At 40.9% G+C, this 144,179-nt stretch overlaps 6 protein-coding genes and 1 non-coding gene across 7 annotated transcripts in view; 2 read left to right on the top strand and 5 right to left on the bottom strand.

Annotated features, from left to right (window-relative positions):
• Positions 1-6,315: 6,315 nt before the first annotated feature.
• LOC115038081 (E3 ubiquitin-protein ligase RNF19B) lies at positions 6,316-16,634 on the top strand. The gene is made up of 9 exons (XM_029496908.1): positions 6,316-6,468; positions 6,986-7,476; positions 10,546-10,751; positions 10,914-11,061; positions 12,326-12,488; positions 12,976-13,090; positions 15,580-15,711; positions 15,850-16,120; positions 16,280-16,634. The coding sequence occupies exons 1-9, from the start codon at positions 6,316-6,318 to the stop codon at positions 16,557-16,559; spliced, it is 1,959 nt and encodes a 652-aa protein (XP_029352768.1). The 3' UTR covers positions 16,560-16,634.
• A 2,342-nt stretch (positions 16,635-18,976) lies between these two features.
• On the top strand, positions 18,977-50,287 carry LOC115038043 (low density lipoprotein receptor adapter protein 1). Its single transcript, XM_029496861.1, has 10 exons — positions 18,977-19,097; positions 34,704-34,846; positions 36,758-36,870; positions 43,396-43,510; positions 43,919-43,991; positions 44,255-44,341; positions 45,760-45,881; positions 46,867-46,901; positions 49,795-49,820; positions 50,241-50,287. The coding sequence occupies exons 1-10, from the start codon at positions 19,013-19,015 to the stop codon at positions 50,285-50,287; spliced, it is 846 nt and encodes a 281-aa protein (XP_029352721.1). The 5' UTR covers positions 18,977-19,012.
• Positions 50,288-58,424: 8,137 nt separating this feature from the next.
• fndc4a (fibronectin type III domain containing 4a) lies at positions 58,425-76,746 on the bottom strand. Its single transcript, XM_029496830.1, has 6 exons — positions 76,671-76,746; positions 69,995-70,110; positions 68,317-68,521; positions 61,694-61,783; positions 59,664-59,797; positions 58,425-58,466 (listed from the first exon to the last, which is right to left on the bottom strand). Exons 1-6 carry the CDS (start codon positions 76,744-76,746, stop codon positions 58,425-58,427), a joined length of 663 nt encoding a protein of 220 aa, XP_029352690.1.
• Positions 76,747-84,869: 8,123 nt separating this feature from the next.
• On the bottom strand, positions 84,870-91,577 carry blk (BLK proto-oncogene, Src family tyrosine kinase). The gene is made up of 14 exons (XM_029496005.1): positions 91,446-91,577; positions 90,470-90,556; positions 90,196-90,289; positions 90,055-90,085; positions 89,550-89,643; positions 89,339-89,437; positions 89,146-89,249; positions 88,865-89,014; positions 88,303-88,455; positions 88,033-88,212; positions 87,372-87,448; positions 86,436-86,586; positions 85,852-85,983; positions 84,870-85,667 (listed from the first exon to the last, which is right to left on the bottom strand). Exons 3-14 carry the CDS (start codon positions 90,286-90,288, stop codon positions 85,465-85,467), a joined length of 1,467 nt encoding a protein of 488 aa, XP_029351865.1. The 5' UTR covers position 90,289; positions 90,470-90,556; positions 91,446-91,577; the 3' UTR covers positions 84,870-85,464.
• Positions 91,578-118,469: 26,892 nt separating this feature from the next.
• On the bottom strand, positions 118,470-118,552 carry trnal-cag (transfer RNA leucine (anticodon CAG)). Its single transcript has one exon. It is a non-coding gene; the product is annotated as a tRNA-Leu (tRNA).
• A 7,972-nt stretch (positions 118,553-126,524) lies between these two features.
• sox7 (SRY-box transcription factor 7) lies at positions 126,525-129,437 on the bottom strand. The gene is made up of 2 exons (XM_029496392.1): positions 129,011-129,437; positions 126,525-128,144 (listed from the first exon to the last, which is right to left on the bottom strand). Exons 1-2 carry the CDS (start codon positions 129,240-129,242, stop codon positions 127,153-127,155), a joined length of 1,224 nt encoding a protein of 407 aa, XP_029352252.1. The 5' UTR covers positions 129,243-129,437; the 3' UTR covers positions 126,525-127,152.
• Positions 129,438-131,697: 2,260 nt separating this feature from the next.
• Positions 131,698-144,179, bottom strand: part of pinx1 (PIN2 (TERF1) interacting telomerase inhibitor 1) — a 17,831-nt gene continuing 5,349 nt past the window's right edge. The window contains exons 6-7 of the mRNA XM_029496302.1: positions 143,743-143,819; positions 131,698-133,046 (exon numbers count right to left, since the gene is read on the bottom strand). Coding sequence (XP_029352162.1) covers positions 132,396-133,046; positions 143,743-143,819 — 728 coding nt within the window. The 3' untranslated portion in view covers positions 131,698-132,395. The remainder of the gene's footprint in view (positions 133,047-143,742; positions 143,820-144,179) is intronic.

Consider the following 144,179-nt stretch of genomic DNA (forward strand, 5'->3'; position numbering starts at 1 on the left):
CCACAATATGTAGGATGTACACAATAGGCCTGCCTGGCTGTGATGTACTGGAGGAGATGGTGGAATAGCATTTATTTCAGTTCGGATGTGGAGTTAAAGTCTGTGAATGAGTGATTTTATAAAACACGGAGAAGAGTTCAGGCAGTGATGTGAAATTCAACGCCAATCCAGACAGCGGTGTGTTACTCTGTCGAAACGAATCCCTTAAATTGTCGCAATTCAGTGTATGAAAGTAGGCTACAGGCTGCTAGAGGTCACTCAGACTCAGTGAGGAGCTGCACATGGTACAGAGGCAGAGTGCTCTGGCCAGGGATGAGTGTGTGTGGGCAGACTGAGGTCACTCTCATGCCTCTGAAACCCGCATTGCTGATGTGGGCTTGTGTCCAGTCAAAATATATTTATTTAATAGGGTGTATCATCGGGTTTCCCTCCAGTGAGGGAGAGCTTGACATCAGACTGAAAACTCGCCGTGTTTTTCTGTGATTGCAGAGCAACAGCTTCAGCTTGTTGACAAGTGTTATCCTCACAAACGCTGCCGAAGTGATGAAATAGCTGTGTGTGTGATGAAAGCAAGGATGTAAAAGGAGAAACACAAACACGATTGTGCCTTCTCTGTTTGGCATTTCAAAGAAGGAGAAACTGCTTTGGGGCAGATGTTTGTTGTGTAATAATGCCATCTGCCATTGATATTTCATGTGTCATCTATAGGCTGTAACCATGCAGCCATTTTTGAGGTCGGAGGTTGTAGTCTGTGTGAAACAGATATCCAATGGATCACTTACTTATTTTCCAGATTAAGAAACGCAGCAACAGTTTCATTTGATAACCACAACGCCATGAAAGCTCCTTTGTGCTGCGGTCTTGTTTGCAATGTATAGAGGGTCAGATTAAGTCAGATTAATTCGCATATTCTTGAGGCACATAGATGACCATCTGTGCAGGTCACAGGAGGTCAGCACTCCCTCAAAGTTCATGTGTTTTTTACCAGTTTTTTATTATTATTATTTTTTTTTTATTTACCTTAAGTGTTATCTTCACCTGTAGGGAAATTCATAATAACACACATCTGGAAGCAGAAACAGAATGACCTTCATTATAAATCCTATACACGTAAATAATAAAGACTGAGTATCATATATGAGATTCAGTAATTTAGTATTGCATTAATTTAAGTTGTGTGTGGGACAAGAGAGTCAGATAAAAACAAACAACAAGAAATAAATACACAATAATGGAAATTGAGCCAGGAGAGAACAAGATACTGAGTTATAGTTGCTAATGAAGGTCATACTTTAAGAACTGGGTCCTACATTTCCCATAATGCAACTTGTACTTGCAAGATACTGGTTACATTCCTCAGTTTGTAACACAAGATAAATATTTTACATTTTCAAAACCGTAGCTGAGTTGACCGTTGTGATATAATCAGATTTTACACTTATATGGTTTATAGTTGTTGTAAAAACACACAGCTAAAGTCACCTTGCTAATGACAAAATAAACAACATGTATATGTCAAAAATAGTGGAATGCATCTTAAAAACTCACAAAATATTTACCTGGGCTTTCTCTGGGAAACCTGCTTGAGTGTGTGTTGCTTTTGTTGTAAGATTAGAATTAGTGATTAAGCTTTTGCTGATTCATGTTCAGGGGGAAAGAAAACAAGTCTCCAACCAGAGTCTTTGTGCATTGAGAGTTTGTTATCTAAGACTCATTTGTCAGGCTGATGTGTTTGCTTTTGTGCACTCTTGCTGCTAATATGTGGAAGAAGAGCCACAGTTGCGAGATGTTGAGTAAGTGACAGGATAACACAACCATCTTGTTAAAGTCAAACTGAGCTAATACCCCCCTCCCTGCCCTACTGCTGACACCTTCATGATTTATGGTTACTTTCCTTATCACACTGTGAATGATACACTTCATACCGATTGCCTATCTTTGACATATAAATTGATATGGTCTGATATATTTAGTGTGCAGGTTAGGAGGAAATGAGCTGAAGTGTCCTTCTGCTGTAGTCTGCTGTAAATTAGACCCCCTACTGGGGATCTGTAGAGCTTCTCCACAAACAATTTTTCTGTCAGGACTGAAGTGAGTCATTTCTCCTCTGAAAGTTTAATTCTCCCCTGGGACCCAATTCAACATGATTTTTACCCTCTCAAATAGTGTGGCTGGTTAACTCCCTGAAAAACGAGGCGGTCCCCAAACACGTGGCAGCACTTCACTTTGAGGTTTTTTGCCTTCGCTACTGCAGAATTATGACACTTGACTCGATATGTTTACATTATCACAATTTTTGCAGTCATCAAATCTCAAAGTAAGGTTAGATTATCTAGTAGAAAGCCCTCTGGCACTGAAAGAACATTCAAGGACATGTTTTGTGTTTGTCCCTTAATTCTCTCTAATCCCTCAAGATGCCTTAAGAATTTGAATTCATTTTAAGGCTGTTTTATCGGATTGCTAATTCTTTGAAGCTGAGGGAATAAAGCATGGAACATAAAAGGAGCATCCAGAATCCCAGGATGTGAAGAGGGGAAGTTTGTCTTTGGCCTCAGGAGCATTTCATACTGTACTACACACACACACACACACATCAGCAGCGTCATTCAGGAGAAAAGAAGGCCATTAAGCTGTAAAGTGAAGATGCGCTCTGCCTTTCCGAGTAGCATCTGCCTATTGTCCACTGCCACTGCCTTCCCTTGAGCTTTCTTAAGGACATAACAGAGGGCAGGAGCTTTTCTCTTTTTCTCCCCACTCCTTCATCATTGCATATGAGATCATCAAGTTTGCTCAACTTAATCATTTCATTTCATTTATTATGCTCTAGATTAGTGACGCTGGTAGCACTTTGTATTTGCAGTGTATCTAATGTAGTCAGATAATCTGTGCTCTAGCTGGTGAATATATACTGTGTACAAGACATTATTTATGTTTGCATTCAAATTTCCCCACTTTTGAACAGCTACAGCTTTTTTGTTATAGTCTGTGACTATGTACAGTAGTTTTCATTGTTTCTATGTCAGACGTACAGCATCAATAAGCCCCCTTTTCCAGTACCATTTCTGCAACCCAATGAATAACATATTAATGTGAACATTAATGTTAATGCCTAAGTGTTTATGTGTGTGACCCTTGTCTTGGTTTCTAGAGTTTTCGGCAGATGAATGATCTGATTCAAGGTTACTTTGTTGATGATCATTAACAATTCAAGGGTGCTCTGCACAGATTGTGAACAGAACAAGTGGAGGGAAAGAACATGACATCTAAGAGGAAGGTTCAGTCAGAAGTTAAAGACAAAAAGCTCGAACTCTACCTAGGTAGACACTCAGAGTCAGCCCTATTTGGTGCGCCCAATTCACAGTCTTAAGCTGATGTGCCAGCATACATTGGCTGATTCTGGGGGCCTTGACTGGTCCAAAACTAGACTGAGTGGTTTAATAGCTAAATGGAGCTGATTCCCAACACAAGTCTGAGCCCCTAAATCCTGGTCCAATCTGGCAGCCAAGCACAGACCAAATCCGGCTCACATTTAGTTATTCTGCGCCAAACCACGGGAAAATTTCCTGAAGCTTTGCTGTTAATTGACTTTTTAGATTTTTCTACAAAAATGAATTCAGTGAGATATTCGAGTAAAAGGTGGTTGTAAAAGTAAAAGTTCAAAAGTTTCATCTAAAACAACTCAAGACGAAGTTCCCTATTATTAATTTCTGTATGTTTGGTCTCTGACTGCCATTTTAATATATAGACACAAATTTTACATGACATGCTGCCGATAAGGTCTGAGTTCGTATGAAGTGCACTTTGCTGTGTTTGACAAGTAAGGATTGGTAAGAACAACCCTTTTAATTCTTGACAGCAATTTGTGTTGTTGTAATGACTTGGCTATCTGGCTTCAGTGCAGAACGATGAGCCCTACAGTAGCTGAAGCACACTGAGCTGTGCTTAAAAAAAAAAAAACAACGCTCATTTCTCTTTCTGACTCTGTTTATGTGTGACTGCACCCATAAACAGGCTGCCTATGTGTGTTTGAGTCTGGGGTGGATGTGGAGTGTGTAGATGCAGACACACTGTAAAGACAGCCTGTTCATGGCATACGATCTCTTCAACTTGTTTTGTGCTTTTAAAATCTTGTATAGAGTCAGGTACGGAGTGGGTGTTGAGTTAAGTATAAAGATCTTTGAACGAATACAACTAAACTCTGAATAATTGTAGCTACTGCTCGTGTTGAGTTGCAGTCAACCGTTAATGGAAAGACAACAAGACTGAAATGGCCGTTGTTAGCCCATCTTCTGTGTGCTCTGGAAGTGGGAGTTGTGTAGATGCTTTAGCTGTCACTCTGTCTCTTCTGTTGTGAAAGAGAAAGTTTCAAACATGTTGGCAATCATTGGTCATCCATCCAGTTCTCATTAGACAAGCCTTTTAGAAGTTTTACCAACAAGCTATATAATTTCTTCTTTTATCTTGTCCATCGTGTGTCATGCTTCTCTCATCGACTTATTTGAATAAGGTGCCAACCACCCCTGTCTTTTTTCTTTTTCTTTTTTTACTTTTAAATAAATCTGTTCAGTGATGCTCTGCTGCAACAAGAGCCTGCTATTCATGTCTGTTAGAACATATCCATAGGACTGAATGTAAATACAGCCTCTGTGCTAAAAGGCAGGTTAGGCACTGCATTGTTATATAAATCCAGATTCTTTAAAGAAACGTAGTTAGCAGCACTCTGCCTCGGGCCATGGCAGCTTGTTCCATAGAGGAAAAAAGTGCATTACTTTTTGATATCGCATAGAGCTTTTTATGCAACGACATAATCAGAGAATTATTTTTGTCAATCATGCTGACGATGATCTGTAATCATATCTCATTTCATGTTGTGTTTCGTGTTCTGCTTTGAGAAAGCGTTGATATGTAGACAGATATTTTAATTGGTCTAGTGTTTATATGGTTCACCTCATGCTCTCCGTGCTCTCAGGGCCTGATTATGAAAGTTCACTGCTGCCTAATGGAGACAGAATGAGCTGCCTGTGCTGTCCATCACTGCCTCTCTTTCTGCCTCAGCCTCAATCTCCCCCGATTCTTTCTGTTATACCAGTCACAATGCTGTCATCCATCTGCTCTTTGTGTCTCATGGCTGTGAACTTATTGCCCATTTCTGAGGCAGAATGAAGGCAAGGTCAGGCAGTAGAACTCCAATCCTACACCTTTTATTTCATATAAGCGAAGCTTTTTCAAATGTATTTTATTCATCACAATTTTTGTGATATCATTTGAAGGTCAAATTTCAAAATTTCAGACATACTTGTCTGCTTTGCTTTGGAGTTTGATCAGATCGCAGGCCACTGTTTATAAGCAAAACATTACAACTTAGTGAGTACATAATGCATCTCTTATTTATGTGGAGCAGATTTGCAATTCATTGAATAAGAATAAACTACTTACAGTGGAGATATAACCAATGAAACTCTGGCATAGATTGAGTTATTGAACAATCTAATACTGTTTGTTGCTATTTTGATGTGTTGCCCTGAAATTAGTGCCAGAGGGGAAAAAAGTTAATGGAAAAAAAATTATATTCATGTAGTCTGAGTTCACACAGAGGTTCCTCTACATAAAAATGTTCAAAGGAGAATCAAAGTTCAAAAGAGGACCTGAGTGCAAATATGAATTAAAGCAAGCTATGGCCAATTATATACGTTGTATGTCATCAATGTCTTGCAGGACAACATATAGAGTTTCTAATCATATTATATATAGTATAAATAAATACATTTAACAAAATGACCACATAGCTTCAGAGATCATTTCGCGTATATTTGTAAGCCATAGTCATGATTGTGCTTTTGTTTCCAGTGTGAAGGAATTCTGCCAGTGAAGAAGAAGCTGGAAATGATGACGGAGAGTGGAGATCTGGCTGTTGAGGACTAGCTCTGACCGCGGGAACTGCAGTGGAGCTGGCAGAGAGAAAGAGGACTGAAAGACAAAATAAACCACATGACCAGACCTCGGAAAGGCTCCAAATTAGTGATGTTCCCCTCGGGCAGGGATTACCTCCTACCCGTCCTCTCCCCCTCCGTCTCTCCTGCTCTTCCTCCATCGTAAAGTATAGCAGCCGCCCAGCTCCGAGGCTCTGAGCTGTGAGAGCTCGTCGTGTTCACCCACCCACACACACAAGCTAAAACACACAATCACACACACACACATTCTTGGTCTCTCTCTGTCTCTCTCGCTCACTCACATACACACACACACACAGTTGCATCCTGCTCATGGTCGTTGGCCTGCCCTCCTCTGCTGCTGCTCCTGCTCTAGTCCCAAAATATGAAGAGGCCCAAGCAGCAGACGGGGCCGCTGAGCTTCCTGAACTTCTTCAGCAGAAAACCCAAATCGGAGCCGAAGCCCGAAAGACCCTTGGAAGCCTGGCCCAAAGAGGAGGTGGCCATCACCCTGACCCCCAGCGAGCATCCAGAGCAGGTGAGGATGTGTCTCCCAACACCGGCAGTCAAAGTGTGTGAAGTAAAGTCTTCTTTTTTTACCTTTAGTCACTGTTGTTCATTTTCAGAGGTGATTTGTATGAATTTGGGATGTTTTGGTGCTGTGAAATGTCTGAATCTCAAAGCACTGTGTAAGACAGGAAAAGCTGCAAGGAGGCTGCAAATCATTAACTGCGTGTATTACCTTCTGCTGCCTCTCTCTCCCTCACTGCCATTGTCAGTATCCATTAGAGTTTATTTGATTAACTTGTAATTTGTAGAAATTATGTTGCCAAGAAACCAAGTGACCAAAGCGAATAAGTAGCCACCTACAGTAAATCCACCTCAACAAATTTTCAGTAAGAAGCTGAGAATGCTTTATTTATTAACTTTAACTCCAATGTAAAACACGATTAGAGAACACCAGCAGTTAATTCTTACAAGTCTGCTGTCTCTCACCCCGTGTTGGATGGACTTGAATGTATTTGGTTAATCAGCAGCTGTGTAATTGTTTACAGGGCCTCAGCCTCACAGCAGAAGAGGCTGGAGAATCCCGGGTTTCTGGAGCAGAAAGAGGAGAAGGAGGCGGTCCACCGGCAGGGGCTGAGGTGGGCGAGGATGGTGCCGCCACAGCTGAATGTGTGGGCGGGGTCAGCAGTGGCTCCACTGGTGTCCTGTCCCTCTCCTCCTCCAGCCAGGACCAGCTATTGGACGAACACCTGGAGGAGTGCCCGCTGTGCCTGCTCAGTCAACCGCGTTGCCACTTCCCACGACTCACCTCCTGCTCCCACCGGGCATGCTCTGACTGCCTTCGCCAGTACCTACGCATTGAGATATCAGAGAGCCGGGTGGGCATCGCCTGCCCTCAGTGCCCCGAGACGCTGGCTCCGCTGGACGTCCGCGCCATCCTTGATGACAGTGCACTGCTGGAGCGATTCGAGGAGTACCAGTTGAGACGCTTTCTAGCTGCCGATCCAGATACACGCTGGTGCCCGGCACCTGACTGCAGGTGAGCTTACAGTGTATCACTGCCCTGCAAACCAAAAGTTTAAAGAACAAGTTCGTAATGAACTGACGGTGCAGAAAGATCATTAAATGATGAAGTACATGGGACATAACAAATAAGAAATATTGAATTCTCAGTCACAAGCTATTCAGTGCAAGTCTGCATTCAATTCAATTTCAATTTGCATTCAAGCTGTTAAATTTTGAAAATTTTGATGCACACAACACACAAACACACAAGAATGAAAGGATGGTCTAGATGATAAGGCAAACTTCTTTCTCTTTGTAATTACACCTTTTCAAAATCTCTCTGAACCTACTGAGTCTAAATGGACTCCATCTGGTAACACAAATTTCATGTAACATAAAGAGTAAAAAAAAAAAACAACTTCATTGGTTTTATGATAATAACACTTCAAAAACAATCACCTGTTATGGGTCTGGCATTTCTTTGCCCACTGTGCTGTGTTCCTACTCCCTAAGGACATTTGGCCGAAAGGTGGATTACCTCATCTTGCATTGAGATTTTTAGCAACACTGTGATTTCATTGCCAAATTGATCTACGATATCATCATAAATCACAGAGGCAGAAATCAGTCAGTTTCAAAACAGGAGACCACGATTTAAGGCAGCCACACGACATATTTTGAGTTACTTCACTTCCTTTCTGCTGTTGTTTACAACATGCACACAGGTCCGCTGCTCACCTTCATGTTCATGGATAGGTAACAGGATAGGGCTGCTGATGGGAAATCATGATCTGTGTGTGTTTGTGTGTATGTATGTGTGTGTTCAGTGGGTATTTGTGGTCAAGAGCACGTATACACCATTGTTAAGGACTTAGTGGTAGACTGTCTGTCTCCACAAATGTCAGTGCTCACAGTCCAGTCATGATGAATGAGTGGAGCAGAAATCAATACGCCAATAAGTCTGATGCTGTGGTGAATTAAATATAAGAAAGAGAACCAAGAGTTTGGGTTTGAAAAGTATATTTAAAAAAAAAAAAAAAGCAAAGCTTGTATTTTTAAGTGAAATGGATCTTACAGTGGTTTTTAAAATTGGAAATGAACACTAACTGCCGAGCTTACAGTAGGAGGTGCTGACCCATTATGAAAAGTCCTCTTTTAGAGTTATGGTGTTTTCCCATGTTTCAAACATACAGGCATTCCTGGAAGTCTTAGTGACAGAAGCTTAGCAGGAGATTATCTTGAGAGAGTGTGGAAAAACATCTTGCACTCTGTGTGTCCATGCATGTGAATCTATGGGAACATATTTCTAATCCAGTGTCACATAACGGCAGCCCCTAACAAAATGATGTTGGCTCCATAACCGAACTAACATTAATTTTGATCTGGACATCTGTCAAGCCCTATGAATTTTCTCATTTTGACATAAAAAGTGTATTTACGTCACAGTTTCCCATCTCAGTGCAATGCAGCTATTATTGATGACCGGCAAACAAGTTTAAATAATTTTCCTCCTGGTAAGGCGGCTGATTTTTAGAGATATTTTCAGAGTTGGTCTCAGACATCTCTCCCTCTTCCTGTTTTTTGTTGTCACACTGTTGTTGCATTTTTTTTTTTTGGCTTTATCACCAACAAATGTCAATCAGTGGAAAAGCCTGAAGCCACTGGCAGGAATGCCTGTGCATCTCTTTGCTTGATATAAATAGATGTATATAAATAAAGCAGCCATTTGACTTTGAGAACATTTGCTCCTAATCTACAGTAAGACGTAGTTAAAATGCCACAGGACCCCTTTAATGCCCCCCTCATTTAAATAAAGGCTTACCTTTACGTTACTGGTTTGCAGAATGATGCAGAATGATGGATGTGCAGAGTTTGGAATTAGAGGAAAGGCTCTTGTCATGTTCACCTGCCGAACATAAAAAAGTTAGTGGAAAGCTGAAAGTTGTGCTCAATTAAAATCTGGCCTGCAAGCTAAATACGCAAGTTTATACTTTAAGAATGGACTTCTTAGTGAAGTAGGAGACATTGTCTGTCCGGCCATAGACAGTTTATACAATGATTCACAAATTGAGGGAGTCTGGAACAGGAATAGATTTAATTCTGCGGATTTAAATTAATGATATATCCATATATAAGCATGCACAATACTTTGTAAAAGGATTTGCTAAAACTTTGATCTATCCATAAGATATAGATAGCAAGAAATAAATGTGCAGCACTGCCTGTCAAGTGAGATTAGCAGTCAGCAGTCTGTGGCATTTCTAGTGTTGTGCTGTCAAAATGTCCTTAAGCATCTTTGTGCAATGCCAATTATTGCGAGTTTCTTTGATAAAAATATTCACTGGTACCTGGAAATGTTTCTATGCATGAGCAAGTACTTGACTTGAGAATCAAGCAGAGTTCAAATCGAGGTTGACACTTCAGTGGAATCCAGTCAGCAGTCTAATTATCATTGCATATATACTGTATGTGTGTGTGAGTGAGTGTTTGTGTGTGTGCGGTCTTCATGCTGCCTTTCACATAAACCTGAAAGCCGCACGAGGCTGGAATTGCCAAAGGAAAAACCTGTGGAGGAGCTTTTGAAATAATTCGCAGCAGAGCAATATTTGCTTGGATCTTAGAGTTCAGTGACTCATTCATAGTTGCTTTAGCTCGAGTTTGATTGTTCCTCACACGGTTTTATGAATATTGAAATGCATGCTTATCTCTTCTCTGAGGAGTGAAACAAGCACCAACCTCCTTTTTGTCATCCTAATGAGTGCTCAAGATCTGAGAGTGGAATTATTTCTGGTCCAGGTGTTGTACTCTAGAAACAAGTCCCTCTGATAGTTGCATCGCTGTTTGAAGACAATGATGAAAAATGCATTCTACATCAACAGGCTGAACAGGAAGACAATGCAAAGAGAAGAACAGATAAAAAAAAAAAATAATAATATATATTTTTTTTTTGTAGTCAGAAAAAACAAATCAATGACATTCAAATGAAACTGAATGCTGAACATCTACCATGTTGAGCATGATAACAGGGTGGAAAAACAAGAAATGTCCCCCCGCCCATACAATCAGTTATTGTACCTATCATTTACTCTCCCCCCTCTTTTAGCTATGCTGTGATAGCTTACGGATGTGCGGAGTGTCCCAAGCTGAGCTGTGGTCGTGAGGGATGTGACACAGAGTTCTGCTACCACTGTCGGCAGCTGTGGCACCCCAACCAGACGTGTGACCAAGCTCGGCGCCAACGAGCCCGTCACACCTCAGGCGGCAACGATGCCTCCACGCTGTACGTCTTCAATGAAGAACCTGGAGGAGGTGAGTGACAAAGCGCACGTTTCCCTTTGTCTCCGGTATTATTTTGCAATGGGAACAGTGGCAATGAAACCCACCCAGCAGCACTCTGAGGCTCTCCATGTACATAAATCAATATTGCAGAATTTGTGGTGAGCCAGTTGTCCTGTGTTGAATCTCTGGTAGATGCGGAGGAGATCAAAGCGTGCCCTCGCTGTGGTGCCTACATCATGAAGACCAATGATGGCAGCTGTAACCGGATGAACTGCACAGTGTGTGCCTGTCAGTTCTGCTGGCTGTGTATGCAGGAGATCACCGACGTGCACTACCTCAGGTGTCCTGCTCTCACACAGCTCCTCAACAAACGTGAAAAAGTTTGACAACAAAATTTGGCAATTATTAAATCATTTAAGTTAGACCAAGTGATTAAAGAGAGGCAGCAGTGTGTGATCATACTCTCAAAAAAAGCATGAGGTAAAAAAAAAAATAAATGAATAAATAAAAAAAAACTTTATCATTTGAAAGATATCTCAAGCCATCAGACATCCCAAAGGACTAAAATTCAAAAACTATGTTCACTAAAAATAAGATGCATGGGTTCACACCACAATTGCACCTGAAGGTGTGCAAGTAATTCCCAACTGGAAATAAAAAGTGGCCAAGTCAGCAAATCACATACTGGATGTCATTGTTAAGTGGCTGCACCACTTTAAACTGTATGTCTGAGCTTCCATTGACTTTTCCACCTCTGGACTGTATGCATCAGCTCTGTCTGCCACCATATTCCCAAAGCAGCAGAATATGTAATTTAAGATACAAGACTAGCTAGAAGCTGATCAGGTAAATCTTTCTGGGTTTTGTCACTTCATCCCCTGATACCCCCCCCCCTCTCTCTTTTACCATACCATACCACAACCATAATATCTCTCTGTAATTCCCCTATTTGGATTTCTAAACTCTGGAGTTTTAGAATCCCAAAGTGACATTAGGTGCACAGATGAGCGATTTGAGAGACAGCAATGCCCTGCGGTGCTATTTGTGCTCCTTACATTGTCACGGCAGTTTCTACAAGCTAGTTGCTGCTTGATTAGACCAAACAGCATTAGTCAGTGTTGACAGGTAAAATTACACCCCAACATCAAAGCCTGACGCTCGATTTAAGTAGCACTAAAAGCGACATTCATTATTCCATAAAGTCAGGTAAGGTGACAAAATATGTTGTAAGAGAAGAGAGGGACGAAATGAAATGAGATGAGAAACCTTTGGGAAATTTGTGTCATGAACCACTTCCTTACTTGGCGAATAAAATACAGATCTAGTGGTGTTAATGGTGTTGGGTGAATATTGAACAGCAACACCAAAGTCATGAAATTTTCTCGTCAAGGGAGCTTGGAGATCTCTTGTAAATGTCTCTTGAATCCATCCAGTAGTTGTGAACATATTCCACTGTCAACCTCGCAGTGGTGCTCAAGGAAAGGTCGAGGGATCAAGTCGTTAGAATTCATCCCCTTGAAAAAATGGCAATCCATTCATTAGTAGTTCAGGCCTGCATGATAGTATCTCTTAACGCTTTGGATGTCTTCCCCATCATGTCTCAGTCCCTCAGGATGCACATTCTGGGGGAAGAAGCCATGGTCGCAAACCCGCAAGGTACTGTGGCAGGTGGGCATGTTGCTCGGAGCACCGGTGGTCATCTCCCTTATAGCGGGCATCGCCATTCCTGTCATCATTGTGGGCATACCAATCTACATGGGCCGAAAGGTATGAAACATACAGTGAACTCACTGATTTCAACAGATCCACATACTGTAGTTTTACATTAAAGTACATCTAAATTATGCCAGATCTTCACATGGCTGTCTTAGTAAACAAATCTGTTCAAAGGATTTCAGCTTTTGAACGATGTGTACATGTTTGCCTAACTCAAAACCTGTTCATTTGCATGTAATCAACAGATGCGAAATCGCTTCTGAAAAGGTCATCATTCACAACCTGCAGGTCAGGTAGATTGTAAACACCTAATGGCAAGTAAATTGCAACTGAACTGTCATTAGGTGTGAAAGTATCTGCCTGCCTTTGTGTAAACACACCGCGTGGGCCAGGTTTTCCTCCCGCGCATGCCGGGATGCCTTCATCAGTAGCTATGAATAAGTGAACAAGGTCTAATTGGTTACAGAGAAAGAGAACAACAACGGGGAACAAATTCATTTTCCAGTGTATTATTAATATTTCATTTAATACTTCCCAGGTTCATGGCCGCTGCAAGAAAAACAGTATCTCAGGAAGCAAGCACTACTTGACTGTGGCAAGTGGAGTGATGATGTCAGTCTTTGTGTCGCCGGTTATAGCAGCTGTTACTGTGGGTAAGGAGAAACGGACAACATGGCTACCTTCAGGCCTGCACAGAGAGAGAAGTAATCTAACTGTAAAATGGCATTATTGTGCACAAAAAAAATTAGAAATTACTAACAGTAACATAATAATATAGTCTCTTATGCTTGACACCCAAGAAACCTTATATGTGAATATTTAAATGTTTGGGTTTTTTTTTTTTTTTTATTAAACTGTATTTTTTTCATATTATCCCCAAACAAAAGCTAATTAAAACCGAAGATGAAAGTCTGGAGTACTCCCTTCCATGACAACGAGTAAAGACTATGGGAATAAGAATAGTGAGAAAGCATCAGTTTCTTATTTTGTGAAATGTGCTTTTCCACCGTTTTTCACTCACTCCCCTCTCACATCTGCTCATCACTATAGTCAGCTAACGTGGCTTTGTGCGAAGAATGGCTCATAGACAATCAGATCTCCCAACATGTTAGACTGCTCCTTAAGTGAATCGAGTTACACACATCTGAAGATATGACCCACCCTGATTTGTCACAAGCTATTAGTGCTCAGCTCCTCAGCTGTTGCTACAGCCGCACGAATCCTCACAAACTAGGTGTCTGTATGCAAACATGCCGCTTGATTTGATTACCACGTTTAAACGGTGCAAAGTAGCGTTTTGATGACTCATTCTCCTTCCTACTATAGGTAACATTTGTGGCTGTGAGAAAAATCCTCAAAGCTGTATCAGTTTCTCAGCTTCCCTCTGCAGCGTCACAACCATCATTGTACCGCACGCCGAAGAGCCCTCCCCTGGCACACACACGCTAACAAACATTACGCTGCGCTCGTCATCGTCTTCCACCCCGGTGCATCCCTCACTGCTGTCTCCACACCCCCTCAGTTTCATTTTTCTCTCCAGCTTCCCTTTCTCTCAGCCGTATGTTTTCCTTGTATCTCCTCTATCTCTGATATTTCAGTTACAGCTCCCTGTCTTGGTTCACTCAGTTTCACACAAGCATGCATACAGACACTCCCTCTCTCTCTCTCTCTCTCTCTCAGTGAAAACAGTTTGGTTGGCAGACTCATCCTCTTGCCCTGGTTTCACCCTGTTGCTGAGTCAATGGCGTCCCAGTGTTTCCCGCTGTGTTAATGATGTCCCTTTGTTTGGCTGGCACTGTGCTTTGTGCTCCCAAATTCCTAACTCAATCACAGGTTGCATAATCGCGCAACATAGGCAGCCTGCTGCTCATCAAGCCCTGAGGTTTGTTTAAAGTACCTCTGTGACGGTTATGAAGGAGAGTGAGAAAAACGCAAAGTTCAAAAATGCTAGTTGACTTTGCTACACAGGGTAGCTGTCTCTGTATTGTTCTTATATTTACCCAACAGAAATAAATACCTGTATTATCCCATGTGTGCCGTTACCATGAACACATCACTTAGTGAATTATTGCATTACATTGGATAATTGTACCCTGCCAATGCACAAACTGTGTAAAGAACTTAATTTAAGGAAGCTTCAACAAGCGAGCTTTGAGGGTCAGCTGCCGATCTGCCATGCATTCACAACCTATGCTGTCAGAAAATGAAAACAGGCCAAACAAGACAAAGATGAATCACATCATTATTAATTTTCACTGGCGGCTTCACCAAGGCAGGAACACCACACAGAAAAACATAGAGGTCGTGATGAACCAAGGTTCAACAAAACTGAAGAAGATAAAATTATTTGACAGAAAACCGATTCCAATGTTTTTAATACAAATACATAAAAAAGATGAAAATGTTAGTGACAAAATTTTATTACAATAGATTTAAAAGTTTACAAGGAAATGGGTACTCGGCTTGACATACTTTTGGAACATGAAGAAGACGTAGTTTCTTGGAGTATAAGCAGCAGAACCCTTTTTAATTTGAAACAATCATATTGCATAAATAAGGAGGCTATAATTCATAAATATACATTGTCCTGGAAATTTCAGTCCATTCTACCGTAAAGCAAGAGAGACTTCTCTGCTGCTCATTTTGGGTTATTGTGATGACAACATGATGAAAATGTTGAAAGGTGCACTCTGCCAGTTAAAAATCCCATAAAACCTCAAATTCACAGAGATGAAAATGTATGCATGAGGGTAATTACTATTCCGAGAAAATGATTGAAGTAGCATTGCACAGCTTGAACGTAAAGACTACAATTTCAACTGAAAGCTCTGTTACTTACTTGGGGAATGGATTTTGAATGACAAGGAGATTTATCATTGAAGGGTTTTGGTGTATTATATGAATAACAGGCTCCCATGTTTTCTGAGGTGGACCCAAACTGAGAAGAAATGAAAGTCAGGCTCATTTGGCCTCAACCAAACCAAATAAAAAAAAAAAAAAAAGGTTCCTCTCGCAGACGATGCCCCAAAATTTAATGTTAAATCACAACAGTGGTCCTTTTATAGCCTGACAAAAACTCTAGACAAATGGTTCTAATATAAATAATGCATTTGGTTTCTCATACTTTTCTGTTTTCCTGCAGGTGTGGGTGTACCGCTAATGCTGACTTATGTCTACGGGGTCGTCCCCATGTCCCTCTGTAGGAACGGTTGGTGTCGACCGCAGAGTGAGCCCCCTGAAACACATAAAATCCAACTGGAGGACTTAGCCAGCTGTGAGTCTAGCAACTATAAGGGTTAGGTTAAGGATATTGTAGAGTCAAATGATTTGCATCAGTGCTGACTTCTGATTTTTTTTTTTTTTTTTCTCCAAAGCACAGCCTAATCTGATAAAGTTTCAACTTCTCTTATAGATCTTCTATTCTCTCATGTAGTCAGTGACCACTGGACGGGTCAGAACAACCCAACGCTCAGTGACACCAGTGTCCAGGAAGTTAGAGTCAGTGTACAGGAAGTGGGCGTCCTCCCAAGTACGAGCACCACACCCCCAGATATAGATAGCTCTTTGGGATTGGATGAAACCACAAAACGCCACGAATATACGCAGCAGGACAGCCCATCTGACTGTGAAGTGGTTATTGTGCCTGACAGCAAGCCTGATGACACACAATCGCCTCCTCTAAGGTAAATGTTGATTCTGGATTTCCTCTCTATGCAAAATCTATATTTAACCAACTTGTCTTCCTCATACGATGATTTTCAGTTTTTAACTCACTTTAATTATAACTGAATCTTTTAAGCATTAAATTGATACTTCTATGTCTACGTCTGCTGTCACTGCAGGGAGGGAACGAATATTGAGGTTCGTGTGGAAATTGAAACCCATCCCAGAGGCGCCCGCCAGTCCAGCCTAAGTAGCATCCTGTCTAGCCGAAGCTTGTCAGCTGAGTCCCTGGGACAGACGCAGTCCCAGTCCCAAGACTACATGTGTGCCTCACAAGTGGAAGGAAGGCGAGAAGGGGGAGAAGGAAAAGAAGAGGAGCAGGAGGGAAGAGAGGAACCAGGAGCAGACGCAGTAGGAGGAGATGAAGGGACGCCAGTCTTTGAAATAGATGATGTATGAGGTTCTCCAATGCAGGCTTTGTACTTGGTTGAAGATTTCGTCAGGTTTTATGGAAATAAACAAAGTCCATGATCTGACATGTTAACGCAAATCGTTGGCCAAGGCCACCTCCTGCTTCCAAGACGGGCCTTCCCACCAGATGCCTTCTAGCTCCAGCCTCTAAGGAAGACGCCGGTTTAGAGAGAGCAAGGAAAAAGATGCAAGTGTGTGTGTGTGTGTGTGGGTGACTGGGTGACTGGGTGGGTGGGTGGGTGGGTGGGGGTATGGGTGAGCCAAATAGCATGAGACTATGACATAAAAACTCAAGGGGTATGAGCTGTAAAGCAGATAGGATAGCACCTATCTGTGAAGCTAAAACAGAAGGGGCTGGGAGCATGTTAGCCAAATAGTTCAGTCTATTTTTTTTTCCTCTGTGATCCATCCTGGATAGAGACTACTTTATTCGCCCTCTATTATAAATCAGTTTCATCGATGCCCTCTCTTCGTCTGGCTGTACTCTTATACGTCCTTCGGTGACCTCAACCCCCCCTCCTAAAGAAATAAAGAAACCCTCGCAAGCATGAGTTGTTACAGCTGAGACAAGACATGACAAATTATGTTTCTAGCCAGAAAGAAAATCTCCATAATCTTAAGATGATAGATTTCACAACCAAATCAGGCAAAGTCAAACAGATAATGCATGCTGCACTGTTAAATTCGTTTTATTTCTTCAGATTGAAGTCCAGCACGACTCCTGTTAACTGTTGTTCTCGACTGGATTTGAAGACACTCTGTGACATTGTGGCAAAGATGGTTTGAATTAAAAGAAGGGATTATAAATACCATGAATTATGACTATTAATCATAGATCCACAGTCTTCCCTGGATGCAAAGAAGGGACAGTGTCACTTTTGCAATGTTGTATTGCAGGCCCCCGGAGAGGTTTTTTCCTCCTCAACCAGCGAGGGAGACATTGCTTTAGTTTGTAAAATTGCTCATTCTAATGCAGATACTTTCTTGCAACACCGCACTCCGAAGAGTCTCAACTTTAAAAATAGCTGCATGATTATACCGTATCCAGAATAACCCATATATGCAGATACAAGACTTCCATGTTCACACATACACACAGTCACACACTTGTGCCCACATGCACAGCAAGTCAGTGTAGCTGCATTGCTGAGAACATAATATAATCTCAAGACCCTCTCAATTGATCACAGAGCACCAAAACGACAACAGCAGCAGCATGCCACCTCAGGCTAAACTTTAATAACCCCTTCTAGATGATTTATGAGAAATACATGACTTTACATGCACTGCTTTGCTTCCTGAGTGTGAAATACTTGCGAGAGATGGACTCAATACATAACATGATGACCTGTGCTGGGTTGTGGAGAGAAATTAAATAAAGATTTCACCATGACAGACAAAAATACAGTGCATGTTTTGTGTGTGTTGGTGTCGGACAGTTGCCACTTTACTGAAATCATACATGTGCTCAGTCACAGTCAAAGCTGAACTGGTGCTCAGCTGGTCAGCTGAAAGACTTCCATCTTCCTTCTGCCATTTAATATTTTGCTCTTGGAGGGATAAAATAATCCATAATTTCATGAGAAAAGAAGAAAGGACAGAGTTTGCCATGTTGCTGTGTGTGTTTTCTGGTTTTTCAGATCTCTCACACCAGCCCACGCAGATATCCTGACCACAGGCTGAGGAACACTAACTTCTGCCAGACAATCCATAATTGATTTATCTGATCAGAATATAAAAAAACAACAACTAATTGCTCATTCAGAGGAATCTTACGATATGCTCAAAATTGACTTTCTGCAGCAGGGGCAGCTGGGGTCGCAATGTGATTGCAATAGCCAGTTATTATCGATAGAGGGCGCCATCATGCAAAGAATCAAACATTTATGTATTAGTTTGGAACCTTAACAACAGCAATGATAATAATAATAACAATATTAAACAATAACGTGCTGTTTTTGGGGAAAGCAGGAAAGAAATTTGAAGGAGGTTTCAGGGATGATAGCAGTAATGGATCCACCACAGGCTGATGAAGCGGAGGAAAAAGCTCATCAGTCAGTCCTCTGACGCTGCTCCGTCCGGCTGGAGCACTTTGGAGGAAGCTCCACAGCCCGGCAAGGTTAGCAGGACACGCCCTTAAGTTTGGGAGCGGTGCAGTGGGTGCATGTGGGTGCATGTGGGTGCCCCCTCCCCCGCTCAGCTGCTCCCAGCGCCGTCAGCGGAGCCAGTGTGCGGCTGCTAACTTCAACCTGCCGGATCTCTCCGCCTTTTCTCTCTATCCTGGGTTTGTTTGTTTGTTTGTTTGTTTTGGTGCATCCACCGTCGAGCTCGGTCCTGCCGTGTTTTGCTTCCTGTAGCTCGGGGGGAGGGAGGGGGGGGGGGACGGGGGACGGGGGGCGGTGGGGGCCGGTCCACCTGCCGGAGAGCAGACACACCTCGGGATGGACGCCCTGAAATCTGCCGGCAGAGCGATCATCAAGAGCCCCGGAGTTCCGCGACACACATGGGGAACTTCCAAGCACGAAAGTGAGTGATGTTGACGTTTGTTCCGGGGTTGTGAATATTTCTGATGATGAAGGTGAGGACACGATCCACCGCACGACGGTGGAGCCTCCGGCCGCCGCCGATCTGAGGTGTTTTGTTTGTCTTGTTGCCAACAGCTGATGCACTGTGGCGTCCAAAGCTGCCCCCATTGTGTTCTGCACTCTCAGTCGCAATGTTACTTCCTCATAATAATCGTCCGACTACCAGCTGAAGTCCAACTGAACAATTAACCCGCAGCTTCAATTAAAACTGAAAGTCTGAAAGTTCGGTCGATTAATCGAGTAATCGCTTCATCGATCAAAAAGGCCAGATAGAACCTAAGGTTGTTATGGTTTAGTTTTTTCTGACCTACATGTACTTTTTAGTGGCACCAAACAGGACATCATAAATAATCGATTGATTCATCAGTGAAATCATATATGCATTTATTGCTAATGAAAATATATATGTATGAATTGAAGCCCTGTTTTCTACCATGCTAAAATCTCACCATAGAAATAAGCCTAAGCTGGATCATTTTGTTTTGTATCTGCACTGAATACCTAATGGGATGAAACTGGGAAGTTAGTATAGTTATTTTTCTCGAGGCTTGTCTCTTGATGTTCAGAACTACTGAGTTATTTCCCACTGTGACGGGAGTCATTAAAAAGCAGTGCAAGATAGTCCATACTTTTATTAGAGTAAACTTCAAAACAAATGAGATAACATCCTGTGATATTTCGTACTGAACATGCGAGGCTGCCCCGGAGTATTACAGTGTGAAGACCAGGAGGATGCCGATGCTGAGCGAAGGGGTCAGAGCAGCAAACCTTGTCACACCATCAGTGTCAGGCAGAGAGCGAGGGGGTTGCTCTGCAGCCTGCAGCTCCATTGTCGCACTGATGTGTGAAGTGCTGTCTTGAACACTCCCTCCTTGCAGCTACATCGCCTCCTGACTGCCATAAACGCCGGCATGCTGCTTTTGCCTCATCCCGAATCCCTGCTTAGCGAATAATCAGCGGGGCCTGCCAGCTTTCATTAAACATGACTGATTCATTTCACAGCCGGGTTAGATGTGCTTGGTTTGTTCACACTCTCAAGGAGATGTTCCACATAAATGATTGAATATTGAGTATTGAGTGCAAGTCTGTGGGATTTTGAAGTTTTCTCATTGGATTAGGGCTTTGATGACTCTTTCTGATGCGTTTAGTTTCTCAATTTGAGCACAAGATGTCAATGCTAAGTGACAGCTTGTCCTGAGTGGTTTACAGCCGTGGTTTGTGATGGATGCTGCTCTCAAACTCTTGATGTTGGTTTATCCGCAAATGCTGATGGATGGGCATTGCTACAATTTCTCCCAGCGCCGCCATCATTACCATTTCTCCACCATTTCCATGGTGACTTTGTGCTGGCAAAAGCTGACAAGCAAGCCGCCGGCATGTTATCTGTCACATTGTTAGCAAGAGCTTCTGCATTGTGCTATTTCTTCCCTTATTGTTGTTCGTGTCAGGAGGAAAAGGCAGAATGATATAGTCAGAGCTGATTCCAGCTTTATTTTAGTGGCTGATGACAGAAGCAGTTTGTGTCTGAGTGCCACCAGAGGAATCAGGCTGGGAAAATGTGCACACAGCAGTCAGACAGCACAGACAGAGAGGGTTACTGCCGATGTCCAGAAGCTACTTAGCAGGCAATTTGGAAAGAGGACAGCATCCTCATGCCAGCATGCGGTGAAGTGTCAAAGACGGCTGTTGGAATGCAAATAAGGCAACATTGCATCTGTTTGGCACATTCTGACAACTTAGGTGTAATTAGAGTTAGAATAAGAGTAGTGAATTACTTGTGTTTGGTCTGTTGGCTGGAAAAAAGATTGCATTCAAAAAGTGGATATAAAGCCGCTTTAGTTTATGACAATTATTAGCATTATATATGTATGTATTGCTATGCTTGCTATGTCGTTTGATATTGAGATTGTGAAAGACTCTGATATGATGGAAAATCAAGTCTGAACTGAATGGATGGATGTAAAGGATACAACAGCGTCGGGTAACATGCATAGTGATAAAATGTTTGTCTATTAGTCCACTGCCACATTATCACATCTTATGCCCAAGCAAAGACAAAGGGGTAATAATAAGCAGGGAAACATGAGCCAAAGTTGTCTATGCAGCTATTCTCGCTATGTGGAGCGGGAATAACAAGCAATTAAGTAATGATTTGTCTAATGCAGCAACTTTGCCCTGATTTTTTATTTGTTTATTTATTTTTTTGTTCTGGGAAGCAGCTCAGGTGTATTTATGGGTATCCAGCAAGATGTCTTGCATATTCCATGCAAGCAAATAAATATTTAATGAGCCCCATTTTAAAGAGTGACTCTATGCTTGGGGACTGTTGGACATTATGAAAAAGGAACAAAATGCGCTATCTGATATTTATCAAGGGTAAAGTAAGCACTGAATGGAACTGCTGAAGCATCTTGTGCGAGATTACACTTTCCTGCAGTGTCACTGCTCTCTCTTGCACACCAGGTGGCTAACAATGCGGCTCTTTTCATGAAGCTTGTGTGAACTGAATAAAAGCTGTAGCAAACATTTATTTAATGGTCGCCCATGTCTAAATAACCAAACGCAGTAGACAAAGCCTTTTTTGTATTTAATGACTGAAAACGATTTAAGAACAATCTGGGATTTTTTTTTATTTATTGATTTCCCCCCCCTCCTCCCCCAGAGATCTGCTGTAGATGCACACAGCTTTGTCTGTGATGGCCTCAGATTTCTTTGTGAAATTCATTGCCACTAAACCTTGACTCTTTCAAATGCAACATAAGTGTTTTGAATCGTGTAGTCAGCATGATAAATTGAGATAAAGAAGTTAAATAAAGTAATAGCAGCCATTTTAAGAGGCATTTGTTTTCCAAAGTAAAATGGGCATTTTCTTGATGCTGACTGCAGTCGGTCTTCAGTTCTTTAGCCAGCAGAAAACTGACACGCACAGCATTTCCCCATCACCTCCCGTGGCTGTCCGTTGTCATCTGCTGAGGTCAAAGCCCCGGGCAGGACGGAAGAGGACGCAGCATGTGCCTGCAGAACAAGCCATCTCTTTGCATCACATCACACGGAGGCAGTATCCAACTCTCTGTACCTCAGAAGTCCCACACACTTGCCCTTGGCAGCAAGGACGTCCGTGCTGTACAGTTTGCATCAATTTAAAATGGTGCAGCTTTGGGACTCACCGAGTTTTACCCAGTGGGATGTTTGGTGTCGGATTTTCTTTGTACTTTCTGTGACTGATATGTTTAGTATATTCTTCTGTACATCTGTGTGGTGAATATAAAAAAAAAAAAAGAACTAAAAATAACAAGCTTCATTCAGTCCATGAATAGGATTGATCCAGCTTTATTCAGCAGGACGGCTTGAACAGTGACAGGAAATGGAGAGAGAGTCGGGAATGATGTGCAGCAAACGACGCAGGCTGAAACTGAACCAGTGTCGCCGATGGGGACCTTGTAGCTTCCCATTTATGGAGAACGCAGATTACTCACGATTCCACTGGCACCCGATATTCTCAAGTTTTCCTGTTTTTGAGGAGAAAACTGTGCAGTTTGCATGGCTGTACGCTGCCGGCCAGAGAAGCCTGGTGTGAAATTAGTAGACTCTACAGTCATTAGGTTTGACTAGCTGGGAACTCTGTGAGTGAAAACAGCCTGATCTTCTATTAAAGCTGTCGGCGCTTGACTGAATGACACGCAGAAGGCAGTGGTGTCAGTTAGTTCTGCCCCTCGAGGAGCAATTATCTCTCAGTGGCTCATTAAGGCCGGAGTACCAAGGACCCACCAGTGAGGAAGAGGAGGGAGAGCAGAGGGAATGCTGGGAATGTAAAGGCTAATAATAATGGAGGGATGCTTCACAGGGATGACGATGATGATGATGAGGAGGAGAAGAGAAGAGAGTAGAGGGATTGGTGAGAAAACACAGGATGATGATGTGAGAGGCATTAGTGGATTAGTGTGTGCAGCAGATTACAGGGGGATTCCCTTGCTTTGAATGTGATAAATAAGAGGATAATTGGGGAGTGATGAAGCCTTATGATTTGTATTATGATGCACATTTTGAATGTCATCAGTGCCGCTTTAACAGTGAGTACCAAATCCGATCTGCTGATGTAACACGGGGAGTTTTTTTCCCACTTAGTCTTATTTGTGTCTAACCGTGCTCATTGCTTTGTTTTCATTGGCCCCTGGTTGTAAGATGTGAATTTCTAAACAAATTATGTCATCACCCGAACATAAAATTCAGATGCATCAGCCAGTTGGTTGCAACTTCTCTCTTTTCGGAGGACATCATTACTCAATTATATCTTTGCAAAGAAAACACATCTTTGTTTCTATATTAAAATCACATTGATGTGACCTTTTTAAAAACGAAGTGTCTAAATCATACATCGAACAATTCATGCAACAGCAGCTTCCAACATTTGCAGTGACACTTAAAGAAGGAAACAATTATTGCATCTTGCACTCTCCTGAGTGTAGATTAGACTACACAAACTCGGTGAGAGGTCCACTTAAACCAACGTGCTTTCGGAGTCGAGCTTCAGCATATCAGGTGTTGATTTACACAGCAGACTTCCCTCCTATACATAATTCATCCTCACAGCCTCATCTGTCTCGCCAGTCACACACTGGGGATAGATTAGATGATAAAGTGCAGCTAATGAGTTTTCCTAGAAGATGCTTTGAAGAAACTTACCTGTCTAATGGATTTCTTATTTCAAAGCAGCATCTGCAAAAGTTGTGAAGTATGGCATCAGATTATTGGCTTTAAAATATGAACACCAACCCTGCAGGGTACTTTCAATTGATGACTTAAAGAGAAAGATTGGGATTTGGCCCGTTTGGATTTCTGTAGAAGTCTTTAGAGTAGAGAAGAAACATTAACAAGTCTTAGGTATCAAAAGAAACATTTTCCTCAACTACATTCGCTCACTAGATCGCTTTTGAAAATAGTTTATTTGAATTAGTTCACATTTGTGTGACTCTCACATTCAAATGCAGCTGTACGGATGATAACTGAGAAGATTTTGTGTGACCCTTTCAGCTGCGGTCAGATGGATACTACATGAACCAAATCTACCCCAAGACTCTGATTAGTTGGATTATTGTCAAAAGCACAGCTCCATCAGTGACAGCTCTCCACAGGCTGTATTTTCCTCTGACCTAGCTTTCTGAAAAACTTTTCTGCATTTTCAGTCACAGCCTTCCTCACACACAGTGCCAGTATTTTGTGTCTCTTGAGATTTGACTTTAATTCGGTATTCAATTGGAAATGCTCCTCTTATGATATGCGATTTGTACCCATTTTAGCCTTTGCAGGAGGACTGGAGGAAAGGCTTGGGGAGTTCCACGATATTGTAGAGTGAGATCCGATTCACAGGGTCGCAGTTTTATGCAATTCCAGATTCAATTTGATTCGTGATTGATGTCGACATTACAAATTGTCTATTTAAAATGACCAACAGTTTTAACTCACATCCAGGAAGTAATACGCAGGGCAGTAATGTGTGTTGCTAATGAAACCTGGTGCAGCGCCGGCAGTGTATACCAACAGGCATATACAGTCTGTTCTGTTCACTGAAATGCCTTTGGCCGTCATTGGAGCTGCATTGGCCATGTCTTTGTCTCACATGGTCAGATCTCATTGTGCGGGAAGGCTGCTCATGCAAGACAAACAGTGTTACAGGTTTGTGCACCCAAATGAAACTGTAATAGGCATACTGTGTGAGAGAAGAGCACCCTCTGGATTTCTTCAGTCAATGTTAGATTGGAATTGTGTGTATATTTCTTGACCGATTGTTATGAAACTATTTACAGTCAGTCATGTTTGCCAGAAGATGAATTGTACACACTCTTGTTATCCCCTGACTTTCTCTGCAATGCTGCTGTTGGATTGCCATGACATTTGGTTTGCACATTGATTTCCCTCCCAGGATGAACTGTAATAATATTTCAGCTTTGTGTGTTGTGCCAGCTGGCAAATATCAGCATGCTAACATGATGGTGGACACCAACCCACCAGCGTGACTGTAAATTCTTCCTCATTTTAGTTTGTATTCATTTCCCCATAACAGTCTTTTAGTGAACATTTGTCACAGTAAAGTTTATATTTTGTGTTAAAGAAAATAGTCTGTGTGAATGTATTGCCTGTTTTTCTGAGGCCAAAAATGGAAACAAAGCAGCATTTTTCTTCAGACACAAAGAGTCAGATTATTAATTGGATTAAGGATATTGTCACGACAAACATATTTTAAATCGGGTTTGTTTGAGGTGTTGTAAACAACGCTGCTCAACCTCAAGTGCTTCAACACACTAAGCGCTCTTCTTGTCACGCATGCTGTTTTACGCTGCCGTGCTGCGGTTGCTATGGGTATTTTGAAATTGAATAAAGCCTCATTCTGTTCTTGTCATAGATTTGGGTTTAATCAAAGCTTAGTGGGAGCCCATCTGTTCTTTTTTCCAACACTATCATTTCTGCATTAATGTCTTAAAATCCCAACCGTGCCAAGGAGATTCACTTTAATTTTTCCTTGTGGTTAGCTGAAGATACTTTTAACAGTGACAATTTTATCTTTGCCATAACAATTAGAGGTGTGTGTGTGTCTGTCCGCGTGTGCGTGTGTAAGGTTTGTGCCCAGGGGTTTGAGTCTTTTACAACCAATATCTGATTTTATTGCGAATATGCAGCTTACATTTTCTCTGTAGCTGTAACAATTGGCTTAGATTAGCGTAGATTGAAAACTTTGTATATTAGGCAGAAAACTCCAGCAACTCAGATTCAGCTTTCAAATTCTTCATGACAGCAATGGGATATTTTGTTCCACTATTTCTTAAGCTGTTTTGTGCCTGTAATATCTCAACAGTGGGTTTATTTTCTTCACTGTTGCACTCCACAAATATTGATTTTTATTTATTTATTTATTTTTTTTTACTTTTTATTTTTATTTTTATTATTTAAAGCCTCGGCCTCGTGTTATTAAAAAACGCTCAACATCATATTCTGTATTGATTTTCTTTGTCATACCTTTGAGAGGTCGTGTTATGGCAGGTGTATATATAGAGTAAGATGTAAATGGTTATTGGTGGTATGTTTCTTTAAAAGCTTAAGCTTACTTTTTTTTCATTTTTTATTTTTTATTTTTATGCTTGGCTTCCGACTAAACAATAATGGGGCCGAGTACATCCATCACTCCTACATTGTAACACAGACTAAACACACATGGGATTTCATTTCCATATACACATATACATGTAATCAAGCCAGTTTTAGTCTTCTACTTCCTTACTTTGCAGCTCTGTGCAGTTTCTCTGGAGGGTTTGGCTTCAAGTGTGGTAAGTTATGCAACACAGGGAGAGTGACAGACCCCATCTTGGGAGAGTTGCTTGTTCCTGCCACTGTAGCTACACAGGCAAACATACACACGCACGCCACACAATCCACCTTCCTGTTTTGTGTGAAAAGCAAAGTCCTAACATCCGAGCTTTCCTTCTTTTTGATGTCCATGACAGCTGTCTGTGAAATGGGATATGGTCTCACTCACTCCGGTGAGTCTTTTTTGAGCGTGTTTCCTGCTGTTGTAGTGTTGGGCTGTTTGTGCATTTGTGAGTGAGAGAGGTGGGATTGACTGAAATTCATAGTCCCCTCACTATTTCTGATTCATCATGTTGCAATTTGAGCCAAGGAAATTACTGCTAAAAATAGACTTATGCTGTCAAAGTGAAAATAGAAAACTTTCGTAGTTTGTTGCTGGATGTAAAAAAATAAATAAATAAAAAATGTGTCAGATGTACTATTATGGTTTAAACAAAGTACTGTGGAGGGGATGTCACATAAGGCAGCGTCATCTGTTAATGTTCAAAACAGAGGAGTTAAATATCAGATTAGTTCTTATGACGGACTATGTTCTAATAACGCAGTCGGGTCGAAGTCTAAAGATGGTGCCTGCTGCTCTCCAGTTGTCATTCCACCTTTTTGTTAACATTTTTTGCCTCAAAATATTTCCATCCATTTTAATGTAAAATTATTCTTATCTGCGTATGTCAGACAAGGTCATAAGAAAAGTGCAAATACCTGCTGGGCTGCTAAAATGCTAAGTGCCAGGGGAAGGCCTCTCAGGCAGCAGAACTGATGTGCTGTCTTACTTTTGGAAGTTTTAAGGCCAGTATACTATTTGAGATTAGGGAGTCAGGCAGTGCACAGGCCTGAACAACCACTGCGTCCTCTGTAAGGTGAGAAGATTTTCTTTTTTATCATTACATCCTCCTAATAAGATGCTGTAAGTACAAGATAAAAGGTCAGGCACTAAACCACGGCTTGCTCTTTCTAGCAAAGATGGGATGGGCCCATTGTGATACAGTATCAAGTCTCTGGGAACCTAAAAGGTATAAGTAGGCTTAATAAAAGAGCAATTGTGCTTTTTCTAAAAAAAAAAAAAAAAAGACCAAAATTGAAATTAGATATTTCTAAACTGCTGAGGTGCAGCTCAAGCACTCATGTTTATTTCCTCTTTAATATCTTGATCATACTGAGCAATTGTATCCAGCTGTGTCAGACTAGCATCCATCACTCAAGTGGAAGGGTCAAAAGTGCATTAGAGGGGATTCCTGTAGGGAAGCCCTCGTCTATTAACCGGCCTCAAAGATACACCATTTCGAATGAGATCAGCAGCTCTTGAAGGTGACTTGTTTTGCTCTGGTGTGATAATGGAGGATAAAGCTAATGACTGCTCAGGCAAAGTGATATTTTTGAGGTGGGGAATGGAAGGAACCTGTTTTTCTCTCTCTTTCACCAGTCATGGCTTTATCCTTGAATAGAAAAGAAAATTTATAATATATAAAGCTATTCTTTCATGAATGTATTTCTTTTGAAGGAGCTATTTATAGCTGCTGAAATAGGAGGCAGGAGACTCCAGGGGAAAAAGATGTATATCAGCAAAGAGAAAATCATACCCTGTTTGAATTGCTAATGAAAACAATCCTTCCATGGTGCTGAGCAGTTAGACTTCATGAATAAATAGCCATGAGAAGAGATTTCTTTCGCCTATGGAATTGTCTCCGTTGTTAATATGGCTGTGTTAACATTACTGTATCTCATCATGTAGGTGCTGTCCTTGTTGCTGTCAGCTGCCGTGTTTATCACAACCAGTTTTGCTTCTACATATTGACACAGCTTTAATCAGGTTCAAGTAATAACTGAATTATGCATTCAGGTCATTTGGGTGGAACAATTGACCTTGCTGCCTCTGACCTATATGGAAATGGCAGAAGTGTTCATTTAACACAGCTCTGCAGCTGACATGTGAAGCATAGACAAACAGTAGCTGCAGTCACTCAGTAAAAAAGATCCAAGTCTCTGTCAATGGACAGTTTATTGTGTCCATGATGAGCCATAACTGTCAGGAGATCGTCAGCACTCTCAATAACAATATCTATTGTTGCCATGTTGTGTTTGATTTTAGTAGCACAGAACTGCAATGAATGAGCATTTAATTGGCTTTGCGCAAGTCTTTCTGATCAAAGCAAAATAGGTTGTCAGTGCCCTCGGGTTTGGTTAAAATGAGACAACTAATGAGGTGAGATGAATGTGGAGGATGTGGGGAATGTCTCATGATCATGATTAAAAGCACCTCATGTTTACTATTGGTAGCTAATTCCATAATGTACTCTCCTTTTACCTCAGTTTTGGTCACTGCCTCTTCTGTTGAAGTGCCCTACTTTGTTCAACAGCGAGTGACTAACTCTGCATATCTGCTGCCGGAAAATAGGCTGATGTCAAAATTATGAGCTTTAAGACACTGAAATACTTACTAGAACTGAAAAAAGGAAGCTTTTCAAATCGCACATTGTTATTTTATCAATTAGAAATGGTAAAATATTTATTGCCCTTTGGCTTGTTGAAAATATAGAATTTTAATTTCAATATCGAGCTTAATCCTTCTGTGCAGCATCACACCAGCAGCTCCCTAACGGTGACTGTCTGCAGAGCAAATATTAGTAAAATTTTCCCTTTGGGATCAGCAGCTATAAATAGGAAGTACAGGAAGTCATTCAGGAACAAAACCCCGAACGTCTGTGTTGATTTTTTTTTTTTTTTTCAGTTGAATCGTGCAATCACGCCTGCCTGCTAAGTAACCCCAGCACTAATCCCATTTCGTTCTCAGGACACTTTTGAGTACAAAGCATGCCTCTTAGTGCAGAGAAGATAATGCTGTTTTACTGCTGCGCTGTGTATGAGGATGTCAGTTTGATCCCCTCTAATTAATGAATCACAGAGTCCATGGAGGACAAGCCCTGATGGGAGGCCTCTGTCTTGTATTATAACGGCAGTCAATGGCAATTAGCATTCAGGACACTATGAGAAAGTTCTTTATCAAGTTGTGATTGTGTTTTCCTTTCTGTCAGTGAATGAGGACCTTGAAATAACAATGCATTAGATGTTGCTCAGCGTTGTGTGACCTTTTTTTAATGGTCACCATAACAAAAACACAAGAGCAGTGTTCTTCTACCACTCTTGTCTTCTGATTTAGCAGCATGAGACTTTTGTGGCAGTATTCACAGACATGTGTTTTCTCTGTCAGATGATTTATGAATGAACCAGCTTGGCACCTCGACCTTCCCAGCTGGTTCTCATGTCTTTTTTTTTTTCTTCCTCCCCCCCCATTCCCCCTCTACATCATTTATTTAATTTATAAAGTGGCTCCTTATAACACAATGTCACAATGTGTTGATTGAGCAGTTGTGCCTTTAGTTCATGCAGTAACCCATTGTTATGTCTCCCATTTGTTTTTGTGCTGCCATTTTGAAGCCAAGATGGGCTTTTTTTTTTTTTTTTTTTTTTTTTTTAACCATATTTCGAGGATGTGACCTGCTTTGTGCCTTCTGTGGCAGGTCGCCATGTGTGTCAGACTGTCAACATGTATCCCCTGTCATTTCTTTTCTCCTTTTCCCATTCTAAACCTAAACTGCTTCCACTTTGCAGCAGCTCTATTACACAGCCATGTGCATGTTAGATAACTCGTGTCTTAATTGTGATTAACAGCAGATAGGGTGTTTGAAGTGAAAGTAATTAATGATGGGTTTTGGAAAAAAAAAAAACAGGATTATGTTGAAAGCTTCACACCAGCACTGCTGATACATTCAAAGACCTCAGAGGGAAATAGTTGATTCTTCAACCAGATTTTTTTTTTCTGTTTTTTACTCCACAGATATTTGCCCTGCCATTGTTGATGAAATGGAAGCTTCAAAGAAAATGGTACAAAAGTAGCCAAACACAATTAAATACATTAACGGTCCTCAGGGAATCGTGTGTCTTTTATTGGTTTTGCTTACATTGGTCTTTTTTGAGAAAAATGAAATGCATCACATTGAATGCCCCCACAAAAAAAAAAAAAAAAAAAGCTTTTTGAAGGCTTTCAAAAAACTGTAATTGCAAAACAGTGAGAATGTGTTGAAAAGCTGGCTCTGTTGGATTTAAACTATGCAGCACGACATGGGGCCGTCAGGCATTTTTTACATTTCCGTCTTGCATGTTGGAGTCAAAATAATTTGTAAATTTTCTTGATGGAAGTAAATTTTCATGTAAAGATGCCAAGGTTTTCCCACCTCCAACATATTTTTCCACTTCTTTCTTTTTCCCTTATGCTAATTTAAAAGTCATTGCAATCTGGAGTGCTGGTCGGGTAGAAAAGCAATTTGAAAGCTCCACCTTTAGCGCTTTCTTGCTTTCATTGCGCTCATACAAAGTTTGGGTGGTAATATTTTTAAATAGCATGACATGGTTTTTGGTGTGTGCCCATTGGATGTGAACTAAGCAGTTCCAGAGGTGGGAGTGTGATGCACGGCTCCAGTTTGGAGCGCTGGGTAATCCCACTGTTATTCAAGCATTTTATGCGGTTTGTACGTTTCTTTTGATGCCTGGCCAAGGTGCTCTGTGATATAATTTGCAGGTACCACCTCCCTGCTCCTGCTGCTGTGTAGCGATAATTCCTGTGGTTGCTTAGCAACGTAGGCTGTTTGATCCGATGACTCCGTCTTTGTTACTGTTGATGTTGTCACTGTGTAAAAGTGTAGTTTGCACTGATTAAGACGTATCTGACGAGCTATTCTTTTTTTATGCTGTAGGTATAATCAGAGGCAAAGGAAGGGTAAAAAAAAAAAAAAATAGACGACTGACGAGGTGAAGATTAGAATTAAGAAAACGGTGAGAGAAGCAAGAGCTAGAAAGACAGGACTTTGCTGTACTTGGTTCCCCCCTCAAGGCAGAATCAGGAAACCAGACCCCCCCCACCCCAACCACCACCAACCCTCCCACACATACGCACTATCCCAGCTCACCATCTTCCCTGAATGTGCGGCCTATTTTTCCTGTCAAGGTGGTGTCCTAGATTCAAAGTTCCATCAGATGAGTGAAACAGTAAGGCAAAGAGCTTATATCAAGGGGGATGTGGAGGAGAGGGGTGTGATTAAGCTCAGTATTTTCTTCCTCATGTGTTGCTTGTACTCTCATTTCACTGCAGTGAAACCAGCATGGTGTGTGCAACGGCTTCTTGCTGAAGTTGTGAAATCGAACACAGGGAATGGTTTTGTGGCTTTAGCCCCAAGGCCCACGCTTATTCCAACCATTTCTGCAATTAACTCATCTGTGTAATATTGTGTTTGCACCACCTGAAAACCTTTTCATATGCCCTTGCTATATTGTGCCTGTCTGCGTAGAAGTGCCTTCCTGTTTGTGTTATTAATTAACCGTAAGTGTAGATGTTGAGCCCGAGGAGAATACACCCGGGTGCGGTTTTAACTTAAGTGGAAATTAAATTACTGAGTGTGGTGCTGGAAGAAACAGCTGGTGATCACTGCATGTTGCTGAAGGCATGCAGAGCACATAGCGACGTTTATACAACAGCTCGGTTACTGTGAAATGCGACACTTGTCAGTCGTTTGTTCAACAAAACGTCAAGTGTTTCAGTGTGTTAACCACCTCAGGGCAGTGCTAATATAACTTTACGTGAATAGACTTGAGGCCTGATTCTGAAAGATGTGCCATCATTATAACCCACTGATGGCTTCAGTGTGTGTCCTTACTATGAGGTTTTTGTGTGCAGCACAGGTGTGAAGCTGTGAAATGTCATCAATGCACTCCCTAATCTTATTTTGTGCTCGCGAAAATTAGATCTACACACCCTCGCTTCCCAGCACACACTCCGTGCAAACATCTCCATAAATGCAGATGTCCACTGTCCTCCTAAAAATTCCAAATAGCACTCATCTCGGTGCGCCACAGTATTTTCTTCAACATGTTAAAATCCAATTAGCCTCCCTCCGCTTGTTCCTGTCACTCTTATCAGTCCCATTCCCTCTGTAGACTCACACAGGATTTATTAAAAATTTAAGCATCCCTCTTTTCGGGGGATAATACGTTGGAAACCCTGCAGCATCAACATGAAGCTTTTTAATAATTCATGAGTGTAGCCAGGCAAAGACTGCACAACTAATGTGTGCTTTATAGTACTGTGGCATTTAAAAAAATTCAACCGTGCAATTAAGCTTTTGACAGGAACTGGCTGTTTGGCTGGTCGGGTTGACCCAAGCTATATTTAAAGTTTAATATTGAGGCAGAGCAGAGTTAAGTCATTTTTAATTGCTTAACATTGACCCTTCACTAATCCACACAACATGCACAACAGTCCCCGTCGCTGTGCCCGTCAATCTTCCTATTGTAGTGAAACACATATTTAACGTTGCTAACAGCAGATTTAACACTCAAAATTCACTTTTGAGCATTTTCTCTCTGTTTTCACCCATTTTTGTCACCTGGATCGGAGAAGATTTTATAGCTAGACAGGTGAGAGGTGCTAACATTCATGTTTGGGTTCGAAACTCTTTATCTGACATCTGATCCATTTTAAAATGGAAGTCAAAGGGTCTTAAACATGCCCTCTTTGCTACGTAGATTATGTAATGCTGATAGACTGAGGCTAAAGACTGAAGCTGCGTGTCCCAGTTAAAAGCCAGTAGCATCACCAGTTGATGATCCAACAATAAAGTAAATCCTCACCTCCAGGCACACTGAGCCGTGTTGCCCCGTCACTGTTTCTTGGAGTGGTAGTTTAGTGAGCTGCGGTTTCATTTGCCATTATCATGAAATATATACTGCTGCACGTCCTACGGCCTTGTCACTGTAATTGAAGACAGGGAAATTATGTTTGGAAGTGATGGTAAAGCAAGAAAACAGGAGTAAAGTGCCAATCCCATCATCTCTTAATGATGTTGAGTGTTCTTAAAAGACTGATCCCAGCTGGACCTGACCTCTGACCTCCTGTGGAGAGGAGATGAGTTTCTCCCTCGTGGATCAATAGTGCATTAGTGGTTAATTTTCAGGCTCTCAGCAGTAACTATATTATTTTCATTTTGTGAATTGCTGTAAGTGTGAACAGCAAAACCTCCATGTGAGACAGAGTAAGCGACTTATCCTGCACTTCGCATTCACGACAGTCAAAGACAGCGTAGCCTCGCCGTCCACTATGTATCCAAGCAATCACGTGTTGTGACATCAAATGTGCTCTCTGGTTTTGAAGCCGCCCCCACAGTGCGACTGAAGATTAGTTAATAATTCAGAGTTGTTGGAAGTGGTGGAACGTGGATGGTGTTCTCTGCTGTTCGCCTTCACAGCTGCATGGGGCCTGCTAGTGACAGATGGCTCAGCCCATGTGGAGAGTTTGGTGCCAGTATAAACCCAGTAGTGTTGGACGAGGATTGTGTGTGCGCATGTGTGTCTCTGTTTCTTTTTCTTTCTCGCTCTCCACGCTCCGCTTTGTGGTTCTCACTATATTAGATTTTTCAGCGCTATGAGCATAAACACCTCAGAGCACAGAAGAAAACAAAACTTTCACGTCCATTTGCCACCTGCTTATGCATTGATCACATAATTTCATTTATCACTGCCGGCTCTGGAGATGCAAGAATGCTTTGAATTGCTGTGGATTAATGGATTGTGTTGCATAGTTTATTGGCCCATGACGTTTATGACAAGTTTATGTGGTCTGTTGCACAGTTTATTCTTAAGATAATAACCTATTCTCCTCTCCTGATGCTCCGGGTGTCCAGGTGATATTTTAAGCTTTCTGCAGAAGCTTTTCTGCCAGAAATAACCATGTAGAACACCTCCGGTAGAGCTCATATTATGATAGCCATGCCTTCCAACGGAAAGTTTTTCTTACTGCACGGCTGTGATAAAAAGGCACTGCTCAGACAGAAAGGCATTTTAATCTTTCAGCAAAAAAATCCTTTCACATTGACCTTGTTGTATCACACAGAATGACTGCAAACTGAGTCTGTGTATCCATGCCATTGTCTGCTCAGCTGTGACTTCACTCTGCCAGCTCACATATTGTCTGTGCCAAGTATTGTAAACAGTCTGCGTGACTTTTACAGACACATTCATCAGTCATTCACAGGCGTCCACAAGCATTTGAAAAAGGTTACATTAGTCTGCATATTTTCCAGGATTCTCGAGCACCAGTAATAATAAAAATGCTAAATCTTTTGTCTTTTTCTTTATTCATCAGAGCTGCCAGAGAATTGGACCGACACCAAGGAGACTTTGCTGGAGGGGATGGTGTTCAATGTGAAGTACCTGGGCATGACACTGGTGGGCCAGCCTAAAGGCGAGGACATGGCCTCAGCAGCCATTCACAGAATTGTTGCCACGGTGAGTGACTGGCATGCTGCAATGTCTGTTTGGCAAATTTTTTTTTTTATTTTATTTATTTATTTGGTGTGTGTGTGTGTTCAGCTTCCATTGAAACTTTAGCATGTGACACTTTAATCTGATATTTTGCAAACAGAGTAAACAGTGCAAAGAGTAAAGTCTGCAGGTGAGATCAAATTTCAAGGGTGACACTGTGAGGATTTCAATTACAGTGGTGCTCTTTATAGAAAGTCTCCTGTGGTTTTGTGAAATTACAGCCTCAAAGTGCAATACACACTATCTGAGAGATTGAAAGGGGAACAGTCAGTAAATTTAGATTTTATCCACACTATCCTGATGACCCAGGACACATTGTTCAATTGTTGCATCATATTGACAGCTTGGAGTAGCATCCCAGACAGAGAAAGGGAGGTGAAAGTATATTCTAATAGTCAGGAAATTATTGTGTCACAATCACTAATGATCTAATGCAGCACTTGCGGCTCAGTGTGCCTTTCTCCAGATAACAAGGGAGCAAGAAAATGATGAAAGGGCCCTCTTCTTATAGCCGATATCCCAATATCCAGTAAACTGCTGCACTGCCATCAGTCAGCTTTCGCATGCTTCTATTTATATCACGTTTACATCAAGGTCAGCATGGCCGTGTAAAGTCATAGTTACTAATCCAGGATTATCGAGTGTTGAACGTTTGCAGCAGTCAAACCAGTGATATGTTTACTCAACAACACACTTGGCCACACTGGGGATTTATGAGCCCGGCTTTCCAGATCAATTCAGGATCCTGTCAATTCACTAGAGTGAAAACAATGAAAATGTTGCTAATGGAAGGGTTTCTCTGCTGTCCACTCACAAACCCTCCACTTCTCAATTACAGGCTGAACACATGCTGTTGATTTACACAGGACAGAAGAAGAAACTCGGCTGTCTCTGTCTGTTCCCCTTGGAAACTAATTGGTGTGAATGGGATGGCTGACTGCATTTGTGACTTTCCCATTTATGACATGCTCTACTCAGGCACAATAAGACAAGCCAGGGGGACCAAATGTGTAGAGAAAGGTCAAACTTGGGCTATCGCAAGCTGGCAAATTAGTTTCTTGCGTCATGCCATGACACTTCTAACAAGACAGTGAAAAAATGTGATTGTTGGTGATTCCCCCCCAGTTTCCCATAGTCAGTTGTGTGGGTTAAGGCGGAATGTGGTGTTCATTAAAACCATCTCCAGGGCATTTGGCTCCTACAGAAAGCCGTCGGATCTTTCTGTGGGCCTCAAGAAGTCCTAGTTTTTCCAAAGAGCAGAGATTGGACTTTTCATCCTCAGCTTCTCTTCCATTTGCCTTTTATGTCACCTCTTGGAGAAGCGACGGCATTCTCATGCAGGATGAATGTATAATTATTAAATCAGGTCCTCTAATGCCCCTTCTTTTTTCTGTCTCCTCTTTATGCTTTCACAGTCACCGCAGTTGCTGTCATTTGGTTGTAAAACTAAACTGCTCTCATTTGCTCGCTAATTTCATGATAAGGAGGTCATTGTCATTGTCACCATCGCTCTCACAGACTGCAAACTCAGCTCTATGGCAGTATTTTTATGAAATACCAGATGGAACAAAGCAGCAGGGGGAAGTTGGTGACAGCCAGCCTGACCTGGAGTACTCATTCTGCGCTAAGCACTGCGGTCCCCAACCCCCTTCACTTCTGTCAGAGTTTAGAAATTTGTCACATTTCTGGGACTACTGAAGCCGGCTGCTCATTTTTGCCCAACAGCTACTGTTGCATTTGAGTGCTTTTGGCATTTAGTCAGAAGTAAAATCATCTTATATTAATGTCAGAGACTGCTTTTGTCTGTGCCTCCATTTGATATAATGTGTGTGTGTGTGTGTGTGTGTGTGTGTGTGTGTGTTTTTCTACCCACAGGCCAGAGCAGGTGCTAAGAAGTTTAGAAAAGTAACACTGACGGTCTCACCTAAAGGCATCATCATCACAGACACAGAGACAACAGACCTCATAGAGAACGTCTCCATATACAGGTAAAGGAGATAATATTTGACATCAGTGTGCTTTGTTTCCATCAGGTTTTTAGTGCAATATCTGGAAAGGCTTTGTGTACACACATACATGTTGCTCTCAAAATAAATGTTCTCTCTAGATTATAGCCAAATAACAGATTTAATTTCAGAGTTCCAGAAAATGTTTAGGAAAACATTTTTTGCAAGGCCTTCATAAAAAGGCTAAATCTAGATGTTCATATTAACTACCACGATGAGTGAGTGTCTCGTTTACTGTCATGGGTGAGCAATATGACATGAGACATAATGACTTCACGTTTAGGGTTCAGGAACTGAACTATTTCTGCCCTGCATATTGTTAAGTCTGTCATCACCTCTGTATCACACAACTAAATCAAATTCCTCCAGCTAACAACAAAGATTTCTTCAGCTCTTGTTGCAGTTATAAACCAAACAGCTCTATGTTTAGTAACTGCACGGTTTGGTCAATTCACTCGGTAACCAATAAAGAGAGGGCAGGAGGGGACTGCTTCTGTCTCTAACCTTTCCCAGCACCATGCTAGGCTTCATTCTACCTAATCAGTGAAGTGTGTGTGAGAGTGCAGGGATTGGGATATGTTTGGCTTGCTTCCCCCTCTCTCGATAGCATCCAGTAATGCAGGCTGGACCTCGTGTCATTGAGGATTACAGTCTAAACATCATATGGCTGGACTTTGATTACAGAACAGGCTGTGATGAAGACAGAGAGTGTGTGTGTGTGTGTGTGTGAGTGTGAGTGAGTGCACGGGCACAGAGGTCTGCATCCCTGTCTGATCCACCTTATCAGCAGTAACAGACCACAGGCCATAGGAATCAGCCTCCTCTTTGATCCTCCCTCTGTTCTCTCCTTATCGTCCCCTTCTTTACCTTCTTCTTTTCTGTATAGACAGAGATCTTTCTTTTCTGCTTATATTAACATAAACAGAGCTCTGAACGCAGGAATACTCACGCCTAATTGCTCGCTTTGAAGCTCTTGCTGCCAGTCTTTCTCCATACCCCAGAATAATGACACAGGAGCGATTACAGGGCCACATACAGAGCTTGGGTTGACTGAGGAGTGATTTATCCCCTTTATTAGACCCCACCCCCAGCTCCTCTTCCTTGCAGCTCCTACACCACTGTTCCCCCCCCCGCCCCGCCTTGTATCTTATTTTTGTTGCACATAATCCATTTATTGGCTCAGAAAAGCAAGCGAGGGGTGAAAGAAAGTGGAGTGTAGGTTTGAGAGAATAGATCAAATTAGCCTCTGTTTACCGTGTGAACACATAAGGGAGAGGAGAGCCAGGTGCACAGTATGTGTGCATACATGTCTGTGCCTGGGTGCACCTTACACAGTGAGTCTGTATGTAAATGTGTGTTTTTAATTGTGTATCTACCCTCGCTGAAAGCCTCGGCTGTTCTTTCTCAGAGGAGCTTTGTGGGGGAATAGATAATGGACTGGAAGGAAATGGGCATTGGAAATAAGATCCTCCATGTGTGCTGACAGTGTAATGTGTAGCCTGAGCACCACATAAAAAGGAGGAAGAAGGTCCTCATGGGCGACACGGGTTCATTTCCAGTCATTTGCGGCATGTTATCCCACTTCCTGTCGCTCTCCAAGCTGTCCTAATGAAGAAGCGAAGATTGCGGATAATGCAGTGCCACACTTTATGTGTTATACTTTATCTGGCAGATTTAGCAGCCTGTCAGTTCTTTACGGTGCATCTAATTTGCAGCATTCTCCGAAGCTGTGTTATCATGAGCGTGATCTTCCAGTGTGATCACAGCACCACGGACTCCGGCCAGATTTAGCAGAGCACATATTCTACCACAGTGCTTTTACGTACTTAATAGGTCAATGAAATATAGAATAAACTAGTATTGATAAATTTGACTATTTGATAAAACATGAAATGAAATGATTATTCAACATCTGGAAGCTTGTGCCTCCTGCTGAGTTGGTATCAGCCATTAGCTGTTTTGAAGCTTTGAGGTTGACTGATGCCTTTTTGTTTTGTTTTTTTTTTTTTAAACCAGAAGAAACCTAATTAGGTGTAGAAGGTGGAGATGAAAAGGAGTGAAGGGTGGATCTGACCTGCTCTGTTCTCTAACTTGATTGTTAGGCAGGATGCAGTTTCTAATTCAGTCTCATAATCATGGGGCAGACACACTCTAATGCATATTTTCCTTGAGATGACAATGCAATAACCCCACTGTGGCAAATGAAGGAATATGATTTGAATTTAAGGCAGAAGCGGAGCCGTTTTGCAGCTTTAAGGCACTCCTGCATTAGCTTCACTTTTCAGCCAAGGTGTCTGATTTTATATGTTTGCCTATGCCTGCCACATTGTATGCAGAAGCATGCAGTGATAGTTTTGTTTTATGGTGCACTTGAAGCTTTAGTCAGTGGTTTGTTAGCCTAGTTCACTTAGCTTAGTGTAAACCCTGGAAGAAGGGGGCAAACAGTGAGCCTGGCTTTGTGCAATGGTCAAAGAAAAGCCTGTTGAAGCTCATAATCCCTATAAAACCACATAGTTTAACTGTTGCTCCAGTCTCAGGTCCTCCCCTCGATTCCGACCAGTCTGAATGTTGCTGCTGCTTTTGCTGTAAGAAGTTTCTGGGTTGAGTCTTGAGGCCAGTGAGAGGTTTAGAATTGTATTTATTATTATTTTTTTTTTTTAACCTTGGCACTGATTTATGCTTATGGTCTCACATAAAAAAATTTATTTCACTTCTGAGTTTAGCCTCAGAAATCTGACTTTCCTTTTCTCAGAATTCTGAGATTAAAGTCAGAAGTCAAATAAATTTTTCACACATGGCCTGAATCCTCCTCTTTAACAAGTAGACTCATTTCAAGTTCTAGCATAATTCAGAAAACAGCGTTTCCCTGACCACATTTCATTTTCAAATTTCTACAAACATGTTAAGTGTAGATTATAATATAGAAAAATTATAATTATCACCATTTAAAATCAAATCTGCAATTAAGTGTGAAAAATAAACTAAAACGCCACAGTTCTAAGAAGAAAGATGAGCGAGTGGTTAGTTTGGTTCTTGGTATTAAACAAAGCAATCTGGTCTAAATGCAAGTTGAGAATTTGAATGCAGCCAGGCTGGATTAATTGCGCCCCCCTCTTTTTTTTTTTTTTTTTTTTTTTTTTTTTAAACCCTTATTTAGCATTCCCCAGTGAGAACATTGTGAGGGTGTTGAGCTTCCATCTGGACAAGTTTCTGATTCATATTCAGACAAGAGCTCTCAGTGACCGACCAGCATATCAATCAGTAAAAACACACGGGGCAGAAAAGGAGAGATGAAACACTGACTGGCACTCCACCTGGCAGTGATGCTCTGCTGTGCCATTAGATTAGTGAGATGTGTCTGTAAGATCCCGAACAGACGATACGGGACGTGACCGCGCTGCTCATGAACATTCCTACAAATAATCAGGCATCTTCTGCTTCTGTGATCGACAGCTTCTCTTCAGCATTGTGAGAAAATGCTTTCATGCCCGCTTCCCTGCAGAAAAAGCTACATTGTTTCTTCACTATTACACTTAGAGTACAACGGGTGGACAAAGGCAGCTCATTGTTGCAACAAATAGCATACCTGCTTTGTTCAGTGTGCACAGAAAATGCGGAGCTTTGAGGCATGTAAGTTCCATTCAGGCTTAGTATTGTAAATATTTAAGAATTCCCATTGATATTCTGAATCTTTCCAACAAACACTGGTGCTCGACACCGCAAACAGATCAAAAGCCTGCCATCCACAGAAGTCCCTTTGGAGATGTGATGCAACCTGACAGCTCAGCTTCTGTTGTTAAAGCTTAATGAAAACAGGGATGTTGTCTATATATATATTTTTTTTTTCTTCTGTTGTTTCAGACTGTGCTCCATTGTTTGTGACATTGGTGGCAGTTTTGAAAATGTTTTTCTTGCACCATCTGCATACAGGCAGATTTTATAGTGACCTTTTACCGTTTTAAATTGAAGACTATATCTCTCTGAAAAAGATCAAATCTGTGTGTATCCTCTTCAATGAGATGTTTCTTTTAGTACAGTCACATTATATTTGCATAAAGATTACAACATGCTTTTTTCTGGGTTACCCACGCATATATAGAGTATGTATTAATATGGATGATAAATTCATATTCATGACATTCTTGATGTTGACAATAGATAGAGATGTGATACATTTACAAATTTCACATATTTCCATTTTTGCTCACCATGACTTCAAAGCGGAGAAATTCAAAGCTCAAATGAGAGTTGTATATTCTCACTGATGCACAAATTTGGGGACAGTAGTGAGTCAGACATGCACTGTATGTGCACTGGCCTGTTTGTTCATTTTGTTTAGGCTTATAGCTGAATGTAGACCATGAACAGTACTTTGTGTTGAAGGGCGTCTAAGGACCTCTGGGTGCTTTCCAGTTCCAGTTCCAAAATGACATGAAAAGTTAATCTGCCATATCTACGAATTACCTGTGTTTATTTATACATTTACTTCATACATTTATTCATTTAAGCATAAAAAAATGATCTCCAGCAGCTACTGAATAACTTTCAAGCAGTGGCCTTTTGATTTTTATTTATTTATTTATTTATTTTGTGTGTGTGTGTTTCTTGTTGCCTTTGATATGCCTTTGGAAAATAACTTCTTTACTATTGCTGCAGTTACTAAATTAAACATGGACTATGCTGAATTCTTCTATAATTATTAACTCTATCGTTATAATTCTGTAATAATTTATAGATTAAAAAAAAAAAAGAAAGCTGCACATACAACAACTTACAACCCTGTGGAGGTCTGAAGAACCCATTCGATGACGTGAGTGAAAACACAGCACAGGGAGCTAGGAGAAAGTTCATTTGTCAATAAAATGAGAAATCTTGTGGATTGGTTACGGTAGTTGCTTATACTGTATGGCCCTCGTTTTCCAATTTAGTAAACTCAACCATTCAGCTTTTTTTCTGCAATAAGGGTCCAAACATTGGAGAAAAGGCGTGGGGTATGGGTGTGTGAACGGGGTGGGTTCAGAGCTGGGTGTCTTGGGCTTTGCTATGTGGGTCACGCATCAGTGGTGCAACCAGCAAACAATCCGAGAGGAAGATGTGAGGGCTGGTGATTTCATGCTTGTTGTTTGATCAAATTAAAACGTCCTTTTTAGCGTTTCTTTTGAAGTAGGCTGCATAAATGAGAGGCTTTGCACAGAGTTTACAAGTTGCTGAGATCGTTACAGAGAGATTCACACACTGGTGACTGCAGCCTACATGACCCGGGGAAACCCTGAGTATCGAAAGCTCATTGAGATTGAGAAGTCAGTGTTTTTCCCAGTTGAGTGGTAAATGACCCAATCTTGTCCTTGTGCTGTGGTCAATAAAGGTTGCATATAAAATGATGGTGGCTCATTTTCATCAGTTTAGAGCAACGAACATAACGCACACAGCTGGTTCCTGGAACGGCCTCACGCAGACATACGGGGGGGGGGGGGGGGGGGACTGTAGACCGCCTCTAATGGTCCACATAAAATCCAACATAACAAATTTGATGCTTGTATGTCTGTCACCTTAGTGAATCTAGTGAGCCATTGCAGAATTGCAAAATGGCCTGGTGGGCAAGATTGGTTTTAGATAACCGTTGAAAAGCACAAGGCTGCATCTGTAACTGGATGTGCAGATGACTGGATTCCTTGAAAACCACAGACTGGATCCAGGAGGGATTCACTGTGACGCTTGGGAATGAGATTTCGACTGTAATATAGTAACGCTGGAAATCAATTTAGAATCAAAGACTTAGCATTTTACACTGACAGCTGAAATTTGGATATTTCAACAACCTGTTCCCACGCCAGAGAGATTATTTTCCTGTAGTTCATAAGAAGTTGCAATGTGATGTCCTACCATAAAGGAGTTTATTTTAGAAATGAGCACCTTTACATCCATTTCTCTGGCTGTGGAATTTTTTTCATTTTTTCAAAATTTTTTTAGAAGCAAATGAAACAAAAGTTTGTGGGGGAACATAATTTGTGTAATACAGAAGAAAAAGGGGCTACCCTGTATCTCCACTGACAGATCATTTAACTGAGAACGTCAGGGTCAGTTGATCATCTGAGCGCTGCATGAGGGGAAAAAACTCAGCATCTACAAAGCACTATTATATCAACATGAGTTCACACACATGCTGTATCAAAGAATGTAGTACCACAGAGCCATTTCACAGCTTCAAGTATCTTTAATGCGTGTCGCTGCTGCCCATTTGTATCCTGCTCTCTCATTCTCAGCTGAGACTTGATCCACATAAAATTAATGGCCACCATTTTCAGCCTTTAACAACTGGTGTTCTTGTGTAAAAGGTGGAGCATGGAAGCAAAGTAATGGCCTAAATTGGCATGTGTGATGCCAACAATGATAATGAACATGATTTAATGTACTGCATATGTTGAACTTAATGGGGAAAAAAACTTGTCCACGTCAATTTGGATCAAAATCTTTTGTGAGTATGAATGCACCGACTTTCTTTTTCAGAATCTCGTACTGCACGGCCGATAAAACTCAGGACAAGGTCTTTGCATACGTCTCTCAGAGTCAGTTCAATGAGACTCTGGAGTGCCACGCGTTTCTCTGCCAAAAGAAGAAGATTGTAAGTGTGCAACACTTGTGATTTTGTGGCATGTATCTGGATGTGGTTAAGTCATGTCATGTATACTCTTAGGCCTCTGCAGGTCAGGAGATCAGCTTGTTGATTTTGTGTAATGACCAGCATCAAGGCCACAACTCGTATGACTGGCGAAGGTGTCTGGCTCCATCTTGTGGCACCTCAAATGAGACCGCCTAATACAACATATTACCCTATAATGAGAACTAAAAGATCAATAGAAATGCATTTCTTCATAAACAGCTAGAACTTTTTAAATGTTGAAATTAGATTTTTGAAAAAGTAGAAATCTGATCTCAGTTGTGCTGAACAAGTTGAAGGAAAGCGTGTGCTCTGTGTGTTATTTTAATATGCTTGTTTCATGACTGTTAATCTTCCCTTTCCCTCCTCCAGGCTCAGGCTGTGACATTAACGGTGGCCCAGGCCTTTAAAGTAGCTCTGGATCTTTGGGAGATTGCTCAGGAAGGTGAGTTCACTCATCGGGGTGCTTTAGTAAGAGGTTTTCCTTTTTGACAGAATAGGAGCCATAAAAGTCTGGAATCCGTCAACTACGCCTAACTTTGATTTCCTTTGGTTTTTCAATCCAATTTGACCGGGAACTTATTGAAAATGTTATTTATAAAACCAGGAGAGCTGATGGTTTTACTTGTTGACGCCCCTCTCTCTCTGCATTGCTGGTTCCTATACGTTTCTTCATATTTGGTTTATCATTTTTCCACACGTCTTCAGGCAAAAGCAAAAAGGCCAGGACCTGCTGTTCCTGTGCAGCAAGCAACGCGCAGATAGAGACCACAGACACTCAGTGTGTTCCAGCAGGTGAGTTTCTTTTATTTTCTTTCATTAGCTAAAAGTAGCACCAGGGAGCTGAGCACAGCTGTCAGTATCAAACAATTAATCCAACACATCTGAGATTATGCCCTAAACTTCACTTTTGAATAAAGTGGCTCGAGGCAGGAGTTATCTTAACATGACATAAAGACTTGAAACTACAATTCGACTTCATCTCAGGTTAAAAAAATAAATAAATAAAAAATCAGCCCATCAGAACATCAAAAGCTCATTGATAAAAATGCCTAACTTGTTTCTCCACTGTTTGTCAAAACTGAAGTGCCAAAACGGCACCGCAAGGTTTCACAGGCAACTTAGTGCCCAGAAGTTGCATCTGGCCAAGAAATATTTTTGGCAGGTAGCTGCCAGAAAAACCACAACTTGTCAGTTTTAAGACTTTGGTTTGGTTTGCATAGATTAGGCAAATGATAAAACGTGCTAGAGAGAGCAATATTTTTTTTGACAAACCCGAGCTCACTGGCTCCCTCTGCTTTCAGGCTTTTTGCTTAGCTAGGGCATTGGCTTCATATTTCCCACCCATATAAGAGTTGGTGTTGATGATATGTGATGTTGTTTTTCTTTTCCCTCCATCTGCTTCGTCTTCAGGTCACAACGAGTAAATAAGGAAAAGAGTTCAAATTCAAATTTGTTGTTTTTTTCCCCAATAGCTAAATGATTTCAGGGGTTTACATCTTTAATTGCTTTTTCTTACTGTAGTTTGTCACATTTGAAAATGGTTTGTAGGAATTCAGCTCTTTAACTGGGAGATTATGCAATTTCAGCATGAAGAGAAAGAAGTGGCTTGTCAGACAACGTTATACTGATCGGATTAGGTGTGTAAAAACTGAGCTGAGATAGAATTTACATGCAGATTTAGAGTCTTTACAGGTAGAAATCAGAATTCAGGTTTGATTATCCTCACCAACACAGCGAGTTCCAGTCAACGTGATGAGTAAATGCTGCTGTTGCTTGGCGTCAATCACACACACACAGAGGCAGAGAGCGAGAAAATCACTTAATTACACGTGATTCATCAGTCATTCAAAGGAGCGATAGCGTTAAAGTACTTTCCGATTACTGTGACATTTATAGGTCAGAATACTATCCGTACTTCAGGAGGTCAATTGGGCTACAAAATGAGACTTAATCACCTGTTAAGACTTTTTAGCTAAATGCCTGCCTTTTAAAGCTTCTTTCAATGAAACTGTACTCTGGTGTGAAAGCCTTAAGGACCTCAAAGTTTAACAGACATGATTTAAATTCTGCTGGTTGCAGTTGATTTGAGTTGATGTTCTGCTAATGTAAAGACATAAAGGCTAAAAAGTCTCTTCTCTGTTTCCTGTGTATGTCTCTGGCCCGCCGTCTGTCTCCGTCTCACCCGTTATGCCCCCCCACCTTTTATCCAGGTGCATACAAGGCTGTTGGGATGGAGGAGAAGCTGCGCAGACCCTTCTTCTCTGCCTTACTCAGCTCGCCCTCACCTCGGAGTAATCCCACTCGAAGGCGACCGATCAAACATGACTCCTGGGTAGGTCACACCGTCGGCCTCCAGCCAGCTCATTGGTTATCTCGTGATGCCAAACTCGGATAGCTCAACCCAAGATATCTGCTAGTGCGGAACACCAATGCAATGTCAGTCCTGTCTTTCTCCCAAACTCACTACTTATGGGCCTCACTATGTGTCGCTTATTGGAATAATATTTAAATGAAGAAATGCGAAGCTACGGAATGTCGCCACCCCAAATCCTGATGAGACTGAACCATGCTGGATGAAAATACTGAGTTTACACGGCCGAAGGCAGCTTGCCAGACCACTGTGCTCTGTTCAGGCCAGCAGAAAATGGACCACAACTAATGATGAGGTCACAATTTGATGAATGAGTGATTCCTTTTCAGTCGCACCAATAAGTTGGGTTTAAACAGTTAAAGTAGTAAATGCGTTTTGTTTTCAGGCTGAAGAACCTGACCAGCTGATATGTCATCCGTCCACTTACAGATGTTCAACACTAGGTGGCACGATATTCATTACAATATCTTCCCCTCAGGCTGGTCTCACTTCGGCTCACTGTGTCATGTTTTCCTCTCATTGACAAAATTGGTCTGTCATACGCTCTTGTGTTAATATCGTTCCATTACATGGAGTTGAATGCAATATTTTTTCCAGTCTAACTTGAGCAGATTGATGTCTCTCAGATTCAGTACGTTAACAATAAATAAAGGACCCGATAGGTTGGAAAATCTAGAGCAAAGGAAATAGAACTAAGAGATTGCGTGTTATGTCTTTTGCATATGTTGGCAGCTATGTTGTGTACCACTGATGTAGTACAGTCAGCGGCGGAAGAGAGAGGATCAATATAACAAGATTCACTCATGAATGAATTTATGAGTCATATGAATAAACCCAAGTTACGAAAAACAACTGAGTCAGTGGAAATGCACCGGGGCTTCAAAGTAGAGTAGCAGTATAAAATCATTTATATGTGCATTGATTCATGTTGTTTATGTCTCAACAGGATGTGGAGGATGGACTTGACGATACGTTCTCAAGGTAACCTTTGTGTATGACTGCAAGACCGCTGAACACTGGGGAGCTTTTCTTTAATTTATGAAAGGAAATGAGATTATTTCGCACACGAACTCCTCCGGTACTCTACAAACAGCATTTGTAAAACCAATTTAAATGTTGATTTCAATTCTAAGCACGAATGCATCACCTCTTCAGTACTGTTGAGTAGTTGTAGATGCTGATGATGATGATGATGGCAACCTGTCAGTCAGATTTCAGCCCATTTTAGGTACGAAATCCACAATTTGATACATTTTAATTCAAATATGTACAAACACATCAGATATGTGTAGAAATGAAAATCACGATTCATTCACAATTCATTCATTTCTATGAAAACAGTCGCAAGGTTATAGATGAGACGGTGTTACTGTATTGATTGTGTGCTGTGTTTGTTGTACATTCATCACCGACTGGTGCCGTGTTGAATGACCACAACGTTTACAGATTTTAATGTTAAGAAGATATACACTATATATGATAAAGATGTCTATAACATATATTTCACATGAAACCTATATTGTGAATTTGCTATTTACAAATGATATCAATCTTTAAGCTTCCCTGAAGTTAACTACATATAAAAACTGACTGCAGTTACTGTGATTTAAATCTCTGGCGGTGTTATATGAGGAAAAAAATACTGTATCTCCTCTACTCAAAGCAGACTAAAAGCCCTAATTCAGCTTTTTCTCCATGATTTGAAGTCCTTTGGGTAAACTAATTCTGCAACACTTCAATAAAATATCCCATGAATTATTCCAAAGCATCTCCTGGAATTGGCAATATTTGAATGCTGGGTCGTTGCAGCTGACAATTGAATAAATTAGGCAGAAATGCCTACTAACCGCTGATATAATGGCCACAGTTTAAAAAGGACAGATTTCCTTTCATTAGAACAAACTAACTCATTCAGAAAAAGCTAAATGGCAAATCATCTAGCTTTCTACCATCCATTCCTGGAGCTGTTTAATAACATAGTTTATGTTAGATTGGACGTTTTATGGCAAGCATTTCAATTAGTACAGAAAGCATGTGTAACCTGCGTACATCGTCAACACTGGTGAGGTCACTGTGTCACAGCTGAACCAGACTTCAGATCGCTGATTACGTGCTCTCCACCTCTGCTGACAGAGCTGCCCAGAGCACATCAGCTGCAGCCAGGAAGGACACTCTGCTGTGCATCAGCACTTTATCGCTGAGCTAGGATTATAATGCAACACCTTATTTTGAAAGTGAGCTGTTCTGTGAAATTGTCGTTTCATGGCCGTGAGATGCCCACAAATACATTAAAATGAGGTTGAGGTTTGACAGGGCCAAAAAAAAGTCACACACCGACTAACTCACACTGATTCCAGTTTTAAGTAAAACATACAGCACAAACAACCGCATGAGTATTTGGTTTCTCTACATACTCGAACTCAAAAGTTTTAAAAATATCTTTGAACATTTCCACAAACACACCATAAACTGTTGTAAATGTAGGCCACACGGTGCAGTGACTGCCTGGGAGCTCTGCATGGCCTTTCAGATCCTCATCTAGCCAGATGATATGCGTGGATGTTATCCTGCAGTGCAGCTTTATCCTTCCACAGACAAGACAGAAGAGTAGCGGAGGGATGGTGGACCAAACATTAAAGAGAAAGCAAATCACTACTCCGTGTTGGCCTGTAGCTAATAGATGTGTTTGTTGTGCTGAAGCGTGAAACGATTTCCTGAGAGTACATGGGTAAATGAGGGGCAGTGATAACGCAAAGAAGCGTCTGTGTGGAAGCTGGGGAAGGCAGGCTGGCCATCACTGTGACGTTTTTCAGCAGGCATGAGGACATACTGATGCCACCTGCCACCTGACCATGAATGACATCCAAGAGGAAGTACTGAAGGATTTCACCTTGTATGAGCTCAGTAGTGTGCGTCAGATTTGTCTGGGAACATGGACACCTGCCTTTTTACTGTTCCATGGGACTTGCATTTGTAGCGGCAGAGGAGGGTTGTGGTCTTGGTTATCAACGTTCCTCAGTAGATGTTTCTCATTAGACTCCAGACCATCCTGGAAAATTGCTTCTTTCATAAGTGGTTAACAGATTGGGCGCCCTGCTGGGTTAGGGTTAGGGATTAGGGGTTAGGGTTAACCCTAAACTGGCACATCCACCTAAAAATAAAGCAATATTTACTCAAGATAAACTATGTGTGTATGTCAACCAGTCAAACAGAATAAAGCAATTAACCTCGAAGTCACTGTATGAAGAACCCTGTACATTACGTTGTACACCAGAGACGATTAACTTCCACGTCTAACTCCACTTGGGTCTAAGCAGCAGTGTGGTCTCTCCGAGTTGCTAGCAGCGCTTTATATTGTAGGTCGAGCCTACAACTGATGCTACAAAACCAACTTCAGTATATTCGTTTTTTTAATTAACTGTATGAGCAGAGGTCAGGGTGTAGGCCTCTGAAAAAGGAACTTTTTAGAACAGAGGGATAGATATTCAAATAGAGGCTCAGCACTCCATCCAAGCCAATTAGTGCTCCAACTATTGGCATCAACTTTGGTTCAAATGGGTTTAATTAAATGGTTTGATTTGTACTTAGAAGTTCTTAAATTAACAGTGACCTTGGAGTTAAGGTGACTGTTATGAAACTTCTGCCTTGCTTCCTTCATTAACTGAAGTCCTTTTAATAATTTAACTTCATCTAAATGTTTCAAGTTCTCATTTTGAGTGGTGAATGGTGAGTCAATGCACCATGGAGTAGGGACAGCACATCTCAGTGCCCTTTCTGTGTTAGTGTTTTGCTTTGTTTTGTTTTGTTTTTTTGACCTGCTTCATGGGTTGGAACATCACAATTTCTTCTGTCTTCTGTCTCACCTGGCATGCAGCAACATGGAGGTTGAGATGGACACCGGTAAGCATAGTGGCAAGTTAATATTTGGCTCTGCATATTGCATGAAACCATAAATATATCCCGGACATTACTGTTCCGTTGTCTGTAGTTCATTATCTGCATCTGTAGTTCAACACGCCGCCCTGACTCAATTTATAATCAAAACATAGTAGACCAACCATGTCATTTCTTTTTCTTTTTTTAATGAACAGGCATCGTTTGCTTCTATAATTTGTATGAGGGACCTCACGCTTTTTGTAAATCTCCACCTGTCTGCCACTGATGGTTCTTCACATTGCATGCTGTGTCCTTCCATTCCTTCCTTCACTGTCAGTCCATCATCATCTTCATGCCCTTGTTAAATGTTACCCGTGTCTCTGCTCTCTGTTGCTGAACTTTTCTGTTTCCTGTAATTCCCTTCTCTTTTTCTGCGTCTGCCAGACTGGCCAAGTCCTGCTCCGAACCCATCTCTGACGATGCAGCTCTGAGGCCCCACGAGGTCTCTCCACTGTGGATATGATGTCTGCTAACTAATACCCTGGCAACAACCGACCAAGTTACAGCACCCAAAAAGTTTGAAAGAAATGATAGCAAAACCCCCAAACCACATCCCCACAAAAAAGAAACGGACAGAAAAACACATCACACTCCCTGGTGTTTTAACCTGAATCTGCAATTCACTGTTTGATCTTCTGTGGATGGTGCAGAGAAGTCAGACTAAAAACCCTGATATTATAAGCTTCTATCTCTGTGTATGTCTGCCAGTCCACAAAAACTCCACCCGGTGTAAACAGCCATCTCCTGCCACATTCAAACATCCACAAACTGCCAGAGGAAAGGTCAAAGAAAAGATGTCACATGCAAAGCCAACAAATATATATTTCTACACAAGAAGTTCGCACAGAAGATCGTAGGCTGATTAATGTGTACCAAGTTTGAACTGAATCTCCTCCTCGACGCCGCTGTGAAGATTTGTGCAACATTTTAATTTCCATCAAGATAATGTGTGCATATAATGTTGTCGTCACTCTGTGATCTTTGTTTGGTGGAGGAACTGCTGCCAGTCTTTCCCATCACTGGAAGAAGACCAGCATTGGAAAACTATCTTTAGATGCTGGTGTGACATTTCTGAGTGAATTATACACGTATGTACATTTTAGTTTGTAGTGTTTATAGTTATCGAATGGCTTCCATTTTGGAGAATGAAATGGCATGTGATATAGCAATTAGACTATATATAGGTAGTATCAGGCACACAGACGCATTTGTACTCATGTGTCTTTTTAATATCTGCAACATAAACATTAGGTAAGAATATTTATAGAGTGGAGTATAGTGTTTACATTTTATTTCCAACAAATATGTTGTTTAAATTTTTTGGCTGGAAATGTCCAACCTAAGAAAGTCTTAACTCCAAAGCTTTCAACCACATCTTGCAGTCTTCATTAGCAGGTGGAGAGGCTAAGTTATTAAAGAAAAGGGTTGCTAGATATCAGGTAGTTGAGTGGGGGGAAGATAAAGATATGATTTAGTTGCCCCTTTCCTTATAGGTTGGCCATGCGATGTCTAATGTGCCCTCCTCGTGAAAAATCTGTTACTTTTCTTTTCGAGGAGGGATGTGAGTTGTTGGTAAAGCTTCAGAAACACCAAGTAAGTGGGACTTGTATCGGATATTTTTAGTCAAACGACTGTTTTCAAAGTCAAAAATAAAGCAAAAACTTTCATTCAGTCTCTTTACAGGGTTTAACGTTGCACATTCAAAGGTTTCAAGGGTTTAGGGACCATCAGCAATGCACATCATGAAAATCGAGTCTTTGCAATAAAAGTGTAGTACTCTCTAAATCCAAGTTGGGGTAACTGATTTAATCACGATGACATCATCAGGGTCATTTTATTGGCCTCATCCGGACCCACTGAAGATGTAACAGTTTTCGCATGCTGAGTAGTATCTAATCATGGACAGTAATCAGATTTTGATGTTTACACCCATCCTTACTGCCGTGGAGGAATCAGTCTTCAGAATTAATAATCCACTGATATCTTGCTGACTTGATGTCCGTGTCAGTAGGAGGTCTGTTTGAATTAGAAAGAAAACACAACCGTCGACACTAAACACCAATCTCAGTTCAGTATAAGTGGATGTATTTCTCTTCATCTGTCAGGCGTTGAGCTCTTGTTGGAATAACAGTGATGATGTAAGTGTATAAGGACAAATCTAAGGCAAGGACAGACTATTAGAGAAGAAACCTATTTCCATATGCTGTATTTTTTTCATTGTGTAATTTATGTATGCATATTGTATCTTATAAATGAAGTAGGATGAATAGCACCAAGGCTCCGCAAACTTTGTTTTTAGCGTGTATGTAGACGCTTGTATGTTTTGCATTAGGTTAGACAATTTATACATATGTAATAGTATGTAGGTTTAATTACTGCAGGAATTGCTTTGCTCTTTTTTTTTCTAAATAGACAATTAAAGACTCATGAACAGCTTACAAGTCACAACACGACAATCTTTTTCTCAAGTCAGCAATCGCCTTCATATTTTCATCTGTGCAGCAGAACTTGTCCTTTGTCCAAAATCTTATTATTATTATTAAACCTCCACTTCGATGACAATTTCTGTCAGGAGGACATTATACTCTGCCACGGTCTGGCTGGAGTGGGCCCACGGCATCATGCCTGAGAATAATTGTGACAGCGGGAGGTAGCGGGGGCCCTGTGTTGTTGTCATGACACCCACAGGAGAATAATTGGATGGCTTATCAGGTTATGCCATGATGCTTAGTTGCATTGTTTCACTCCTGACTGGCTGAAAATACCAGTGCAGTTGCATTTTTGAGAGAAATCCCCGTGTTATGTTTGGATAACACAAACAGCTGCCAGCATGTCTATGGAGGATCTGTTGAGCTATGTTTGAGTTTTGGTATTGGCTGTGAAGTTCAAGGTTAGCTGGATGCCCCATCAGAACAATAATTTTGTCTTTCTCACCAAAATCTTTTCTCTTGTGTCGATTTCTGCTTATCTTCATCACTGACTGACTGATTGATTCATGTGGAGACGGTCCAGTATCCGCTGATTCAGCGCTATTGAGTGATATTTGGAGATGGGCTGTTGTCCGAAAGTTCTACATCCCACAATTGGTTTACAATAATGCCAACCAGCGAGCAGAGTTGTTTAGATAATGTACTAGTATGAACAAATGCTGGCTTAGTGTCAGCATTATCATCATCGCACGTGAAACAAAATTGATTGAAAATACAAAATGATCCATAAGTAACTATTTTACATATTACACTTACACCAGATACCATTTTTAAGCCGTTTTTGTCCCGGTAATTGATTTTCCAACAAAAAGGCAGTGCAGTATAATTAGGTTTTGCAGCTCAGCTCATCTGGAATATCACTGAACAAAAGCTTTGTATGAATGACTTAATTGCGCAGAGCACTTGGAGTTTTTCTTTCATGTAGTGAGCTAAGTGTATGCAGAACATTGATGCAGGCAGACACCCAGCAAACCTTGAATGGGTGCTCATTGGCACAGCTGAGAGTTTTCCGCGCAGGAGGGGGCAGATCTGAACTTGGAGCTCTTAACACGCCAAACAGAGCCTGGAGTGCATTGAATACAAATCATCCTGTGAGGCTCTCAGGCCGGAAAACAGACGAGGCTTGTAAAAACAAACAACAAAAAAAAAGAAGCTCTTCAAATGGGAAAGGAGATAATTTTTAGATCAGCGATTACTATCCCAAATTAACCACTGACGTTTACAGTATTGGTTTACTTTTTAAAGAAGGTGCTTATTTTCTATCTATGCAATCAGTGGGTTTCCAACCGTGTTGTGATATGATAATGATTAAACCACAAGCTGTTGTCCTCAACTATGTAAAGACTTGTACAGAATTTGGTAACTGTTATGGTTTGTTACATATTTATGCAAAATAAATGACTTTGTACAAATACTTCATTGTATGGATCCTTGTATGGACCCCTCCACGTTGGTCATGTTACTGCTGTAACCCATGAATAATGAACCAAAGACTTGAAGACTCATAGTTATGAGTCGTGACCGAATCGCTCATTTCTACATTGAGCCTGCGCAGCGGCCATGAGACAAGTGAACAAGCGACTCAGGACCCGAAGACCCTATTTTATGAGTCGTGAGTGAATCTCTTTCCTAAGTGGGAAGTTCAATAAAGCACAACACAAAACAAGTACAGGCATATAACAAATTGTACAGCAGTTCTGCTGTAAGAATCTCCATGTTGTGATATCATATTTGCACCTTGGCAGCTGTAAGCCCCAGAGAGTTTCACACAAAGAGTATCTTGCTGCCTTTTTTTTTTTTTGCTGAATGGACTATGCTCAGCTGTCATCAGGTGACAAGTGCATGCAGTAGATAGCTTGTAGCAGGTGTTTCTCTTATTGCTGCTGCTATTATTGTTGCTGTTATTACATGCAGTCTTTTTTTCTCTTCCTGCTTGTCTGTCTTGCTTTCTCTCTCCGTCTCTCTCGACCCAATGTGGGAGTCGGTTTCTCTGAATAATACTAATTGGTAGAGAGAAGCTACAGTCCTTCTCCTATTCAAAAGATGTCTTGAGATGACTTCTCTTGTGAATTTACTTATATTTACTTACTACTTACTACTTACTTACTTTAATTTATAAAAATACAAATGATTTGGATTGACTGGCTTGCTGTGAATGCGAATGGCTCTGTCCATCCAGTCCTGACTTCTTCATGTTACACGTACCTCTAGTTAACATTTCACTGCGGTTACTTAAAGGTTGTTGATGAGGAAGATGTTGTGAGAGCAAAAGTCTAACCCAGGACTTTCTGCCTTACAGTGTTGTTCACTGTGACCACGCTGAACTAGATGGTTTGAATTTGAATGAGCAGAAACGTTCACTGAACCACTTCGCTGGAAATCTGCGAAGCATTCAGATGGAGGCTTTTTAAATTCTATATGTACGAGCAAATATCAGCGTAATCTCCACAGTCATGGTTGTTGCTTCATGGCAGGGTGCCTCCAATCTTCCTGTCAGACTGTTCAGGACTAACAGCAGAGGAAAGGAAAACAGCTCTGGCTCACAGAGTGGATTTGAATAGCACCTGTAAAGATCGCCTTCAGACATCAGTAATTTCAGGAGTTCAGAAGCTTAGTATGCAGCTGTCCGTTGGACGGATGTTAAGGAGTAAACAGCATTTTTAACGTTTGCCAACATGAACACTTTGATCCACTTGTAATCCCTTGACGAGTTACAGCTTCAGCTACATTTAAAGATTTAGCTGATTTTTAAAGCTTGTTACCTAAGCCAGAAAGCTCACCAGGACCACCCTGTGTGACAAAAAAACCCACTGGCTGATGATGAACACAAACTGCGTGGGGAAGCACGCATCAGATCATCTGATCATCTGATAGTGAGAAGAAAAGCGTTGAGGGGGTGGGGGGTGAGTTTTGTTATTAACAGAGTCCTCAGTGGAGGCTGAGGAGCTTAATTTGGTCTTATTTCCTGTGTTTCATCAACAGTGACAGTTTTTCTACTGCTTGTGGGCTCCAATGTGGTGTTACATTTGTGTGTCGACACCTTCACAATCCTGAGTTTTAAAATGCTGTGGATATTGGCTTTGTTTTGATCGGTATACTAGATCCGCTGACTCAGTGACAAGAGGTTTGTCTGCTTCTATCCACTTGAAATGCTTTTTTGCTCTCTTTGCTGATGCTTGACAGATTTGAGCTCACTGCTGACAGACTACCCCCACATTTCGCCAGCAGAGGTTGGAGCAGTCAAATTGTTCCTGTTGTGGGATAAAACTGGAGTGAAATAATAATAAAGGTGCAGATGCAATGGGAAATACAAAGTCTCCTAACATGTTTTCATATATTTTCCCATTACAAACAATTGACTTTTTAATTCACCAGATGCTAATTCAGGAATTCTTGTTCAATTTTGGCTTAATGTGTTCATTATTAATGCCTAATCTGTCCAGGGGTGTCCTGGGATCTGCAAATGAACAGCTCATTTAGTATTCATCAGTGTATAATTAATCATTAATTGTCAATTTAACACAATTTTGAAATGCCTAATTAGGCACTGATAAGGTGTCCCATGCTTCCCAAATGGTATCAAATTATGTTGGTAATGGTTGTACCACTTGACTGTGAAACTGTTGAAAGCGGCCCGTGAAGGTCACCAACATTTTAAACACGGTATATCGCCATGGCAATAACGGGCCGGTAGATGCTTTCCTCACAGCGGTTATGTGTATGAATCTGAAGGTTATTTAGTACATGCTGTGAGCCATCTGGCACATAATGTGGTATATCTGAAGAGTACAGGCACCATGGGACAGTGGAGAACAGGATAAGTGGCTGCATTTCTTAAAACAGGATTTCAGGACTCAGTAACAGCAGTTTTCAACTTAACAAGCCTTTAATGATTTTTAAAAGATGCCATTTCTATTTCCGTTTGACTGTCAAGCCATCTTCAAATTTTCTGCTCCATTCCAGATGCAGAAGTACATTACACGTGTATTGTGGAGAGATGGAGAACAGAGGAAGATGACTGTACGGCTGTACATGGAAACACAGGGCTCATAATGAACGTTGTCTCCAATGCAAACCCTGTATTTATAGACATGGTATATACACAGACCTAGATCTCTGAACCACATCTAAAATCAAACACGAGGGTAAATTTAGCAACAAAAGAAACTCATAAATCATCTGAGCAACTAAAAGTAAGTCTGCAGTGTTGCACTGAAACTGAGTTAGGATGGAGTGTAATGTTACCAATTTTAACGATCAATTACAAATTCCTGTTTTAAAGTGAGCTGTATTCTTAGATACTGAAGTCTGATTAGATTTTGGATGAAATGCTTTCTCGTTTTAAGACCAGGTGAAATGGTTTATTAAGTGGAACAAGAGCCAGTTAAGTTTAATAAGTTCTTGTTAATCAAGGATAAATGTACCTTCTGTTGGCCAGATAGCAGCAGTATAATAGGTTTCCCTTTTAGTTATTCATAGAGGTTGCGTTATCACAAAATGATGGCGAGTAGATACTGTAAGTTTCCTATGAACAGGTTTGTTATCCAGGAACTGTGGAAAATACCATCATCTGTTATCAGCATCATGAATTTCACATAATGGTAGCGTCAACAGAGCCATTATTAACACTGAGACTCAACAGTTAGCTCTTGAATGAAAAAGCCTTGAACAGGACATTGAGTTTACCTCCTCAAAAGATCCCTGCTAGTTGTCCCTCACATTCTGACATCAGTAAGATGGTGGAAGTGGTGTTCTGTTATCTGAATATACTTTAAGATTTCATCCGCAAACTTTATGTGCTTTGTATGCATTTTTACCTGGATGTCAGTCAGTTTACAGTCCTTTTAACTGCCATATATTTTCACCTACCCAATGTGTAGTACTTGGAAATAACTTTCTACATAATAGTTTTTATTATGCGACCTGGCAAGCACTTTATGCCTGAAGTGCAGTTTTCTGGTCTAAGTCTTTTGACAGCACTTATTGTGCAAAATTTACCTTTGCAGAGCTTGACAAGCAGTTTGGTGTGCATTTCGTGTACAGAGGAGGCGTTTGTTCAGTGAGAGAGAGACTTCATTACATTACCCGCAACTTAGTAATGGGACATTTAAAACCAGGTTTATTTTACACTTTAGGTTACCATTGTCAGGAAATGTACAAAACTTGAAACTCTAAACACTTGATGAAGAAATAGTGTCCTGCTCTACAAGGAGGGGAAATAGAAGAGTACATTGACAGCTCCACAGTACCACAATCAATTTTATTTGTACATTTTTGGCATCTAACTTAGAACGCACATCAAATGCTATTCTAAAGGCGATTCACCTGCATGCAACTTCATGTAGTATAACAATGAAACATGTAGAGCCATGTTTGTAATGTATGAAATATGAAAAAATACAATGTTATCCAGCAAATGTTATTTCTATTGGAATAATTGGAAAAACTAAGAAATGAATGTTTGTAGTTCTTAGCGTTTAATGTGTTATTTTATTAAAAATCTGCCCTAATATCAATGTTTGCTCAGGCAGTGCATTAACACGAATAATAATCAAAACGATGTTCATTCATCTAGAGCTGAGTTGTGTGTGGTAAAACAGGTGCAAGTGGGATCTCATTGCACATGCCAATATCAAAAATACACTGCGTGTTTAAAGCCATGAAGACAGGCCTCCCAGAGATTATTAACTTCTATTGTGTGTTTTGTATTGCAATAACATACCAAGCACCTGGCAAAGACGTCAGTGTTAACTGCACCATGGGTCAACATCAATTCACGTACTGTAGATTTCTGCTAGTTACTGCGCGATGTGTGTCTGAATTTAGGGTTGTATAGTTTTGTGTAGGGTTGCTGGATGGGTAGCTCTGAGTGTGTATTTGTAGCTTATTGTTGTGTTTTCTAACAAATACTGTCTGCATGCATGTGTGACCTTTGTAAGACTTGCCTACCCGACCTTATTCACTAATGAAGACTCACAGAAACTTTGCACTTTCTCTATTTTTCAGTCATCAGTGAGAAAGCTTGAAAAATGCGTTGATGGTAGAACAGAGAGGAATTTTTATCGAGCATCGATTCTTCTCAGACTTCAATGATGTTGATAGACGGCACAGAGGGATGAAACTGCAATAGACAAGGGAAATAAAAGTTGTCATCACAGCTACAGTTGTCTTTCTATGAGAAAAAACAAAACTCTTTGATCATAGACTAGATGGAGACAGATGCACTGCATCTTCCCAAGGGGCTGATATCAAGTTTCAGCAATTAAATGCTGGAAAAGTGCAAGCCCTTGACTAATTTGAAAACAAGAGCTCTTTGCTGTATGTTAAATCTGAGCCAGATGTCAACACTCGCAACACAAATGACCTTGATCATCAATTGGTCATATCTGCCTGTTGCTCTTTTTTACACTTAGATTTTTACCCACTTCGGTATTTCTCCCTCCCTGACATGGATTAGATAGGAATTATGATACGGTGAATGATATCAGTTTCATCTTTCAAAAACATTTGAATAAAATGAAATTCTATATTGTATAAAGCTGTTTAAAAACTATGTCTATATGTCTTTTTCGCCTCCACATGCAAACCCAATTTGCATAACAAATAAAAGTCAGTTTATATTTTCCATATTAATGGTGTGAGGAAATGCTTGCAGCTGATCTGTTTTAAAGGAGCATATGCAGAGGAGTGAAGCACAGGGTACTGCAAGGTCCATTCAGGAGAGGTAGAAATCCACCTGGGCATGAGGGCACTGCAATATCTTGATCATTATTGCTTTAAAAAAAACCTTCTAAATCTAGCTGGCAGCAGCATTGTGCAGCAAAATGGGTCTCACTGAAACTAAATTGATTTATATTATACACCTGAAATCCTAAGAATGCGTGGCCACTATTGAGTATCTGACACCCATAAGAAGTATAAGTGTTATCGCCCAAGCAACATCTGATATATGTGCCTGTATTCTACAATCACCAGGTTAATATCCAGCATAACCAGGTTTGCTTTGATGAAATGCCAAAATGGTGGACAGCTGATGGCAGCATGAGTAGGATGAGAAATTAGATTGGAGGACATTAACGGGATTATACAGTGGAAAAAATGGATTCTGCTGCAGCCTGTGTTTAAAAACAGCAGAATGACATCATCAGCACTTCACTGTACATATCCTTCAACACACGAGACAGATTAAACACATCTCCAGACAGTAATTGACGCAGGTGGTGACACTGTCATCTTTGTAAGGTATCTGCTCAGTGTCAGTTCGGCTCATTCAGACAAAATGTCCTGAATTCGCTGCAGAAGTGTCATTCTCACTCACCTTGCTCCTCAGCAGTCCTCCGCTGTGATGCTCCGGTGTGCTCCTCTCTGACGACGGCTTGGCCTTCTCCTTATTGTTGCTGGAGTCGTTGTCCTTGATGATGTCATACTGGCGGCAGAACAGGGCAATAACAGCTGCCAGGAGGTGGGAGGTACACACACGTGCGGCACGCACACAAACACACACAGACAGGAGAATAGGAATTCATCACGAGGCAGCAACCGTCACTCACAGACATGTCACCACTTCTTCTCGCTGAGCGGGTTGACAGGCTATGTGGGTAATGGAATTCAGCTCCCATGGGAGAGCGATGGCAGAGCCTTTATCTGAAAGTTTGTAAGACAGTTATTCCCTGTGGAGTTTGCTTTGTTGCACTTTGCCAGATGCTGGTGGAGTCTCCAGGTTGGATATGTAAATGTGGGCTTCCTTAGCCTCACTCCAGTGATGAATATGACAACACTGTCATTAAACATTGAGAAACTGGTGTACAGTTCTGCTAATGAGAACTGGGGAGCCGTGAGAAATACCCAGATGCATATGCGTGGGTTCATTTAATTTACAAATGAGCATTAATGCATCTTGTACATTCTGCAATATTGCAGGTACGTGACATTTTACGGGTAGCTGAGAGATGTTGATGGCAGCCAGGTCCACATTTACAGTTGCATGTATCACAGTAAAATTACAGTTACATTTGTGTAACCTTACAAGTAATTTGTCTGTATTTATGCAGTTAATTGTAATGTGCACGTGAAAACAAACTCTGCTGCTCTGCAAACACATTGGTGGCTTTTGAGGTCTTCTGTATATTTTAAGCATTTTTTTTTTTTTTTTAAATCCCACAGCCGCTTATGACACAAAAAATGTTTCCTAATAATGCAGATTAGATTGCATCATGTAAATGCAATTATGTAATAAGCTTATAAGATAATTCACTTTTCAGGCGAGGTAACAAAGTAACAATGAAAGAGTATTGAAATGTAAAAAGATCAGGAAAAAAAACAATTAAACAATTCAATACAAATAATAAGACTATATCTTAGTGTCTTTGAAAAATATTGGAAAGCTAAATTTAAACTGCACTGGCTGCAAATGAGCAGTTGGTTATGAAAACACCACATGAGATGATCCTTTCACTCCCACTCATCACTGCCTCTGCATTACTTTGGTTTCTCTCATTAGTATTATTTAATATCTCACTCTGGGGCTTGGGGGTGGGAAATCCTGCTCCTGGCTGCCTGTCAGTTATGCTACTTCTCATTGTGCCTCAACACTTCATTAATCAGCACACTTCCTTAGAGAGGCGGAAGATCACTCTCAGATAGAGAGCTTAGATACAGAGGATGCTCAGAACTGTGTGATGGTGGTTTGGCATCGCTGTTGAGAAGCAGCCTTAAAGGGATGAGATGCTCAGAGATGTCCAATTTTTTTTTTTTTTTTTTTTCTCAGTGTAAAGAGCAGCCGTCAGGACTTAAACTTAAAAGGGGATCTTATTTGTCTTGTTCTGGGTGAACGTCAATTGATCTCTGGCTTATTGATCAGCGTGTCAGTATAGTGATGTGGCTACAGGATCATGTACTATAATACACCATCCTTCTGTCAGGTCTGCATGATGAACCAGGCAATAATTAATGCTTGCGGTTCCACTGAACAAGTACTGTTAACTTTTTGCTCATTAAGCTGAATTTCACTATTGACAGCAGCTTTCATTTTTCCTTTACAGTATATTATACTTACGGATAGTAAACTTTATTGATAACCATTACTAGAACAAAGGCTTATGTTCTTGTGTCATCCTAAAGGACAAGGATTGTACAGCTATAGACAACAGCACCAGGTGCTTAGGCTGGAATACTGATGACATTTGGGCAGGTCTCAGTCAAAGAATTTGTGCTGTACTACGAAAACTGCAGCAGGCGAATGAAATCAAGGCTTTATTGCTCCTACAGCCTTGAAGAACGTTTTTCTTTTCTGCTGGATTTATTCCAGTGTTTATGAAATTCATAAAAACCCACACACTACAAACGTACCAGCCCACATGACCAAGACCACCACAATTATGATCATCTCTCCTGTTTGTAGATGACGCGACTTGTCCAGGCCTTGCACAGTTGGGTCATCTAGGAGAGAGGACAGATAGGATACTTTAAAACTAAACAGTGAATCTGAAACAAGAAATAATACAATAATTACGAGAATGTTGAAATGTAGTCAGTGGGGCAAATGAAGCTAAAAATGCTGCTTCCAGAGCCATTCACACAATTTTCTGTGAATCAGGTTGAATGGGAGACTCAAACTTGAACTCTGCGAGTAAGTACTGGCAAAAATTTGACACAGTGTTTATTTTTCATGACGTATACGCCATTCTGCAAAAACTGTAAAAGCATAGCATTAATCCTCCTCTAAGTGGATTGACTGTGAACCTATTTCCACTCGCCAAACTACCTCTTAACCCGCATGGATGGAAGTTTTCCAGCACACCACTCCTCCCAATTGCTTCGTTTAGTGAATCAAGTTGTCAACAAACTGGCCCTGAACACTAGGCCGTCAGCTCTCTTTACATGATCGCAATTATAGACTAAGATTAGTTGTACTGCCCCGCCTTTCTGCCTTTGTGCTGGTGTGGATAGACGTGATTGGAAAATGGGAAATGTACAGGAATTTGTCTTTTAAGAAGGCTCTCGCTTAAAGCTAAGACTTTTGTAACATGGTGAGTTGGATGTCATCGAAAAAACAACAACAAAAATAACATTAAAAAGAGTAGAGAACAATGTTGACACTAAATATTTATATTTATTTATGCAAAAAGGTGTCCGTTATTTTCTTTATTGTAGCCATTCTGCCTATGGGTCATGGGACTAATCTCTGTTGTCGAGATTCAGAAAACACACAAAAATATATTTGAGGGTATGGAATGTCAGCCATTCTTTCCGAACATACATCTCATTTTGCTTGAGAAATGTTTGTTTTTAAATCTGACTGGAAAACCCTCTTAGTATCTGATGGATTTCCAGCACGACTTGATGGCTCACAAGTGGGTATTTTAAACAGATGTATTTTTGCAGAAGAGGGATACTAACTTATAGCAGCAAAGGTTTGTGGGCCAAAACAGCAATAAAGCCAATCATGACTTGTGTTTTATAATGATAACTTGAAAAAGTTTCAGGCAGTCCTTTGAGGCCGTAATCTAAAATTCACCTGCATCATCCTCTCTTTTCAGAATGAGCTCTACAGCTGATATCAGACTGCACACAACTCTTAAATGTCAGATCAGGACTCAGGTCAGTGCTTAAGCAGGTTGCTGCTCCTCACATCCCCTCTGTCTCTCTGCAAGTCAAAAACTACGAAGTGTTGAAATGAAGGCATCAAAGACAGTTTTAGTAATGGAGGTCATTTTTTTTTACGGATTCTGAATTCCTCAGGATTTGCCGAAAGAACATCTTCATCTCGTTGACATTTTTCTAATCCACCAAATGAACTTACTTAACTCGAAAAATTGCTTCGGTACGTGCACGTTGTGTAAAATGCTGATACACAGAATCTATATATATATTTGATGTAGTAGAGTGAGTGAACTGGATTTCTAGATGACCTGTATAACATGAACCGCTGCTGTATCATACATATTTCATGTTGGCACCACACTCAGATGTGTGTTGTGATTCTCTGCTTTTGTGGCGCAGATGCACCAAAGAGTTTGTGTGGAGGTAATTAGTTGTCCTTCCTTCTACTTCTAGCCTAAATCCCTTGTTGATGACTGCGGCTGTGAACTGTGTCAGAAAACCTTGTAACAATACACCAGGGCAGCGGTTTACTGGTCTCACTGAAATGCATCTGTTGATTTATCCTTTAATTAAGTTTCTTTGAGACAATTCACTTCACGGCGAACTATTCAGAACTAGTTCAGCTTAAAAACAAGATTTCCTACCGCTGTAAAAATGTGAGTGAAATAAAGCACGTTTGAAGAAAATGAAGAAGCAATAACTGAATTAATTGATCTTGAGAAAATTCATTAAAATGAGAACATGTGGAATCAGTTATGATTGCAAAAGCTGTTGTACTCTATTTTAGTTTAAAGAGTCAGGTCTCGAAGACCAACAATGAAAGCAACAACAACTGAACAACAGCCAACAAAAGGCTGCTTCTTTGGATTGTGTTAAAGAGGCAATAAGGAGGCATTTTGTGGAGTCTGGTGTCTTGCCAGGGGCAGGTGGTGGTAATTGCTGCTTGAAAATAGCTTTGGCAGTTGTTCTCCTTATAAAACAAATGTTTGTAATGTGCTCTCTGAGCGCCCTGATGACCTCAGGACAGATAAGAGACTACACTGAATCATTATCGCAAGGTGACGGGTCGGCCTGGGGATAGCTGGTTAGCGTGCTAACACCAGTCGGGGAGAAGATGTGATACAAGAGGCACCATTGGTGTTGGTCTGATGGTCTGAACCGCTCTAGATGGCTTTGAATGAGTAAATGTTCCCAAACTCACAATATGTCTTTTAGACTGCTAAAGTAGATAGCAACATTTCCAAACAGCTCCTTTAATGCGTGTGCTGATAACACTAACACTAACAGACCTGTAATTTCATTTTATACCGAGCAATTTGGTTTGAAAGCTATTGTAGTGATTATCAAAACAACTGCAGAGTAATTACAGTTTTTTGTTGGTCAAGTGTTTAAGTTCTGTCATAATCATTGGGACATCATTGTGCTGCAAACCCGCTGTGCATGCATGTAAACCATCAACAAAATGTGGAGGTAAAATTTCATCTGTTAACTCAGCAGATAAAGAACAGTGTGCAGCTTACTTTTGTCTCAGTGCTGCTAAGAGGGAGGCTGCCGTAGGTGCAGCTTCTGACTCAGCAAAGACAGCTCGGCATGTCTTTGAATAGTCATACAGTAATTGTGTCCACGGGGACCACCATCCTGGTTAGGTTTGGCTGCTCAGGGCATCCATCCTTTGAAAATAATCCCGTTTTGCTCACCTGTGTGAAGCAGTTTGACAGCTTGGTAGCAGCAGGCAACATTTTCATTGGGATAATGGGTTTTTTGGGGGGGAATTATTTATACAGATTATTTGGATTTTCTTTCTTTTTTTTTTGAAGGCTGAAGACTGTTTGTTCACACAAAAGCATGTGTTCATTTACCTTTTTTTCTTTTTTCAAACATTCTTCCAGTTTAGATATGTATTTGTAGTCCTCAAAATTTAATCAATAAAAATAAATTTTCTTCATTTAAGATCCAGCAAGTTTTTCAATCTGGGAGCCAGAGCGGCAGCACAACATACGTCACTCTTGAAGGGCAGGCAAACACATACATAAATTCTCTGATTAAAAGCTTTCCACGAAACTAATGGAATTGAAATAGACTTTGGATAGACCTATTGATCCTGGAAAGGAAGATCCACAGCAGCCTATTTAAATTCAAATTTTGCCAGCAACACATGGTGCATATCTTGCCAGGAAATACTTTACATGATGTAAATGGATTCTGAATCTGTCCGGTCCGTGTACACATGTACACAAATATGTAATCGCGTTATCAAAGGGAGAGGGGGCATTATTGATTTGTGGGTATATACAGCAAATCAATTTAGTTTCAATCGGAGGCACTTGGCTGTGACAAAAGGATCTCTGAAGCAGCTCTGTGATGCTGCTGCCAGCCGGATGAAAAAGTCTTTTTAGGCAAAAATAGCAGCAAGCAACAAGAACCAAAGGAAAAAATTACAAATTATATGAATCCAAATTCAGCTTCATGAAAAATGTATGTTTTTATTCGTAGGAGGAAGCGTTGTAAACATCTTTTACTAAAACAAATAACTTCTATTTGAAAAAAACAAAAGACAAATGTATTTACTGAGGTTGTGTGAAACGAATACTGTGTCTTAAACAAGTGTTTAGCAGAAAATACTGGTTGTTCATGCTGATGATGATGATTATTATTATTATCTGTATCCTGTTACCTTTTTCTTATTTAACAATTTTTTTGCTCCCTTGGGTTAGTAATTTATCCCTACAGGTCTCCAATGAAATTATTTTTACTGTGGCAATGAGAAGAAGCCTGGACCAGGGAAACAATATAACTTAATTACAGGCCATGATCACAACCAGACAACCTAATTATGACCTGAAAATGTAGGTGAATGCTCGATGAGAATTAGTCCCTTTGCTTCTCTGCAAATCACTAGAATTAGGCACATGTCTAAAAAAAAAAAAAAAAAAAAAACTGTGCTACTGCCCAGGGCCTGTCTGCTTTTACTTCAACGGCTGCCACCGAAGGAGTAAATGATAGCTTCTGATGTTTACAGCCTGTTTGCATTCACATGAGAAAAAAACCAAATAGTTGTGTGTTTGTTTGTGAGGGCTAGAACTACTGTGCATTGCCAATGCTTAGGCTTATTTATGAATTTTCCGATTTATTATATGTATGTATAACAGCCTCATCTTTATTTTGCTGCTCATTCATAGTATTCTTTCCAGCAGATCTCTGATGAGTGTGTCAGCCTGTCATAGGTATCTATGACTTCAGGTATGTTGAAATTAATGGTGTTTACGATCCTTGGAAAATATGGTTCATCATTTGAAATGGTGGAAGGGGCTTCAGTTTCTCTTTTTTGGGTATTTTTGGACATTACTCATAGCTGCATAACCACAACTGCCGTAACGTCATTTATTAGTTTACACTTGACTAAAATGCACAGCGGAAATGTCATTTAATGAGCAGAAATGTTTTTATCTCGCACCGCAAATCAACTGAACTAACTCTGAGTCAGCGGGTATTAATTTAATCAGCTAAACTGTACTTTTCGCTTTTAAGATACATAACCTCAGGCGGCATCTCTAAAATACAGTTCGTTATGTATTGCTGAAATTGCAATTCACTCAGGCTGCCTTTTTTGTTTCTCCAACTTCACCTGCGTTACAATTTTTCCTCACACCAGCGAAATAAATGTGTTCACTGTTTGTATTTGCAGTTATTCAGAAGGGTACTTATCTCACACTGGTTTAATAAATAGAAATCATTGCATATTAGGCTATTTATTGAATGTCTCCGAGTTCGTTTCATGTGTGTGGTTTGATGTGATTGAACCTTAAAAATAGAGTTTGAGGAGACAGATTTATGGGGTGCTGCCACTGATTACTTCCGTGCTTTCAAAACCAGACTCCCACAAATGAAGCTCATCCACTCAGCGGGCTGTTTTCCTGACACACTTGGCTCGCTCAAAGGGCCAGAAATCCTGATTAATGTTGTATAGTGAATCTTTTTGGGAAAAATTTCGACATTCCCCCGCCGTGAGTCTTCTCATGCTCAGCACTTTGTTCCAGTATTGCTGGTCGCTTGACTTTCTAAATTCCATTGCTCTTACCTTCAAAAATATGCTGAGAGAATAACTTCCTGACTATTTATTGTAAATCCTCAGGACAGAGGTGGAATGCCAGCGTCTGTCTTAGCTTAATGAATGGCTTTTGTGTTGAACCCGAGTAAGAATTAGTTTCTTTCACTTTGGCTCCTCTTGCCAGCTTAGCTAATGGTACTCAACTTGAGTCAGCTTAAGAAAACATTTATGATTTACCCGTATCAGCACTTTCTGTATTCAGACCATAAATTAACGAAAAGGAAAAAATTCTTATTCAAGATCAATGTCAAACCCCGGAAGCCATTATTTTAATAGTAATCTATTTGACTCATCCCATAATCGTGGCTGAGCTAATGCAGAGAAGATTAGCATTTCGGGTTTTTTTTTTTTTTTTTTCCTTTTTTTTTCTGAAATGTAGACTTGACCGAACTGCTTATTATAGAGAGCAAATAGCTTTTTCTCTCTTGTCCCTGATCTGTGCTGTAAGGAAGACAGAACCGTGCTAAACCTATTCTCTGTTGGTCACAGTCCTCATATTTCCTCCAACCTATGAGCCCGGCCCAGACAGAGTTTGAAGCGGTTTGGAGTGTGTGTCAGAATCCTGATTAGGCACCCGGAGTGATATAGAGTTGCATAAATTCAGAAAGGAGATTCCCTGCAGCCATGCTCCAAGAGTCTGTCAATAATGAATAGGTCTCTGGGAGAAAATAAACCTGCCAGATACATCCCCCGCCCCAGCATCCCCCCCCCCGTGCCCAAAGACACACATTGAGTGGATGCTTCAAGTTACTTGCACTTATGCCAGCACCGGCCTTTACTGTACCTCATTTTCAATGTCAGGATGCTCAAAAGCTTTCAACAGCCAGAAGAGGTTTCAGTGCAACAGCTTGGAAAGCCTCAGTAATGGCTTGCTGCTGTCTGTGCCTTGGGAGAAAGGCCAGAGGCAGACCATGTAAAATTAAAAACAAAGCATTATGTTTGGACGTTACGTAACGGCCCTGTAAAAAGCCAGTGCAGTGCTGCATCCTGACAGACTTTCCAGCAGACTGTTGACTTAAGGTGTGGAAAATCCCTCTATCACCTCTCTGAACTTCCTCTACCTGCCACCTCGTTTCCTGTGTGGGCGGAGCCCAAGAGGTGATAAAGTCTGACAGCTCAGCTTTTTTTTTCTTTTTAAAGGATTTGATGCCAGTATTGAAAAGACAATTCCATTGTTCCTTAAAATTGTTTATTATTTGAAGTAATACCAAATTTTTTTCCCCATGAACTTTGTCGGCCTTAGTGTCTTGGAGCAGCATACCTTGGTTGGAGCTGTTTGAGGGAAAGCGGTCTGATTTCTTGAGGGTTCGAAAATGGACCTTCTTGCTCGCCTGGCTCTCCCCGTAGAGGCCAATTGACTGGACCTGGATGATGTAGTCCGTCTCCTCCTCCAGGTCCCAAAGAACACAAGAGCGGCTGGTGGTGTTAACTTCACGAATGAATCGCTGCATGTGTCCGTCCTGCCTCTGGGTATTAGAAAAAGGACCAGATTAAGTAATCATTAGAGTGGCGATAAAGTTGACCCCAAACAAATCTGATGCTGACCTTCTTTATTAATTTTATGAATATTCGTATTTACCAGATAATCATCAGTGATGCATAACCCTGCAACATCATAAAAGAAAAAGTCTCAAAACAATCGTGTACCTGTATATGGGGCATGACGACGAGAGGTGGAGGGGACCAACCAGAAAATATTCAAGACCTCGAGAGTGACATGCTGAGTGCTTTATTATGTTAACAGTTGGCACTTTATGTTTGCCATATGGAGTCTTGACTGGAAACTGAAAAGCCGGAGAGTCAAGATTTTGATTAATTTGTACTCTGAGTATCTCGAGACAGAAGCTCCCGAAGTTTGTCTTTGACCTTTCAGGATGTTACTGGAGTAGTCAAGACCCAGAGCTGTGAAAATGATTCCTCTGGCTCACATGCACTGCTCCACTTTTCACTGTGCTTTGAAACCCATCTGCACTGGAAATGGCTTTGAGCCAGATGTTTCTTATGTGCTTTTTATTGCCCTGCTTGACTGAGGGATCTGATTTAAAAAAAATAATAATAATAATAAAAAAGATTGTGATCTCATGGGAAATAATGAATAATGCAATGAATTAAGATCCAGATACAGTCGCTGTAATTAGGAAGGGTGGACCAATATAGTTATGTAACATGATGAACAGCCCTCAGGAGAGAGTTGTTGTATGCAGCCCATCGGTTGCACTGAGTCAGTGGCAAAGTTTTAAAAGGGTGTATAATATTCTTAGTTGCATAAAGCATAAACATGATTACAGGAGCATATGACATTAAAGCATTCAGGTTTTGGCAATCATTGGTTTTCTTATTTTCAGCCTTTGAAATCTTTTCATCTCGGAAAATCCACTTTGGCAGCCTCGCATACTTATTTGCATTCATGCTACATCCTTGTTTACTCTTAACAAAATCGACCAAGCCAAATTTAATTCTGACTACAAGCTTGAAGGTACGATTAAGTTGGGGCTTCTCCACGGTGAGCAAACCTTTGAGGGCTTCCTGAAAATATATCTTAAAAAGAAAACACACACCTATATTCACTCAAGATCTTGTGCATGTGTGTTGCTTCTAAGTCAGTATATTTAGTCACAATTGTCACAAATTCCTCTTAAGCATTCAGTCAAAGTCAAGTATTCCATCAGTTTATCAGTAAATTTAACATTCACTTTTTTATCTCAGTGTATATCAAGGAATAATAGGAAACTGATTCTTCGTTCTATTTATTCTCTGTGTGGTGTGCTATCATAACTTGAACAGGGCAGAATGAAGGCTTGGTGCCAGACTGGAAATGGCCTCAGCTAAAAATAAAAATGGTGCCACCTTTTTTTTTTTTTTTTTTTTGGGGGGGGGGTTACTTGTTCTGCTAACTTTTCAAAGGTCTCTCTGATTAATATTGCAACTTTACGAATTACCTGTTGTGAGATAGAGAAGCCAATTATTGTGTCTCCCTCTGGAACCTCCCAGGATACAGTCGCCGAGTCGGCCCGCAGGTGCATGACAGACACATTGACGGGAGCTGGGGGCCGGTCTGGAAGAAAGGAAACACAAACAGAGCGAGCCGTTAATCCAACCACTAGATATCATATTATCCCTGCCATCTGTGCCCTTGCTGCACCTGGAAAGACTCTCGAATCACTTTGGCACTAACTCACCGCAGGTGTTTGGATCAAGAGGGAACAACTAATTGTCACTATTCCTACTGTCAGTGTCCATTTTCTAAGGGTTGGGGATATATTAGTAATTGGAATTACACCGAAAACATCTGTATCTGTATCATGATGTGGTGGTAGTGTTTATTTTGCAATAAAGGCTTTGAAATTAGGAGCAGCAACTCAAAGATAGACTGAGGATGTAAGCCCCAAAGTTTCATCACCACTTAAAGTGGATTCTTTTTAAAGGTTAATTGTCTTTTGTAGTTTTGTAGCATTAGTGCAAAATGGAAGAAAATACAACTAACAATCATTTTGATGATTTCACTCAATCATCCAATCACAAATAATTTTAGACATATACAATATAACAGTATTTTTGATTTTTTTTTTTTTTTTTTTGGTCCAATCAGAAGAATTTAAACCCAAAGAATTTATTATTGCATAACACAAAGCAGCAAATTTGTGATGAAAAAAAAAATTCTCATGCTCCAGATAAAAGCCAGATAACAAAACTACAGTTTTCGTTTTCATTTTGTCATTCCAGCTGCATTATATTAACTTGGGAACAGAGAACACACTGAACTTCTAATCTGCTTCATCTTTTTTAAAGTAACCACTTTGTCCGCTCCATGTGCACCCCCCTCGGTCGGGGTTGCATTTCTTTGCCTTGTTATTTTGCAGCCATCTATCATGATTTGGTTGCTGGTGGAAGTGCTGATTGCAAAGTGGCGACAAAAGCCTGGGAAGCAAAAGGCAGGAGAAACAGAGGACGACAGGTCTAATGGAGGGTTCTGTATGGCTCTACAGTCTGTGAGATGGGTGATAGGTGGGAGATAGGTGAGATGGGATTGGCTGGCCAGATGTGGACTTAGGGGCCCACCACAGAGATTTTGTTGTTCACGTAGGTCTAATGGATTTTGGGTGATGTCACAAATGGTAACTGATTCTACTTGCGCAGGGTCAAGTAAGTGGAAATCTCTGGCGTTGTCAGATATGTGAGAAATTCACAGTAAAAAATTAAACATGCAGATAGCTTAAGTACGAGTAGGATTTTTATCATTGTTTTCTGCAGCAGTTTACCTCGAAGCCAGTATCAATCGATGGCTCTATGGTCAATTTATATTTCAAACGCTGTTATCAACTTATGAGGCTTGGATGTAACGACCCATAATACAGTTGTCTTGAGATGACAACTGAAGTTGTGCCCTGCACAAGGACAATATGTCATCGTAAAAGTGCACTTGAGAGAGAAAGATGAAAGAAGAAACTGTGAAATTGGGAGTCATTTGAAATGATTTGCTGTTTCCTATCTCAGTGCCTCTCACATCCCTCTCCTCTTATCTCACCTTGTCTCCCCTTTTATCTCTCTCTGTCTCTCTCTCTCTTTCATTCTGTCTATCACTTCTTGCACTTCTGTCTGTTTTTATCTCAGAGACAATCAATGATGGCCTCTGTGTTAGGTGCAAAAGGTGGCATTGAAGCAAGACCCCGAGGTCGGACGATGACTATCAGCCGCCCTGTCTCAGCCACAGGTCAAACACAGGCATGACGCTCAGTTCCTAAGGCCCATGACAGGCTCGGAGATAGGTTTGTGGAAGAGGAGCAAATGAGCTGAACACGGGGGCAGAGTAATGCTGGCCGTGATGGGAAAGGAATGTTCCAACTGTAGAGAGCGCGGAGGGAAAACTGGCCTTGGCCATTTGCAGCACCGGTATCAAGAGGTTAAGAGGTGATGTCTGTGTCGTTTTGTCTGTTTAATGAGAAGCTCCTTTATGGAAGCAGGTGCTGTGATGTATCAGGAGAGTCGTACAATAGGTTAAGAAGGCAACTCACATGGTATAAATTTTCCTTTAGTGAGAGAGTTAGAGGGCAGCGAGTCATACCGTCCTTGTGCTTTGGCAGTATGTAAACGAATGCAAATTTTGTGTCACGAAGAGTTAATGATCATCGATCATACCAGTGATCCTATAATCTGGCAAATGTATCATCAGGATACTCACTTCATGTAAATATGCAACAGATTGTAATTTTCCACAATATCTCACCTTTGTATTCCTAAAGGCAGCACAGAAGCTTTGGTTCGTGCAGCCGCATCACCCCAAACGTGCTTTTCCAAATTATAATAAGAATCTTCATTTCTTTCGTAAGAATGAATACGATTCGACAGTTAACAAGCAAACGCTATCAAGCCTCAGCCTGCATGTTGATCACATTTACATTTACATATAAGGCGGGTCACATTCATTTCTCCTGAAGCTCGTTGTCCTTCGGTAATGGGGGTTATACACAGCTGCACGCGGGCCAAAAAGCACCCAGGAACCATGATGCATTGTCTGTGAGTCATTTCCTGGTGATGGAGCAAATGACGGTTCAGTTGATCCAGGTCATGTATCATCACTAATGCGTAAGTGCCATCCTCCTACCATATATGATGCTTCAATCACAGGCGGTTGAGGGAGCAACTATAATTCCACCCTGTTGGTGAAGTGGCCCTTATAAGATAGAGACCGAGGTGAGATGAAGCTGAAACTGATACTTTCATTCCTTTTCTGTTGGAAGTCCACAATATAAAGGAAAAATGCCTGCTGCTGTTTACAAAATCAAATCACATAACCAGTCAACAGATGGCAACTGGAAATCAGTCATTACCTAAAGCAAATATTTTTAGATTTGAATCCTGTCGTTCCCCATCTAGGTTGTTTGATGTCCCCTTTTGTAGCAATAAGTATCACTGTGGACATTTCAATATTTGTTGGAAGCCCCACTCCAAAGAATGCTTTCTGATCTGATCTGATCTGAAATCAAACGGCACTAGGTCACAGCGGCCGAGGAGTGTGTCAGTGCAAACAAATGGTGTGGCTTTCTGGGGGATATGGGTGCACTGCCGGGATGGATCATAGCACATAGCCAAAGCCCAGTACATTACCCCCCCCCCTCATCTAAGCAGAGAGATAGTAAAAGTGCTGCCTGGATCTCTCAATAGCTGACGAGCCACGTGGAAAGGAGCCCAGTTTCACTTTATTATTGTGAGGTATGGCCCTGAAATCATATATATTTTGACCTCCATACTTGCTTGTGTTGCACAGCTAAGCACTTGTTGGTTGACAGTAGAACATTAGCAACCACCTTGGATCACTGTGACACGTGGAATAAAAAGAGGCAGAAAGAGGAGCCGCGAGTCGAAAATTCACGTCAGAGTCACCAGAAACAGACTTGGGCAGGCGCCACGTCATCTCTGTTTTACTGTTTCCAGGAATCAGCTGTGGAGAAGCAGTATTGTGGCAATATTTGTAATATGTCTGCTATTCCCCCGACCTCCTTTTGCACCTGATGTGAGTTATTGATTGATCGTAAAATAAAATTGTCACCTCCATTTTAGATCACTGTCATAGAAAGCGCAGAGAGTGTGGAAGCGGATGCAGTGACCCGTTCTAATTGTGTAGTAGCAGAGATCCTTTGTAGGTTAACTTGGCGTTGATATATTCCACATATAGTGATGTGTCACAGTTATTTGTGCTCTCTTTTGGACGGTTGGTCCAAACGATATAAAAACATTTATATTTAGAATTATGAGATGGTATTCTAAAAGCTCATTCACAGTTTTGAATGTGATTGATTGACATTTTACTCTGTAGATGTTTTACACACAGACAAAAGCGGCAACAGCTTGATTTTTACATAGATCAAATCTGACGTGAGTAAGAGCCTGACTCATTATTTCGTGAGCACTGCGACTGATTGATCAGTTCACTAAGGACACAACACAACTCCTGAAGGTGAAAAATCTATAATGCTTCAAGCGCATTTAAAAGTCAAAACAGTGCAGTTTACCGAGGTGGCTGTTATCTATCAACTTTCCGCCCGTTACCTCAAAACTACTGACAGCTTGAAGGTCTGCTCGCAACATGATCATTTTCTGACACATATAAAGCCGTGTGAAATAACGCGTGCACTGACATCTTCTAAATGGGGCAGGGACTCGTAACAGGTACCATGAATATCGATGTGGGGCTCAGTCAATCCTCAAACAGCTTAATATGCATGCATTTCAGACTCTGTGGAGGAAAAGTCTAAATGTTCTCCTCTGCACAGCGGGAGGTTGTCACACAGATTCTTGCAGGTGTTGCAAATCACCTGCTTGTCGGCGTCTTTAGCAGTGGCCTGCTGGTTTTTATCTCAGCTGCAGCACCGTCTGCCCCCATATTACCGTTGAAAACTGTTTTCTTTGTTTCATTTCTATGTCCACCCCCTTCTACCATCCTGTTTCTGTCACATTTCTCGACACACCATATTTTTGAAACCTCCTACTCCTAATACATTAGCATTTGCCTAAAATGAGCAACAGTGGCTGACATCTATATAGCATGTGAGATGGAAAGATTCGCCTTACCACGGGTGGCTTTGTCTTTTTTTACTGTATATTCCAGGGCCTACCTCCAGAAATGGCATTTACTGCCTCGTGTTTCAGGTACACTCTGTCTTCATCACAGGCCCGGAGGCTGTGAAGCAACAGTGGAGCAAGATGGGACCAGGTGCAAGTCTGTGGTTAATGTAATCACTGGCCGAACCCTGAAGCTTTTCAGCTGCGAGCTAACATAACTTTGTCCTCCCCAAACTTTAAAGCCCATCATACAGTGACACACAACAATTTGTGCCAATTTGTTTTGTGAAGAGCATGTTTGTGTGTGTGTGTAGCATTAAATCTATTGGCTGCAGCGGATTTAGCCAACAAGTGTGGCCGAGTGCATGACTTTCAAAGCACCGATATAAAGCCGAGGCCAGAACGAGACGGCGCATTTGCAAAAACATCTGCCATGTAAGGTGACAGCAGTTAAAATGATCACAGTGACACCAACGCAGAAAATCTATTCTATTCACCATGTGCCACCAGAATTATGAACAGTAGATTGCCAATTTGATGAATGATATGAGCCTGGCCATCCAAATAAATCCAATAACTTCTAATTTGCATTTGTTCAGTGTCTTAAGCTTCGGTTCGCTCTCACGCAGGATTCATTTTCTCACATGCTTGTTTTTGGAACTGTGGAAATGTCATGTGGTTAGGCAGGTTTTTTGTCAGATAGGAGCTAGAAAATGAGAAAACTCAGACATCTTGTGTGGGCTTGCACCAGTTGCCTGGGTTTAGCCTGCCATTTGGCTCAATTACATTCAAAAATGTCTCTCCTTTTGCAAATACAAATTGAACCAATCCAAATTTAAAGACCCATGCAATGATTTCTTGTGTAATCATGACTCATGTTGGAAAGCTCAAAAGATGAGGCTCAGTAGCTGATGTGAAAAAAAAAAGGATTTTATCATATGCTAGTAAACTCATGTAAATCATTTAACACCATTTCCCCATTGGTGTTATCCAAAAGAGACATTGTTTGGTTGCCATTTTTCTGGACAAACCTCACCTTGACCCAAATAATGCAGACCTTCCTCTGAATGACATGCCACTTACTCCCAGTCTCATTTCAGGCATGGGGAACGCAATAATGAACTACTCATATATTTCCCGTGTACTTTGAAGCTTGCCACACAAGCCACATTTTATGTATATTTATGAGTTGCGTGTTTATTATTTTAATAGTAGCTTGTCCTGCTCTCGACAACAACCCCAGTGCAGAACTCCACTGAGATTGCAAATGCTTATTGCCTCTCACATGTCAGCTCAGAACAAAAGCTCTGAATCTTTCTCTCAAGCAGACAGCACACGACACCCACATAAAGAGTGCCAATCTGATTCTCTAAAGGCGCTATCACATGTGGGACACAGTTCCCCTGAGAGAAAGTGGGAGTAACTGAAAGAGGTAGACAGATAAAGCGACAGATACTGTAGAGTACAATGATAATCTCACACACACACAAAAAAAATCATACTGGGAGTAAAATCTGCTGTATATGAGACTGTGCAGTTCAAACACATGTGACCGTTTTTACAAACTGGCTTCGCAAAACGTGTTTCTGTGGCGCACTCAGTGAGAAAAGTAAATAGCTGAATATTTTAGGTCTGCATGTAGAACCATTACTCAGTAAGAACAAGGTGGCCTTTCTCCAGTGAAACAACATTAATGAAGCCAAAGAGAAAAGAAACGGGCTGCATGTGTCTGTGGTGCAGGTTCTGTCCTTACAGGAGCTGTTACCTGGTTTTATTGCCCTAAAATCAAATGATTAACTCACAGCGAACTGCCATAGCTATCACAGGAGTATGAAATGAAACTGTTAAACACAAATATGTCAAAATGCACACTGAGACTTGTTTGGGTTCGGTCTGAATAGTTTTATGTGTATGGCTGTAAGGTCAAATTGAGCTCATGCCCAGGTGCGGATTAAAAGAACTATTCCCGTTTTCTAATACTTTGAGTGGCGTGTGGCAAATTGCGCATTTCACAACGCTCCGAAGTGCACAACAAAGAATTTCACTTGTACTTACTTGCTCCTACCCAGAACATGTCGCTGCCAAAAAGCAACAGGACCAAGGAGTTGACCAAAGCAAGCAGGCGAGCCATGTCTCGGCGGAAATCGGTGCCTTTCTCTGGTGTTAAAAAAGCAGCTCTCCTATGCTCGAAGGGCAACTAAATGACTTTAGTTCATTTTATTTTTCCTGACTTGTAGAAAATTCCTCGGAGGGGATTAGTTTGAACGGCCGCTGACTCAATCGGGGCCCGAGCTGGTCAGTTCAATAAACAGATGACCGGCGAAAGTGTGTGACAGAGGATGCATTCAGTAACATTTTTGTCAGCCGAGGCGGATTCTTCATTTCGGGCTTAAATCCACTTAATCCATGTCCTCATGCAGACTGAGAGATCCCGGACCAGGTCTGGTGGACTTCCAGCATCCTAACGAGCGGGTTCGGTCGTGTGTCCCCCTCACGGACTGAGGGGACGCCGGAAGATTCAGCACCATGGACAGCGCCTTAGGTCCCCCCCACCACCACCCCTTGCTGCCCCCCGTCGCGCTCCGCAGCTGCTGCTTCACCGATCCGAGCTGATGTGCTCACCGGTCAGCCTCCGGTCCTCTCCCCGGTCCGGGCTAGACCTCCTGGACACCCCCACCCCGGGCTCCTGCTCAAGTGCAATGATTAATCATTCACGTGTCATCAGAGGAGAGCGGCTGCACACCGCCTACCTGAGCTGCAGCCACCACTCACCTTCGAGCAGTGCATCTCCAGCCACTTTAATTTTTCAGCAGGGGAGAGAGCAAAGCCAAGAGTCAATATTTACCGCAGTAGGGAGAGCAGTGTTGTTGTTGCGAGGTTGTTGGGCATGTGCGGGGAGCAACAGGGAGTAGATGTGGTGCTGGATGGTGGAGGACTCGGAGAGAGAGTGGGGCCAATCAGAATGAGGGTAAAGCATTGGTGTGCACCTCTGATGTTTCTGCTTCATTCACCAAACTGGCATTGAGTAACAGTGTATAATAGTATAATCGCACACTGCAGCAAGGCTCTCAGGACACACTGTTATCAGGAGGATGAATCATGTTGATAAGCTGAGAGCATCCTCATGGGACTTTCACCTTAGAACGGTTGTCTATGGGGACATGCGTCTGCCTGCAGGCTTCATTCTGACACTGTGAAGAAGTTGTCAAAATGTGTGTGAGGTACTTGATAATTCAGACTTTTACTGGGTATGGAAACCATATCTTAAAAAAATGTATTTAATACCGAGGACATTCATTTGGTTCTTTGTGCGTGTTTGGGTTTATAGCTGGGCCAACTAATTTAACCACTCAAAACCTTTTAGTGGTCAGAAACACATTGTTATCCATCATTGAGGTGTTGCCATGGTTTCTATGTTCACACCAGTCATCAGTGAGCCAGCAGCCAAAGAATGAGAGAGCAGGAGACAGGTACTAGATATTGGAGTTGCCATGACAGCTATCTGTTTGTAGCTGACATTTTTGTGGCATTTAGTACAAAAAAAAAAAAAAAAAAAAAAAAGCTTTTCAGTTTTCCTCAACAAAGACATGTCATTATTGTGATGAGTTCAATGAGTCTTCCTAAATGTGTGGACAGAAGTTTAGTCTTCTCAAACTTTACTTCCTTCCTTCCTACCAGCTGAATGGTTTGACAATTTTTCTTTTGACTGAAAAGTGATATTAAACTTATAATACTAATATATATATATATAATTTTTACTTAATGTAGACATGGCAATAACATTACTTCAGGTTGAGACACAAAATGAGGTTGAAATCATTTTGCAGTGCTAACTTTCAACCCCACACTTTAAAATTGTCCTGGTTTTCATTCAGGAAAGAGAGACGTTGGCTCCCACACGACTTCACCTCACTGTCCCATGCTGGGAAATTATATTCCAACTTCTTTTAAATTTCCAGGCACTTTGGCTCCGTTCAGTCCTTTAAGATATTAACCATCCCAAATGAAACGGAAATACCACTGAGTGATGTAGCACTAGTCCTAAAATATTCAGCTGTAGCATTAGCCAGAAATGATTTGGCAATATTGCGCAGTCCATTATATTCATAAATCCCCTTATCATTGGCTCTTATGAGTGTCCAGCTATAAGAGCAATATAAGTCATGTCAAGTGATGAGAGCAAATTGCTGCCTTGACAACTACTTTACTAGCACTGTATGAGATGACTTTTGTGACCTTTAACCAAGGTGTACGTGGGAAGTATCTGAAGATATTTAAGACTTTCAAAAAGCCAATTATTTGAGGATAAAAATTAAATTATTTCACAATTTATTAGAGCCGCAGAAATGATTGATAGGAGCATTAAGAGTAAGTAAGTAAGAAAAAGTGAGTGACTTTTGGAGATTTAATGAAAATGTGCAGTAACAAATGGAATGAGTATGTGACACTAAAAGTGAAGTAATCTATATAAGCAGCACTCACACTAATGGGTTTTCAGTTTTTCAGCATTTAACATGCTCTGAACGTTTACTTTGCTCTGAGTAGTTTATTCTCAACAAAAATGCTGGACTGAACACTAACTACTGCTGTTAGCGTGAACCTCAAACACACGTTTCGTAATGAGGGATGATTTATCAATCAGGCTGTCAGTAAAATAGTGTCTCTTAATTTCATTTTTAGAGCTTGAGAAGGCACAAAAAAAAAAAAAAAAAAAAAACGGCTGCAGACCTGACGTGTTATCTCCAAGGTTGTACCGAAGGTGATGAGACATCTTTCCATTGGATTTTTTTTCTCACGGTGTCAAAGTCGCCCCAGCTTTGCAATAGACAGTACGATATGGGTACTCGTGAATTTTGAGGAAAAAAAAACAAAAAACGTGAACTGACAGAATAGGTCAGTATATCTTTGAACATTCAATCATTTTACATGAGTGGAAATCACTGTTCCACAACACGACGGAGAGAGAGGGCCATGTCAGACACCCCGGGAGATGAACGAGTGTAATGAAAGTTATAAAACTCACGTGGCTGCTGTAAAGTTGGTGGCAAACAAGGAGAATCTGTTCCTCTCTTTTATTCTTCGACAGAGGGAACGGATATTACACAGCTATACCGTCCGCTGTGTGCATTAGGCATCACCTTCATTTGACCGTTATATTAATCTCAAACACTAACATTGATGTAGTTCCACGCAGGTGACGTATCAACGGGCCTGTTTTTAATGAATAAATTAGGTGCATGAAGGTGATGGAGGACCTCTACAAAAAAAAAAAAACAGGGTCACCTTAAAATTTCAGTCATCCTTCTTATTTCAAACCTTTCTGACACCATCAGGACAGGACAGGGTTAAAAATAACAAATATAACTTAAGCTGGCCTGGGAAAAGATTTGAACTGTTAATTGCTTGGTGTTCAGTGTCCTGCAAAATAAATCTTTAAGTAATAAAAGGAAGGAAGATGGCAGACACACAGGCCATTTATAGTTCATTTTTTCCGGCCTGTTTATGGCTCCCAAGTACTGATTGCAAGTGCAAGTTTAGAAACATTATGTTGGCTGTTGGAAGAAATGTTTGGCTTGGACATCAAGCAGTTATATTAAGCATCAGTCACCATTTAGTAAAATTTTATGATGGGATAAAAAAAGGCATTGTGTATAGATTTCATTGTAAACTGTACAGGAGTTGGACATTAAAAGATTTGTGATAAGAAAAACTTCTGTTACTCATATTTAACAGCTGTTCGTCAATTACTGTAGAAACTGCTGCATTTGCATAGTTTCATTCTTGTTTTTGCTTTTTTTGCAACATTTAATGGAAAAACAGAAAAACAACCACTCAAGGCCAAAGACAGATAAATGAAGAGTTTGAGATTTGGTACACACTGTGAACACGGAGGATGCGGGAGCTGGTGACAGCACAGATCTCTCCACATGGGCAGGAGCACAATGCTGCATACTGATCAGGCATGATGAGCCGTCTCACTGGGGAGCTGACAAAAGATTCATACGTTCATGACACAAGATTTCAGATGTTATGTAAGTCTGCGGCTGCGTGGAATGTAGCTGTAATGTAGATGGATGTAGAGTGTTTTATTGTCTGTTGAAAGGTTTATGTGACTGCAAGGAGTTCATTTAGCTGACATCTTCCCACTCATGCTTGGTTTCAGTAATTAGTCTGGTTCTTCATATTTGATTATTATTTCTCTCAAAGCTAATCCAGTCATTACATATACCGGTGGTCACATTTCAGCCCACAATGTGTAAGCCAGCAGTATCCTTCTCTACTGTTTTTTTACCGCACTGGCTCACATATTAAATTTCCCTTTAGTTACAGCTGTCCTTGACTTAACATTGAGCACAACCGTAGTGGTCAATTACCAGACACAATTGGAGGGTGTGCTGGGCTTCTTGGTATATCACGATTTTAAGGTTTCCTTAAAATCACGCTAAATGATGATGAATGAATTGACAGAGGCTCATATATCAAGAGTAAATATCAATTTAACACATGGTCTCCTAGATCCCTGCTGATCAGCATAAAGGACAGAATATCATTCTGTACACACGTAAACGGTGTGAGAAGATTTCTTTTGTTTCAAAGTCAATGTCATTAGTGCAATAGGCCTCTCTATAAGACCTTTTTTTGTGACTCAAAACAAGTGAATATATTAAGATATTAAGAAAAAAACTCACTTTCCTTCTTTCATGTTGCCATTATTTAGTTTTATCTTAAACATTAAGTGCTCAGCAGCCAGCAATAACAATAGAGAGAGCAATTTTTTCACTGCTCCAAATGATCAGGAAATAATATCATAGAGCAGAGGCCTCTTCAAGGACGCTGATGTCAGCATCTGTGCATGCTGCATGGTTTCACCGCATGTGGCAGCAATCACACCTACTCAGATCCGCCAAGGACGCTTTACATTTTAAATGATTTTCGGTGATATTTAAAGAACTGGGCAGGCTTGAACTCAGGGATAACAACTATTATCATATAGATATTGATTTTTAAGGGGAGCTCACATGTGGGGCAGAAGTCTGGCCCTGCGACTTGTGTATTATGGAAACAATGGAAAATAAACAATATTTAAATTGAAATATGTTATGGGGTTTTCTATGTGTCAGGATGAATAAGTCCAAATTAGAACAAGCTGCGGTTTTGTAAAACAACAAGCTGAAAGACACTCAGACTTGACTGCTTATAATTATCTGCTTGGCATAGATACAATTAATTGGTCCATCTTTACAAACACACATTCAACTACTTCATCACTCTATTTATTTACTCTGTGAATCCTCCTAATGAAAGTACTGCATACGTTAAATGGCTTTAGGGGGATTTTTGGGTGACTTTTATCTCAACAAAATATGAGCTTGTGTACAGCAGGTAGTAATTAACAGTAATCTTCATTTTTCTTCACTGATTTTTGACTTCCTGTTAGTGTTGACCACCCTTGGCGAAGCTGTTGGTCGTAATTAGAACATTTTTTTTTTTCCACACATTAAAAAAAAGTACCTGTAGTAATGAGGGTGTATTTCAAGAGAAATTAAAATAAATAAAACATTGTGACTATAAAGAGCCCGTACAATTAGGTGTGGTTTCCAGAGTAAGAGACAAAAGCGATTTGTCTTTTTTGTGGTCAAAGTCAGAGAGCTGATTAATGAATTGTTCATATGATTTCTTGTGAGACGAATCCTGTGAAATTTCTCTTTGCAGCGCTTTCTCTTACAGCTGCTCATTTCACTAAATGTTTTGTAGCTATCTCCTGTCACTGTTTTAACAGCCCTCACATCTAGTGGTCTAAGCCCTCTTGATAGATGGAGTCCATTAATTTAAAGACATCAAAGCCCAGGAGAGAAAACATGTTTATGAGGGTTAGAGCTTTATGCCAAATGAACACCATTGAAAACAGCAATGTTAATGTGAGATGAAAGCGTAAGCTTTTCATCTGCGGCGATGCACTCGTTTTTATCCCCGAGGACAGCGTGGGGTTATCCTCACAAGATGCTAATGATGTGTTGCCTTCATCAGGAATCAGTCATCAATCTGTGTACGAGCCACCGTTTCCTGTCATTACGCCTCAAAGGCAGCAGCGATGAACAGAAAGAGGTGGGAGAGGCCAACGAGGCCTCCCAACCTTTACGCCACCTCTTGACATCTTGTATTAACATCAAGGCTCATTTCAAGGTGTGCTGCATCTCATTCATATTCCAGTGTGAGATTTATAAATGCTATCTTCTTCGCACTGATGCTATAATGGTACGACCCTGTGGGTTAGCTTCTAAAAACAGCCATCAATTGTTTGAGGCATCACTTAGCATGCCAAATTATTGCTTCAACAAAATATTTGAGGGATATGATAATCCACTACTGATCCTGTTATATTTGGTCATTCTGCCAAAGGTTAACAGCAGATTTAGCTGGAAATAAGCGCAATTTAATGAACTAGTGGCAAGAAAAACCTTAAAGCAGATGTGGTAATTTAACTGTACGACACTAAGAATTAAGATGATGTATCACGATACTGATTCCTTTTGAGCCCTCCATCTTAACTGGGTTTTTAATGAAAGGTCATCTGCTCTTTTTTTTAACCTTCCTATCCCACTAAAAATAGATGCAGAAACCAGACAACTGAACCGACAAGGCCTAAATAACTGTGGTAGCATCAGCGCATTTATCAGTGGTTTGAAACCACTGCTGGGGTGACTGCATGCAAGATGTTTACTTGAACGCAGTTGCTGTTGGAGCTGATGCTAGAAATTAGCTAGAAATGATGTGCATAGTTCCATGTAAAAAAATAAAATAAAATCTGTGTTGCGGATGCATTTAACTGCGGTAGACGCTTATTTCCTTCGATTAAATGGCATACAAAACATATATGAAATAATACCATTGTTATCATGAATAACAAAAATTTGACTTCATTAGTAGCTGAAGCTCCATTGACAGTATGAGACACATCATGTGAAATTGTCTGAACACTGCCCTCTGCAGGGTGACAAAACTACAGTAACTGTTTACATTTCAAAACTCAGGCTTCAAATTTTTCCCTCCTAAAGCGCATAGATTTTTATTATTTACTCGTATGTGGGGGAAAAAAGGAAAATACTAAAGCCACCACGAGTATTAAATGCTTCAAAAGCCAATTAAAATGTCTTGGTAGATATTCAGAGGAAAGACAAGTCACAAAGCAGCAACTAAATTATATTGAATTTAATAGTGAAAGGTCAGAGAGTCTGATGATAACACACCTTCCTGTTGTTGTGTCAGCAGCAAACTTTCCAGTTTTAAAAACAGCCCTGAGCTCACTGCTTTATCGCTGGGAATGGCTTGTTGAAGCAATGTTTAAACCTGCCAGTGGCTGAAATTGACATCATACTTCATCATCAAAATGTTGTCTGACTTACAGCAGACAGCAGTCAGCATTAAGACGGAGCAGCTTGAGTTTGCGCCTGTGCGTATTACTGGTGGGGATGTCTTTAGAAAAAAAAATAATTCCGCCCTCGTTCATAGTAGATATTATCTTAAATAACATAAAGTCACATTCAGCCTTCCAGTTTAAAGGCACTTTATCAAGAGAAGCGCTCTTTTCAACATATCTCAATCACCAAATAACAAAGACATGTTTTTTTCCAACACAAAAATTTTAGGATCTCAACCAATTTCACATGTGAGCATGTTCTAGTTGGGTGACTTCTGAGGAATGCTGAATCACACTTCCTGTTTCCGGTCCATTCAGGAAATGGCAGTTTTAACCCCTGGCTGCTGCAGCCATGCCACTTTCTTATCTTTCAAGATGCTGTCTGGGCCCCCAAACGGCCCCCTGGGATGTTTTGCTTAGAGGATCGAGTCCACTGTAATTTGGTAAAGATGGTTGCTTTTAACAGCCTTCGTGAATGCTGCTGCAGGCTCTAACATTCTGTGCTGTGGTCAAGTTAATGCGTTATTTTTGGCTCGCTATCACACATCTCACTGCTGCAATTTTTCCATTCACCTTCGTGTCTGAAAATAATCCAAACTAAAAGTAAACTGAATCTAGTTTGAACGTTACCAAAGCACAGCGTTGTCTGTAAACTGCAAAATTGTAGTTTTATTCAGTGTCTGCTTTTGAGTGAAAATATTTTAAAATTTTTACTTTTTTTTTTTTTTTTTAAATCTTTTGATTTTAACTATTAACTGATTATAGCCACTGACACAAAAAGTGTTTTGTGACACAAATTTAAATTATCAACAAATTAACAACGAATTACAGCTGTAAATAATGCAAATATTTTATTTACAAAAAAATACGCAAGTATAAATTCAGTTCTCTTTTGACTGACCATTTCTTCATATGTCCACTGAATGATTCAAGGAATAGAAAGTGCAAAGTATTGTGCATGTAATCTCAGGTTACCTGTTTCTGTACCATGAAATTATTTCATCTTACCCCTGTTCGCTTGGCTGGATGCCTTTTACATCATGCATGTACTGTGTTTGATGTTCATTTCCATCATTAATCTTAATCATCATTATATCCTCATACTCCATGGCTGTCAACATGAGCGAGAGCCAACAGTAGAAGGAGAACGGTCAGTGAAATTTCGGAGCCTTCTGTTTCTGGCTGTGACCTTACAATAGCTGCTAGAGACAGATGAAGACATAAATAGCTTGTACATTCAACCAGAAGACATAATGGGCAGAAAAATTTGTTCATTGGAAATAGTAAAAAAAATAGAGTGAATCAGTCATAAGATGTTTGTGGGTGATGTTTCCATTCAAGCTTCATTTCTCTCGCTCTTCTTCTGTTTATTCTTTCTTGTTGCCATCAGGCTTTTTTTCTTTTCTTCTTCTTTTTTTTTTTTTTTTAAAATCACGGCTGCATCTCATATTGTCCCTCCGTGGCAATGAAGAAGTCGTTGAGAGTGCTCTGCAAAAACTCAAAAGTCGGCCGTTCCTCAGGCTTCTGCTTCCAGCACATCATCATAATGTCATAGAGTTCCCCAGGACAGCCCTCTGGAGACGGCATCCTGTACGATCTGTCCAGGTTCCTGATCACCTCTGGGTTGGTCATCCCTGATTAGAAAAAGGAAAATGCAGCTAGTGTGAAATCAGAATTAACTTCTAATAACAATATATTATGATGTATCTGGCTACAAAATACCTACACGTGCTTTGGATTGATTTGTTTCAGCAGCGCTTCCCAAATCTCACAATACATTTATGTCTCTTTTTTGACTTGATATTTTATGTCATGTACCTGGGTAGGGGATTCTTCCATAGGTAACTATTTCTGTCAGAAGGATCCCAAAGGACCAAACATCCGACTTGATGCTGAATGTGCCAAAATTGATTGCTTCTGGTGCCGTCCACTTGATGGGAAATTTAGCGCCTGGTTGTTGTAAAGAGGGCAAGGAAAAAGTGAAGGGAAACTGTGTTAGTCGCATGCAACTGTAGAGAGAATGTGCGTGTATATGCATGTGTCTGAAAGTGTGGTCATTCCTCTCCAACATGTGGTGAAGACAACACAGGCCATAACATTGTACAAACATGGTTACCAGTCTAGAATTTCAATAAATACAATAAACAATAAGATACAATTTCTACAACAGTGGCAATGCAGGGAAATATTAGAACCTGTTGAGGAGTACAATCACTTCATAAAAAAATACTTCCAAAGTCTTATTTTTTGAAAATATGGTTTCTCAATTGGATTACCTAAAAGGCAATACACCACAAAATGTATCTCATTATCAGATTACATTTTCAGTATTATGATAGAAGATCATATCTTCTTTCCAAACCTCTGGCTCTGACCATGGACACATTTATTGTGTAATGTACCTTCTTGAGCTGTGTATTCTGACTCAATGATCCTGGCAAGGCCAAAGTCTGCTATTTTGCAGTGCAGCGTCTCGTTGACCAGTATGTTGGCTGCACGCAGGTCTCGGTGAATGTAGTTTTTCCTCTCGATGTACGCCATTCCTTCAGCTATCTGTCGTATGGAACAATCGGGAGAAAAAAATTGGAGAGTACCGGTCATGCTTATTTTCACGTCAAATGCCAAAGACGAGAATATTTGTCTATTTATGAATTTGTAACAAGAAATAAGAGAATCTTAGAATATGATGTGCTATTTTCTTTCCTCAAATATGTACACTGATTGAACCCACAACAGTGCAGTTACAGTATGTGTGTAAATGTAAGTGTGAGCATTGTTTACATGCACTGTAATGGAAGTAAAGTGGGTTTAACAGGATGTGCCAGCTCTCAGGAAGTCAAAATGCTTTTTTTTTTTTTTGGAGGGGCAAGACTTCGGGAGGAGCCACTGTGGGTGGAAAAATTGCATGATTTCCTGTCCGGATGTTAATAATTGACGTAGAGGGAGTCTTTGAGACAGATGAGCACAAGCTCCACTATAGAAACCACAAAGCGACTGCTGACAGTTTCCACGTGCATTAACATCCTGATTGGTGTCGAAGTGTACACTATAACAAACATTCAAAGTGTAACTGTTGAACAGTTGGTGTTTATAAATAGACTTTGAGGTCAGCCAAAAACTAGTGTTTTGTTTCTGACTGGTGATGCAAAAATCAGGGATTTGAATTCTAATATCAAACAACCACATCTTCAGAAACACAAGAATTAGAGATGCACAGAACTGGGCGAAAAAACAAAAAAAAAACAAAAAAAAAAAAAACAACTTATTACACTGTGGGGAAAACGATTTTGTGTTACCACAGAGACGTGCAGGTTAGCAATGCAATGAAAATTTCTCACCTGTGCTGACATGTCTATCAACTTATTGAGCATTAGCTTTTTCCCCTCATCTGTTTTTAGAAAGTCAAGAAGACATCCTGTAAATGAGAAAGAGATAAGTACCGCTTTATCAAAAAGAGAAGGACAAGGACAAGTACCACTACATCAGAAAAAGGAAGAATTGAAGTAGCGCAGTTGACGTCTTATTTGGATTTAATTCTCCTAGTGCGGGAGAACATGCTTGTATGCTACTGTCGTGCCACAGGGATATCAACAATCATCCAATACAAAGCTCATGCTATGGAGTCAAAAATAATTACGATTGATAGAAATCGTAGATTTGATTTGGCTAACAGTCACTTCTGATGTGATGCTTAATAATTGCAGTTTTTACTTCATTGGATTTACTAGCATCAAATCTAAACACTGTTTGCTTTGTCTTATGTTCCGCTGTATTAAAGCTGTTTGTATTTTGGTCTCTGGGTTGGACAGAAGAGGGTGAGAACACGTCACCTCGGGAAAGTCAGAAATTATACAGGCATTTAACACTTACTGGTACTTTAGAGACAGTTAAATAATAACAGATGAAAATAAAAGAAAAATAAATCATAGCTCCAAGTGGAAGAAACAGAGCCATTAAGTATAGTTCTGAATGGGGCAGCACTCTTAGGCCTGATCTTACCATGAATCATGAACTCGGTGACAATGAGAATGGGCTCCTTGGTGACCACAGCGTGAAGGCGCACCAGCCGTTCATGCTTCAGCTGTTTCATCAGGTTGGCCTCCTGGAGGAAGGCTTCAGGCGCCATTGTTCCCTCTTTTAAGGTCTTAATGGCAACCTTTTGTGTGTTCTTGTAGTAGCCTGCAGTGAGAATGAAAGAGGTGTTTACACCAATGCATTGCGTTTTGTGGCTATCTTAAATAAAAGAGTTCTTTGGTACTCGTCTCTCACCCATCCACACTTCTCCAAACTGCCCAGCTCCCAGTTTCTTCACCATTTTCAGTGTCTCTCTAGGAATCTCCCATTCATCATGTGCCCATGGCTGCTGGGGCGCCTTAGGCTTACAGGGAGCATACAGTCGTTGACACAACCCGTCAGCTGTACCTGTAAGCATGACGCAGTTTTTTTCTTTGCTGTTGTGCTGAATTTAGGCAGTGAAATATTGCAGGTTGGATGAGTTCTTGTTTTTGCGTAATAGTTTGTAAGTTCTTTGTGCACTGGCAGCCATTGTAGAGAGCTGGCCTTTTTATCTTGTGGTTTAGTCACAGGGGTGGAAAGACTATCACTCCTCTCATACAGGAAATGCACATCACATCACAAGGGGCTAAGCTGTCTGTGCATGCATTTTATAATTCACAGGATTGAACCCCATCACAGTCCAGATCATCTCATTCTGGTTCTGTCATAATGTTTTAAACTCTGTGTTTCTCTTCAAATCTAAATCTTTAGATCTAAAAGAAAATCTGTCCAAGCTTTTGTGGGTGGATGTGATGTATTTGGGTTTCTTACTTACGGCTGTAGTATTTAACCAGTTCCTGTAGGGATGGGAACGTGTTGGAAGGAGAAATGTAGTAGCCACCTTTGTCCAGACAGCGGATCTTGTAGTGTTTCACCACATCTCCTTGTTCAGGTCCATTATCTCTGACTGACAATGAGAAGGAACCTAGAGGGAAAACAAATACATTTTATATGGACACATTTGGTTCATTTTTGATGTTCAGTATTCGTGCATCCTGAGCTGTGCTGCCACTGATGCTCTGATTTATGCCATGAACACAGAAAGAGTCACAGTACCTTTAGAGGTCTCGCTCTCTCGAACTAGAAAGGCACCAGGTTTATTTCCAGGGGCTAAAAGCAGTCGTTCAGTCTCTCTCCGACTCATGTCCTTGAAAAACCACCTACAGAAGACAGCGCCCCATACAACACACGTTATGTAACTATATAAAGATATATGGAAATATATTTTCCATATATTATTGCTGCTTACTTTTCCACCTCCAGCGTATCTGCTCTGGCCACATAATTAGATGGTATGAAGCCTTCCTGTCCCGTCATCAACGATTTAGCCAGCCACCAATCTCCATTTCTGCAGGCAAGACGAACACGGTAGATTGTTTTAAATTCTTTGTGTTGTAGATGCAGTGTTGTTTTTGTCATTACTAGTTGTGCAGCAGGCGTTGTGATGTGATGGCACTTACTCTTGTAAGACCTTAAGTTTTTCTCCCTTCTTGAAAGACAGATCATTGTCGTTGTTGGCTTTGAAGTCGTGTTGTGCCACAAACAAAGTTTCATCTAAGGTAAAGTATGGCAAACCGTTATTTCAAGAGAAATGAATAGAAGTCATTTCACTTTACACTTGTTCATTTATGTTCTTGTTTTTATTATTATTATTATTATTATTATTATTATTATTATTATTTGTTTCTGGTCACAATACTGTAAGAAAATGCTTGTCTTTTCGACACAAATGCCTCCACTTCTGGCTTGTTTTCACTCTGTCTGTGACATTAACTTGGGTCCTTTCTCTTCTCTCATGAATAATCTCATTTCATACCCAGAAGACTACAGAGGAAACCCAACTGAGATTTCAATCGTTAAATGTTGCCTGCTCTTTCAACTACAAATGTCTCTGTATAGCAAAAGCCAAAGAGATGATTATTTTACAGAGCCATGTTTATTAAGCAGGTTGTGTTAAGTGATTACCATAATCTGGACTGTGGTCTCCACCTTGTTCCTAACCAAAAAAAAAAAAAAAAAAACGATTTCAACATAACACAATAAATTACTCGCCTTTTTTGCAGTTAATTACATTAATTCTTAATTTCCTCCAAGCAGTAGACTTACAATGTTATTCTGTGAGTGGGAGGCCCGAGAGATGTGTTTTCCTATGTAGAACTCGCGATCTACTTGTTTCTGGCCACTGCAAGTGCAGCCCATCCTGAAAATAGAAAGGGAAAGGTTACCTTCCTCAATGATGAAGTGCATATTGCTCACAAGTTATGTTTCATATGAAATGAAACACTGCATAATGTTTTTTCTCTATCAAATAGTCTCTTGTATGTCATTTCGCTGCTAAGAGCCTCAGATAGGTGCAGTGTGTACGTTTCTGTTCTTTTACCTGATAAAGCAGATGAGCCTTACTGAGGCCGTTTTCAGTCTCCACTCCTCCAACTGCGAGGCCTGGTCCAACAGTTCATACCAGCTGCTGAAAACACAAGAAGCGTACTCAAAATGACTAAAGTAACACGAAGGGTCTCTTTTAACTTAAACAGGTGCACTTATGATAAAAGCCGGCGATATGAGGAAGTGGAAAATATATTCACAGCTTTGTATGCTGTCATTTGCATATACTGTAAGAACGCAGTTACAATGGCGTGTCACCGAATGAAACAGGAGAAATTAGGTGCTAAAAATAACTGATAGTATGGTCATAAGAAAGCATTGCGTTTGATTTATTACTGCATTTTCTAAATCTATTTTGAGAAGTAAACCTATAAGTTACTGTTTTTCAATTATATTAATATGTGTATAGGTAAAAAATATTTTAGTGCCAAAATTTTGAGGGTACACATATTTAGAGTGGAGGCTAAATTTTATGTATGTACAAGGAAAATGGACAATAGGAGTATTGCTGATTTACTTGCCAGCGCTGAAACATATCTCTGAGACGTGACTGATGACAATTTTCTCCTCTTTCTCCAGTTTTCACATAAAACTAATGATTGCCTTTAAAACAACATGAAAGTTTGAAAGTTTGAGCAGAAGCAGACCTTCTATATTTATTCTTTATATGAGTGGTACTGTCATTTTTAAGAGTATATCCCATGTTTGTTTTCAAGTGGAAGAATCAAGAGAACTAGTCTATATTTATTTTCATGTATAAAATTATTATTATTTGCAACTGATGGTGCGATAAAATGGTATTGTTGTGTCATGATGACTATTAAATAGGTGCATTGCAGTTCTCCCTTTTGATTCTAAGTTTCACACAACTTTGTATAAGTTTATCTTTTTATACCGTTATTTATCAGAACCTGCACGTGCGGCCATAAAAATTTCACGTATGATGAAATAGTCAGACGGCAGATACCTACCTTGACCTGTTTCCCCAGACTTGTGCTGTCAAAAGTACTCCAGATGCAAAATGTCTTCAAGTTCCTCTTTGAAAGCCAGTATGTCACTCTCACATGCTCTTCATTTTGATTTTGAAAGCTCTCTCTCTTGTGCTCTCACTGCCTCCCCCACTCCCCTTCTCTCTCTCTCTCTCTCTCTCTCTCTCTCTCTCTTTTTCTTTCAACTTAACTCCGTCTCTCTCCCCCATAATGAAGTCCAGGGCCTCCCCAGGGGGACTATGTGCTTGGTGTTTACTGTAAAAGACAGCAGTCTATGCATTTTTTCTGGTAATTCCCTGTCTTAACCGCCTAGTGATTAAACTTCAGGCATTGAAAGTTTGCTAGTTTCCACCAAATATTCTGTTAAAAGTGAATGCAAAGAATGAAACCAATGCGTCACAACAAAAGTCAGCTTTATTGACCAAACTGGAAAGATAGACAGTTTATTAATTAACTGCTAAGTGTTTCGATGGATGATATGGTGTCTATCAGAGACTACGAATGGTCTTTAACAGATGTGAGAATGAAAGCAGCACCACTGCACCGTGGCACCATTAGCCAAAGCAGGCATACGGTGAATAGTGATGGATATAGTCTGAATTTTGGAAACTATAGTTGTACATTACTGCATATTTCTCAATTCCTCATGTTGTTTATTCTAAACAGGAACTGTGCTCACAGTTCAGTTATTCAGTAAAGCCAGGTCGTACACATTCTCACCACAAGATGGACTGCTGTGCTGGTGATGAAACTGGGAAATTGTATTCTGCTATGTGCTTGAGAATGGTAGTACTTTTCTCATATGCCTGTACACGAGCATGACTGTAGTGTTAAATCGGCTCTTTTTTTTTTTTTCTGCTTCTGCTTTATAGGCAAAAGTGCTTTGAGTAGCGTGCAGTAACATCAGAAAGATCTCTACTTCCTTATTTGTCTCTCCTTGCAACACTCCTTGTATCATAACAGCAGCTCACCACAAAGTGGAACATAACGTAACCAGGATTGTGTATTACGCACACACACGTTTAATCTGACCCAAATAAACCAGAGGCTAGTTCACCATAATAAATTCATACACTCATTCCTATTGTGCAACCAGTGTATTGTCATATAGAGGACAGCCATTCTCTTCGCTTCTGGTCTGGTTGCCTATGTTGCCACTAGGTGGTGTAGAAAGTCAGTTTTATTCCCTAAAGTGAGATTTGATGACGTTACCAACTTTTTCCCAAAATAATAAGGTAATCATCTATAAATAGGTGTTGCCCTTTACATTGAAATCATTCAGTGGAGCGTTGCATGTTAGTGTGTCATGTTTGGGGGTTTTTATTGTGTAATGGTCTGTGTTTGGTGCAGAACCTGCGGATGTGAATACAGATGCATTCTGTCACACTGGGGGAAAAAAAATGCCAGCTGATGTGCGGTCAATCTATCAAAGCAGAACAATGCATTGGTTCTTCACACTGCACAATACAGTTAACCAGCTATTTCCTATTCTCACTGCAAAATGCAAGTGAGAAGGGAACTCACCCATCTTCTACGATGATCACGAAACAATATGGAGTTGTCCTGCATTGTATATTATTCCATTTGTTTCTGGTGTACAGGCTGTGTTTCCATTAAATATTCTTAAGAATGAATCAAAGAACTTTGTAAGGAAGATATCATCGCAATATGTTGTTACCTATAAGTGCAGGGAACAATAAATCTTACACCACGGGAAGTGTTTGTTTCCTATGGGGGGCTTTATACAACACACAACGTGGGGATATTACTCTCTGGGCAACACTTCACAGGTTTTTGTTTGGACCACCTGTGCTGTGTGTGGGGACTGTGCTGTGCTGTAGTTCTCTGAAGGAACAACCTTACTTCACTGCACACACACACACACACACGCACAACAAAAGCACACACACACCTGCAGGTGCATGGTGAGTGTTATTGAGTGCGTCCTGGTTACTAAATGCTGTTTCTCTTTATATTCCCTTCTTCTGGTTTTCCATCAGCCCTTGTTTTCTTCCCAGGGCTTTGGCGGATGCTTGTGTGCAACTCTGTTGGGGTCCCCAGACATTGCATCCTGCCTGCAGAAGGGTCATAAGTGGCCCCACAGGATAACCTGAACAACGGTGGGAAAGAAAGGGAGCGTGGGTCTCCTTTAGTATCGCAGTTCTGGCCACTTCTGTGCCAAAGGCATACACGCTGCCAATAGCTGCTTTCAACTCCCATTATTAATGTGAGTGTGCACTGCATGTGCCTTATGTGAGTGTTTAAAGGTTTGAGTGTGTGTGGCTGCAGAAGCAAAACATTTATGATATTAAACATGTAACAAGAAATGTAATATTTACTGAATGTTGTTCTGTAAGTGCTCCATCAGCGTTGTTTTACATTTTTAGCCTTGATTTACACACACACACACACACACACACGCACAAACACATGCCCACACTTTCCTCAATTTTGATCCCCCTCTACATCACAAGAGGCCCCTCTTTGACTTCCTGTCTGTGTGGGAACTGTTTCTGTCCTCTGTCACACATGGAGTGAGAGAAAGTCTCGCTTTTGCATTTGCCTTAAAAAGACAAAGTGATTGTCAATAAACAAGGAACAATTGAACCCCCCCGATGTATTCAACAGGCACTTCTGCTGTTCCTCCAGGATGTTCATGAGTTTCAGGAGAGCTTCACTTTTCCTTGTTCTAGTGTTCTCTTCACATCCGACATCAGCCTCGCTGGGAAAACCACATCGTAGCTTCATTTCTGGGATCTACTGGAAAGGCACTTACAATGTTCCCTGCATATCTATTTCCTTTCTTCTTCCTTTCTTTCCTTGCTTAATCCTTTCTTATTTCTGTTTCTTATCTGTCACAGCTATGATGTTCTACAGTACGAAAATTAGCATTTCCTCCAGCTCAGGGGTACCAGTCAGTCTCTTTGTTGTAAAACACATCCACAGTTGGGATTTGAAGAACTGTGGTCAGGAGAAGCAAACCTTTGCAGCTGTTCAAGTAGCAAGTTGCTCTGAGGTAAACATGATTGCGGGAAAGCCCCTTATTATTGTGCTCCGGATGACGTTCCTCACTCTTCCAGTGTTTACTGTGGAAATAACTCTGTGCCAGCAAACAGGTGCTTCCTCAAAAAACGCTTTGTTTTTCCAGAAGATTTGAGGATTAGATTAATCTCAGCAAATCAAATATTGGTTATGAAGCATTGTTATGAAAGAGGTTATGCCACTGATTGCATCTGAAGTATTGATACATTACCTTTACATAAACTTTTTGATTAATTGGTTTTGATTTCAGCAGTAGTCTAATGAGTGCTGTTATCACATTTCCTCCTGAGGAACAATGCCATATTATACTTAAGGCAGACCTACTTTCACATGAATGTGACCACCCGGCCTGGACCTGCCGCCTCATCATAAATAATTAAATATTTCTAAATGAGAACAATGAATCACATTAAATAGAATGAGCACAATAATACTATCCCTGATGTCAAAAGCACAAAAATACAATTTCCTGAAACCCTTTGCAATCCCAAGCCCCACCTACACAAGTATTTAGACTCATTTAGGGATGAGTCTCTGTCCACCTTAAGCTAATTAGCACGTAATTAAAAACACTTTCAAATGCAAACCTTCCACAGAAATGAGAAATTGTGAAGAAAAAAAAAAGAAACAGAAATGGTAAAGGTATATTTAACTTAATTTAAGACACAAAACAAAACTCTCTCCCTCTCTTTGGTGTGGAGTTGTTTTTCTAGACGGAGATGAATGTAAGTGCTGTAAAGGTTTATCGCTGCAACATCGATCCTACTTCTGAGGAAAATATTCTTGTTATGAATCCAATGAATTGGATTTTTTTTTTTTTTTTTTTGCCTGCTGCTGAAAGTTGTCCTGCTGGAGAATAATTTCAAATAATATATGTAGTTGGTCAAAACCGTCTTCTATAGCTAGCTAAATCAAATTTTCTGTTCAGGATGTTTCCATATTGCTTGTTAATTGGATAAGTGGTGGAAATCAGGCAATTTGGAGACGTCTGGAGCTGGCGGGCAGCATATGAAGCAAGATGTTCTTATCTCAATATCACAGCTTGAGAAGAGAAGCCGCACCTTGCTGTAGTGTTATGCAGTCAATCAGAGTGACACCAATTATGTATGTCACATGACCACAAGAGACCGCAAACGGAAAGTCTGAGAGGGGCACATCCATCAGCTCCGTCTAATGGGGCTCACTGTAGACAGAGAATGAATGAAGTCTCATCCACCAGCCCTTTCTGCAGATGTTGATTGTACTCTATTGTGAATTAAAATTCATCAAGAATTCAGTCAATAGTAAAGACTCCATGTGACATTGTTGTGCCATTGCTCTTAGTAAGGCGATCATTGTTCTTCAAAAACCACCATGACCCACAAAATTTCATTCACTGTATAAATTAGGATTCAGGAAGTGTTTTCAGGTGACCTTCCACATCAGGAAACGGTGGTCATTGTCGGTTCAGCGACAATGTCGCACAATATAGTGTAAGGATCTCGCATGAATAGTGGTATGTTTTTAAACTTACAGATGAGTAATGTCCAGGGGCCGCAGTTCGCCACATGTCAGCATCACTGTTTTGATTTTTTTCTCACAAATTTGAAATATATATAGAAAACAAACGAACAAAAAAAAAACAACTCAAGGATTTTAAGTTCATTTAATTTCAAAGACAATTAGTACAGTGCATTGAGCAGAGGTAATGACCTCGTACCAAAGAGAATAATATATTTTCTTACTGATAAACACTCTGGAATGGTCTAAAATAAAGAATAGGACAACCTCATTATACATAAAACCCTGGCCCGACTTTGTTCTACTGTCCAGAGATGTTCACATTAATCTGCTGGAGAAATCAGTTAAAGGTAAAATGCAGGTACCTGGTGGAATTGTGTGCGATGCTTACACTGATGTTACCCATTATCCAATTCTTTAGATCCTGCGAAAGATTAACATGAACAAGATTTTATTTGAAATATTAAGTTGAAGATTCGAAATGAATAGCAACTGTATTTTCTGGCTGTCCAGGAAAGTAAATCTTTAACTAGAAAAATATATAATTTTGCACTATTTTAGAGGTGCTAAATGTAAATTTTCTCTACTGCCACACCTGGTTTCTCTCCATGAGCAGTGGTGCTGTTACTGTTCTCTTGCCAAAAGCGTCATTCGTTGTCATAAGACAACGTGAATGTTGACTATGAAGTGACAGCAAAAACTTTCATTTAGAACCTTTAGATTTTCACACAAGTCTTCAAATAATACTTCTGATTAGATTAAATACATTCATTAATCCTGAATAAAAATATTGAGCAGCAAAAGTGATGTAAATATACTGTCGTAATTTGAAGACAAATGGCATCATTACTTTGAACAGTTTAATATTTGTGAATGTTGCCATGTTTCCCTTTAGGCTCATGTATAACACATAATCTATGGCTTAGTTCGTGAAAATAACAGCCGCTGCTTGAACAATGTGCATTTCTTTGGAGCATGATTAGCATGTCAGTTTATGACAGTTTCAGACTTTTTGACTTGAGGCCTGTCACTCCTTCTTGAGTGTTTATTTCACTCTCCGAATCTTCAACATCAGCATAAGCGCCATCCTCAGATTCCGCATTGACTTTGGTCAGAGTATCAAGTGGGATTAGTGTCGTTTCCTCAGCTGCACTCTTAGCTGCCTCTTGATTATCTGTTTTCCTTGGGGTGAAATCTCGCTCTCCATTATCACTTTCTTCCTCTGGTTCTTCTGAATCTTCCTCTGCCTCATCCTCTCCATCAGCTGAATCTCCCTGGTTCCCATTCCAGTTCTCGTTGGGTGTCTCAGTCTCAGCTTCCTCGTCAAAAGCATTGACCCGGTCTTCGTCGTCATCGTGGCTTTCGTTGGTTATGTTAATATATTCACATTTTGTGACATTAGTCTCTGTCTGTCCATCAGAACCGTCATCATCGCCTTCTGCTGGTTGATCTTTGTCACAGTTTTCTGACGTCTCTTCCCCATACTCATCCCTGTCTGCTTTCAGCTCGGGACTTTCTGTTTCGTTATTTGTCTCAGTTAAAGCACCTTCTTGATGCTCTTCAGTCATACCACTTTCTTCACAACTTTGTTTGTTTGAGGACTCACTGTCCGTATTCTCAACCTCTCCGTCATCTCCGTCAGTTTGCTGCTGCCCGCTGCCTTGTGCGGATTCATCCTCTGAGTTATCTGTTGCTTCTTCCCTTTCAGCTTCGACAGCCTCCTGTCTTGTAGTTGCACCTTCTGTTCCTGTTTCGTCTTCACCATCAGTAAACTCATTCGGCACTTCAGCTTCTCCAGACATTTCATCTGTTGTTCCGCGTCCTTCAGTCTCGTCTCCTGTTGTTGCAGCCTCTGTGCAATCATCACCTGTCCCCCCGCTTTCATTTTCATCCTCAGATTTATCATCTTCCTCTTCTCCTCCTTTAACTAAGTCTTCATCTGCACTGCTCTCTACATTATTTCCTGATGTTTCTGTCTCGTGAAGTTCTTCACCAGAAGTGACTTTACTCTCGTCTGCTGCTTCGTCCTCTCCTGTAGTTTCATCTGCAGTCTCACTTTCAGGCTCAGCTTCTGAATGTCTTGATTCATTCTCAGCTTTAGCTTTGGAAATGTCCTCCTCCCTGGTAGATTCATTTTTGCCTGTTGCTGCATTATTTATCGGTTTATTTTCAGCTATGGCTGATTCATAGTTCTCCTCCTCTGATTCATTTCCTGTAACAGCTTCAGAAGCCACTGATTCTGGGGCAGTTTCCGTCTCATCATGCTCTTCGGGTTCTTCTCCATCTTCAGTTGTATCTGCTTCAGATATTTTTGACAGTTTAGTATTTCGGCCTTCACCACGTGGCGTGGCATCAACGCCTCCTGCAGAGTCGTCATCACTGCTGGAGGCAGTTTCTTCCACGTCTTCAGTTGTTCCTGCTGCATCTTTGTCAGATTCATGTTCGGTTGTAGCTGCAACATCTGCCCCTTCTGATTCACTGTTATCTTCAGATTCATCCTCACTCGTAGCAGCGAGGCGTTTTTCCGCAGCACTTTCATCCTCAGCTGTTGTTGTTCCATCATTGTCTGCAGTTTCATCTTCATCATTTGGAGCCATTTCTGTTTCCGCAGCCTCGTCCTCTTCGTCTTCATCTTCAGACGTGGAGGCCACATCGGACTCTTTAGGGGGGGCTTCACCTTCCACAGGCTTCTCCCCTGATTCATCCTCACTCGTGACATCCACCTCTTTGTCTGTAGCTGTCTCGTCTTCAGTTGTTGCCACTTCAGCTGGTCCTTTCAACATTTTATCAGCTACTTTATCTTTCTCCTCCATGGTCTCATCTTCATTTGAGGTGGCATCTGCTGCAGAATAATCATCACTGGTGGCAGCAGTTTCCTCTCCATCTTCACTTTTCTCGTCCTCTAAATCTCGTTCTCTGTCAGATTCATTCTCAGTTGTGGCAGCTAAGTCAGTCTCTTCTGCTGGAATTTCATCTTCTGCAGACTCTTCATTTAAATCACCTTCACTTGTGATTTCTTTCCCTGCAGCCGTCTCATCACCAGTTTCTGATTCTTCTGCTGATTCTTTTGAATCCTCGGCAGTGGCTGTGTCACCGTTCTCATCGGCAGACTCATCTGCACTGGTGCAAGCAAGCTTTTGCTCATCAGTGCCTCTTCCCTCTGCCACAGCCTTTCCTTTGTCAGATTCATGTTCACTCGTGCCTGCCACAGAGATCTCAGCACTTTCATCTTCACCTGTGGTGGCATCGAAACTCTCAGAATTTGCAGATTCATCTTCATCACTGGTGGCAGCGATCTCCTCCATGTCATCAGCTCCATCTGCTCCAGTGTCAACGGCCTCCTCTTGGTCAGATGTTTGTTCATTAGAGGCTGCCACAGATGTTTCTGCTTCTGTGGTCTCACCATCTGATTCTTCCTCGCACGTGACAGCCAGCCGTCTTTCTGCAGCCACCTCAGCTTCAGTTGCTTCCTCCGCTGGTTCTTTGGATGATTCGTCAGCTGTGGTCGCGTCATCGCTCTCATCTGCACTCGTGGTAGGATTCTGTGCTTTATCGGCTGCCTCGTCTTCTTTTTCAGATTCATGTTCACTAGTTATTTCTGCTGCTGAATTGTCACCCTCAGCTCCAGTGGCCTCAGAAGTCTCCTCCTGATGTTCTTCACTCGCAAACTCGTCATCAGATGTAGCTTCTTCAGCTGATTCATCAGCTGAGGTTGTGTCTTCGTTCCTCTTTGTTGCTGTAGGAGCAATCTTATCTTCATTGTCAGCCACTCCTGATTCCACCGCTTCTTTTTCATATTCATCTTCAGTTGTGTCTTGCACATCAGCCTCTCCAGCAGGTGTGTGTTTGGTTTCAGCTCTTTGAATGTCTTTTTCCTCTTCCTCTGAGTCATCTTTACTTGTGACCACAGTTTCTCTTATTACAAGAATCTCATCTTCATCTGGTTGTTTTGGCAGTTCATCACCTGTGATGGTTTCATTCTCATTTGTAGTTTCGTTTTCATCTTCATTTGAGGTTGTTTTTATACTTTCTGAGGAATCGTCTCTACTTGTTGAGGTGATGTTCTCTCTCTTTTCAATTGTAGACACCTCTTCAGAATGAGTTTCTACAGACCTTTCTTCGCTCTCTATAATGGATTCGCTCTCATTTTCCGTCCCTTCAGCTTCTGTTTTGCTTGTTTCCTCATTTCCATCTGCAGGAAAGGCTTCTGCTGTCTCTGCAGCCTGTTCGATCACTTCTTGGAAGTTTTCTTTTTCTTCCGCTTCTTGGCCTTCTTGTTCCTTTTCATCTTCTACCAAAGCAAAGCCATCTTGAGTAGCATGATCTGCTTCACCCCCTTCCACTTCTCTTACAGCTTTGGCAATAACTTCTTCCACGAGTGTCTCTACTGTTTTGGTCTTGATATAATGTTCAGAAGCAGAATGGGTACATTTGGCTGTATTACCAGGATCGGCGTTCTTCATCATCAGAATCCTCTTTAGGTCGAAGTCCATGACAACAGGTGCAACTCTCATGGCTTCCGCTGGAAGCAACAGCCTAGCTTTTATGTTTTTCTTCACACATGATTCACATGGGCACTGTTCATCGTTTTCGCTGCGCTGGTCACTGTCACTTGTGCCAGTCGTTGAATCATCTCCCTTTTCTACTGCTGGATCATTTGATTGTTTGGACATGATCTTCAGCCGCCGTCTCCTATCTTCCGTTTTTGCGGTGGACGCACGAGACAGCGCTTCCTTAGGAGGCCTCGGTACGCCTGTTCGCCCTTGAATTTTCCTCAGCTCCCTATTTATACTGGTTTGAATTCTTTTGTGGACCTCTGATTTAAGTTCACTTATCATCATGTCAAGCTGCTCATTATCATCCAAGTTCCATCTCACTTGGAACTCTCTCATTGCATTAATATAATGTGCCATGAACTGCTTTTCTATTTTCGTTAATAAGGTTAAGACCCAAACGGGATCAGGATCTTGAGGAATCATTCTGGCTAACTGTGCTTGTTCATTGGTGGGAGGACTGCTACAACTGGTGCTGTCATTTCCTGAACTCTTGTCTGAGGAGGGGGGTGTTTCAGGTAGCTCTCTTGGACTATCGTTGTTTCTGATTGTGTCGTTTGTTGCTAGATCATCATCCTTTTGCTTGTCTTCATACTCTCCTTGTGCGGCTCTCTCAGATGGCCACTGAGCACCTGCATCAGTCTCACCTTCGCAGACTTCTTCGACTTTACTTAATGGATCTGAACTGATATGTGGTTGAGACACGTTCACACCATCACTGCTCTTTCCGGAGCCCGTGGAGCCACTGTTCACATCCACCCCCGAGGAAGACGTGTGGTTGAACTCATCATCCACAGAATGGCGATCTTGTTTCTTTAACGCGTGCTGACTTTCTTGAGGATCGCAAAGCCAAAGAGATTTCAGAATATTCATTAGCTCTTGGTATCGTTCGTCTTTTTCATTTGCATTTTTAGGATCGTGGTCTATTAACTGCAGCTTCACAAGGCAATCCAGAAGGCCTGCAGCTGAAGTGCTCAGTTTACGTCCATACACTGGAGAAATTTCTGGCAGACTGTTACATCTGTCAAGCTTTGGATTTAATAGGACTTTCATCACGTGTACGGAAGAGTGGAATATTTTTGAGGCATCGCCTGTCTGAGTACAGGCATTATCTTCATCTCGCGCCTCTGTGCTCGTTTGACGGTCATTATTAGGGGCTTCGCTCGCGTCAGCTCCTTCATTTGCGTCTGATGTATTCTCAGCTGCAGATGTATTGTTTTCATTGCCCTCAACCCTGTTCATTTCTTCTGCTGGCTGGCCATTTCTCTGCCCATCACAGTTTTCGTTGAGATCCTCCACGCCGTACATATCGCTGTCTGTCGGTAAGGCCTTCAGCCATTCGTTTACAACCTCAGTTGGAGATGCATTTGGTAAGCTGGATGGGACCAGATCAAAGTCCTCAACGTCTGTGTTGTCCTCTCTGCATTTGCTGCTTTTGTCACTTTTGTTATCAGCAACACACCTTCCAGCGTCCATAGCTTTCACTGGACTTTTTGTTTTTCTCTTAGACACCTCAGTGTTTAATTCACTGCCGGCCGGAGCCTCGCAAATCTCTTTGACAATATCTGAACTGGACAGTGTCTGTGACAAATCACTTTCACTTGACTCTCTGTGACAGATCGCGTGACATTTATTTCCTGTTGATTGTTGTGCGCTCTGACAGGTTTCTAGCACCGTAGGTTTATCTTTCCTGCTCGACTTGCTTGTCTTAGAGTGACAGCTCCTCTTATCGATTGAATCATCCTGTTTCTCCTGCTCATGCAGACTAGTCATCGGCTTACGTCTGTCCTCGTGATTCACATCCTCCGCTGCGATTGTTTCAGAAACACTAGTTGGAACATCAGTGGACGTCTTCAACTCTTTATTTTCCTCATCTTGATTTGTTAAAATCTCTTTTTTGGACTTTTTGGATTTCATGGAAAGATTTGACTTAACAGATAAAGAGCTTTGTGGCCGCCCCTCACTTGTCTTTTGTTTAATATCAGATGCTGACTTTCTTGAACGTGCTGAAATATTAGACTTTGATGACATGGATGCAGATTCTGTGTCTTCAGTTTTCTCAACTTGCAGAGCCGGGACTTCAGCCCTGCTTAACATTTCAGATCGGTTCGATTTTGTAGACACAGGACTAAGCGTTCGCTCTCCCTTTTCCTCAGTATTTTCTTCAGCAGCTGTAACAGAGACCTTCGATTTCTTTGATCTCGCTGATGTGGATGATTTCACTGACATGCCACTATGTGCTCTCTCGTCAGCATCATCATTATCACGGGTCTTTTCACTAGATGTAACTCCAGACATGTTGGACTTCATTTGGTCGTTCTCTTCAGATTTGGTTTCAGCTGTCTCTTCAGAAACTTTAGATTTCCCTGATTTCACAGATAGATTAGTCTTCGCGGAGTTAACTGACATAACACTTTGTGCCCTCAGTTCAGCTGCATTTCCATCACTTACTTCAGATTTTGTAATTTCAGGATTATGAGAAGCTTTCGATTTTGTAGATATTGATGAAACATTTGACGTCACTGATTTGAGAGACATTGAGCTCTTCCCCGGCTTCTCGGCGTCGTCCTCGTTGTCAGTCATGTTAGCGCCATGATTAGCAGAAACCTCAGAAACCGCTGACTTCGTTGCTGCTGCTGTAACATTGGACTTTCCTGACTTTGCTGATTTCACAGATCTGCTGCTTGTCGGTCGCGCCATATTCTCTTCATTATCTTCTTGACCTCGAGCAGTACTGACTTTTGACTTTCTGGAAATGTTTGAGAGTGTCGACTTGGCAGATTTGGTGGATTTAACTGACACAGGACTTGCTGGTCGTTGTAAAGTGTCCTCATTTGCAGTGTTTTCCTCTGAAGGATCTTCACGCGCTGACTTTGCTGATTTGACAGATGTACTACTTGCAGCTCTCTCTGTGTGTTCTTCATCACCAGACGTATTTCCTTCAGAAGGACCATCCTGTCCCTTGGACTTTGCAGATTTGGCTGATGTAGCACTCGGTGCCCTCTCTTGAGTCTCCTCTTCAACATTTTCTTCGTCAGAAATCACAGCAGTTTTACTTGAACACACTTTGGAAGCGTTTGATTCTGCTGAGGTTTGTGATTGTGCTGATTTAGCGGACAGGGCGCTAGGGGCTCTATCTGTAGCTACACCAGAGGCTTTTGACTTCACAGACCTCTCAGAAACATGAGACTTAATTGATTTGGCTGACATGCTGCTTGCTGCTCTTCCTTCAGTTTGCTCTTTGTCTATCTCCTCATTGGGTCTTTCAAAGCTTCCTTCAGCTGCAACATCAGAACGTTTAGACTTTCTCGAAGTAGCAGAATTAATTGTCTTGACTGACTGAGCTGACATTGCGCTCACTCTCCCTGTGTTGTCTGCGGCGCTGTGTTCAGACAGGATGTCAAAAGTTTTGGATTTCTTTGACTTCTCAGAAATATTGGACTTTGCAGATTTAGCTGATTTCATTGACATATTGCTTGAAGGTCTTTCCACATAATCAAAATTATTCACACTCTCGGACTGATTCGATTTTACTGAAATAATCGACTTTGCAGACATTGGGCTTTCCGCTCTGTTTTGATCTTCTTCGTCATCATGTCTCCCCTTTGGAATATTCATATCAGGATGAACTTTAGACGTATGTGATTTTGTTGATACCGTAGAAGTATGTGACCTTGGTCTGGCAGCGCTTCCTTCTGCCTGCACATCAGCTGAGCACTTCGACCGACTTGATCTTGCAGAAACATTTGACTTGACTGAATGGATTGACATAGAACTTACTGATCTGCTGTCATCGTCCTGCTCTTCATGCACCTGTTCATCAGTATTTGCATTGCGGCTGGAGGGAACTTCAGAAGCTTCTGATTTCCTAGATACATTTGACTTTGCTGATGTTGCTGATCTGACGGATATATTGCTTGCAGCTCTTTCCTCAGCGTCTGACATCGCACTCTGTGCTCTGTCGTTGGTCTCCTCTCCATCACATCCATCAGGATTGCCAGCAGATTTGGCAGAAGGAACTTCAGAAGCAGTTGATTTGATTGATTTTGTAGAAGCATGTGACTTTTCTGATTTAACTGACAAACCACTTGGCACTCTCTGTGCAGACTTAGTAGATCTTTTCGAAGCATGTGATTGGGCTGATTTAGCCGATATGCTGCTTGCTGCTCTTTCTTCAGTTTGCTCTTTGTCGCTTTCCTCATCAGAGACCTCAGATTTGTCTTTAGCTGGAACACGAGCAGAAGATTTTGACTTGTTTGATTTAGCAGAAATGTTTGACTGGACAGATGCTGGACTCACTGCTCTCCCTTCAAGCTGCTCAGGATCATCGTCACTGTCTTCTAAAGAAGCTTTTGATTTTTTAGAAGTCGCAGAAGCTTTTGACTTCAATGATTTCACTGATCTGACCGATAAATTGCTTCGAGCCCTCTCTGGATCATCATCGTGATCAGACAGGTCTTCCTCAGCCGGACTTTTAAATCCTTTTGACTTTGTAGACTTTGTAGAAATGCTTGACTTGGCAGTTTTGGTGGACATTGCACTGTGTGCTCTCTCTTGAGATTCCTCCTCACCATCTTCATCCTTTGCGCCACATGTAGTTTCACCACAGCAAATTTCAGAAATGTTTGATTTCATAGATTTTGTCGAACCACGTGACTTCGCTGATTTCACTGATAACACACTTGGCGCTCTCTCTGCAGATTTCACAGACTGGGTGGATTTCACCGACATGCTGCTTCCTGCTCTTTCTTCATTTTCTTCATCAGATGTCTCTGTGTGTTCTTTAGCTGGAGGATTAGCAGAACATTTTGTCTTGTTTTTAGATACTGTAGAAACATTTGATTTTGCTGACTTTGTTGATCCGACAGACATTTTGCTTGCAGCTCTCTCTTCAGGTTCCTTATAATCAGAATTATGTATATTGTCTGATTTAGTAGATTTGGTAGAAATAGTTGACTTTTCAGATTTGGCTGACATGGCACTCTGCGCTCTGTCTTGACTTTCCTCCCTGTCGTCTCCTACAGCAGGAATGCTGATAGATTGAACAGAATTACCTTCAGTAGCAGTTGATTTTCTAGATTTTGCAGAAGTCTGTGACTTCGCTGATTTCACTGACAAAGCACTTGTTGCTCTCTCTGCAGATTTAATTGATACTTCAGAAACGTGAGATTGGACTGATTTGACTGACATGCTGCTTGGCGCTCTTTCTTCAGTTTGCGTGCAATTTTCTTCATCGGATGTCTCAGATTTTTCTTTAGCTGGAGCATCAGCAGAACATTTTGATTGAATCGATCCAGCTGAAACATTTGAATGGGCTGACATTGAGCTCATTGCTCTGGTTTCACTCTCCCCTTCAACAATTCTCTCTTCAGGATCATCAACCCCATCATCCAAGGGCTCTTCAGAAGCATCAGATCGTTTAGAAACGTTTGACTTTACTGATCTTGCTGATCTGACAGACATGTTACTCGGAGCTCTCCCTGCATGCTTCTCGTCATCAGTTGCGTTTTCTTCAGCTGGACCATCGTGCCCTTTTGACTTTTGTGATTTGACTGACATTGCGCTCTGTGCTCTGCCTTGAGTTTCCTTTTCACCATCTACTTCATCAGATTTGGTGGAATGAACTTCAGCAGCAGCTGATTTTACAGATTTTGTGGAGGCACGTGACTTTGCTGATTTCACTGACAGAGCGCTGGGTGCTCTCTCTGCAGACTTAGCAGATCTTTCAGAGACATGAGACTGGACTGATTTCACCGACATGCTGCTTCCTGCCCTTTCTTCAGTCAGCTCTTCATCATTTTCTTCACCCAGCGTCTCTGCGTGTTCTTTAGCTGGAGGATTAGCAGAACATTTTGACTTGTTGGATGCAGCAGAAACATTTGACCGGCCTGACATTGAGCTCATTGCTCTTGTTTCACTCTCCCCTTCAACAACTCTTTCTTCAGGAATATCAACACCATCTTCTAAGGGAACTTCAGATTTTTTCGACACTGTAGAAACATTTGATCCGGCTGATTTTCCTGACCTGACGGACATATTAGATGGAGCTCGCTCAGCATTTTCTTCGTGATCAGATATATTTTCTTCAGATTGGCCATCCTGTCCTTTTGACTGAGTGGATCTAGCTGACACTGCACTCTGGGCTCTGTCTTGAACTTCAACTTCATCGTCTCTGTTGTCAGGAACCTTAGAAGAAAGTGATTTTGCAGATTTTGTCGAGGCACGTGACTTTGCTGACTTCACTGACAAAGCACTGGGTGCTCTCTCTGCAGACTTCGTAGATCTTTCAGAAACCTGTGAGTGGACTGATTTAGCTGACATGCTGCTTGCTGCTCTTTCTTCAGTTTGCTGTTCATCACCTCCTTCATCAGGGCTCTCAAAGCCTTGAGCTGAACATTTTGACTTGTATGATTTTACAAAAATCCCTGATTCCACAGACTGGACTGACATTGGGCTTGTTGCTCTTCCCTCAGTCTCCTCAATTTCTACAGCGGCATCACCACAGTTTTGGGAAGGAATTTCAGAACCTCTTGTTTTACTGGACATCTCTGAAACCTTTGAATTTGTGGATTTAGCAGATTTGGTTGACATATTGCTTGGAGACGGAGCACGGCCTCCTGCTGAAACATCACTGGGCATTGACATGTTAGATTTGGCAGAAATATTTGACCATGTTGATTTGGCAGATTTGACTGACACAGTTGACATACAGCTTTGTGGTCTCTCACTGCTCTCTGGTTCAGCATCCCCCCCATCAAGGACAGGAGCCTCAGAAACTTTTGATTCCGCAGAGACTGCAGAGGCATTCGACCTTCCCGATTTTGCTGACGTTGCACTCACTGGCCTCAGTTTGTCAGTTTGCTGTACATTTTCATCCTCATCACGATCGCCTTCCTGAGTAGGAACTTCGGAACTTTCAGGTTTGCTGGATCGTTTTGAAATATCTGACTGAACTGACTTTGCTGATTTGGTTGACATTGCACTTTTTGATCTCGCTGCAGATGCATCAGACTTAGCTGACATTGCACTAGTTGCTCTCTCCACTGGTCTGTCTACACCTTCAGCATTTACTTTAGTCCTTTCTTCAGCGCCCTTTGACTTTCTAGATGTTACAGATACATTTGATTGGATAGACTTTGCAGATATTGGACTGCTAGTTCTTTCACTTTCTTGATTTTCCTCTTGAGCTGAAAGATGAGATTGTTCAGATGCATTTGATTTTTCCGACAAGGTGCTCGGTGGTCTATGTTGTTGTATGTTTTGTTTGGAATTACCTTCGTGTTCATCTTGATATTCAAGATTTTCGGGAGTTCTAGATTTTTTTGACCTTGTAGATGCGTTAGACTTTACTGATTTTGCTGACAGGGTACTTGCTGCTCTCTCCACAGTTTCCTCGACTACATCCTCACTGTCGTCTTCATTTGGCTTTCTTGCATTTGCATTTCCCACTTCCTCAATTTCAGATGTTTTAGATTTCCCTGAATTTGCTGACATAACACTGGACGCTCTCTCTTGAATATCTCCTGTAGCATTTTCTTCATCTTCAAGCTTAAAGGATTTTGAATGTGCACACCTTGCAGAGGTGTTTGATTTGGATGACATCACACTTGGCACTCTGTCTTCACCAGGATCTTCAGCATCATCTTTTGACTTTAATGATACAGCAGAATGCACACTCACTTCAGATTTGTCCTCTGAATTTTCATTTATTGGAGCCTCAGAACTCCTTGACATTTTAGATTTTGCTGAAATGTTAGACTTCCCTGACATTGCACTTTGTGCTCTCTGTTCAGCTTCATCTAATTCTGATTCTGGAGAGCCCTCTGATGCAGCGGATGTGGCACTAGGTGCCTTTTGCTCAGTGTCCTTCTCATCTTGCTCTTTATCAGGTACAGAAGAGACCCTTGATCCATTTGATTTAATAGAGACCTTCGATTTTGAAGACATGGAACTTAATGCTCTGTCGTCAACATCCTCCTCTGGTTTATCCTGCTCAGCTGCCACCTCTGACTTTATTGATTTTCCAGATTTGGAGGATTTTGCAGACATGCTGCTTAAAGGTCTGACTTCATCTGATTTGGATTTTCTTGAGGCATTTGATTGAACTGACATGGCACTTTTGGATCTTTTCTCCCCGACATTGTCAGATTGGCCAGAGACATTTGATGCAACAGACATGGCACTTGGTTGATCTCTCAGTAACTCACCTTCTTCCCCATCTTGGGCCTTGTCTTGTCCTTTTGTATCACTCTCAGAAACATCTGATGCGCCACAATGACAGATGTGTGAATTTTTGGATTTGTTTGACTTGCTGGAGTGCAGTGAAGCATTTGATGCCCTGTCTGGGGGGTTTGGAGATGAATGCTGCACTGGTGCTTCTACACCTGACACTGCACTTCCAGTAGTAGGTGTACTTGGTAGGATATCATCGTCTTCATCACTTTGATCCGCTTCATGGTCTGTTAACATTTGCGGGGACGCACCAGGGGCAGATTCTGCTTGTTCTTCTTGCTCTGATGTTTTGACCTGATCATTTGGAGAACTGCCAGGAAACGCTTCACAGCTATTCAGTGCGGAGGTTTGCACATTACACTTTGGTGAGCAGGTCCCACTCCTGATGGTGCAGTACTCTACGATTTCAGATGCTTCAACAGCTTCTTTCATATACGTTTCTTCTTCCACCACTTGTTCCTTGTACTCTTCACTTGATCGAGACATGGTTTGCCTTTCAACCACTGTCTTTCTAGAGACCATTGTATATGAGGAAGCACTTGAGCTGGATGTTCCAATGCAGCGATTTGCTCCGTCTGTCCCTGGGACGTTTTTCCAGATGTCATAACCCTGGCACTGACTACAACAGTGGGGACAGTGAGGTTCATCTGTGTGTCTTCCTTGCCGCCTGGTGATGTAACCCTCATCTTGCTCAGCAGCAGAGATGTTTTCAGATTCTGAACAGCTTCTATCCTTAACTTGTGCAAAATATGAGCTGTTGTATCCTTGGAGGTACTCATATGCTCTGCCTGTGGTCTTTTTCACTTCTGTTGACCATTGTATTGTTTCATCATTTTGTAGCCGGAAGCGCACTTTCATTTCCATAGACAAACTGCCATCTTTATTAACACGAACCCGTTTCTCTATGTCATCGTCCCTCACTCCATCACCGGTGGGTGGGCAGGAACCCAAATTATCTGGAGAGTCAGTCCCGTCAGGTAGAGACTTGTCAGATGACACAGACTGCTGGTTTGATCTCTTTTCAGATTCCAGTTTTGGACTGACGACACTTTTCTTTGCTGAACGGCCTTGGTTTAACATGAAAAGTGTCATGGAGAAAGGAAGAAAAAGACAAAGAAATAGATGGAATCAGGTCTTTCTTATCGATGCTAAAGAACCCATTATTTTACTGTAGAAGTACTTGCTATTAATGATCTATAATATAGCAATGAATGTATATCTTTTTTTTATCCCTTGCATTGAGGTAAGCATACCTTCATATAATTTTGAGTGCCCTCACTAGATAATGCAGAAATTGTGCCACAAATACAGTTTTGATGCATTTCTCTTACCCTCCTGTCCTTCAGTCCAGCCATTAGAGCGTGACTTCACGCTCAGTTTTGGAAGTTTGTCATCAGATGTTTTCCTCAAATTTTCAACAATCGAAGGATGAGAAGGCTCACGTCCTACGCAGACAAGGACACTGGGACACTGCATCAGACTCTGAACATTGTCAATCTGAAACAGAAGAATGGGAATGATTTAAGAAAGACTTGAGTTACAATGGTGCTGATATTTACAGTGAAATTATAATGGTAGGATGAGGAATTACAGGCAGATTTATGTTTGAAATCACAACCCCAACTCAAGGCCCTTTTTATAAGAATTTATACATGTTTTCTTTCTTACAAAGAACCCGCTAGACCATTATTTAAAATAAAATGGAATGGCTCATTTTCCTGTTGACTATTAATCCTGGTCAGCATTTTTAGGTTGAGGATTGTCTATTGAGTATCACATACAACCGATAATTGTTTCTAATTACTCAGGCAGTCTGTTCTTCTGTCAGGTACACAATCTAACCTGTATCTATTGTTAAATTAACCACTGAATTTGTCATTGATGAGGGCAGCTACATTCATGATAACAAGATATTTAGCAGTGCTTTATGTTTCCCATATATGAAAAGATGCCAACGCTTGGATATTTTTAATTATTTTACATCACTTCTATTACCAAGAAATAATATGGGGTTATGGGCTTCATGTCTTTCATATAGACTTTAAGTTTTAGGTAGAATTTTTAAGACTCATGTTTTATTGTTATTTTGAAGTCATAATTTATTTAAATGTTTTTTTTACACAAACATAGCGCGTAATTAGATAGTATTCAAGAGGGGCACATTTAATGGTTATGATGAGAATATTTAATATGGGTCAAGGTATTGTCATTTGTGCAACTGAGCGCTCTAAATCTTCATAGAGACTCTGAGTCCAGCAGTGAGTCAAGACAAGATAAATGTCCTAATCCAGGATGATCTCTGGGAGACTTCACCAGATGACAGTGCAATATGAAACGGCTGAGTGTGTGGAAGTAGTTGATCATCAACGCAGAGCATTAAAATCGTCTGTCTGGGTGATTGCATGACTGGATGCAAAGATGGCAGGTGAATGTATACAGACCTGTTTCTCTTTGTATTGGCATAAAATATTAGCTACAGACCTTAGAAGAGCATATGCTTTTTTTTATTTTAAGATAACACTTTTTATGTAAATTATACACATCCATTTGTTGGTGGTTTGGATATTTACCCTTTTTTTTTTTTTTGAGAAAATGAATCATTTCAAATACTGCTATTCCTGTGTATTGTTTATAAGTGTGCCTTTTACATTTTCTTGACATCCAATATTGAACGGCAAAGCCTCTGCTTTTTGATGACAGCTATGGAACTCTGAAAAACACATATCGACCAAGATATTGAGAGTTTTGTTTATTTTATTCCGCCCGCGAATAGTAATTTTGATGAACTGCAGTTTTGAGTTTGAAATCTGCTGTTCGTAAAGGCAGATAAATGACTTCATCCGTGGTCACACAAAGCCCAGGTGAAGATAATGAATTACTATAGTGAAAAACACATTTCTGAGACACCGCTAGTATCAAACTAGGGGAGTTTCAGCGTTGACCTGTTTCTCCTTTCTCAAAAATAGCTCTGATTTGAGCAAGATTAATGGAGTTTGGAGAGATACCCACAATCTGAATGTGTATGTGCGGGAATATCTCTATTTCATTCCTTCATGCACACACTCAAAATATTTGTCCCACCAGACTTAGCTCTTAACGGAATACCAAGTGGAGTGTATTTGTTGTATTTATGAAAACATCTAACTGCAAAACAGAAAATTATGTAAATTTAGATGCTAACAATAACCAAATAGAGTATAAATGTTATTGAAATACACCAAGGTCATGCTTTTAGAGGCATGTGATGAATGAAATGTGACATATTATAAAATGAACTATTAAAATGTTAATTCATGTAGTAATTTGATCTTTTCAACCAAATATTTTCTTCTATATTAACTAAAGAGCCTACAAGTCTACAGTGCTGTCACTAGACACCTCTCACTCCTGTCTCCAATGGAAAAACCATTTGTGACAACAGTTTAAACCACCATTGTTTCCAGAGTAGTTTAAAGTTAAATTAGTGTAGATAATCAGACCTCGTAGTATTTTTCTTTTTTTTTTCTTTTCTTTTTTTTTTTTTTTTTTAGATTGGCCTTCCTTTTCAGTTCATTAAACACAGGGGAAGGCATTTATCCAGGGTCAAGCACGGACACTTCCTCTTGTATAAAGAAGTTTCCTGAGCACAGAATTAAATGTGACACGACCTCTGTACCCGCAAATTCTGCAGGTTATGTAAGATAACAATAATAAAAAGAAAGAACATGAACACTCAACATGTTTTCACATCATCTTCCAGGTCCAGGTGTTTATGACCTCACCTTGCGGCCCTCCAGAGTGTAGAGCTTCCTGGTGTGGTACTGCAGGAGTTCAGAAACTTCCTCTAAGAAAAGGCCAAAACTGTGTAGACTCCTTTGGTGTAAGATGATGGTCTTCCTTAGGGAGGGATCACTGTTCTTCACCAGCGTCACCCTCTTATCATACCTGTGACGATGAATGGGATGGTCGTGGCCCGAATGTTTCTCCTCAGGTCTGGTTGGCCTTCCAAGAACATACTGGTGTGGATGATGGTGGTGATACAGTGTGTGAGCATGACACAAAGGTAAGACCTGTGTCTGTAATGCTTCTAGGGCTTGGGTGTGTCTGTACTGAGAGCAAAGATAGCATTCCTCCAGGGGTTCATGATGGGCCACTATGCCATGCTGAGGAATCCTGGGGAGGTGGATGGTTTGTTGCTTGAAGGGTAGTGAAGACTTGTGGGAGCCTTCACCTCCAACAGCATTGAAGCACTGAAAATTGCGTTTGTGTGCGGACATTTTTGGTGGTAGCCTCCCAGATTTGGATGAAATATCAGTCTCACGTGAGCAGACGAAAGGCGCAACGATGAGAGGTTGTCATGTTTTTCCTGAGCTGGCTAGCAGAATGTAATGCACCATACATCTGCATGGCCTCGACTCATCCCAGGCTAAAAGACAACATACAAAAAAGGCAAAAGATCAAAAGTCAGCCTTCTTGGTGTGTAATTTTGCGGTAAAACTAATTAGTTTTTACCATCCTGGGCTGATGAGGACGTATATCTAAACTAAACTACAGGTGATTGAAGATTGTCTTAAAAACTCTGATGGACAGATAGTCAATTCCAAGTGCTCTTTTATGTCCATTTTAGATTTTCCTGGTAACTCAACGTGGTTCCTTGTGTGCTTAAGTGCTTAAGTCTAAAGTAGTACCTAAACATGTTTGATGAGGGCTGGCATAAAGCTTATCTGAAAAGGAAAGTCCATGAACAGACACTTTAAATCTGCGGGTGTTATTGGTCTAATGCTGTCTTGTTCCTAGATGTTCTATGTCAAAGGTGATTGGTTATATTCTGGAGGGACTTTGCTAACAATAAGGTGCATCCTTGCATAGTTTTTTTTTTTTTTTTTTTTATAGATTTCCTAAGATTTGAATAGAGCTACTACATTTATTAGTATAAGAGTATCATTATAATAGTGGTACTATCAATGCATTTATCACTTTTAGTAGTATTAGCTCATATAGCCGGCAAGTAAATTCAGTACATATAGCACAACTGTTAAATAGAGTTTGTACTGACAGTTGTGAGGATTAAAGAGTAAATGAAGACAGGGATAATGAGAATACAGGCACAAATAAATCCTCCAAGTGATTTTAAATAACAAGCTTAAGTCCCTGTTCACAGTGAAAGTGGACATTACCTTGGTGAACGTTTCTGTCACGGAAGAAAATGTGATTTTAGCCAGCTTTTCCTTCAGTCAATAATGCAAGGATTACCTATAAAAAGCAGGAATATCTGCAACAGGCAGTGTGTATTCTTAATGAGACAATGCAAGGAGGTAAAGATAATTCATTGTAGATGGAAAGGGCTCCAATCCCACTGTGAAATACAAACAAAGATGAGTCAAATTCTGTGACTAAAAAAATAGGCTAAGCTTGACTGACACATGCAAAGAGCAGATTTGGCTGTTGCCCTTGTTCTTGTATTAGTAGGAACTGTTTCCTCCAGCTGACTATAGGTAAATAACAGATTGCTACAAATATTTTTATGCTGCTCTTATGCTTGGTCTTACATTTTGAGTTGAACCTATCCCAATTTAAAGACCACAATGAAATTATGATTTTCTTGAGGTAACTTATATAGAAAAGGTTGTTCTATACACCATAATATAGGATTACGATTGAGACATTTATTATGAATTCTGTCTGTGCCTTGTGAAATCAGAGTTTCAGAAACGGTCTTCAATCAACTATGGATAGGATGTATTTGATAAAATTTATATGGTAGAGTAAAAAGGTCCTGTAGCCATCAATGCTTTCAGGTCCTGCACTTAATGTTTTACCTTTTATTATGTATTATGAGCCTATAGATAAGATAAAGCATAACATTGCATATTCCAATACAGAAATGCATGGATTGTGGCAAAATTTTCTTCATTATTCAAAGGCGCCTCGCCTTTAGGGTATTAGGTGCTACAGGAGGTGTTCGGTAAATAATAAATGCATGTAAAATATATCACAATGCTCTAGGGTGTACTTAGCAAAGATCATTATTCAGCAAATTAGGCACCATAGTTGCTGTGAAACAAATGAAATCCCTATTTTTATTCAGTGCATTGCAAATAGAAAAAGTCTTTATTCACCAGAACCAGGAAACATATGTGGCCTTGGATCCTTAGAATAATGTTATTTATCCCTAAGGTGTCATGTTTGCCTGTAGAGGCTCCTAAATGAGTTCAAACAAGGAAAATCACATCCTGCTTACAGGCCAGTCTGAGTTCATCCATTTTAACATTGACTATGGTATCATTTGCTTGTTGGAATGATGTAAACAAACCACTGCACATGTCATATATTCTAAATTTCTTTGATTAGTTGCAAGTGCAGTTTCTGGTATCATTCTTGTCGTCATTAGCAAAAAAATCTAACATTTAATAAGCTAAGAAATAAAGCAGGACAACCAAAATGTACAGGAGATGGACAGTGTAAATATACTCACATGATCCACAGTCATAATCCAGAGGATAAAGAATCAAACTAAAACGCAATGGTCCATAACCACAGAACATAAGATGTAAACTCCCACAGAAACACCAGAGCTATTGCCAGCAGAGAAATGAGAAAGCAGTTCAAAAGCCTCCTTCCAGAAGCAGGCCTACCTGCTAATCAGATACATGGGAAGCTAAGGATAGAATGAAAAGCCTTGCTAATCACTCTGAGATTGGACTGAAATCTGCTGAGGCTTTGGACACATGACTTGGACTTCACCATTGCATAAAGGGAGTTAAACACGCTTTTAGAACGCAGCTGAAGGCTCAGTGACAATGTGTGACTCGGCATATTGTTTCCTCTTTCATCCTTTCAGCCATCATTAGTCTCAATGTCTTTTGTCTCTGACTGCATGTTTGGTTAGGATGTCTGTCTGTCTCTCAACTTGTGTTGTTGTGAAATTATTTCTGCTTCCCCAATTTACTTGATATTATGCTTTTAATGTTAGATTTCATAAATTGCGCAACATTGTATTCATATAGTGTTTCCTTCTTTCAGATTAGAATTAATGCATATAAACTGCATTTATACATCGCTGATATCCAAAGAGCCTCATAGTTTGCGTCTTATCCACCCTCTTACACTACAATAGCTGATGTTCTTTTTGTGATATAAAAAAATTGTAAGCATACTTTAGGGGATTGACAATAATAATGATAATCACCATCATTTTTAACACACTAAACTGAGTTAATTTTGCTGTGTCACTATGTTTTTCTTTTGACTCTCCCTCTTACGGGAATTCATCTTGTGTTTCAGTTTCACTTCATGAAAGCAGCTGTTTTGATTTGAGTGGACGTTTTGCAACCTGAACAGCAGCACAGACGTCAGACATTCTACACTGCTCAACAAGTTTTGTGGTTATATTCCTTCCTATTTATACCTACTTATCACAAGCGCTTCTAATTACTGTGTCATGCTGTGTAATCATCACCATGAAAAGAAAACAGATATAATTAAGATATACTGAATGCCAGCAGAGTTGTCTCTAGGGTCATATCAGGATAAATGGGTAAAGATGGCAGTGTTTAAATCACCCATTTAATTTCGAGGGCGTTGTGATACTGATAAGAGCAATGTCCTCTGCTAATTAACCTACTTTAAGCCAGATGTCCAGCTGGCACAGTCACTACAAGCAGATTGTTGAGGGAAGGCAATGTGAAATCCTTCTAAGATCAAAATTATTCATGTGCCTCCATGTGTTATATGTTAGTGATATTTTACATAATATTAGATACTGTACTTTCCTTGTCTGAATGTCACTCAGGGTCAGCTTACTCTTCAAGGACAAAAGAGCTGCCTCTTTATAAATGTGGGGTTTCCAGACAGTGTGCTGATGATGCTGGGAGTTTCAAGAAGTACCTAATCACAGAGGCACCCACTCCCACGGAGCCTATGCACTGACATATATACACACGGGGGGCGACCCCTCATGCTGCCATCTGTCTTCAGTTGTAAGGAGCTTGACGGGTCATGGGGGGGTGGAGTTGACTCAAGGTGGGCAGATTTATTGTGTCGTGACTCATGGGAGAAACAGCAGAAAGACCCTCCACCTGCTGAGTCATGACAGTGCTATGACTCAAAAGAAACGCTGAGGACGTGGTTTTGTCCTGTGTGGGTTTTCCTGTATTTCCTGTATCCCACCTCCTCATTATCCTCTGAATGGAGTCATCATGTAGTGCCACAGCTCAAATTATTTATTCTCCTATTAATTATCGAATTGAAATGTCTTCATTGAATATCAGAACTTAAAAGCAAACATTTTTCTTATACAAGGACTTTAACCATTCTATAATTATCCAAATAGCAGCACATCAACCACTCGGGGCTTCAGGTGCCCACAGTGAAATCATTCCCCAGAAGCTGTAGTCTGCATTAAACCAAATTAAATTTGCTTATCATTTGAGAGTTTTACCATGCAGATGTGTTTTCACAGTCTCAACAGGATACACTGAAGCTCATCATCTGTCAAACGCGCACGTGCTCACTGACGCTCAGGCTTAGCACTCCCCCCTCCTGGCTGCAGTTAAAATATCAGGGCTAATTCGAGAGCAACCTGCTGTGCAGCAGGACTATGTTAAGTCATAGCCCTGCTAAAGTGTTAAACCTGGGAAGTTTAAGTTTTAATATATGGCTGTGGTTAAAGGGTAAGACTTGCACGTTCAAATCCAACTTGAAAGTGACAAATACTCATCCAAAGGACTAACTATCACAAATTTTAAGTAACTGCATTTGTTTAGGCTGTATAGAACTGGAATTATATTTCACATAAAAAGTGACACATTTACACAAATACCAGCATTATTCTTACAAACAATATAAAGGTATAGCATTTTTATATGCATTATTTTTATTATATATTTTTTCAATCCTATAGCAATGCTTTTGTATGTTTAAACATTCATGGCAGGTTCTGAAATTCATGAAGTGATTCAAAAATACATTTTAGAAAAATAAAAAAACAAAAACATATAACTTGCCACTATGAGACTACATCTCAAGAAACCAAGTTGTATCGATCAACTGCCTGTGCATGTTAAATTAAGCCTTTAATACCAACAATAATTAACAAGGGAAGACCTAAGGAACACTCAGGTCTAATCTAATTTATAAGGGACCTATCCAATCTGACACTGCGGAGTGTCCAGACAGGCTTTACCTCTGTTCAGTATTTAACCTTTACCTGCCTCTGTGAGGTCACAGGAGTATAAAAACAACACTTTACACAACCCCACAGTGGCAGGCTCACACTTTGGATACCTCCTGCGTCACTTACAGAAAACCTCTGGAGAAAGTGTATGACACTTTCATGTTTCACTTTGATGTGGCATCAAATGCTTCAAAGACAATCTGGCTTCCTTTGTTTAAATTCAAACTACAGCGCAGTGGCAGATGTGGGTATGCGCACGTGTAGTTACATGTTTTGACTTGCAAGCTGATGTGTGATGATGTCTAATAAATAAATCACCATTTCAGTTTTCAGAGAAAGTTTGTCACCAATGTTAAAAGTGTCTTCTGGTGTAAGGTGAGTTTGAGTCACTTGAGCTGGAGATACTCTGCAGCTTCTACTACCTCATGATCAAACCAAGGTGTTTTCTGATCTGATAATCAATTGAGGGACAACAGAGTATTTGTAAATGTAATGATTGCATAGTTAAATTAAAAAAAATGTTACTGTCAGAAGTGGGATTCGAACCCACGCCTCCAGTGGAGACTGCGACCTGAACGCAGCGCCTTAGACCGCTCGGCCATCCTGACAACTGCCCATAATGTATACACGTTTTTTCCTCCTTTGTTATTACCGTTGCCATGGTTACCACGTCGCCTAACCCGAACCCTACGGATCATGGTTCGTTTGCTTAGCTGAACTAGCAGGTATAACTTGTGGCTAATGTCCTGGCCGATAATATCAGTGACATATCGGGGCTGCTTTGCGATAACACACTACACAAAACGACAAAGTTGTGTGTCGGGGCGGACCACAATCAAGGTAACACAATCCACCTGTCCGGCAGCGCGTCCAACCTCATGCTCATTCACGCTGCGGCTGCTAGATGTCTCAAGCTAATGCGCCTCTTACGTTGGAGCTAATAAACTCCACGCCAGGTGGTTTTGTGGTGTATTACATTGTGTACTGTCTATGTACATGTAACACAGAGACCACAAAAATCTCACATTAACAAGTAGCTCTTTTTTTTTAAAGTAGCTGCAAGCTTTCGGGTGGTTTAAAAGTCCCACAAGTCAGTTTTCTAATATGCTACCTTCCCGTTAGCAGCTAGCCTTCAATTCAAACAGGACGCAAACAAATGTGAGTAATCCAGTTTCGTTTATTTATTTTTTTCTACAATGCACTGACAAGAGTTTGTATGTTTGGGCAGAAATCTGGACGAAAATTGTTCCTTGCACATGCTGTCTTCATTCCTCCAAATCTTACCTGGGCTGCACACAGCTGGAGCAAACTGAGTGAGTACGTGCATCAGATAAATTAGGAATAATTTTTTTCTTCACATACCTGGTGTTTAAATGTAGCCGGCGTTCTTCATGTTATTGTTAAACTTATTCTTGTTTATTGAGTAGCAGATGACCTACTAAGCAGAAATTGGTCAGTTTATAAATGGGCTAAGTTTGCTCATAAGGTCACGGGATGTTGTAATTAATGGGCTTTTTACAACTTCTTGGTTCTGAACACTTGGGAAAACTACTCTGTGAAAGTGCAAAGTGTGGAATATTTTACACAAGTAGAATTTACCCAACTATTGGGTGAAGTCTTGCAAGTGAGTTCATCCCGCTTATGAGGCTGGGAAAGGAAAATGTCTTGATTTTCACTTTATTTTCCGACATGATCTGCAATCCTGCTGTGTCGCTGTTTTTAGAGTTGAGATGCAGTCGAAATGTCTGTGTGGCTGAATCTGAAATTACTGTAGTCTATCTGTTTGCATGTCAGTCTACTGTACTCGTAACAGAGCTGCTTCTGTGTTTGAAATGAATAGCACTGGCTGTAGGTTGACACTTTCAGTGTGTGTGGTTTGTGACTTCAGCTTGTAGCATTGGATATGTGCCTGCAGCTGCTTGATTTCCTTATCAGAGTGTTCAGCTATCACTGCTCTTAAAGATTCCGCCATCTGCAATAAACATAGACCTGTCCAGCTCATATCCTGTTTTGAACCTGTCAACACAGTACTTTAGTTGAAGTGTCTGAACTCATGGGACAACTTTGTGAGTCATTTCCGTGCATCTCATTTTTGATGTTGAGTCTTGAAGGAAATGGGGCCGAGCATCCAGCAGGAAGGGATTCCTTCAAGCTCAGACATCAACAACATCCCGAATATTACACTCATAACGTAAGGTCAGAGGAATGGGAGTGAGCATGGAAATTATGCCAAAGTGACCCATTGCCAAGGTCAGCCAGGAGCATTCTTACCCAGAAATTTTGCGTGTAAACAGAGCACATCAAGGTAGCGGAAATGCTGTGTGTCATGGCTGACGTACTTTATTTCGAATAAGCAGCTGTAAATGAGGTTTGTTGTTCCTGTGTGTAAGAACTTTGCATCACTGATTAGTCATGGTACACAAATCTTTCACTCTTTTAGGCCATGCATAATCCATGATGGATGATGGAGACTCAAAATTTGAAAGTGTAGGAATAATATTATCATGATTAAAAATAATTATCAACATAATAATGGCACGATCACAATAATATCCAGCACTGAAAGATATTAAATTCAGTGATGAGACAAGAAAAAGAGAGAAATAAAAGCTCTGACAACAAAACAATGAAACTAGATTTGTAATGTTAATTGCAGCCTTCTATGGCTTTAAATCTTGGACAAAACAACAAAGGGAAAGGAGAGTAAAAGGGTGGCTTTTACTGTGCAGCATGTAGCAGGCACTTTTATGTGGCTTTGTACATGTGTGTGATGATACAATCAACAAAATTGAAATTGTTCTTGTAATATAAATGTAATAACATTTATATATTTTATAGACATTGCATAGATGAAGCTGTTAAAGCAAGCATACAAAAAAAGCTTGGCTAACAAAAACAATAGAAAATGGGCTGTGGTGTTGTTGACCTTGCAAAGTCCACATCATACAGTAGCTTTGTCCTACTTCAGGGGCTACTTCCGTCACAGGACTTGGTCTACTGAGCTGAGTGGTCCAAAGACCACACAAAGCACAAATGTTGAACTAAAATATGAACTATGACGTTGTGGTCTACAGAGCATTTTCTGTTTATCCTTAACTGCTGCATTACTTGTGTTGCTTCTCACTGAATTTTGGGATCAAGTCCACCGGATGGTCCTTTGTTGCTCATGCAACATTTTTATTGCTGAACAATGTTGGTGTTTTTTTTTTTTTGTGTTTTTGTTTTTTTTATTATGTATTATGTTTGGTCAGGGGAAAATTTGTTGAAACTTCAATATACTGTGAAGGATGCTCATTTTGTTGTTAGCGCATTTTTTTTGGTCTTTTTGAAGTTTTATTAAGTTAAGGAATTGCAAACATATCCTCCACCTGGAGTCACAGTAGCATTTGCAAAAGAAAACCTAACCTTGGGTGAATGTTCTCCCAAGTTGTTTATTTTTAAGCACTAGCAGCTGTTGATTTTAAAAAATGATTCTGCAATCTTTTTTTCTTCGAAAAACTAATAAAAAAACCTGATTAATTTATATTTAAAAAAATTTTTGTAAAGTGCTTTGCAATTTGATTAATAAGAATAATATTTACGAGAACAATAATGATATTAAACCAATCAATCCGACATAGTGTATAAATTCGTTTATATTTACTGTAATCTTTAAAACCTAATACCCCTCGTTATGTCACAGAAGCTGTCATCAGACAGCATAGTAATTTGCTTTGTCTGGCCTCCACAGTAGCTGTTAAAAGGGACTCTCTCACACCGCTGAACTTATAACATCACTCATCTAACTCATTAGTGTGTCTGCATTTCAGGATGGACGCTGAGTAAAGTCTGTTGGTGCAGGATGACAGAGCCAGATTGGAATACAGAGGGCGACTAAAATGGAAAAGATGGAGAGTGATTTTAGGATCAAAGACATGTTGGCCATTCCCTTTTAAGAATAATTGGTAATATTTGACCTTGCTATTAATAACTGCTTACAATTATGAATGTAAAAAGACAACACGGACAAGCAATATTAAGCTTTCTAAACTTTGTGGGATTTAGCCATATCCTTTACAACGTAGCTGCATACCTGGCCTTTTTATTGACTTACTTATCATTCAACATAGTTGTAAAAATTAAAACAGTATATTGAGTAATATAATTAGTGCAATGAAACAGCAAATCAAAATACACAATACCTTTTCCACTTATTCCCACAACACAAGATCACACACGGAACAGATAAGGCTGCTCTATCTCTTAAATGGAACAACCACATTGCAATTAGGAAGCACAATAGGAACATCCTCCTCCACATTGAGGTGAAGAGTTACACCACCCCTGGGAGAATCTGCAGCAGTCAAAAACAAGCCAAATAGCGCTGCAGCATACATAGTGGAGACCAGTGCAGGCCAGGCTGTGAAAGAAAGACATACAAAGAGAGACGGAGAGGTGGGGGACCAATGCAGGTTGACCTGCAAAAATAGGACATGAACTCCAATGTGTAATTATTCATCAAAATAATAAATCTGTTTTTATATATTTTCATATCCAGGTTTTTTTTTTAGATGTTTTTAATGTGAGTGAAATTAATACACAACTATAAAGCGCTTACTGAAATGTTTTTATGGTGAGTTTACTAAAATGCACTTACTTTCTGGAGGGAAGCACTTTTCTCAATCCTTTTTTTGTACATTCTGCATTCGAGCACAGGCGTTCCTGCTTGTGCCGGTTTGGTAATCAGGCTGCGCTTATGGGTAAATGGAAATCTAGCCTTCTCCTTCCTTGGGTTGGCAGCCGTGTGCTGGCTTCTCTCTGTGCTTTTGCTGGTTGCCTGTATCTGCTTAGAACAGGTGCCGGATCCTGTTCAGCTGCAGCATTCACAGCACAGGTACGGGTGGGAGGCCCTTGGCTGCTTGTATATTCCCCCAAGTTTTCCAGGGGTCCCCATCTGTGTCCCTGCACATCCTCTGCCACATGGCACCCGTCCCTCGACGAGTCTGGTCCATTCTTCGTCCGGCGACGTACACGCCTGCCCGCCACCCCACACTCTGCCTGTTGTTGAGCCACAATGAGATGAAGAATAGCTGCACTCCATAATCCCTTGCTGTGAGATGTGTGTGCTCTTCCCCCCATCTTTTCCCTCCTTTTGCCAGATTTGAGGCCAAGTACAAATTGTAAACAGGTTATTATGCTGCTGTAACACACTCCAACTGGAAATGCACTCCGACAACATTTAGTATTTATTGATGTAAGTGTGTCTTCATCCGTCACAGAGTTGTTTTATTTAGTGTAAAGTTCACTGCATTTAGTGTGTTGAGGCTGTTGTAATGGGTTTGTTGTTTTCTATTTGCAAGTCATAAAAGGGAAAGACGGAATATTTTCCACTGGATCACTTTAAATATCAACTTTCATCCATTCATGTGCAAATAATTGCTTATGATGCATGCAGCTCAATATAGTGCAATGCAGCAAGAAAACAATGGTGCAATCCTCTAGTATGTTCGTTTAAAGGGCATCTCTGGCTCATGCATTGATCTGCCTTAGTCACGTAGTTCAAATTAGCCACTTCCTCTTGACCTACAGTTAATACGCAAAAAACGTTCCTATAGCACAAATGGTCGACCTCCCAATGTGACGCAATTGGACGCCCCATCGCTGGCTACACAATGGATGCTGGACCAACCAGACAGTCAGCCTCCTGAATGCCTCTAGAGGACACGATATTTAAAGTGATCAGTGCTCACCTTAGTCCCAGCAGATGGATAATACTTTACACAGCTGTGGAGGCGTTGAGCCCTGTCCACGCACACCGAGCCTTACGTTGTTACCTTGACAGTTGGTGTTAAGTTAGACCACCAAGTTGTTTGTTTGCCGAGGGAAGTGACATGACGGCAGGGGAGGAAATAGGAAGCATAACAGACTACCTGACAGACTCATTCCACAGGCTTGACCTGAGACTGGAGCTGAGCCAGCCAGCAATCAGAACAAAATAACAAGAGGGGGCTCTTTTGTTTGTTCAGCCTATGTCCTTAAATTTGCAAATATTCTAACATTGTGATCCTGCAAGTATCTGACAGATTCAAATGAAAGAGATTATCGTCTCTCCTCGTGAAATTCCTGTGTGCCTGCATGAAACTATGCAGGTTCTAAACAGGCTGTCAGACCACTGTTTTATTTAATATTTCTATTGGATTTATTGTTGCTAAATAAGAAGTGATGACTTGTCTTGGTTACAGCAGTAAAGTGTGATTAGAGGTCAAGATGACAATGAGCCAACTTTTCAGGAGGAAAAGATTGAGGCTGACAAGTTGAGTGTTTTGCCCTCATTTCCCGAAAACTTTAAAGTCACAGGATCCACAAAACTCAGATAATAATGATGTATAGCTCTTATCATTGTGTTAATGATTACATATTTAGTGGATTTGTTGGGTGTTTATTATCTCACTGCAGGGGCATCTTGTTAGATAAAAGGTGATCATGGTCAAAAACAGCATCATTACTATATAATTTTTTATTTTTTTATTTTTTTGTCAACTATACACATTATAGCACGTATTTGATAAACCACTGTGTAAAATTATAGTTAATTATTTGAAGCTATTTGATCTTGTTTGCTTGTGTGGTCCCTTTAAACTATTTAGGTATTTTTTAATTTTTCAGACTAACCAAAAGTAAAAAAAAAAAAAAAAAGGAACAAAGCGAGTCTTGATTTCATCTTTGTTCATTTGTGACATTATTACATTTTTCGAGATGTATGCTTTTCAGCTTGTGTATATATTTTTTCAGTTTTTGTGAGATATTTGAATGAATCAAACCATAGGAGATCTACATGTTAGAATAATATTGTTTTCCAGTTTATTTTTAAAGAGCCATGGCAACTCAGCTCAGCTCCTGTCAGGTGCGTGGATGGTATGTGGATGATTTGTTGACGCTTGAGTCTGTGTCCTTGTCCGTGGTACCATGTCCTACCCTGAGGTGCTGGATGTGATTGTTGAGACATTACTGAGCGTCTTTACCAAGGGAGTCTGCAGCAGCACCCTGACCTGACCCTGACAACTGCGGGGCTAACGCTGAACCACAGACTACTTTCTCACACTGAATGCCTGGGGCACCCCCCGCTCAGCTCCCACATCCAAAATATGGTTGCACTCAAATGGCCTGTCCATAGAGTTTTGGACCCCTGCAGAGGCAGAGGGTAATGATATAACCCCAAAGAAATGAGTGCAGTATTCAGCCAGCTGCAAACTGTGGTATATGATGAATGTTATCATTCTGATCACTTAAAGCACAATCAAAGTACATGTTGGACAACTAAAGCGTGGTCATGTTTGGATATGCGTAGCAGGAAACAACCAGAATTCTTTCTGGTTTCAGAGATTGAAACAACATTTTTGTTCGTTGTAGGGATATTTGTGGTGCATCTGTGGTTAAGATGCAGCGGGCCAGGTTAACAAAGCTTCTCCTGAAAAATGGTGGGCGAGCAAAGACGAGTAACTAAGATGCTAATCAGTGCGGCCTTGTTTCCTCCCGATCACTGAACAGTGGGTTCCCTTCCCTCACTCTGGCTCTTTAATGCAGGGCCCAGCCAGGCCCAAACATCCTGACGGAGAGAGGCTTTTCCCTTATCAGTCAGGAAACACCGCTCCTCTGCCACATCCTTTTTACAAGAAGCACGACTCAACCGTTCCCAAAAATGCAGGAAGACCAGCCAGACTCCAGGATTTGTCAAAAGCCCCCTGAATTCCTTTTATTGAAAAAGAAAAATTCAAGAGAGCAGAGGGTGAAAAGGGGAGAAGTGGTGAGGAGAGAGGGAAAAAAAGAGAGAAAAATTAGGAGCATGTAAAACAGTCAACGAAGCCCCAGGATTTATTTTTTTATTTATTTCGCACAGATTACGAAAGGTCTGCATCAGCAAGATATAACACGGGATGTGGGGGTGGGGGGTGTTGGAGTGCCTAAGAATGGCACCCAGAATAAGACTCCAGGAAAACAAAGGACGGTTGAGATGGAGGCGGGTGGCAATGGCTGTGCCTGTTTTACACTAATCCTCTGAACCGAGATGAAATGAAAGCGAGAGGAGACGGATGGAGAAGGATGATGTGATGGAGGGTGGAAAAAGCAGGGGTGTGGGTGTCATAATGGTCCACTCGCAGTACAACAGCTAGACACAGCCTGAAATAAAAGAATAAATGGGGCGACACGGAATTCAAAGATGGACAAGCAGCACTTTCAAAAACTACTAAGCAGGAGCCCTGCTTTCTTATTGTTTTTATTCAGGAATCTGATTGTTTCATTAGATATATGATTGCAAATGTATTCCATCTGCTACCACACAATGCCAATGTTATCAGTTATTACAAATATGTCCTACTCAGGTGAAATAATGAAATAGTAATGAGTGTCATATTGTCTGTGGGCACATTATCCAAGTAGAGCTGCATTAATAGAAAATTTGACCTTTATTTTTAAATTATTGTCTTTCACAAACCTAAATCAGCATACAGTTATAGTTACCATTATTATTTTCATCATAGATTATGATTATATATTATTAAGTACTTGAGAGGAAGTATAAACGCCTATTTTACTTCATTATACACTGGTTTTTTTTTTTATTTATTTTTTTTTTTAATTGCATAAGAAATGTCCAACTAAAACCTCATTCACTTACAACTACTGAGGTAAGACTCTCAAACTAATGAGAGTGAGAACATATAGTACAAACATTCGAATGGAAAGCGTTGATAATAGCATTACAGTTAGCAATTATGCAAAACATCAAAGGACTTAAATAAGCCTCTAAATAGCATCTGTACACACCTAGGTGGGAACAGTAACTGGTGACATTTACAAGTGGACAAGTCTTTTACGATTGTTCTTCTGGTTTAGAAAATTTCATGACTATAGGAGGTGGCATACTGTGGTATTTTATGCCTGCATCCCTGAGGTGTCCATCTCCCATTCTTCCCATTCCTCCAATTACTCTTTGTTCTTTCATCGGCTCCAGACAATCATATTGCTCCATAATCAGTTCAGTCCAGGTTTAAATCACAGTGGGATGACGTTGCCCATCGGTGGCTAATAAGGTTTGAAATTAGACATAGGAGCACAGAAATCTTTCCCTTAGCAGCACCCAAGTGCAACATCATCCCAAACTTCTTCACCCATTTTAAACCCTGTAGTGTCTTATCAGTCCCAATTATTGTGGATGCTGTGACTGAGCTTACGAGATGCCATAGTTGTTGTAGTAGGCTGCTGTTGCGTCTGCCAGCACGGAAATGAGGCTGGTTTCTGTGGTGCTACTGGGGCAGGTGGTGGTTGAAGCAGTGGTGGCTGACGCCACCTGAATGTGTCCTGTAACGGTCATGCCGCCACCCTGCTCCGGGTGGAAACCAGTACCAGTGGAGTTCAGATACTGGTCAAACTCATTGCGGTCTACTTCTCCCAGAAGCTCAGCCTGGCTTAGCTGGTCTAGAGTCTCCAAGTGGCCTTGTGTCTCTGGTGGGGGGGACAGTTGACCCAGGTGTCCCTGATTGAGCCCGTGGTGAATCTGGGGGAAAGATGAGGTACTATAGTAAGACAGCGGAGGGCCAGGGATCAGTCCATTGCCTCCTCCACTTTGGGGGATGTGAGAGATGTGACCTATGTGTGTGCCCCCACAGTGGATTGGGGTCTGAGAGTAGTCGGTGTGGTAAGGGGGCGGGCTGCCCATGTGTGTCTGATTCTGATGGTGTTCATCTGGACAGGAGGCTGAGGAAGAACAGGAGACAGAGGAGCTACCAGACGTTGAATAATAAGAGGGGGGTACATGCTCATGGTCCATGGCATCTAAAGGGGACATCTCAGGGGGCGTGGGCAGGCCATAAGGGTAGGTGTCAAAGCTGTTGTTGGAACCGGCAGGATCTCTGAAGCTTCTGACGCTGGGCAGAGCAGGACTGGGGCTGGAGAAGCCACTGCTGACCCCGTTAGGGCTGCCTTCATCTTTGTCGAGGGGGTGACTGAGGGCTCGCTGGTTGGGCATGGCGTTCTGATCAGGAGCCAGCCCACTCAGGAGGAAGCCGGGGTCCACTCGCTTGCAGATGCGTTTAAGCTGTTTCTTCCGGCGAGGCCGATACTTGTAGTTGGGGTAGTCCTGCATGTGCTGCACCCGAAGCCTCTCTGCTTCCTCCACATAGGGCCTCTTCTGCGGGGGAGTCAGGGCCTTCCACGACTTTCCTGGATGAGGAAGAGACAAACAAATTTTTATATTAATCAAAATTCTTGCATTGGAATCAACAAAGCAGAATGCAAATTACTGTGATAAATTCCCATCTGTTTTAGTCTACTTCACTATCAAAATAATTTCACATTTTTTTCTCATTGATCAATTTCTGTAACTTGTAAAATAATTGTAAAGAAATAGTTTTGTCAGTTACAGGCCCATCAAAACTTACATGGAAAATAAGTCTTAAATTAATATTAATAAATGTGCAACATATTTCCCAAACTACACTTTGAAAGAGACATCACAAAAATTTAATAAATCCTGAAAAACTTTTTAAAATTGCTTTGGACAAAATTAGAAACAAAAAAGGGAAGAATTGGTTAAAAAAAATCACATCTATTTATATGAATGTATTCAGAGATTTAGGTATTTTAATTTACAGTCTTTATTTTAGATATTGATGACATTGTTGTTCGTGTTCTCGCGTTTTCCTGAATATGATATCTGAGTTGCGCAAATGCCAAATTTGGAGCTTAACATGAAACAGTAAATACTCAACACCAACAATACATTTCGGACACTTTACTTTTCTTGAACTGTCCTTTTAAATTTAGGACACATTCATTATCTATAAATGACCTGGCTTAAATTATGAAAAGCGGAAAATAAAAATATGTTTTCGCTCTCTTGTTTTTTCTTTCACCCATTTTAATTAGATTTTTTTTTCCTGGGCGTCACACTCAACTTTAAAACTTTAGTAAAAACTGAGGCCCGTGGGGATTCAAAAATACATGAAACTAATGAAGCAGCAACGATAGTGAAATGAATGATGAGGAATCATCTACTTTAAATGTTGAAATAACTTTGTTCTCCTCACCCAACATCTTGCTGAGCTCTGCGTTGTGAAGGTCGGGGTTTTGAACAGCGAGCCGTTTGCGCTCGTCTTTGGCCCAGACCATGAACGCGTTCATGGGCCGTCTGATCCGCGGCTCCGGCGCCTTGTCCACCGGAGTCCTATGCGGCCCGTGTCCGTCGGACACGTCTCCGTCCCCCGGAGGACACTCGAAGGACTCCGGCCACGATGAGTACGCGCTGATGAGGGCTGCCATGTGCGCGCTCCAAACTTCAGACGCGCTTCTGACGCTCCTGGACAAAGTTGCGTTAAAGTGCGGGAGTCTCACTAGAAAAGCACTCAAAGTGCCTGATGTGAAATCCAGCGGTGAGAGATGACAGGCTGCAGTCAGATGTCAGAGCAGGTCTGCGCTCAGGCGGCAGCTCCTCCTTGTGAGTTATGATTCAGTCTTTCCTGCTGGATGGGGGGAGCGCTTTATATTTGAGGAGCAGGTTCCAGCACAAACCCCGGAGGATTCTCGGCTCCTCCTTGATTGCAAGTTGAGCCCCGTGAAAGGGAAGAGAGGAGAGGAGGCGGCATTTCAACACTTAAAACTACTTAAACTGGACTCACACAAAACAACATCACGCTGCCAGATGATATAGTTTTATTCAGCCTTCAGGACAAAATAGAATCTGGCTGTTTTTTTTTTTTTTGTGTAGTTTGGTTGGTTTGTGTGTGTGTTTGGGTGGGTTGTTTTTCTAAGCTATGGATCAACTATTGAAGAGAACATTTGTGTTCAGAGGTGACAAACAAGGATTTGGTAATTTCAACTTTCACCTGACAAACTTGTTCTGCAGTGTACTGACTGTCACACAGCAACCTACAGTGGCTGTGACGTTTTCAGATTTCCACTGAACCACAAGGCAACACTTAAGGCCCACAACAACCTTCCACTTTGAAGAAAATTATATTTTCCTTTAACATTTAATCCTAGCCTCTTTTTTGTATAGTATATCTCAGAGAAAGAGGCTATTTCTGGAACCTCTGGATTCATCTGTGGGTGAGAGGAGAGATAAAACTAGTGAACAAACACACTACAAACAAATCAGTTTCCTTCTGTGACAATATCAAATCCAGGAGTTCCTGTTGACAGGATACTCTTGGGCTGTAGCCACTCAGGAGCTCAGTCTGTTCCCCGCTGCACACCCTAGCTGAACACTTGTTTCTGATCTCAGATCAGATAGTGTCTTGGTTTGTTGTATTTATGCAGGAGAACATTAACCTTAGTGCCGATAGGAAGCGTTTCCATCGTTTTCCCTCCGGGGCTAATCCACGAGCAGTACACATCTTGAGCTTTAATACAGGACTTTACGGGCCCTGCAGCTCCAATCAAACTGAAGTGTCAGCTCTATAGCCTTGTGTTGAGACTTGACCCCCACAGGAACAGGACATGGCACCTGAAGCCAGATTGTGCGTCGAGCAGGCACATTAGTGATATATAGGCCTGCACTTCCTCTTGCTGGTTTGACTTGGGCCACGATGAGAAGGCAGTGAAAGTCAGTACTGCAGAACCAATGTGAGCTGATGGAGGCCAAGCAAACAGACAAGCAGACTGACAACATAGGAGTTTCACATTGTATTTGTAATTACAAATCTGAAAGCTTGGAGTTGGGGGTGAAACGGCAAATAGCTCTGTGTGTTCACCGCTGTGTGGGTGTGAGTTGTATCAGCCTGCTGTTGTACACAGTTTCAGTGCAGAAGATGTGGTTAGTGGGGAAGAGAAGAAAGTAGCACAATTTCATTTGACTATGTTCTGTTGTATCTTTTTCATTTTATTAATTTTTCAAAGTTAAAGTGGGCGACCCCATTGTGTGCACACAGCACATCAGTAAATGACTGTGACGTGTGACTTTTACTAGAAAAATTATTTTAGAAATGTCACATCTGCTGAAAGCCATGTTTACAAGACATGTCTATTTTGAGAGCTAAAATTATTTTTTCAAAGTTACGTGCATTTAAATTTAGCACACTTAAAATCTGTTTCTAAAACAATTTCCTCATTTGTTTTGTACTTTTGTAGCAATAAACGTAAAAAGTTGAGTCATAACTTACTAGCTGAGTAATCTCCAGCTGCATACTGTAGTGCATGACAGGGAGAAGGAAACACCCCTTCGCACTGCAGATAGTCACATTAAACCTCAGTTTCCAGGATGATAAACGAACCAGTGCACTGCCAGGATTTTGTCATTTAAAAACTTTAAATAGTGACAAGGAACTCCATGTCATAATGTGCAAGACTGGATAGCTGTAGCTTCCTTTTTCCTTCTTTGACTCATGCCATCCACTCATTGCTTAACAAGACTGGTTTGTTTAGAGTATGTCTGTCAAGTCATAGAAAAAATTTAATTGCCTCATGAATCATGAAAGTTGAATTGGTGAGTGTGGTGAAAACTACCTATGTATGGATACGATGTCTTTACATGACCTAGACAGCTGCTCAGCTCATGTTTCTCCGCAGTGTCTCTGGGATCTTATCACATCCACAACAAGAAATTCAAACATGCACTGAAATTTTGGATTTACTTAAAATTATTCAGGTAAAGCCAGCATTTTTCAGTTGCTCATTTAGATTAGAGAAGGAGGGAGGGAGAGAGAGAAAAAAAAAAAACCCCTCAAAATACATTAACATCAAGAAGACACTGTCTCTGGGTCACTTTATCTTTATGCAGAGTTTCAAGTCATGAGTAGGTCTCAGTCATTTCAGGTTTTGGATTAAAAAAAAAAAAATACTGTGAAGAACATAAAAGCCATTTAAATACTGATTCGTCAGCAATGCTTATGCATGTAATAGAAAAATACAAAGTTATGGCATTTGTAAAAACACATTTTGAATAATTGTTTACCAAAATGGGACAAACCATGGCCTAAGTCACTTTGTAGAATGGTAGGAAATTTTATTCATTAGACAAGAGATTTACAATGTGGCACATTAGTGGAGGGCGACTCACTGTAGGAACTAGCCTCTAAACACCTTCAGATGTAAATGAACATTTTGAGGCCTACAGTTTTTAATTCTTGATCAGAATCGAGGTAAAATATTACCAGTTACATCAGTACAGTAAATATGATGCTTAGCATTTTAGATGGCAGACAGCTAGGCTTAAGACCAAGCCACAAAGGCCACCTTTAAAAAGTCTTTCAGCTTCGTATAAACTGTGCCAACATGAGTAGCATTGTTCTTCAAGGATTTTACTACCTGTAGCAACAGTGAGTCTGAGGTTTTATCATATGGAAACTCTCCTCACTCTAAGTGTTCTTCCTGGAGAGGTGGTTAGGCTGTACATGACCAGACATTTCATTGGCTAATGGAAAGGCATGTCTTGAGGGTAAGGGTGAGGGCCTGACCACCAAAACCATCTACTCCGCACTATTCTTGATGCTGCTGCTGCTGCTTCTTCTTCTTCTTCTTCTCTTTTTTGGATTTCTCCACTACCTCCTCCTTGACCTCTTCCCCTCGTTTTTTTGTCTTTTTCTGTACAACCTCTGATTCAACAGTTTGCTCATCAGATGGCTTGTGTCCATTTAGTAGCTCAGTTTCCTTACTGTGCTTTTTATGCTTTTTCTTTTTGGAAGGAGGAAGCTCCTCACAGTTCTGCTCCACACTGGAGATGGAGCAGAGGTTCTCATCTGTAGCTCTTTCACTTTTGGCCATTTTCCTCTTTTTCTTTTTTCTCTCAGGTTCCTGCTCCTGGTTCTCATCATCTTCCACCACGATGGGAGCACCATTGTTGTCCACGATCTCCACCTTGGCCTTCTTTTTCTTTTTTTTGGGCTCTGCTGTGTCATTGTTGCTACTGTGGATACGACAGGATGGCTCGAGGGACTCGGCCTTCTCTGGGGATGTCCCGCTCTGGGCTTGTATCCGAGCTTTTTTCAGCTGAGCCATTCGCTGTGCAAAATACTCCTGCATAGTCAGATTACTTGTCACAGTGTTGGAGACGGACTCGGGATCCAGTTCAGAAGTAGCAGGAGTCGTACTCTCCTCCACCTCACCCTGAGAATCACTGCTGCTGTTGTCCTACACCAAAAACACACACATGACAGATTTAGTCTTTGATGCATCATTTAGACAATATACACAGAAATAGACAGCAAACAATGGATCCAACCAGAAGCTTATGTGAGATCAATCAACATGGACAGATTAACCAGGAAGATTTAAGTGAGTGAAAAGAAAAATAGGATGCTGATGTAACAATAGGTGTTAAAAAGATCATCTTAAAATAAGCATCATAGGCCCATCAAAACTAACATTGTGTTTTGTTTTGTTTTTTAGGGAACTATTAAGTGTCACACATCCAGCTGTGTGTCCTTGCGCAGTCAGCTCCTTCACTCTGGTCCCTTGGCTCATTGAGAGTAGAGCAAACTATAGCTTAGACTTGACTTTTCCCACCAAAATCAAACAATATCTGTGTCTGATGAGGGCACTCTGACAAAAGCGTGTGTTGACAGCACGCAGGAGCCAATTCTCAGCACACAGTGACACCAGTTCACTTCCTGATATTTACAGTGTATCACGCACTGATTTACTGAAAAAACTCCCTACCTTTAACATATCCATTAATTAAAACATTAACATTGCCAGAAAAAAGTTTGCTATTTATCGACATCTACATTCACTTTTAGTCCTTAAAGATAATACAGGTTTCTGAGGAGACCTTTCCACTCATGAATTGTGAAGAATTCATTCAGGTCTTAGCTGGTTAAACTAACCAGCTAAGACCTGGGTGCAGGGGGGTGAGACATTAAATGTTGAAAATAAGGAAAAAGCAGCAGTCGTTTCTTTTGGTCACACAATCTCCAGCCTGAATCAATCTGGTAACCAACTCATCTCTTCAACCTTTAGGCTACACATTAAACACAACTACGCCAAGTCTACAACTGTGAAGCAAAACACGACGTAGATTTTAACTCTACAGCCTGAACAATTTGTCACCCCACCCCTGCGGCCCATTTGTCTTCATTTTCCTAATGGCCTACTCAATGCATAATGATTCATCCAAAAGAATACAGAAGCTCCTCCGGAGGATCCCACTAAACAATACTGCCGCTCTGTGTATTACCTCAGAGATGGCCTAGTGGACTGCATTTCTCAAAACCAACAGATGAAAGATAAATTGAAAAATGTGGATGTTTTGAGTCACCTCTTGTTACGGCCTTTAAACTTTAACATGCAGATTACACAATTTTGACCCTTAGTGTTGATTGAGGTAGACAAGCTAACTAATGGTTAGGTGAAACAATGTGGATGTAAATCCAAACAGGCCTTGTGGGACGTAACAGACTGAATACTTACATGCACTAGGCTTTCTCCAGGGCTTTAAGTAAACCAAACCAGATTTTGGTTAATAATTTGGTTTCTTTGAAAATTCAGGATTTTCCTTTTAAAGTAGTCACCAGGGACCTCTGTGAAAACCTGCAAGCTATTTGTCTTAACCCACTAAAAGTCAATACATTTCCATAAAGGAAAGGAGCATTGTTTTTGCAGTCTAATATATTGATTAGTACAGTAAAAAAAAGATTGCTCTGCGAATATAGCACAGGCAAAATTTCTCTCCCCTTATGTTTCACCTTATGCAAAAATGTCAAAGATTCCAACAGATCCCACCAGTAATGCATCACACACAGATGCTGGACACATGATTGAGGGTAAATGACAAGGAAGGTGTTAAAACAGCCCAACCAAAGTTCTCTGCCACCTCAGCCCTCAGCCAGAAAGAACCCCAACTTCTAACAAAGGGGATAGAGCCCTTCAGGTGAGGTGCCATTAAATAAAACTTTCCAACTTCTCAGAGAAAATCTATACTCCCCGTTACTGCACAATGGCATCCTCTCTGCTTGGGAAAGGGGAGATGGGGCTTAGAGCAGACAGCACCAAACAACATGTAACTGGGATTTGGGAAGGTGGCTGGGGGCCACTTTAGAGCTGCCTGTGAAATTACTCTCAAGAGAGGGAGAGGGTGAATGAGCGAGAGGGGAGAAGAGTAGAGTGACTGAGAGAGAAACATCTTCATCAGGGGAAAGTGGCTACAACTTGCTATGTGGTCCATCCTCACTGCCTGGGGATCTCAATTAGACTCTGATCTGACAAGGGGAGAAAGTGCTGTGCCGAGCACAGGCTGGACTCATGTATGTAGTATGAATATAATGTTACAGATCCATTCAGTCATACTTGCAACCCTGGAGGTTTTTGTTGGTGAACACTGAGCGCACTGTCACTGAGAAACAACTCAGAAGTGATGCTTAGGTGCTTGTTTTCAGATGTGCGTAATTTTTTGTGGCCCGTTGTCAGTCACTGTTTCTGTCCTATGGACCAGTGAATGCTGTGCAGTTCCCATTACAATTTCAACCACATTAACTCAAAATAGCAATTTTTCTAAAATCATTTATGAATTTGAAATGCGGCATCAAATTTGCAGTATATCACCACACAGGACCAATTTACATACCTATGTTATTGTTAGTGAGATCATGCAACCTGCTTGGGCAGATTTTTTACAGAAGTATCTGGGAGGACTTAGTTGGAAACCATCTGGGCAGGCACTTTCAAAATACACTTAGCAGGTGATTGGATGATGCAATCGTCTATCAATATCCATTACAGCCAATCAAATTCAATGTCATTCCAAACTGTATCACTACCAACAGATCCACTTAGTTAATTTAACTCGTTTTGAAGGCAAATAGTAGAGAAGGGAAAACAAATTTCCCATTCTTTGCTCTGCTTCCAATGAAGCAAAGCTCTACAGGGGGCTAAAAAAGGGTAACAGTTGCTCAATGTTGTTGGGAGTCAAGTTCAGTGATGTGACTCCACAATATCAACAAGAGAGCAATACCTTAAGTTTACTTAAATAGACAACTGGTCAAACCAGAGAAAATGAGGCTGTAGAATACAATCACTTGACTGTGTCGAGGATTAAAAAAAAACAAAACAAAACTCAACCTTCCATATGTCAAAGCGTCTATTCATTCTCACCGGGGCTTTCTAAAAGAAGAAAGAGAAAGAAAAAAAACCCAAAACAAAATTAACAAAATACATATTACAAGGAATTTTATGTTACACTGAATGGTAAAAAATGTGTTATTCCATGTTCTTCCATTTCTGGACTAAGAAAAGATGAACTAAAAAAGGCCGTCCCCAGCTGGGGGCTGAGGATTGGAAAACACACCTATATCTAGCCGTGTCTACTCCTTCTCCTCCTCCTCCCAGACCCAGAACCCCAGGAAAAGGATGCGCTCAGTGCACTGTGTGCAGGTCTGAGATAAGGCTCCCTCTGCAGAGGAGCGGTCTGGCTGGCTATCGGGCCCTTCCTGCTCTGTGCTCCCCCCTGGCGGGGGCTGGGCCTGGGCAGGGAACACAGGGAGGGCCCACAGAGGGTCCCACAGAAAAGAAGAGGGTGGGAAGACATTCAACAGGCCGCCTCCTTCAAGACACTCCAGTTCTATCTTTCCCTGCTAATGTAGCCAATGGAAAGCCAATAGTAAGACGTGCCAAAGTGCCAAGATAGGGAGGCAAACATATTCAGGAGAGTCAATCAAGCCAGCAGAGGGACGGTAGAGGGTTCACCTGAGTACATGCAAAACTTATTTTTCTTTTTTATAAACAATATCAGAAGAGAAATGTATTACATAAAATTAATTAACAAAACCAACTAGATCTGAAACATGTGCAGGCCAACAAAAACTGCCTATTTATTTCTAAAGAGAGACTGAAGCTCCATTTCAAAACAGGTTTTGCGTTACAATCTTTTTTCTGGGCCAACACGCAAATTTCCACAAACATTCTCCAGTTTGATGCCCTGACAATGCAGAAGAAGGTTGATCAAGAGAAAAAGTGACAAATAACATGTAAAACATCGAACTGTGATATTTTTGTTCATAGAAACAGGAGAAGAACTGATCTGTGCATCTAATACAACTATTAGGTGGGTTTCCATCCATCCTTTTACTAACTCAGTCCAGTGTTAAAAAAATAAATAAAATAAATATCTATCTCAGTATCATAGTTTTTTTTTTGATTATTATTATTATTATTATTATTATTATTATTATTATTATTATTATTGGCATCTCTGCCCCTGGTAGAGAATATTATTTCTACTTTTCAACTCAATCAGCCTCTGAAATGTTCGGGTTAATTCCTTTTTCCATTTAGAAGTAAATTATTTATATGAGTAAAATGATGACTCTAAAGACAATAAACCAACGATGAGGCCAATGGCTATCTGCATCCATTTTACAATAGCAATTTAGCAACTAAATCACACATTAAAGCAGGATGAATACAGAGTTTCTGTAAAAATGTCAATTGTAGGCAATATTGTTGATGTGATGATAAAAACCATAAATGTGGTTGCTAAAAAAAAAAAAAAAAAGTGTAAACTGGGGCACAAAACCATCTGCACTAATGGAACAGTTTTTATGTACAACCTATCTTCATTACTTTATTTTAAAAAAGGGAAAAAAACATTACATAGTAATTAACAATTTGATATGTCTATATGGAGTCAGCCTAATAAACCAATAAGTAGGGCGTTATAATTATATTGTGTATCAGTTGAGAAAACTCAGCCTAATGCAATAGTGTAGAACTGGAAAACACTCAAGCCAACAAAGCTGGAAAGTTTTAGATTTAAGTTATTAAAAACAGTAAATATGAACAGTTGTGTTTAACCAATCAGCTTTTAACGGTATAAAGTCCTTCTGGCTTACATGTTAATTAGCATTTGACAAAACTGCAGATGCTCATTTATTTTCTTAAAAACTGCCTGTTTGCAATACATGTTTTTTTTCCCCCAATAAATTCCAGCCAATATCAGTTGGGTCTGTAATTGCACGAGTCTGCCCTCATTGTTCTGCCACAATAATAAATTTGGCGATACTCAAGGTCTATGGATCAGGCCCTGATTAGCCAGCTGTCTCTCCCTGATGAGCACACAGGTCCAGCAGCCCATCCTTCATGAGCCTGATGTAGGCGGACAGAAAAACAGGTGGCTACCTTATTACCGAGTAAATAAGCAAAAGCCTTTATTGACCATCAATAATTTTTGAGTGCTACTGCTTCCCTCAAACACATCCTACAATTTAGCTGTATTTTGTTGTGAAATAATGTTCACACAAAGAAACAAAGTTAAAAACTATGAAAGGATGTACCTAAAGTACATTAAAAGCCCCACATGGAAGTTTGCACAAAGCAATATATTTTCTAAAGGCATAGTTTGTGTGTGTAGTTTTGCACTTTCTGCCCAGTGCTAGAACGTTTATCATAAACAACATTATGCATGCAGCGTGACTACCCTGCGCTTGTTTAACACCGCAAATGCCTGCCGGCAAAGCCCTCCTCAAAAGCATAGGGGTCCCATCACCCCAACCCAAGAGAGGGAAGATGCAGTGATTATTTTTTCCTCCTGTGATTTATTAGATTAAAAGAGTCAGTGATTAAATGCTAGTTGGTAACTGTAAACAGCCGAGAGTGCTGGGCGGTTAGTTTCGCCAGGCAGTAATTACCCTGGCCCGATGTTTTCTCGCTCAGGTCTGTAACTAAGAAACGGACGCCCTCTTTCTTTTTTTTTTCCCCTCCTGCACTAATCTGTAAGTGTCAGCGAGCTGGCATGGCCAGGAGGGAGCAGTCCACAGAACTGCCAGGGAGGTAGGTGGTAAATGTGTGGTGCAAGTGTGTGCGCCTTTACAGCGGGGAGGAGGTGGAGATTTGGCGAGTCTCATTATCAGCAGTACAAGCCTGTCATCAAACATCGCCTATCAACTAGCATGTTCGAGAAAGCAAGAAGCGAGAAAGAATTGCTTGAGGCAATTAGATGTTATTTGAGAATGAATTGGAGCTTTACAATAAGCTAAACTAACTGTATGAGTGCGCTGGCCCGTTTAAACCACAGGGAGACAACACGCATTTACACTGTCATCACCTTTCAACAGATCAACACCGCGAGTTAACTGGCAACTGAGCCAACAAGAAAAACATTCCTTTGGTGCTGTCTTTCTGTTTATACTGTCAATTACACAGAACAGTGGACCTCTGCAGTACGTGAAAAATTATGCTGTTAGGGCAGTCAAACAGACACTTAACCCTGAAGAAAGTAAGCTACATAAAATTGCTGAAACCAAAATTTGATAGAAATAGATAAGATGTTAGCCCCCTGAAAAGCTTTCATACCACAGTTTACAGTCCAAATACAAGCTTTGAAATAATAATAAGTTTAACTGCATGAAGTCAAGCTGAAATAAAAATGTTGCAGTCCTGTGACTATAGCTACTAGGGCCATATTAATATAAAAAAAAAAACAAACAAACAAAAAACCTGTATGTCTCATCAACAAACCGTAACAGTCTGAATAACTTGATTAAAACATTCACCACTACCTCACATCATTCCTCAAAATACCTACTTAAAATAATCTATGAATCTTGTAATAGTAGATTTGCACATTTTCGTAAAACATATTTTGCTTCTCTAGTGTCAGCAAAGTGCAGAAGAAGCTTTGCGATGCATCTGCCAAACGATGAGGGTCCCCAACCCCGCCGCCCTGGCTTCGTGTTCCTTAAGATGGTGGTATCGGGGGAGCCCCAGCTGACGTGCGATCCTTCATATGGACGACGCGTGGGCCGGAAAAACTCATAACAGGTGCCACCCGATGAGGCCTGATTTTCGGCCCTTTGTGTCTGAGCAGGAGTGGGAGTGAGAGAGGCCACAGAGGCCACACTGACCCAAGAACAGGGTGCGCCATACCAACTGTCTGACTGGAAGGTTCAGAAGTCAAAACATGACTTGTACTGAATTATACTTGACCATTTTTCTTTCTTGACATGTTAAGGGAGTGCAGAGCGAATGAACTGGGCTATGCTGTAGTCATTTCAATATATCTAATAATTAAATAGTTGTATGACAGTTAGCCCACCATAAAACTTTAATAAAGCTTTGACAATGCTGATTCAGAAGTTTTGTAAGTAAACTGAGGAAACAGTTTCAGTAAATAAAGATTCTACGGCAATAAAGTGAAATATTTAAGTATAATTACATTTTTTTTTACATTAAACATTTGAATAATAGTTATTAGATGTTTTTAATGTGTGTGGCTTTAGTCGTTTTGATTGCACAACAAAGAAATGCGAAAGAAAATGTGAGTGAACAAAAAAAACACTGGCTTGTTTCCACCGTTCATCTGAGCTGGGGGCTTTAAAAAATGACTAACTTTTGTTGATGTATGAATCGGCGGGGAGTCTATTTATCAGCAGGCCCTCTGCGGTCGCCCGCTTGGGTCCCTCAAGTCACAAGCCGCGTCGCTCCCCTTTGACTGATTAATTAGCCAATCAGAGGACATTTTTCACTGGGCGGCAGAATGGTTTATTTCAGCTAATGCCGGGCTTTCGAGCTGAGGCCCGTTGGAGCCTCGTCGGCTCTTTCGGCCTGCCTGAGTGGCCGGGCAGAGGGGCAAGGGAGATAAATCAAGCTGGGCTGGCCCTCCATGTGGCTCCCCTAACTAAACCCCCTGAGGAGGGCACGGAGAGCCGGGGGTGGTGGAGGAGGAGGAGGAGGAAGGAGGAATAGCGGGGACACAGGACGGCCAGGGGCACTGCTCGCCCGCCGATAAGCATGGGGAGCACAGGGCTGCCAAAGTGCCTTCATTTAGAAGTGGCCGGGGCTTTTTGATATCTCGGCAGAGAGAGTCTGTCGTTTGTCATGTGGTGAGTAATTGTGTTGAGGGGCACAAGAGGAGGCAGGAGAAGGAGGGGGCTTGCAGGCGTGGGATGGGTGATGGATAACAGAGAGCCGTGTAGATGGACAGGTGCTCCAACACAACTTGATAAACCTCACTGGTCAGGGAGTGTAAATAATGGTTTTAAGCCAACATTTTCAGGTGTCTACATGAATAGGTGGAATCGTGGCCGACTGGTAATTTAAAAAAAAAAAAAAGAAAAAATATGGTGAGCTAAACCAGCTTTACTTCGCTTGCTGTCATGCTTATTATTACCTGTACTACCTGTATTATTGGCCTGTACAGCATTTATATTCAGAACTGCTTATGGCCCCATCAAATGTTTTGTAGGTCTACTGTGTAAAAACTAAACTAAAAACTAGAAAACAAACGTTTTCTAAAGGTTTCCACTTGCAAAAAATTATTTGATCTATTCTCAAGAGAACTGACTGAAAATAAATCAGTTACATTTTGAAACAGGATTATACGGAGGTTTGTCAGTTGACAACTTAAAAAAATGTGATAAACAAGGTGAGACTTTAAGGTTATCTAAATATAACTAATCAATACACTCACATGCTCATATGTTCTTTTCAACACATCCACTGCTGCCTTTGATGAACAGAGAGGCATGTGGGACTGCTGAGTGTGTGTGTTTGTGTGTGTGTCCACATTTCGGGGAGTGTTGTGAGCAGCGATAAGAGGCGAGCAGGAAGCACATCACTGCAGAGGAAGGAAAACCCCAGCACTGGGGGGGGGCTGAGGAGACAGCAGTGGGTGGTGGGTGAAGTGCTGGAAGATTCATGAGGAGGAAGGTGAACAGTCCTGAAGAAGCTGATCCAGATTTGGTCAGGTCTCCATGCCTCACTGTGTCAGGGTGCAAGTATATGATAATGCAACTGGTGGCAGCTTGTACAACATACAACTCAACTCCACCAAACTTAAACTCCCAGCCTTTATACAGTCACTGTAGAAATACAGCTAATGCATCTTGTGCTGGGACAGTCTAGGCCAGAGGTCAGCAACCTTCAACATTAAAAGAGCCATTTGGGTGTGGTTCCCACCAAATAAAACCCAACTGAAGCTGCAAAACCTCCCTTGCTTCGCGGGAGTCGAGAGCTCAAAATAAGTCACCAGCCTGTCATTAACAGGTGACCCAAACAAAAAAAAATAAATATTTGAAAACATTTTATTTGTGTTGCTAGATCACCTAAATCTCTAGAATCATAACTATTACATTGAAAAAAAATAACAAAATAGAATAAAATGTATTTTCTCAAAGCCACACGGAGCCATGGCAGAGGGATGAAAGAGCCACAGGTTGCCAACCCTTGGTCTGGGCAGACAACTAACAGATCAGTATGAGCAGAGGGTCACTAGCAGTGTCACACTCACAGGACACTCTGCACAATGCCTTGAGCTTGATTGGTCCATCACCCTCTTTACCTCTTCCCAGTAACATCTGAGGTTGCTGGGCTTCAACACAAGACCTCGTGGGAAGCCATTGTAATTGTGTTCAGTGTTTTCGATATGGTCAATGGTGTCCCTCCTGGCGGAAAAATAACAACCCATAACCAAACGATTAGGGAGAAAATGATGGTGTATATTGCCTGCATTTCCAATGTTAATCAGCTAGGGAGCAGCAGCCATTGTGATGTTATGGCTTAGCACCTGCAGGGGAATAGACAAGGGTTTTTCCTTGTACAATTTATGGATTTCAAGATGCCAGTTTCTTCAAGCCAAATGCCGGCGATAAACAGAGGAAGCCAGCAAGAGGCTTTTCTGCATCTCTCAGTCCAGAAGCTACATTTATCATTGTCCTTGTGGCTTTGTATAGGGTCAGCAGAACACGAGTGTAGAAATGAGGATTTCTCAATCCACAATTAAAATAACATTTTAAGTGGATGCGAAGTAAAAAAAAAAACAAAACAAAACATCTGAAATCTAAAAACTCTAATTCTAACTCATTCCTACTGTGAGTCAGTTGTCCTTGTTAATGGCCCATGTAACATCAAATTGTTCTACAAGCAATTTTTTTTTTTTTATCTCCAAGCATCAGATTTCCAATTTAAAGATCATACAAAATGAAGAGATTAAAATGAATGGGTAAATTTGTTTTTAAATAGTAAACCAAGAAGACCTTACTGGCCTTCATGCTTGAATTCAACTTACACTTGCCTGAGCCTGAGAGTTACATTTCAAAGGCATGAGGGCTAACATAATGTGGCAAAGTGACATTTGAAGGAATCAACCACCAATGCCAAGAGCAAAAAGACAACTTTTTTTGCAAGCATCATCATTTCAGATTTCTGTACACCTCACTGCGATTTTGAATTGCCTTTAATCATGCCCACTGGCACACTTAACTGCCTGATGTGAGTGCTCCAAGACAAGAAGCTGCAAGGAGGGGCTGTATGTGAAGGAGAGAAGTAGGGGGCAAGAGTGCAAATCCTTTAACTGGATTTAGGTGCCGTTGCCGCCATGAGTGGCCTGTTGGCAGTGTTAAAGCTGCATGCTGTGACATAGCTAATCTAAGGCCAGCGGCTGCTGAAGAGCTGGGCCTTGCAGAAGCATATGGATCACATGATGCTGCAGCAACTGATAACAGGCATCAGCACCGATGGTCATTCTTAATTGCCAAGACAAAGATAAGCTCAAGCCACCTGGCCAAAGGTATCCTTTCTCCTGCCACTGGTGCATACCTGATTTTGACTTGGTTCAGGCAGGTCAGAGGTCTGGCTTCAAAGTTTACACAGCTACAGTTTCCCTACTAGTGTAGCTTTAATATTGGATCAGGAGTATCCGGAAATTTATGGGGGATAAAATACTTGATTGCGGTTGCAGTAAAAGGCCCTGTATTTCATTTACTGAATTTGAATTTTTTTCCCTATCAGTTAATTTTTTTTGTCTATTTTCTCCTTTTAAGTTGTGTTTCTTCTTTAAAAAAAAAAAGTAGACAATCTTTTCTTAATATCAAACCTTGAAAAAAGGAAGGTCTCTTACCTTATCTTGAGCACCTCTTGCTCTCTTCCCAAAGATACAGTTGAGGTCTGTTTCGCTACGGGAAGACAGATCTTTTCCTAAAATAAAGAAAAGAACAAAGACTCTGGCTGTGAGAAAAAGGCCAATTTCACATTCAAACTGAAACAGCTAATCTGTGAGGAGACAAAAAGATTCACATAGATAAAGAATCATTAATGAATTCAGACAACAACTGAAGATGCAGTGTTTTTTTTCCCCAGTCTGTAATAGTTTCAGTTGAAAGTGTGTATTAGCTTGTGTGTTTTACGGGGGGGTGGTTTGCAGGTTTGCATGGCTTGCTTCTTGCTCCAGGGATAAAGAGGCAAAGAAAAATAAACTGACAACAAGGTCAGCCACGCCACACCTCTGGATTCCCATTTTCAAGCCAAGCCTCAAAGACTCCTGAAGCACACGCTCGT

This window comes from Echeneis naucrates, chromosome 24, assembly GCF_900963305.1.
Source record: "Echeneis naucrates chromosome 24, fEcheNa1.1, whole genome shotgun sequence".
Classification (NCBI taxonomy): domain Eukaryota; kingdom Metazoa; phylum Chordata; class Actinopteri; order Carangiformes; family Echeneidae; genus Echeneis; species Echeneis naucrates.

Excerpts from the sequence above, each read along its gene's own strand:
- LOC115038081 (XM_029496908.1), top strand. The coding sequence starts at position 6,316 with ATGAAGAGGCCCAAGCAGCAGACGGGGCCGCTGAGCTTCCTGAACTTC. Across the intron at positions 6,469-6,985 it reads CCAGCGAGCATCCAGAGCAG|GGCCTCAGCCTCACAGCAGA; the intron begins GTGAGGATGTGT and ends AATTGTTTACAG. Across the intron at positions 16,121-16,279 it reads ACACAATCGCCTCCTCTAAG|GGAGGGAACGAATATTGAGG; the intron begins GTAAATGTTGAT and ends CTGTCACTGCAG.
- LOC115038043 (XM_029496861.1), top strand. The coding sequence starts at position 19,013 with ATGGACGCCCTGAAATCTGCCGGCAGAGCGATCATCAAGAGCCCCGGA. Across the intron at positions 36,871-43,395 it reads GAGAACGTCTCCATATACAG|AATCTCGTACTGCACGGCCG; the intron begins GTAAAGGAGATA and ends TTTCTTTTTCAG. Across the intron at positions 43,511-43,918 it reads TCTGCCAAAAGAAGAAGATT|GCTCAGGCTGTGACATTAAC; the intron begins GTAAGTGTGCAA and ends TCCCTCCTCCAG.
- fndc4a (XM_029496830.1), bottom strand. The coding sequence starts at position 76,746 with ATGGCTCGCCTGCTTGCTTTGGTCAACTCCTTGGTCCTGTTGCTTTTT. Across the intron at positions 68,522-69,994 it reads GCTTCTCTATCTCACAACAG|AGGCAGGACGGACACATGCA; the intron begins GTAATTCGTAAA and ends TCTAATACCCAG. Across the intron at positions 58,467-59,663 it reads GAGGACTGCTGAGGAGCAAG|TTTCATCCCTCTGTGCCGTC; the intron begins GTGAGTGAGAAT and ends TGTCTATTGCAG.
- blk (XM_029496005.1), bottom strand. The coding sequence starts at position 90,288 with ATGGGCTGCACTTGCAGTGGCCAGAAACAAGTAGATCGCGAGTTCTAC. Across the intron at positions 90,086-90,195 it reads CCCACTCACAGAATAACATT|GAACAAGGTGGAGACCACAG; the intron begins GTAAGTCTACTG and ends TTTTTTGGTTAG. Across the intron at positions 88,213-88,302 it reads GTTTGGAGAAGTGTGGATGG|GCTACTACAAGAACACACAA; the intron begins GTGAGAGACGAG and ends TTCTCACTGCAG.
- sox7 (XM_029496392.1), bottom strand. The coding sequence starts at position 129,242 with ATGGCAGCCCTCATCAGCGCGTACTCATCGTGGCCGGAGTCCTTCGAG. Across the intron at positions 128,145-129,010 it reads AGAGCTCAGCAAGATGTTGG|GAAAGTCGTGGAAGGCCCTG; the intron begins GTGAGGAGAACA and ends TTCCTCATCCAG.